The sequence below is a fragment of the Gopherus evgoodei genome, unplaced genomic scaffold (assembly GCF_007399415.2).
Source record: "Gopherus evgoodei ecotype Sinaloan lineage unplaced genomic scaffold, rGopEvg1_v1.p scaffold_34_arrow_ctg1, whole genome shotgun sequence".
Taxonomy (NCBI): Eukaryota; Metazoa; Chordata; order Testudines; family Testudinidae; genus Gopherus; species Gopherus evgoodei.
The window spans coordinates 1,166,931-1,301,888 of NW_022060016.1; the positions used below are offsets into that span (position 1 = coordinate 1,166,931).

The 134,958-nt window shown below is 56.8% G+C and overlaps 9 protein-coding genes across 14 annotated transcripts in view; 3 read left to right on the top strand and 6 right to left on the bottom strand.

Annotated features, from left to right (window-relative positions):
* Window positions 1-208: 208 nt before the first annotated feature.
* On the bottom strand, window positions 209-23,054 carry RINL (Ras and Rab interactor like). Of its 5 annotated transcripts, none has more exons than XM_030544404.1 (13): window positions 21,983-23,054; window positions 20,204-20,283; window positions 18,403-18,541; window positions 16,249-16,414; window positions 15,548-15,665; window positions 11,854-11,926; window positions 11,086-11,174; window positions 10,192-10,551; window positions 9,172-9,798; window positions 6,827-7,141; window positions 5,972-6,100; window positions 5,377-5,540; window positions 209-1,746 (listed from the first exon to the last, which is right to left on the bottom strand). In XM_030544404.1, the coding sequence occupies exons 3-13, from the start codon at window positions 18,447-18,449 to the stop codon at window positions 1,429-1,431; spliced, it is 2,406 nt and encodes an 801-aa protein (XP_030400264.1). In that variant the 5' UTR covers window positions 18,450-18,541; window positions 20,204-20,283; window positions 21,983-23,054; the 3' UTR covers window positions 209-1,428. The 5 variants fall into 5 exon arrangements, with proteins under 5 accessions (XP_030400264.1, XP_030400263.1, XP_030400265.1 ...); XM_030544403.1 differs by having other exon boundaries at window positions 20,204-20,335; XM_030544405.1 differs by lacking the exon at window positions 20,204-20,283.
* Window positions 23,055-23,142: 88 nt separating this feature from the next.
* On the bottom strand, window positions 23,143-36,067 carry SIRT2 (sirtuin 2). The gene is made up of 16 exons (XM_030544427.1): window positions 35,974-36,067; window positions 34,578-34,624; window positions 33,889-33,937; window positions 32,727-32,843; window positions 31,906-31,947; window positions 30,734-30,840; window positions 29,936-29,992; window positions 29,360-29,428; window positions 28,809-28,938; window positions 27,939-27,998; window positions 26,520-26,575; window positions 25,861-25,937; window positions 25,726-25,777; window positions 25,290-25,357; window positions 24,510-24,576; window positions 23,143-23,903 (listed from the first exon to the last, which is right to left on the bottom strand). The coding sequence occupies exons 1-16, from the start codon at window positions 35,987-35,989 to the stop codon at window positions 23,718-23,720; spliced, it is 1,200 nt and encodes a 399-aa protein (XP_030400287.1). The 5' UTR covers window positions 35,990-36,067; the 3' UTR covers window positions 23,143-23,717.
* A 763-nt stretch (window positions 36,068-36,830) lies between these two features.
* Window positions 36,831-45,282, top strand: NFKBIB (NFKB inhibitor beta). Its single transcript, XM_030544431.1, has 6 exons — window positions 36,831-37,303; window positions 38,048-38,153; window positions 39,053-39,281; window positions 39,922-40,010; window positions 40,129-40,362; window positions 42,125-45,282. Exons 1-6 carry the CDS (start codon window positions 36,891-36,893, stop codon window positions 42,170-42,172), a joined length of 1,119 nt encoding a protein of 372 aa, XP_030400291.1. The 5' UTR covers window positions 36,831-36,890; the 3' UTR covers window positions 42,173-45,282.
* Window positions 45,283-47,965: 2,683 nt separating this feature from the next.
* Window positions 47,966-54,611, bottom strand: LOC115641353 (proteasome subunit alpha type-6-like). The gene is made up of 7 exons (XM_030544437.1): window positions 54,474-54,611; window positions 53,208-53,302; window positions 51,853-51,934; window positions 49,985-50,140; window positions 49,406-49,581; window positions 48,896-48,990; window positions 47,966-48,811 (listed from the first exon to the last, which is right to left on the bottom strand). The coding sequence occupies exons 1-7, from the start codon at window positions 54,547-54,549 to the stop codon at window positions 48,754-48,756; spliced, it is 738 nt and encodes a 245-aa protein (XP_030400297.1). The 5' UTR covers window positions 54,550-54,611; the 3' UTR covers window positions 47,966-48,753.
* Window positions 54,612-57,341: 2,730 nt separating this feature from the next.
* On the top strand, window positions 57,342-72,189 carry LOC115641292 (inositol-tetrakisphosphate 1-kinase-like). The gene is made up of 10 exons (XM_030544339.1): window positions 57,342-57,436; window positions 62,385-62,409; window positions 65,036-65,158; window positions 65,948-66,059; window positions 67,873-67,971; window positions 68,784-68,824; window positions 69,989-70,154; window positions 70,697-70,764; window positions 71,250-71,412; window positions 71,915-72,189. Exons 1-10 carry the CDS (start codon window positions 57,342-57,344, stop codon window positions 72,187-72,189), a joined length of 1,167 nt encoding a protein of 388 aa, XP_030400199.1.
* Window positions 72,190-76,196: 4,007 nt separating this feature from the next.
* On the bottom strand, window positions 76,197-91,034 carry CCER2 (coiled-coil glutamate rich protein 2). The gene is made up of 6 exons (XM_030544430.1): window positions 90,729-91,034; window positions 84,953-84,999; window positions 81,308-81,401; window positions 80,470-80,538; window positions 79,120-79,952; window positions 76,197-78,220 (listed from the first exon to the last, which is right to left on the bottom strand). Exons 1-6 carry the CDS (start codon window positions 90,772-90,774, stop codon window positions 78,137-78,139), a joined length of 1,173 nt encoding a protein of 390 aa, XP_030400290.1. The 5' UTR covers window positions 90,775-91,034; the 3' UTR covers window positions 76,197-78,136.
* Window positions 91,035-95,653: 4,619 nt separating this feature from the next.
* Window positions 95,654-130,190, bottom strand: SARS2 (seryl-tRNA synthetase 2, mitochondrial). Its single transcript, XM_030544340.1, has 23 exons — window positions 129,817-130,190; window positions 128,962-129,073; window positions 127,203-127,298; window positions 126,475-126,613; window positions 124,081-124,213; window positions 121,392-121,571; window positions 118,379-118,705; window positions 116,684-116,961; window positions 115,476-115,571; window positions 113,123-113,152; window positions 111,544-111,684; window positions 109,521-109,575; window positions 108,523-108,586; window positions 104,258-104,363; window positions 103,457-103,504; window positions 102,646-102,754; window positions 100,833-100,878; window positions 100,132-100,219; window positions 99,377-99,489; window positions 99,069-99,162; window positions 98,496-98,588; window positions 97,801-97,866; window positions 95,654-96,764 (listed from the first exon to the last, which is right to left on the bottom strand). The coding sequence occupies exons 1-23, from the start codon at window positions 130,169-130,171 to the stop codon at window positions 96,648-96,650; spliced, it is 2,886 nt and encodes a 961-aa protein (XP_030400200.1). The 5' UTR covers window positions 130,172-130,190; the 3' UTR covers window positions 95,654-96,647.
* Window positions 118,109-121,796, bottom strand: MRPS12 (mitochondrial ribosomal protein S12). Of its 2 annotated transcripts, none has more exons than XM_030544440.1 (3): window positions 121,387-121,796; window positions 120,044-120,143; window positions 118,109-118,672 (listed from the first exon to the last, which is right to left on the bottom strand). In XM_030544440.1, exons 1-3 carry the CDS (start codon window positions 121,561-121,563, stop codon window positions 118,293-118,295), a joined length of 657 nt encoding a protein of 218 aa, XP_030400300.1. In that variant the 5' UTR covers window positions 121,564-121,796; the 3' UTR covers window positions 118,109-118,292. The 2 variants fall into 2 exon arrangements, with proteins under 2 accessions (XP_030400300.1, XP_030400299.1); XM_030544439.1 differs by having other exon boundaries at window positions 118,109-118,705; window positions 121,387-121,578.
* A 499-nt stretch (window positions 130,191-130,689) lies between the features above and the next one.
* Window positions 130,690-134,958, top strand: part of ACP7 (acid phosphatase 7, tartrate resistant (putative)) — a 12,517-nt gene continuing 8,248 nt past the window's right edge. The window contains exons 1-4 of the mRNA XM_030544425.1: window positions 130,690-130,820; window positions 132,839-133,104; window positions 133,735-133,935; window positions 134,701-134,883. Coding sequence (XP_030400285.1) covers window positions 132,993-133,104; window positions 133,735-133,935; window positions 134,701-134,883 — 496 coding nt within the window. The 5' untranslated portion in view covers window positions 130,690-130,820; window positions 132,839-132,992. The remainder of the gene's footprint in view (window positions 130,821-132,838; window positions 133,105-133,734; window positions 133,936-134,700; window positions 134,884-134,958) is intronic.

Below are 134,958 nucleotides of genomic sequence, written 5' to 3' on the forward strand. Positions count from 1 at the left end.
ACTGCATTGAGACCTCCTGATACGCCCCAGTGCAAAAACATATCCCTGACAGCTGACTGTGACCCCCTCTCAGCCAAGCTGCAGGCAACAGCCCGCTGCCATAAACCATTAGAGGGGGTGGTGTGAGCGCTGCACTCCGCCCCAGAGGCAGCTGCATTTCAGCCAGAGAAATTGAGGCAGGACACCTGGGTTCTATTCCTGGCTGGTCCCTCCCCCATTTTGTGCCTCAGTTCCCCCTCCCCTCCTTTGTCCATTTAGGCCCAGGGCCTCAAAAAGAACTTAGATGCTTAATTCGCATTGCCAGCGGCTGGGCCTAAGCCCTATCCCTCACCCTGCGTATGTACCGTAATACACTGAATAACAACCACAAACCCTCCCACCCACGCTCCGCCAGGCCTTGCGTTTTCAGAGGTTCTCTTTTTTTATTTAAAGAAAGAGTAACCAAGTGGGCCAAAGTCCTTTTTATAGCCCTCCCTTGATGGGGGGAAGGTCTTATAAATATATAGCCCCTGATGTAGGCAGAAGGTTCACAAGTTTAAGGTCACTTCCCCTTTAAGGAGGGATTCCCACGAGCTGGGTTCCTGGCCCTAGAGAGAAGTGGTAAAGCTCCCAGCATGGTATTGGAACAGCCTCAGATTGTGGGGGGAACTAAAGGGCTGGTTAGTTACATTCATCTGGATTTGGAGGTGTGAGGGGGTCTGGTGCAGCCCCTGGGATGGACGAAGATTCAAGGCAAGCTGCCTCTTTCCCCACCCCTATCCCCTACCATGCCCCTTGGGCGATGTTTGCCAGCCCTGCCCCGGAGAGGATATTAGATTTGTTTTTCCCTTGCCTCCTGGCTGAGTTTGCTCACAGAGGGGCAGCTCTTCTCACCCTTTCTCCCTGGGCTGTGGCCTCCCAAACCCATACGGTACATGCCCACCCCGCCGCCGCTCAGGCAGCCAGCTAGAGCCGAACAGTTCCTGCGCGCCGGACCGCAGCATCCTGAATCATCCCTGCCCCTGCCCTGGGCTGCAGCTGGGAGCCGACATGACCAACAGGGCCCCAAGGCTCGTAGAGTTCTGAGAGAAGGAAAGGCCATCCCAGCTCAGGACACTTACTCCCCCGAGCTGTGCCCTGCAAAGATGGGGGTGCCCCATCCGCTCTAGCCACGGTAGGATTGTCCCCTCCCCAGTCAGTTCCCCTGGTCTTCGGCCATTCCTAGTTATAAGTCAATGGGGCTTCCACGCTTCCGCTGGCCGTTCCAGCACCTGTTTGCTCCGATCCTTGGGAAGTTTGAGTTTGCTTTTAACCCAGGCGTCCCGACATATTAGGACCTGGGAGGCACTGGAAGAGTCCAGCCTCAGTCCCGAGGTCACTGGACTTTGGATGCACGGACTGGACGCTTCCATCCAGGCAGCCTCTGATTGCACCGTCTCTCCACCGGCCTTATATTGGTTCCTGAGCAGGACGCAGGCCATTGCCCTCTGATGGGGCTTCCGGGTCCTCTCCCTTCAGCTTGTAAACGAAGCAGCAAGAGGCGCTTTGGGATTTGAGGGACGCCGAGCGGATCTGCTGGGGGAGACTGTCCCCCGCCAGGAGCTGGGAGGTGCTATCCGTCACCAGGAAGAGACCATAGGCCTCTGGGTTGGAGACGCCATATTTCTTGCTGCATATCACACACAGTGAGGCTGCTGTCATGTGGGCAGGGACGGGGATGGCCTTCTGGTTCGTGAAGGGCTCTTGGAAGGAGACGTAGAGAATGTCCTAAGAGAAGGAGAGAGGGAAAAAGATAAATCAAGCAGACCAGAGGCTATGGTTATGGGCACCCTGTACATACGATAGATCAGATTACAGAGAGAGAGTGTGTAGGACACTAGACTGGGACTTGCAAGATCTGGGCTCTATTCCTGCTGAGTGATCTTGGACAAGTCCTGTCCCCGTTCCGTGCCTCAGTTTCCCCTCCCACTCTTTGTCTAGGTGGGAGGTGCTAAAGGAGCACTCAAGGACGATAAGGCCATTGCAGAGAAACTAAATGAATTTGTTGCATCAGTCTTCACGGATGAGGATGTGAGGGAGATTCCCAAACCTGAGATTCCCAAAACAGATCTGAGGAACTGTCCCAGACTGAGGGATCATTAGAGGAAGTTTTGGAACAAATTGATAAATTAAACAGCAATAAGTCACCAGGACCAGATGGTATCACCCAAGAGTTCTGAAGGAACTGCAATTTCACAGTTGAGAACTACTAACTGTAGTCTATAACCTCTCATTTTGATCAGCTTCTGTACCAGATGACTGGAGGACAGCTAATGTGACACCAATTTTTAAAAACAGCTCCAGAGGAGACCCCAGCAATTACAGGCCTGTAAGCCTGACTTCAGTACCGGGCAAACTGGTTGAAACTATAGTAAAGAACAAAATTGTCAGACACAGAGATGAAGATAATTTGTTGAGGAAGAGTCGACATGGTTTTAGTAAAGGGAAATCACGCCTCACCAATCTACTAGAATTCTTTGGGCGTCAACAAGCATGTGGACCAAGGGGATCCAGTGGATATAGTGTATTTAGATTTTCAGAAAGCCTTTGACAAGGTCCCTCACCAAAGGCTCTTATGCAAAGTAAGCTGCTACGAGGTAAGAGGGAAGGTTCTCTCCTGGATTGGTAACTGGTTAAAAGATAGGAAACAAAGGGTAGGAATAAATGGTCAGTTTTCCGAATGGAGAAAGGTAAATAGTGGTGTACCTCATGGGTCTCTTCTGGGCCCAGTTCTAGTCAACATATTCATAAATGATCTGGAAAAAGGGCTAAACAGTGAGATGGCAAAATTTGCAGACAATACAAAACTACCCAATAGTTAAATCCCAGACAGACTGCGAAGAGCTACAAAAGGATCTCTCAAAACTAGGTAACAAAATGGCAGATGAAATTTAATGTTGATAAATGCAAAGGAATGCACATTGGAAAACATATTCCGAACTATATATATAAAAAATGCTGGGGTCTAAAATTAGCTGTTACCGCGCAAGAGAGAGATCTTGGAATCACTGTGGATAGTTCCCTGAAAACATCCACACAGTGCGCAGCGGCAGTCAAAAAAGTGAACAGAATGCTGGGAGTAATCAAGAAAGGGATTGATAATAGGACAGAAAATATCATGTTGCCTCTATATAAATCCATGGCACGCCCACATGTGGAATACTGTGTGCAGATGTGGTTGCATCATCTCAGAAAAGATATATTGGAATTGGAAAAGGTTCAGAAAAGAACAACAAAAATGAGTAGGGATATGGAACGGCTTCTGTAGGAGGAGAGATTAAAAAGACTTGGACTTTTCAGCTTGGAAAAAGAGACAGCTAAGGGGGGATATGCTAGAAGTCTATAAAATCATGACTGGTGTGGAGAAAGTAGATAAGGAAGTGTGGTTTACTACTCATAACGCAACAACTAGGGGTCACCAAATGAAATTAATAGGCACCAGGCTTATAACAAATAAAAGGAAGTATTTCTTCACACAATGCACAGTCAGCCTGTGGAACTCCTTGGCCTTCACAACATCCTCTGGCAAGACCATAACAGGGTTCAAAAAAGACCTAGATAAATTCATGGAGATAGATCCATTAATGGCTATTAGCCAGGCTGGGCAGGGATGGTGTCCCTAGCCTCTGTTTGCCAGAAGCTGGGAATGGGCGACGGGATGGATCATTTGATGATTCTTTGCTCTGTTCGTTCCCTCTGGGGCACCTGGCATTGGCCACTGTCGGAAGACAGGATTCCGGGGTAGAAGGACCCTTGGTCTGACCCAGTAGGGCTGTTCTTATGTTCTTATGTCTATTTAGCATGTAAGCTCTTTGGAGCAGGAGCTGCCTCTGACTGTGCAGCGCCTGGCACAACAGGGGCCCTATCTCAACTGAGGCCTCTAGGTGCTACCGTAATACACCTAATAACCAACCACAGGTGGATCAAGAGAAAGAGTCAACCATTCGAGGCAGCTGTGACTAACTCATTAACATTTACAAACTTGATAGCTTTACATAGAGTGAAACTTTGTTACTCAGCCTTCCGTCTTCACCATTCTCTCTGTGAATAAGGGTGATGTGCCTTTAAGAAGGCGAGACTTTATGACCCTGACTTCTAGGAGGAGCCTAGGCCAGACACATGGCTGGTAGCCACAGGCCGCCTCTCGGTGGGCTGCTGCTAACAACAGGATGGCGGGCAAGACTAAAACTCAGACCCCGCTGTTCCCGAAGCACTGGAGATGAAGGAGAATCTCCCTTAGCTTTTCATGTTGGGTCTATGACACACGCACAGCTGAGCAATTCCATCTCCGTGCGGAGGGGGAAGAGGAATGGTGCACAGACATGCACGACAGCTCATTGTAACACCCAGAAGCCCATTAGTCCTTCCAGCCCCAGGGGCTTCCCCAAAATATGGGTCTGTAGAACGCTCAACTATGAACTTGTCACTCTGGTTTATGGGCAAGCAGCAGAACTATGCAGCGCTGATCAGCCCCAGAGGTAAGGGGCATCTGGAGTACAAAGTTATTATCTAGCTTATATACATGTTCTGAAACACACTGAGAACCCACTTCTCCATAGTATTAAGCACTCTGGGATTGGTTCATTGGAATCCCAGATTCCCAGTTCACGTACCTGCTGCACACGGCTCACTCTCCTGTCTTTTCTGCTTCTACACCTCTACCCCGATATAACGCGACCCGATATAACATGAATTCAGATATAACGCGGTAAAGCAGTGCTCCGGGGCGGGGGGGGGGGCTGCGCACTCCGGCAGATCAAAGCAAGTTTGATATAATGTGGTTTCACCTCTAATGTGGTAAGATTTTTTGGCTCCCGAGGACAGCGTTATATCGGGGTAGAGGTGTAGCGATGCATTTGACATGTTCCCAAGGCGACTGCGAATTCATGCTTTCGTTCACGGTTGCGTGTCCTTGCTCAGAATAAACCGATCATCCCATTTTTCACAGATGGGGAAACTGAGTCACAGAGAGGCGAAGGGACTGACCCCCAAGATTACCCAGCAAGTCAGGGCCAAAGAACCCAGGAACCCTGGCTCCCTGTACCCCCTGTTGTAACCAGTAGACCATGCTACCCTTCTAGACCCAGTGAAAGAACCCAGGAGTCCTGACTCCCAGCCTGCACTGCTGCTTTGATCCACTAGACCCCTCCCAAAGCTAGAAGTAACCCAGAGTCCTACTCCCATTCTTGTCCCTGCTATAACCACTAGACCCCACTCTCTTTGCAGAGTTGGGCATAGGACCCTGGAGTCCTGCCCCCCATTCCCTCCATTCTAACCACTAGCCACCCCCACCAGAGGCAGGTAGAGAACCCAGGAGCCCCCTTAGAGCGGCGACCTCCCTGAAGCAGCTGCCTCTACCTGGGAGCGGCGCCGGTTGTGTTGGTTGTGGTGGATGGTGCGCCGGCGCTGCCACCGGTGGATGGAGTCCTGCGCTTCAATGCTGATCTGCCGGGTTACCATGGCTGACTGGAAGTTGCTGATGTGGTAAAGAGCCCCGAACCAGGTGGTGAGGTAGTAGCCGCCTGCAAGGGGGGGCGGGGGGAGGAATGTAGGGCTCAGATGTCAGGGGCCCGTGGGCATGCCCGTCAGTGCTAGGGGCTCGCTCACAGAGAGGATAAAAGGCCTATTACTGCTGCCAGTGAAGGGAGACCCCTCCTACAGTCTCCATGGCCTGTTTGCTTCTCACTCACAATCCTGAGCTGCAAGGCAGTCGGGTAGCACCAGCTTCCCCCCAAGTCATGCGAGACCCCACAAACTCAGCTCAGCCAAGGAGCCATTGGGGGGTCCCCTGGGCACTGCTGACCAGGGCATGCTTCGACCTCAGCGGCCAGCTCCCAACCCTACAAGCCACCGGGTCAGCCAGCCCGGCTGCAGGTTCACCCCTAGCAGGGGTGTCCAGGAGCAGCCGCAGGTCCCCAGCCCAGCTGGGAAGGGATGGGGCAAGGGCTCTGACCTTCTCCCTGCAGCTGGCTGGGGTCCAGCAGCTCCATCATGTACTCCACGTCCAGCTGCACCGCGACGATGTCGCACTTCACCAGGACGTAGGTCAGCACAGGCAGGAAGTCGTCCGCCCCGTAGAGCTCTGAGCAGAGAGAGACATGCAGTGAGAATGCCCCCCGTGGCGCCAGTCCCAATACCCTGGGGGGCGGGGTCTCGACCCCACCCCCGCAGGGGCCAGTCCCAATACCCCAGGGCGACCAATCCCACCCTCGCAGGGACCAGCCAATACCGGGGGGAGGGGGTTGATCCCACCCCCCCACAGGGGCCAGTCCCAATACCCCAGAGGGACCGATCCCAACCCCGCAGGGACCAGCCAATACCGGGGGGAGGGGGTTGATCCCACCCCCCCACAGGGACCAGTCCCAATACCCCAGGGCGACCAATCCCACCCTCGCAGGGACCAGCCAATACCGGGGGGAGGGGGTTGATCCCACCCCCCACAGGGACCAGTCCCAATACCCCAGGGGGGCCGATCCCCTCCCCCCCGCACGGGCCAGTCCCAATTCCCTGGGGGGGGGACCAATTCCATCCCCCCTGCAGGGGCCAGTCCCAATACCCCAAGTTACAGGATGACCACGGTATCCCACACAATCCCCTCCCGCCCCCCCGCCTGAAACAGACCATCAAGGCTGGGGGCGGAGATGACAGCACAGACACAATTCGCAGGGACAGGGGCAGACAGGGCTGTCTCAGGGAGGGGGTACGACACTATCTTCGGGGGCTAGCGAAGTGGGTTCCCACGTGGTAGTGAGGATTCCCCCGGAGCGGGGGGCAGGTTTCCCTGGCAGCCCCGGGCAGCCTCCCCTACCCTTGCCGCCCGTGCCATGGTTCATGGCCTCGTAGATCAGCTTGCAGGCCTTGAGCAGCTGGGCCTCCTTCTTCTTGGGCGAGTAGGCCTGGTGCATCTGGAGCAGCTTGGCCTGGATGCGCTCGAGGGCTGGGGCGTCGGGGACGCTGGCCGTCACCCCCAGCTCCGCCAGGCTCTGGCGGCCCATGGTCAGCTGGTGATCGCGCAGCTTCTGCAGGCTCCCGTCCCGGCTGTGGAACTCCAGGAGCTGGCCGTAGATGCAGTCCCGCAGCGGCTTCAGGACACACTTGTACAGGGCTGCCTCCACCACAGAGCCTGGGGGGGGAGGTGTGTGGAGAGAGGGGAGGGGGGGGGGTCAGGCAGGGGGTGTGCAGCACAGGGCAAGAGTTTGGGGGCTCCGGATCAGGAACCTCGTCTCCATTGGGCCTGCTACATGGGGGCTGGGGCCCAGGAGGGCAGAGGCAGCTGCAAAAGTGACAAGAGGAGTGGTGTCTAGTGGTTAGAGCAGGGGGGCTGGGAACCAGGACTCTTGGTTTCTCTCCCCAGCTCTGGGAAGGGAGTGGGGGCTAGTGGTTAGAGCAGTGGTCGCCAACCTTTGTGTGACCATTAGCACATTCATGTTCGCAGAAAAGTGTGCCTGGTGCCAACAATTTGTCAAGGCTTATTTTGATTTGTACATTAAATAATACAAAGCCCCCCCCTTAATATTACATAATATGTGAATCCAGAGAGGAGAGAGAAGCCGGAGAAAAGCCACGAGGACAGAGAACACCGGTGCCCGCATCCCTGGAGCACTCTGTCCCCAGCAGGCGCGAGACCCCAGATTCTCTTCTCTGCTGGGCAGGTGGGCCCCGCACCTGCCTGCAGCCCCCGAGTTCTCTGTTCCCGGCAGGCGCAGGGCCGTGGCTTCTCCCCGGCTTAAGCCGCGGCCCCGCACCTGCCAGGGACCGAGGACACCGGAGCCTGCAGCCTGCAGCCCCCAAGTTCTCTGTCCCTGGCAGGCGTGGGGCTGCGGCTTCTCTCCCCTGCTGGGCACTAGGCGGGCCCTGCACCTGTTGGGAACAGAGAACATCGTGCCCGCAGCCTGAGTTCTCTGCCCCTGGCAGGTCCCCTGCTGGGCACTAGGCGGGGGCACATAAATGCCCCGCCCGCGGGCACCACGTTGGGGACCACTGGGTTAGAGCACAGGGGGCTGGGAGCCAGGATATCTCGGTTCTCTCCCCAGCTCTGGGAGGGGAATGGGGCTAATGGCTAGAGCAGAGGGGGCTGGGAGCCAGGACTCCTGGGTTCTCTCCCCAGCTCGGGGAGGGGGAGGGGAGTGCGGCACCGCACACACCAACCCCAAAGCACTTTGTTCTCTCCGTTAAAGCATCGCTAACACCGAACTCTGCACCATCGTGTGGAGCTGGGACCCATTTCCCGCTACCCTGCCCGAGCCACCTGGCTCCCCGGCCCTGGCACCAAGCTGTCCTCCCCTGGGAGCGGGGGGAGCCTCTGGGCCCCCCCCCCCCAGCACCAAGGGGCCAGGCTTGGTTCCCCTTTAAGAGTTCTCCTCCCTTCTGGCCCCCCTAATTCCCCCCAGCCCTCAGCTTCCTGCCCAAGCGAGTACTGACGCCCCGGAGCAGGAGCGGATGCTGCAGCGGGCTGGGGGTGATTTGACCACAGTGGCCTTTCTGGCTGCATTTATAGACAGCACTTCTCTTCCTGGAGGGACTATTTATAACCCCAGGGGGGTGGGGGTGCTTATAGCTTACCCGTGACAGGCTCCATCTTGGGGGGGGGATCTATTCAGGGGCCTTTCCCCCCACCAATTGCAGGAGCCAACCAAGATTGGGTGGAGTCTGGACAACCCCCCTCCCTAACGTGTCACACCCCCACCCCGGCAATGGGGGGAGTGGGAGGTAAAATCTGTCTGTGGCCTGTTCAGGCCTTGGGCACTCTGCTGAGAAATTGTGCAGCCAGGAAGCAGGCTGAGACCCAGCAATCTTCTTCAACGCAAGAGGCCTGGGGGAGGGGGGGAAATCATTGGAGGGGGGCTGCTGGCACAGGTTGGATCTAAAGCAGTGACCTCAAGGTGGGATCCTCCTGCCCCCCCCAGCTCCCAGCCAATTCCCATCCTCCCGCCCCCCCCATACCCAGCTCCCAGCCCCCCATCTTACTGACCCCACATACCCAGCCTCCAGCCACTGCCACTAAAACCCAGGTCCCAGATGCTTCCCCATCCCAGCTCACAGACACCCTACCCCCTTGAGCCACATGCCCAGTTCCCAGCTGATGCCCCCCACCCCTTTGACACCCCCCCATCCAGCAACTCCCATACCCAGCGGACCCCCCCCCCCCCGTACCCAGGTCCATCTCCTCGAGGTCCCCGTACTCCCAGGTGTCCTGCAGCTCCGAGCTCTCACACAGGTAGCCCTTGAGGCTGCTGATCATCTGGCGGATTTCCTGCAGCAGGTCGGTGCTGGTGGGGTGCCGGGCCGCCCCGCCCCGCAGCATGTGCCCCACGAAGTTCTGCACCAGGCCCCCAACATAGGAGGCCGGCTCCTGCGTCAACTCCTGGACCCGCTTGGCCAGCTGGCGCTCAGCCGAGAGGAAGCTGGTCAGGGCACTGCCCACGGCCGACAGCCGGTGCAGGACCCGTCCCGGCAGCGCCGCCGACTGGTGCTTCTTGCGGGGCGTGGCCGGGTGAGCATCAGCCTCCTCTTCCACGCTGCTGACCGACAGCGAGTCCAGCTCAGGGATGGGCGGCAGGAGCAGGCTGTCCCGGGGGCCCAGCAGTGATGACTCTGAGTAGGACTTCTTCAGCACCCAGGGCGCGTCTGAGGCCCCCTCGATCCAAGAGACCCGGTGCGGGGAAGCCGGGCCCTCCTGCCTCTCGGCTGGCGGTGGGGACGGCAAGTCCTCAGACATGTTCCAGGCCGGACGGCGCACCAGTAGCTTCCGTTTCACTGAGGCTGGTGGGGCATCATCACCTGTAGGGGAGAGCGGGGGCGCTGAGGGACTGGTCTCACTCCCTCAGTGGCAGCCCCCTGGAGTGCGGCTTGCACCCATTGCCCCGGCCAACGCCCCATAGAGGATGGGATTCCCAGGATAACAACCTACTACAAGGCTTGCCGCAAAAGGGAGCGACTCCTTCTAGTCTAGCTGGCCGCCTCCCTCCCTACCTCTGATCCTGAGTGCAGGGCAGTTCCACCCCCCAGGAGCCTGCAATATGCGGGGGAGCCCTGTGGGAGAGGGGAAAGGGAGCGGCCCAGGCACTAAGGGTCAGCCAGGGTAGGCGTTACCCAGATGCCACAACCCCGCTGTGTCCCACCACCCACCTGCCCTCCAAGCCCGATCCCAACAGCTCTGCCTCTGGCACTGACCTTTGCCCGGCTCCCCCTCTTTCCCGGGCTCTGGGGCTCCCAGCTGGTCTGTCTCAGTGCTGGCGGGTGCCAGCGGCTTGTCCAACAGGCCGGGCCCTTGCCCGTTCCTCAGCCGGATGGTGCCCCCTCTCTCAGGCAGGTGGAACGGGGGCGGTACCCCGGCAGGGAGCCAGCCCTCGCTGCTGTGCTCCGACAAGAAGAGCGGGTTGATGATGCAGAGCGCCCCGTCCTCCGACGTCACCCGGATGCAGCAGGCTGGGCCGCTACTCTCTGGGAGATTGGGGGGCTCGGGGCTGGACCCCATGTTCTCTCCCTCTTCCTCGCCTGTGGCCGATGGCTTAAAGGGAGGACTCCAGAACCCTGCCAGGGACACCGGGCAGCAGGAGACAGATGTGAGCCCATGGGCAGACGGAACCCGGCTGGTGGGGTCCGTGCTGTGTGCCCCACTCTCATGCTCTGCCCCACTCTCATGCTCTGGGGCTTATTAAAGTGGGGTGGGGTGGGGAGGAAGTCAGGACTCCCGGGTTCTATCCCAGATCTGGGAAGGGAGTGGTGTCTAGTGGTTAGAGCAGGGGGGCTGGGAGGCAGGATTCCTGGGTTCTGTTCCCAGCTCTGGTAGAGGAGTGGGGTCTAGTGGTTAGAGCAGGGGGGCTGGAAGCCAGGACTCCTGGGTTCTATTCCCAGCTCTGGTAGGGGAGTGGGGTCTAGTGGCTAGAGCAAGGGGGCTGGGAGGCAGGATTCCTGGGCTCTCTCTCACCCAGCTCCATACAGAGGTTGGACACTGACCCAACATGACCCCATTCCCGCAGCCCCTCCCCTCCCCCAAGTGAAGATGTCTGGCTTCCTCACAGAGGCCCTGGCTGGGGGTGAAATCGCCCTCGGGCGAGCACTCACTCATGCCCAGGGCTGCACAGGCGTCCAGCTCGGCCCTGCCGAGGCGTTGCAAGGTGGCCGGGAGCCGCAGCGGGAGGGGCAACACGTCCCTGCAAGCAAGAGAGACCAGGAGTCGGTTAGTGGAGGGCCGCAGGGAGAAGGGGGACCCCCCCCGACGCCCGCACCAGCCAGGGCCCTGCCCTCCTGGTGCCATCCAACCCCCCCGGACGCCCGCTCCGGCCAGGGACCTGCCCTCCTGGCACCATCCAATCCCCCCCCCGATGCCCAAACTGGCCAGGGCCCCCCCCAGACGCCTGGAATGGAAGAAGCAGGGGTACTGCAGAGGAGGGGCAAGCCCCACACTGGGCGGCTGCAGGAGGAAGTCACCGTGGCCACCCTGCCCCCACCCCCGCAGCTTCCTCAAACCCAGGCCAGCGCCCATGACTTCTCCTTCCCGGAGCACTGGGCTAGGGGTCCGCGATGCCCCCATCCCTGAAGGGCACACCTCCCCCATCACACATCCACATCCCCTCAGCTGAGTACTTTTCACCTGACTGGGGGTGGGGGCAGGTTACTGGGTCTTTAAGAGTTGAGTGGTGGAGGGTGTCAGGAGTCCTGTCTCTACCCACTAGACCCCACTCTCCTCCCAGAGCTGGAGAGAGAACCCAGGAGTCCTGGCTCCCAGCCCCTAACTGATAGAGGCAAAGGCCCAGCCCTGGGGACAGGAGAGCAGAGACTCAGGGGAAGTGTCACCTGTCCCCTCCCGTCCCGTTCCCCAGCCCCGCTCACCTGCTCACAGATAGGAAGGCGACCAGTTCCAGTAGACCCAGGAAGCGCAGTTGGGACCCTTCCAGGCAAACAGCTGGAAGAGAAAGATGGGATCTGAGACACAGAGCAGGACCCCAGTGCAGCCGAGAGGCTGGGGGGCAGGGGGGGATCCAGGAGGCTTGCCTGACAGCAGAAGCCAGCTGGAAGTTTTCCCCAGTCGGGAGAGTCTCTTGAGCTCTTAAGAAGCAGCTTGTTCTGGGGTGGGGCATGTCACAGCTCAGGCTGGTTCCAAAGGGTGAGTGGGGGGCGATTTGAGTGACGGGGCCTCCAGTACCTGACCTGCTCCCCATAGCACCAGACTGCCAGAAACCCTCCCTGATCCCAAGTGCCCAATGGTGAATCAGACGCACTAAGAAATGAAGAAACAAGATGACGCGGAGAGTCCATGGCAGAGCAGGAAAGGAACTCAGGAATCCTGGCTCCCAGTCCCAGCCCCGCTTTACCCACTAGACCCCACTCCCCTCCCAGAGCTGGAGAGAGAACTCTGGAGTCCTGACAACCAGCCCCCTCCCTGCTCTAACTCCTAGAACAGTGGTTCTCAAACTTCTCTTTCCCTGTGGACCACCTGAAAATTGCTCAGGGTCTCGGCGGACCATTTAATGATCTTTCCAAATGTCGTTTGTACCATTAGCTAACTATTGTAAAGCGCTTTGGATAAAAGCGCTATATTTAAAAACAACCTTAATAATCAACAACCTTTTTGTTCTACAAATAAAAACACAGCTCGTTTTCATATCAGTAGTTTTACCTTTCTAATGTGATGCAAGTGCCCTCTCTCCCCTGCCGCGGCAGCGCCCAGCTGGGGCTGGGAAGGAGGGGGGGTCTCTCCCGCTCTCCCCTGCCGCGGCAGCCCCCCAGCTGAGGCTAGGAAGGAGGGGGGGGTCTCTCCCGCTCTCCCCTGCCGCGGCAGCGCCCAGCTGGGGCTGGGAAGGAGGGGGGGTCTCTCCCGCTCTCCCCTGCCGCGGCAGCCCCCCAGCTGAGGCTGGGAAGGAGGGGGGGGTCTCTCCCCGGCAGCCACAGCCGCAGAGCTGGGGAAAGTCGCCTCTTTCTCTGCCCGCCACAGTCCTGTACGTCCCCAATTCCCCCCACCCCCTCTTCTCATCCCACCAACCCCTCCCACCGACCCCCTGTTCCCCCCAAGGCCACCACCTCACCTTACACGTGCGTCATTCTCTGGTGTGCAGCCTCCCAGGGAATAGGAGCCCAGTCCGGCCCTTAGAGGGAACTAGCCACGAACCACCTGAATGGAACTCACTGGCGGTCCCCGGACCACAGTTTGAGAACATCTGCACTAGACCCCAACTGCCCTCCCAGAGCTGGGGAGAGAACCCAGGAATCCTGACACCCACTCCCCCCACTCCTGCCCCAGCTCTAACCACTATCTGGCACTGTCCGGCACTCGTTTAAATCAGGTACAAGCCTGGGCTGTTTCCTGATGCTCCCAGCCGTGGTCCACATCGACCCCTCAGGGGCAAGACCGAGGCCCTGGCTAGCTCCAGCGTGGCAGTACCCCGGTCCGTTCCCTTCAGGACTGCCCCGAGTAACCCCCGCCCCGGGCACAGAGCAAGTCTGCAGAGATAAGCTGCCCCGACACTTCCCAGAAGCGAGGAGGAAGCTACGACAGGCTGCCCCGATGCCAGCACAGGGTGGGAGCGTGGGCCTGGCTGAGGTCTTCACATCACTAACCTTGGGGCTGATGGAGGTTCTGGCTGGGGATAGAACCCAGGAGTGAGGGTGGGGGAGATTTTTCTATCCACCTGCTTGACCTTGGGCCCAGACCTGCCATTGCTCTGTGTCTCAGTTTCCCCCCTCCAGCCAGCTCTGCACCAAGCCAAGCTCTCCACACTGTGTCTTCTTCACCTCCGGCGGCTGCCTCCTCTCCCCAGCAGGTTCACAGGTCCCCATACTTCCAAAACCCTCAGCTATGAGAGGTCCACAACCTGCAATCCCCCTGGGCTGCCAAGCCAGATGCACCTTTGAGAGAGGCCTGGCAGGAGCACCAGACAGGGAGCTCGGACACCTGGGTTCCATCCATCCATCCTCAGCTCCTTTACCACGAAGAAGGAAATGGGTTGATGGAGGCAAAGGCGCTGCTGGCTGGGAATGGGAACCCAGGAATCCTGGGTCCAATCCCCTTCCCTGCTCCCTCCCTCTGTACGATCTTGGGTCAAGAGCTGTCAACTTCCCATGCCTCATTTTACCCCATCTATCCTAAAAAGGGGGATGATTTAACCTCCCCACTAAGAAGCCGTAAATGGGGGGAAACTGAGGCACAGAGAGGTGAACAGAGTTTCTCACGGCTACACAGTGAATTAGGAGAAAAGAACCAGGAGGTTTGACTCCCAGCTCACCCCCCTGCTCTAACCACTAGACACCACTCCCCTCCCAGAGCCGGGGATAGAACCCAGGAGTCCTGGCTCCCAGCTCCCGGCTCTAACCACTAGACTGAACTCCTCCCTAGCTGGGTGCTGCCCTTTCCTGCCCCACATACAGGAGCGGCACCAGGGTTTCTGACGCCCTAGGCGGACGGCCATTTCGCCGCCCCCCCGCGGGTCCGGTGGACCTACCGCACTCATGCCAGCGGACAGTCCGCTGCTGGAAAGGCTCTGGTGGAGCTGTCGCAGGCATGACTGCGGTAGGTCCGCCGGAGCCTTTAGACCAGCACACTGTCCACTGAAATGACTGCGGTAGGTCCACCGGACCTGCGTGCCGCCCTCCCCAGCAAAATAGCGCCCCCCCCCCAAATTCTGGCACCCTAGGCCATTGCCTAGGTCGCCTAAATGGTAGCGCCGGCCCTGCCCACATACCTCACCAAGGAAACATGAGCTGGGCAGGGGTTGAGCTCAGAGGCTTGTGCTGAAACCCAGAGCAGCATTGCCTTTGGGAGCAGCCAGCTGCAGTCTGGGGGTTGGGTGGGTCTAGTCTGCAGCCTTTCCCCAGGGTCCCCAGCATGGCATCAGATCCTTCCCCCTTCGGGCTGTTGCTATAGGTGGGGCCCTTCCTTTTTCTTGTACAGCAGGAGGAAACGATGTCACAGACCTCAGGACTTTATGGGCGGGTTGTATTATCCAGCTGTTGTTGAGGCAGTAGGGACTAGTGGTTAGAGCAGGAAGAACTGATGTCTGGACTGCTGGGTTCTATGCCCAGCTCGGGGAGGGGAGCAGGGTCTAGTGGTCAGAGCAGGGGGACTAGGTGTCCGGACTCCTGGGTTCTATTCCCATCTCTGGGAGAGGAATGCGGTCTAGTGGTTAGAGCGGGGGCGGCTGGGAGCCAGGACTCCTGGGTTCTTTCCCCAGCTCTGAAAGGGGAGTGGTGTCTAGTGGTTAGAGCAGGAGGGGGTGGGGAGTCAGAGCTCCTGGGTTCTATCCCCCACTCGAGAAGTGGAGTGGTGTCTAGTGGTTAGAGTAGGGGGGATGGGAGCCAGGACTCCTGGGTTCTTTCCCCAGCTCAGAAAGGGGAGTGGTGTCTAGTGGTTAGTGCAGGGGGAGCTGGGAGTCAGGACTCTTGGGTTCTATCCCCAGCTTGGGGAGGGGAGTGGGGTCTAGTGGTTAGAGTAGTGGGGGCTGAGAGCCAGGACTCCTGGGTTCTATCCCTGGCTCTGCTGACGCACTGCATGAGCCCAGGCATGTGGCTCCCGAGGGCTGCCCTGACTTACCCGAGTCATCCTCCTTGATCTGGAAACGGCAGATGACTCCAGCTCCGTGCCCCTCTCCGCTGCTCTGCACCGACAGTGCCTTGAGCTCCCCACTCCCCGCGCCGGTCACTAGGAACGTCTGGGGACAGGAGAGAGTTTGGTGGGTTTGGAAGGGAACAGGCCGGAGGGTCTGGCTGGACACCAGGGCCTGGCTTTGGAGGCCAGTTTGTGGGGTCCCCAGCTGAGACGGGGGGCAGTTTGGCTCTCTCCACGCCCCACAGGGCTTGGTTTGTTCCCAAAGCGTGTAGTTCCCAGTCTGACCCCTGCCAGCCAGGAATGGTGCTAATGGCAGCCCCAGGGCATTAGCCACCCCAGTGCCAACCCTCCACATGGCAGGAGTGAGGACAAGATGAGGGTGTAGCCCCTAACCCCCAGTTACAGCCCCACTCAGCCACATGTTTACAGCCCCGCCCACCTGTTTACAGCCCCACCCAGCTGCCTCCTTAAAGCCCCGCCCACCTGCTTACAGCCCCACCCAGCTGCCTCCTTAAAGCCCCACCCACCTGCTTACAGCCCCACCCATCCACCTCCTTACAGCCCCACCCAGCCACCTCCTTACAGCCCCACCCACCTCACAGCTTAAAGTCCCACCCACCTTAGAGCTCCACCCAAGCACCACCTTATAGCCCTGCCTGGTCCCACACCCCTGGCCAGCCACTTACCCCAGGCGGCTGCATCCTCAGCAGCTCCGTGGCTTGCTCCGGGCCCAGGCTGAGCAGCTGCCAGAGCCCCCGGGTCAGCAGGAGCCTGTCCAGGAGTGTCAGGGGGGGCAGGGGCTGGCCTCCCGCTGGGGCCTGGCACTGGCCATTCTGCAGCAGACGCTGGGGGCTGTGCACAAACACACAAGAGGCATTGAGCTGGGGGTGGGCATCGGCCACCCCTTGGAGGGCCGTCCAGCCAATGAGAGGGTGTGGTGGTGCCTATGGCTAGCCTCCCACTGGCCGATGCAGCAGCGCTGTCCACGCTCCTGCTCGTGTAGTCGAATTTAGCGGGGCATGAAAAGCCGTAGTTGGGTGTCCTGGATGCCTGGGTTCTAGCTGGTCGCAGGAGATCCCAGCCCAGGCCCACAGCTCTTCAGAGCAGGAGGTGGGAGTGTTCTCTACCCCCCCTGCCCACAGCAAAGACCTCTCTGCACTGTATCAGTTCCTAAGGATCCGAGCAACCACTGGACCGTAGCTTGAAATACACATGCACACACGTGTCAAGCATTTAAGGCACTGGGTGGCACTCAGGGCATGTTGGGTCAATCCCCAGCTCCCTGGGTGAGTCACGGCATTCCGCTGTGCCTCAGTTTCCCCACTTGTAAACAGGCACCATGTCCCTTCTCCTTTGTCTAGTTAGATGGCAAACTCATTGGGGGCAGGGACTGTCTCTTATTATGTGTCCGTGCAGTGCCAGGCACAATGGGGACCCCTGATATCTGGCAGGGGGAAAGGAGGGGGTGCTGCTGCACCTGGCATGACAGGGGGACCCCGATCTTGCTTAGGGAGGGTCTGTGCGGTGCCCAGCATGATGGGGGCCCCAATCTTGGTCAGGGGGGTTAGTGCAGCTCCCAGGATAACAGGATTCCCCCAACCTAAGTGGTGGGGGGCTCAGGCCAGGCCCTGGCATGATGGGGGGGGCCAATCTTGGTTGGGGGGCTCTTTGCAGTGCCTGGCATTAGAGGTCCCCCAGGCTCAGTTGTGGTATCTAGGTGCTACTATAATATTTTATCTCACACCCCATCAGGACTGACGGGGGGGGACCCTAATATCAGCCCCCGCAAAATCCGTAACTGAGGTGAAACAGGGGGGTAGGGCCTCAGCATACCTAATGAATCAGAGGCACCAAATTTCTCTGCACCCCGTAACCGTAGTGTCGCCCCCTTTCCCAGGGCTGCTCTGGCCCCAACTTGGACCCTAAACGTTGCCAAACGGAGCCAGAAGCTACAGACAATTGCTTCTCCTGGCGCCGAGCTGCGCGTGGGATGGAGGGACACACGCGCAACTCCCCATCATCCTGCGAGGGACGCCTACCCAGCCCCACTGCGAAAGGAACACGGCTCCACCACGTGACGGCTACCTCCACCCACACACCCTTTGTAACGGCTGAAAAAGCCACCCAGCCATGCTCTCCTCCCCCCACCCCAACCATGGCGCATTTCCAGGCCTCTAGGGACTAGGGGGAGGTGAAGGCCCTGCCGTGTGGGGGCTCCCCAAAGCCAAGGGAGGGTAGAAAGTTGCAATGGTCTGAACATGCATTCAAAGGGCTCCCTGAAAAGTGTGTAAACCAGGAAAGGGGGGCATGCACACACCACCTCCTGCACCTCAGCCTACACCTCTCCCCCGTCCCAAACCTCGGGCTCTGCATATCCACACATCTTGAAATCCCATCAAACCCGCTCCCAGCTTGACCTGGGAAGCACCAACTTGTGCATGGGGGAAGAGCAGAACCAGGAAGGGAAGGTATCTGTGGAACTGCCTCAGTTTCCCCCATCCACCCCATCTGGCCCTGGCCTTACTGTCCCCATCCACCCCCTATCTTGGGCCCCTCAAAGGAAAAGTTTTGCTTCTGGATGTCCCAAACAGCAGAGCGAGGGCTGGGCCAAGCTGCAGAACTTAGCACAACCCCAGCCCTCCCACCAAGGGGGCTAGAACCCAGCTCCTCTTGCTCAGACCCTCGAGTTAAAGGGGAATCCCTATTGACTGGAACCAGGATAGGGCATATGACATGCAGCAGTGGCCCTGGTGCCATGCAGCAGAGGGCAGTGGTTGCATAGGTACTGTCCAAAGCTTGGCTGGATATACGGACTCACTCCTGTCTAGAGGTTTGCTTACCTGCTATCATTGTTCCCAGCCCCCGAAGGATCGACATCGTGAGGCATCCTTTATAGCCCAGCAGCTGTAACTAACCCATCAGCAGAGGCGGCTTGCTCGGAAACCTGCGTCCCAGGATGCATTTAGGAGCCAGATCCCTCTGCAAGTAGGAGACAACTTTGTAATGGGGGCAGAGGGGGCATGAAGGGCCATTGTGTGGAGGGGTGTTGCCCCCCTGCCTGCTGCAGTGTTACTCTGACTTGCATTACCCACTTCAGCCTCTAGGTGTCTCTCTGCACAGCACAGAGGTCCCAGCATGGGCCTGTCCCCTGGTCAACGAGACACACAGCTGGCGCACGAGTTGTGTTGGGGTATGTTGCTGGGGGCCAGTTCTCCTCATTGGACACCTCCTGTTTCCGGACAACCATGATTCCGCGTGGCGCTACCACTGCCCATGGGTGGGATAACAGCCTCATAGGATTGGACCCAGCCTGACACTTTCTGGTCCTAGGCATTGGCTATTCAGCCTGGGAGCGCCTCCTGGCAGGCCCAGCTCTTCCTGGGGTGCAATGGGGGCCCCCGCTTCCAGTGGGGGACTCTAAGTGCTACAGGCACATACAAATAGGGGCTGGGCGTTTCTGGGGACTGGAGTCCTTTGTTGGTCGCTGGAGCAGGAGCGCCTCCTGACACAGAGCCAACGCCCCTCAGCCTTACACCGGACAGGACACAACTGAGTCCTGACTCCATGGCCCCCATACTCCTGAGAGCCGCCCGCTCCCCTGAAACTCCCTGGAGTCCCCCTTGACACAGTCTCTAGAGTGTGCTTGTAAAGGGTTAACAGCCCCCTCCTGACCCCTCCGTGGGCCCAATTCTGGGGTGCTTGTTCTCCAGTCAAGCCCAAGGGAGCCTTCCCAATGAGTGCTTGGACCAGGGCCCAGGAGCCTCGCTGGGTTCAACCCCCCCAACCCCGTCCCTCCCACCTGCAAGCCCATATTTCCAAAGGGGGCCGCCAGGCTTCAAAACAAACCCAGCGCTGGTTTCAATCCGCCCAGCGTGTCATCGGGGGAGGCGGAATCATCCCCAAGCTTAGTCACTGGGTAATGGCAACCCCTATTTCAGTTCCTCTGCTCTCCCTAGCATCTGGGTGTGTTCCAGCATCGCCTCCCCGGTAAACGTGAGCCCAGGGAGACTCTGGGGGCTTAAGTGAGATCTGGCTCATAAATTGGTTTGGAATTGATGAGGTGTATTATGGTAGCACCAAAAGGCCTCTGACTGAGATTGGGGCCCCCGTCGCGCTGGGTGCTGCCCGGACCCCGACCGAGATCGGGGCCCCCATTGGGCAGGGTGCTGCACAGACATAGGGCAAGAGATAGCCCCTTGCCCCAAAGAGCTTCCACCCTCAATAGCCAAAGGGTGGGAGGGGAAACCGAGGCATGGAGCAATGACTGGCCAGAGGTCACGCAGCAGAGCCGAGGCCAGAACCCAGCTCTCCTGAATCCCAGCCCCCTGGGCCACTCTGCTTCTTAGCCTGAACTACAGGGAGGGAGCTGGCTGTGTGTTGTGGCGGCCAGCCGTCTGACAGATGAAGGGCCCTGCCGGCTGGTGGGCACCCGGCTGGAGATGCTTCGACTTCTGTCCGATGTGGAGCAACTGGGAGTCCAGTGGGCTGCGGATGAGGCCGTCTTTCCACTGGGGCCACGGGCCCCAGCCCGACCCACCTCCCTTCACCCAGATCTCCCGGGTACTCGGGCCCTTTGCTGACAGACACCGCCGGGAGAAACCCAGCGAAGGAAGAACTCAGCAAAGCCAAGGGGGCTCTTACCTGGGGCAGGGAGAAGCAGCAGCGGGGAGATCTCCGGCGAGGACGAGAGCTGGGGAGAGGTGATGACGAAGGAGCGAAGGCTGTGATGCCAGGGCTGTGGTTATTATACCTCCGGCAGCCTTCACGTGGTCTCTGGGCAGGGCCGGGCGGAGGGGAAAGGCCATGGGGCACGTGTGAAGGCGAGAGAGGAGGGGGAGGGACCGGCACGTTTGGGTGTCACACATCTGGCGCCTGCTGGGACCCGGGAGCGCCAGCGACATGGGCGGGGTGCCCTCAGGCGACTCCCCCCGGGACAGCGTGGACAAAAGGGCCAGGTTCTTCGGCATCCATAGCTCAGGATGGGCCCTGGGCTAGGCTAGCAGGGGGCTGTGGGTCGGGGGGTGAGGGGCACCGGCACAGCTGGTGCGGAGGGAGCCCAGCGCTGTCCCAACAGGTGCACAGCCCTGCAGGGATGCTGCAAAAAGGGACCCAGCCTGCGAGGCCCGTGAAGGGTTTCGCATTTCCTCCCGCGCCTCCTTTATCTGAGCTCACATCTACGCAGCAAAGCTCAGGTGGGGGCCAGCCCCGGGAGTGCTGGCTCTTGCACTCGGGTGCTGGGGCCTGTGTGGGACGGGGGACCGGGGGGAGGGAAAGGATCTACTGGAGCAATTCCCCCCCAGACCTTCCATTGCTCCCCTCCCCCCCCCATCAGAGCCATGGACCCATCTAGCCTGGTATCCCGGCTGGGTGCCCACACTGGGCTCTTGGGCCCATCTGATCCAAACCCTCCCCCCAGCCCCCAGTGCTCCTGCGCGTTCTCCCCTCGCTCAGCATCTCTGTAACTTTCTGTCTCCTCCCACCCTCAGCCTGCGACAGGAAAACACGTAGCCGCTTTCCCTCCCCGGCTAAAAACGCCACTGGCTGGGGCCGGCCTCCGGCCATGGGTTGGGCTGTGGGTGAAGAGCGGGAAACGCTCTACCTGCCCCCGCCAGGACTATCCCAGCGGGGGGGCGAGGGGAGTCCTTCCCCATCACCTCCACCAGGGGGAATCGCTCGGTTACCCAGGCAGGGGGCAAAGGGGGGCAATCTAGGGCCCAGCTCAGCTGCTCGCCCCACAGCCATCGGGCACAGCTGGGGAAAGGCAGAGCTGCAAATTACAGCTGCCCCGTGGCAGGGAACCCGGCCTGTCTTAGAGGCAGCCGTCCACAGGGTGAGATGGGCTGGCGGAGGGGGAGACTGAGGCAGTAAGTGGGGCTGGGGCAGTGTTGGGTTCTTTCTTCCAAGCAGCAGGAAAGGATGGATCAGAAGTGAAGCAGAGCTCCCCTGCCCGAGTCCGACCACAAAAGCCCGACTGCTAATACCACAGTCAGCTAGACTTGGGAGTGCCCCAGGCCTGCTCCAACCCATAGTGCCCTTGACCTCCCTGAGCTGGGGGCAGAACCCAGGAGTCCTGGCTCCCGGCCCGGTCCCTGCTCCAGCCCAGAGACCTCATCCCCGCTCCCAAAGCCAGGGGCAGAACCCAAGAGTCTTGGCTCCCAGCCCCGCCCCTGCTCCAACCCAGAGACCTCATCCCCGCTCCCAAAGCCAAGGGCAAAACCCAGCAGTCCTGACCCCCACCACCCTCCCCGAGCCAAGGGCAGAACCCAGGAGTCCTGGCTCCCAGCACCATGCACACACATACACACCCCCTAGGCCAGGGGCAGAACCCAGGAGTCCTGGCTCCCCCTCCTCCCCCGTTCTAACCACTAGCCCCTATCTGCCGACGACAGTTCTACTTCCCTTCTGCAGCTCAGTACATACCTGCTCCGTCCCTCCACAGCTCAGCCACAGTCACCAGAGCTGTTTCGACGCCCGCTCTGTCCCTGCACTGCTGGGAAGGGACGTGAGAGCCCCTGGCCCCTCCCTGCAGGCCAAACCAGGATGCTGTTTGGTTTGTGTCTGTTCCGGTCTTGCAGCCGAAGGGGTTTTGTAACCCTGCCGCTTGCCTGGACTTGCTGCCTCTGACAGGAGCTCGCCTGGCCTGCTCCAGCATTGGCACCCTAGGCGGAGGAGAGGCAGGGCGGCTGGTGCTTGCCCCAGCTCTGGGAGGAGAGTGGAGCCTAGCGGTTACAGCATGGGAGGGTGGGAGCTGGGACTTCTGGGTTCTCAATTTGGCCTGGGGCCCGTCACTCCTCCCACTCTGTGTGCCTCAATTTCCCCATCTGCAGAATGAGGATAGAAACGCAGAGTTGCCCTCCTGAAGTGACACACGCCAAGCGCAGAGGGCCATGGCCTCGCCTCCCGGCAAGAAACCTCTGACTCAGGGCCTAAGCCTGTCCGCACTGCAGCCAGCAGGACGAGTTCCACAAGGGGAAGGAAACTTGGGCTGGATTCTGATCTCAGCTAAATCCGCTCCTAGTCGCACCAGCGCGTCTATAAGTAACAGAAACTATGTCTGTTTCTTCTTTACCAGATCTCAACCCGCTTCACCCTCTTTAACAGATTTATCCTGCCTATGAGGCAGGGCAGCTTTACCACCCCCTTTACACAGATAGGGAAACTGAGGCACGGAGCAGCTAAGGGCCACTTCCTGTGGGCACGGTCACACAGGAAGTCCACAGCAGAGACAGGAATTGAACCTGGGTCTCAGTCATAAGCCACGGCCTAACACTGCCCCCCACGCCCTCATTCCCTCTAGGATGCAGAGATGACACCACCCCAGGGTAGGTCGTGGCAACTCTTTATACAAGGATCCTGGGATGGTGTCAGCATTGAAATGCAGCCACCTCTGGGGCAGGACAGTTGTTTATACACGGATTCTTTGAAGTTAAGCAAGTCACTCTGGATTTACACCAGACTGACAGAATATGGGCCAATACCTCCACGCACCAGGACCATCTACGACTCTGTACAAAATTCGATTTTCCTTTATACATTCATTTCAGAGGGAGAGAGACCCAAAAGCCAACGCAAGCCTTGCCTCCAAGATGCTAAAATTTAATAGTCAAGTGATACTTAATACATTGTAATAACTAATCCAAATTAAACACAGAATGGGGGAGCTGGGGATTGCATAATATGCTGGTATTCAATTTTCAGCCCAAATGCACTTAATAGCTTTGGTGACACTTGTCAGAAAGTCTGGGGCCTGACATATTAGCGAGCTGGGTCTCCGGGAAATGGAATCCCAGCTGGGGGAACGAATTAGAAAGGAAATGCATGTCTATCTTGCGGTGCTCTCCCTGAGCCCTGGATTTCAGTTATTCTAGCTTGGTGGGGAAATAACAAACCACGTGGTTAACGCAAAATGATTCAAAGCAGCCCCAGCTCACCCAGAATAGGCGATTCCAGAGTCAAACTCCCCTGAATCTCATCCCTTCCCCAGCCTCTCTGATCCAACCCCTCCCCCCCGAGCTGCAAACTTGGGGTGAGTCCAGCTCCCAGCCCTCTTTAGATCAGAGACGGCGCTCATCCCTCATAGGGGAAGACTGTCCAGGCAGTGGCGAGTTCTAATCCGCTTCAATTAACGGCCCTCACCAGCCACGGCCGGGCTCCATCATTCCACTTTGCTTCCAGCGTCGCTTTCCTTCTGGGTCGATGACCCCGGCTTCGCTGGGGGAGTGGAGAGGCTTGCTGTTGCCCCAGCCCGGGGAGGGGAAGGGCTTGCCCCAGCCTCACCTGCCTGCCCCGATTTGGCATCGATGGCAGAGTGCTCCTTCTTCACCAGCTCCTCCAGCTCGTTCTGCACAAAAACACAGGGCAGTGGGGCTGGCGAGCAAGGGGCAGAGCAGGGGAAGAAGCTGTCCGCCTTGGGAAGAGGGCTAAAGCAAAGATCTCTGGTGGCACTGTTTGTACCACCTTGTCCTTGAGAGAGGCGTTTTCCTCCTCCAGGATCTCAGCTCGCTCTGCCGTACTGTGTATACAGAGATCCCACACCTGGCACTGAGACGCAGCCACCTTTGTGGTGGGGCATGGCAGCTGTTTATATAGGGATCCCTCATCCAGCGCAGAGGTGGAGCCAACTCTGGAGCGGAGCATGGCAGCGGTTTATACAGGGATAGCATACTCACCCCTCAACACACACACTATGAAATGCAGCCACCTCTGGGGGAAGGGCAGGGCAACTACGTCTGTGAATCGCTTACCCAGAGCTGAAACACAGCATCTTCTGGGGCGCAACGCGGCAACTTTTTAAGCAGGCCTGGAGCAAAGGCAGCTCCAAGCGAATGGGGTCACTAGAGCTCGGATTCTGGCCAGGACACCTGGGCTCTTAAGAAGAGGTTGCACAGGACTCTGGGATGGTGCGTAGACACGAGGAGGCAGGAATACACAGGAAAGGAGCCCTTACCTTCCATCCCAGCAGATCGGCCAGTGCGGTGCAGCCTTCGTCACACTCCCCAAGCCATGCCACATCCCTGGGGTGGGGAGGGACAGCCCCATAGGGGAAGAAGCCAATAAGCGGGTGTTAATGAAATGGCTTTGTGATCGGGGAGAATCCCCCCACCCCAGGTCACCTGCCCAGGAGGCAGAAGAGCCCGCTGCCCGTCTCTAGTGCCTGTCAGCTAGGGATCTGAAAGGGCTCTCTCAGCATCAGTGGTCTCCCCGCTTGTGAAGGATCGCTGGCCCTGTTTTACAGAGGAGAAACTGAGGCACGTGGTGGTTCGGCGACTTGCTCAAGGTCTCAGCAACTCAGTGGCAAAGGCAGGGCAGGAAGCCAAGAGGTGTAGCTCTCACCATGCCTGGTTCTAAACACTAGACACCCCCCCCAACACACACCCTGAGCCAGGAACAGAATCTAGGAGCCCTGGCTTCCAGCCCTCCTGCTCTAACCAGTAGACCCCACTCCCCTCCCAGAGCTGGGGATAGAACCCAGGAGTCCTGGCTCCCGGCCCCCCAACTCTAACCCACTACACCCCTACTCTCTTCCCAGAGCTGGGCAGAAAACCCAGGCGTCCCGGCCCCCCCATCCCCTGCCCTAAACATTAGCCCGTTTCCTGTCCCTTGGACCCCAGGAGCCAGGTGGACCCAGCCTGCCCCCCAGCAATGAAACGGGCCATCCATGACCATCACCCCTCTCTCAGGGTGGGCTGTGCGACCTGCCCTGGCCCCTCGGCCCCAGGGAACTTGCCTGTAGGCCTTTTCCGAGTCGAAGTCCATGCCGGTGCTGAGGCCCATCAGGGACATGAAGGGATCGCTCTGCAGACAAGACAGACCACTGGTGAGGACAGACAGGCTCTCAGGAAGCTGTGGGGGAGAGGGGGCCTCCTGGGGCCCACCAGGAGACTATACGAGCCCCCTGGAGAAACCCTGACTCCTGCCCCCCCCCCCAACTCCTCTCCTAGGCTCGCTAGGTGGATGTCCAAGATTTTGGGGCGTGGGTTGGGAAAAAACTCGGGGGGGAGGGGAGGACATCACAACTGTCTCCCTCCCACCCCCAACAGTGCTAATTTCACCCCCTTCCCCTGGCAGGATGCAGCCAAACATGTCAGGCCAGCAGGGTGGTGTCATCCCACCCGCTCGAGCAGTCCATCCCCGCAGCTCCTGGGCACCGAGAAAGGCCTCACCTGCCCAGTCTTCTCCTTGTTAATCAGCAGCCTCGGAGTATTTGTGGGCACCCTGTGTCAGACAAGGAGAGGGGAGGTCAGGAGGGGGCAAGTCGCAGGAGGGGGCCTCGCAGGTGGCCCCGGAGCACCACCCACCTGCTGACGAGGGAGGCGAAGGGCTGCACCTGCAGCGACGTGCCCATGATGATGAGCAGATCCACCTTCTGGAAATCCTGCAGGGAGTACGGGCCAGAGGGTTAGCGCCGTGCTGCCAGCTGCCACCATGGGGTTGGTAATCCCCCCTACACATACACTACTGCCCTGACAACCAGCCCTATAGGCCCCTCCCGGCCTGTGTTCCCCCCTACGTCAGACCAACGGACCCCCCTCGGCCCTGTGTTCCCCCCTACAAGTCAGACCAACGGACCCCCTCGGCCCTGTGTTCCCCCCTACAAGTCAGACCACTGGGTCCATGCAGTCCCATATTCCTACCCAGCCCTGTATTCTCCTCCAGGTCAGACCAATGGGCCAACCCAGCCCTGTATATCCCCCCCGGTCCCCAATCAAACTGCCCCCTCCCACCCCCGAATTAGACCAGTGGGCCCATCCAGGCCCATATATCTGCCCCGCCCCCATCAGACCAACTGAGGATCCCTCCCTACACTCCCTGCTGCTGTCCCAGCTCAGAGAACTGGCTCATCTACCCCAGTATCCTGCCTGCATCAAAGATAGATACCCGCTGCTTCAGGACTTGGGGGTGGGCAGGTGTTTATTGGGGAGGCGACGCTGGGAGCACGTCTGGCTGAGGCACTTACTGACTGCATGAGTGTGAAGAAGCGGGGGGGCAGGCTCTCCCCAAAGAACACGATATCTAGGGAGAAGAGAAGCCGTCACACTCAATGCACAAGGGCCGAGGAGAAGCCACGGCAGATCGTCAGCCTCCCGGGGCCGGATCCTCAGCTAGGGTAAGTCAGCAATGCTCCAGTGAAGTCAGCGGTGCTTCGGCTGATCTACACCAGTCTCCCATGACTGACTCCCATGGAGTGACATCAACTCACACCAGCTGGGGATCTGGCCCCACAGACTTCAGACACCCCTCAGAAGCCCCCAGCTCCTGTCCGCTGCGAATATAGCTCTTGGGGGCAAGGACCATGTGTTTGCTCTGTGCCTGTACAGCCCCTGACACAATAGGGGCTTGGTCCCTGACGAGTCCACGGCCTAGGACCCCAAGGCGCTACCATAATACATCTAATAGCAACAAACATGTACAGCACCTAGCACAAAGGAGCCCCAGGCACGGACGAGGACCCCAGGTGCGACCCCATCACAAATAAATATACCGTCCGTGGGGAATTTATCCCAAGAGCACGTGATTGCTCTGGCGCCCTGAGCCAAAACTGGCTTTCCGGTCACCGTGCTGGGGGGACTTTTTTAATAGCTGCTGCTCTCCATTCCAGAGATGGCTGCATTTCAACCATGTTCTGTGCCTATGTTTGTAAATCACTTTTGGAACAAAAAGCCCTGGAAACGTACAAGTCTCAGGGGAATTTCATTCCACCTCCCTAGAAATCACCTTCCTCTTCCTCTCCCTGCCCTCCCACTTCCGCCATTTCAATTAGATACGGGATTCTTCACTTCCTGTCCTCAACCGTTGCTGCCCGCTGTTAAACCGTTGTTGTGCTCTGCGCTAGAGATGGCTGCATTTTCAGAGGTGGAGACAGAACTCTCCTCGCTGCTTTTCAGGGGAGCCGCAAATTCAGATTTGCTAAATCCTTCGAGCTCTCTGGAGCCGAAGGAAGATCAGAAGAGAAGAGCATTGTTACTACCGGTATCTGCTAAGCTGCTCTCCGAGACTACACTGCAGGAGCAGAGACATACACAGAGACAGACATGAAGAGAGATCCATGCTCCAATTCTTAGGGTACGTCTACACTCAAAGCGTTACAATGGTGCAGCGACACCATTTCAGTGTAGACACGACCTACGCCGATGGGAGGTTCTCCCATCGGCACAGGGAATCCACCTCCCTGAGAGGTGATGGCTAAATCGATGGAAGAATTCTTCTGTCATCCTAGCACTGTGGGTGGTTAGGTCGGGATAACTGTGTCCCTCGGGGGGGTGGATTTTTCGCGCCCCTGAGACACAAAGTGAGACCGATGTATGTTCCTAGCATAGACCAGGTTAGTTTCATCACCCCCAAACGAATCACCAGTGGGCGAGGACTAGACACTCACCTGGCTTCACCAGGCTCTGACATTTGTCGCACTTGGGGGTGACAGTCGAGAAAATCTTTTCTGAAAGAGGGAAAAGGAATGAAAGTCAGTGGCCGGATTCTCAACTCAGCTTTGGAGGAGGCGGGAACAGGAGGCTCTGATGGGAACCAATTGCAAGTTATGAACATTAGCGATTCTAACGGGTTTTGGAAGAGATCAAAAAGCTTCGAGCAGATTCCTAACACTCAAAAGATCAGGAAACTAGCAAACGTGACAGCAGATCACAACATATCCGGCACCTTCCTCTGCAGCTTCGGGCCACCGTCAGAGATGGGATACCAAGCTAGACAGGCATCTGGTCTGATCCAAGCAGGCAATTCCTGAGGTCCCAACGTTGTGTAGAGACCCAAGGGAATGTGAACGACAGCCTCGTCCTCTTGAGCGCTATGCAGACCTAGAGATCACTAACCTCAAATGCCCACGCTCCGCCTCGCCTTTGAGCATACAGGCGTCTGTCAGAGAGATCGGCTACCACCCTAGTGAGTCCCGCGGTTTTTGCTCCCCACCATTAACCAGAGCTCCGAGCTCAGGACAAGCCTGCGTATGACAGACTCTCCCCTAGCTTCTCACTCCCCCCCGGCAGGCTGTCCATTCGCTGGGGGAGAACCCGGCAGGAGTCTTTGCTTCACTCCTGTCATGTCCTCAGGCTGATTTGTCTCCCCATGCCCCTTCTCTTACTGGCGGGGTGGGAGCTCTTGGAACGGATGGGGAGTAACAGGGCCTTGTGGATTACGTACCCATCTCGACTGGCGATGGACTGGGGCACCACGGGGACTCTGAACGGTGTGGCCATTGATGGAGGCAGTTAAGGAGAGCCGGGGGCAGAGGTACCTTTCATCCAGTCCAGGGTGTACTGCTTCTTGCAGGAGGAGCCGAGACAGTGAGAGGTGAAGAAGGTGCCGTGGGCTTCCACCAGGTCTTCCTGGCCCAGTCCAGCCACCCGCTCCAATGTGTCAATATTCTGCAAGAGACAGACACACCCACCTGCCTCTTGTAACGCTGCGGGACCTAGGGAGTGAAACCGACCAGGCCTAGTTTTGGTGCTCCCAGGCTGAGCTGACGCCCCTGAATGCCCCACTTAGACCCCCCTCCGCCCCAAATCACAGTGTGGCTGGCCCTTTAAAGGGGGCGGGGCCTAACCCCACCTGGGACTGATCAGCTGGCGAGCAGGAAGTCAGCAAGTAGCTCAGCTGGGCTGGAGAGCAGCAGGAAGGCTCCTGGAGCATGGAGGGGGGTGTCCCTCAGTAGCCTGGGGGATGTTGCAGGAACAAAGAGGGGCGGTGCCCCCTCCCATGGGCTGGGAGTCCCAGCTTCTTAAGTGTATTAAGCCCATCCCCATGCCCTCCCCCCGCACCTCGCTGGGCCTTCCAGGGGTCACCCACCTGCGTGTAACAGCGCAGCAGCAAACCCTTCTCCTTCAGCAGCCGGATGAAGTAGTGGCACACGGTGGGCTGGAACGGAGCAGGGGGGACAGCGTTGAGGATTCCCTTGTAGGTCAGCAGCAGCTGTGCCTGCCTTTTATTTACACCAGCAGATTCCCAGCTCACGGGGGGAGGAGAGATTCTTGCCCCCTGGCTTAGGACTGCCCGGGAAGGTGCATCAAGGGGAGTTTTACACCTTACAGTGGGACAGTGGCTGGAGGCTGGATGGTGTGACCCAATGGGATCCATGGATCGGGCCCAACACAGCCCGGAGGGGACAGCGCTGTGATCTGGAGCGAGGGGCGTCTGGCTGGGTCTTTTCATCTGATCCACGATCTATTCCCAAATACCCTGCCATCCCATTGCCAGGATCAGAGAGCCCAGGAGTCCCGGCTCCCAGACCCCTTCCCTTCCCTGGAATAAGGAATGAACCCAGGAGCTCTGGCGCTCATTCTCCGGGTCACAGCGCTACACAATGCCTCTGTATTAAGATGGTAGAAAAAGAGAAGTGCGTCCGATAGCTCAGGCTGGATTTACCTTAAACTGTCCGGGATACAGCTCCCTGGCAAGGGCAAAGAATGGCTCCGGGTGTTGCTGTGCGGAGGGAAATAGACAGACGTTTTGGGGGGTCGGGTTGTTTGGTTTACAGGTTCCGAACAAATCCCGTGTGTCCCCCAACATGATTCCTCACTGAGCAATCCCCACAGTTCTTGGGTTTGGCGAACACTTCTCAGGATCAGGCCTTCAAGCAGAGGTGGGGGGAGTTCTTTGGCCACCCTCAATTCTCCCGGTGCCCCGGTATTTGAACTCCGCACCCACCTCTGTGCAAAACGAGCGCGGCTCCTGATCTCCGGCGCTACGGATTCCCCCATACCTGTGTTATGGCCCGGTGCTGAGCTCCCATCAGCTCTAGCGGGGTGCTACCGGGGCTCGGCCCTCCCTTGTGCCAGGCTGCCTGTGTCTTAGAGAGACAGGGATTTAGTTTGTCCGGTTGGCTCGAAAAGGGAGGCAGCGAGTGCCAGCGTCTATCCCCGAGATCTTCAGGAGATTAAACTGGGACAGTTTCCCCAATGAGACTAGAAACATGAGCAGTTTTGCGAGCCCCAGTCATGTTTTTAACCTCAATCCATCCTCGGTTGGGGATCAAACTCTGGCTGCCTCGGGCACCAGGGCTGGACAAGAATACAACCGGTCTGCAAGTGCGGACAACGGAGGGGAATTCTTTAGGACGTGGGAGGGTGAAACTGATCAAAGGGACCCTTTAGGTGGCCCACCGGGCAATGCTCGATCACTGTGGAAGGGGATCTCCGAGGCAGGAGGAACCCAGGGTGCTACCTTGAAGTAGTTGATTTCGAAGATGGCTTCAGGGTACGGCAGGTTGTAGCTCTGCAGATTGGCGTAGAGCCCCGTGCCGGGCGACCGGAAGTCGGGGATCCCCGCGGCTGAGGGACACAAGGGGGAGCCTCTTAGAAAACCCACCCAAACGCCAAGCGGCGTCGGTCAATGGTATGAGACGGAGAACAGATGCCTCAATTCCGGGGGAGCCCTCTAGCAAGGGGCTGGTCACCTCCCTGTCCCTCAGCCTAGCAGGGAAGCAGTTTTCTAGTAACGCTCATTTTCTGGGGTGCCACCAGCACATTTTAGATGAGCTGTGGGCAGAGATATCAGGTTCTAGGGATTCTGGATTCTTCACCAGGACTTGGGAACTGCCAAAGTCCCTCAAATCCCCACAGAATCCATCCCAGGATTTACAGGGAGCCCACTCTGGGTGCGGACAGGTCTTCTGTGAGTCTGACCAGTGCTGGGGCTTAGTGCCCTGGAGCCAGGTACTTTGGCTATGAAACTTGGCTAACGTGCAAGTCTGGACTCGCGATATAACCCCATTAACTGCTCAGCCACTGCCCAACAGGGGGCGCTGTGATGCCAGAGGTGCTGTCTTTCAAACAAGACAAAGTCCTGAATGTTCCTGGTCACTCAAGGTCCCATAGCACCTTCCCCTCCCTTCTGCCCAATAACACCCTGGCTTTAGAGACAGCGTTCTGGTCAAATTCCAGCCTGCGCCATTCCATCCTGCCTCCCTACCATCCTCCTGCAGTTTCCATCAGATCCAGGATTCATCGTCACTTCCTCTCGTGTCACGCTCCACACCAGAGGCAGAGGCACCTCGGTGCTAGATGCGTGATCCCTGCATAAACAGCTGCTGTGCCCCAACCCCAGAACTGGCTGTGTCTCGGCACTGGAAGAGGGACCAGTATAAACAGCTGCCACCCTCAAGAGTCGTCTGCATTTCCATGGAGGGGTGAGAGATCCCTGTACAAACAGCTGCCGCGTTCCACCCCAGAGGTGGCTGCATTTCAGCAGTGGCTCGTAGACAGCTTTAAGATGGAAAGTGCTATAGAAACACTACGGGGAAACTGAGCTGTATCAGAACCCCCTCGGTTTATTGCTACGCGCTGGTTTCTTTTCAACATGAATGATCTAACTGTTGCGCCCGCTGCTGTACTCACAGGTCGAGATCCCAGCGCCCACTATGCAGACGACGTTCCTGCCTGCAAAGTAACAGAGGGAGGCGTCAAACCTGACTCTGGAAAGCTACTTGGGAAACAGCCCCAAGCTCTCTGCGCTTCCGGGGGGGAGGCGGAAGGGGCTGCCTTGGTAGACTTCACGGCAGCCACGTGAGCCCCCCAATTTGCAAACCTCTAGACTGTCAGGTCTAACATCGAGACCAAACCAGGGAGCTCCCCGCACTCCTGACCTCTGCTGGACCAGGTCCTGATCTGCAGTTACACGCAGGCCCCTCTGTGCTGCTCCAAGGAGGAACAGCCCTCAGAGCATCCCTAGGGGCCTCCCCAGCTGGCATGGAGCTGGCACAGAGGCCCCCGCTCCCAGCATGGGGGACCAGACTGGCCAGAACACACAGGGGCCATGGGGAGCAGAGACTCAGCAGAGCAGCCCTGAGGCAGCTCTAAGTTATGCCAGGCCCAGAATACGAGCAGCACATGGGAGGTTTAAAGACACCTCCACCAGTCCCAAGTGCCAAGGAGGAGTAACTGTGACTCAGGCCCATGGAGGCTGATCTCTCCCAGGAGCACCGGAGCACCGAAGCACAGATGAATGTGTAAGTCAGACTTGTTCCTCGGCTTGTAAATTACACCAGCATGGAGTCCCTGCCACATCCATGGTCGGCTCTACACCTCCCTCTCGGCAGCCCCTATGGCCCGCGGTCTCTCCCAGGCACGGTTACCCCCAGCACCTTCCCCTTCCTGTTTGGGGGATTAGAACGAGGATTCACTCCCTGGCTTGGTCTCAGAAGGGAAAGTCAGCTTACACTTCTCGCTCTGCATGAAGCGGCTCACTCCGTCCAACGTCAGTTCATCCAGCACCTTCTCTGGCTTCTTGCGGCCCAGGCCCAGCGTCCGGGACAGAAGGTTTCGCAGGAAATCCACTGAAAGGGAGAGAACAAACAACATTAGCCGCTGTGGTCCCCTAGGAGCCAGGACTCCTGGGTTCTGATCCCAGCTCTGGAAAGGGAGTAGGGGGCTTGTGTTTACAGTAAGGGAGCCGGGGGCCAGGACTCCTGGGTTCTATCCCCAGCTGTGGGAAGGAAGTGAGGGTAGCAGTTAGTGCAGGAGGGGCTGGGAGCCAGGATACCTGGATTCTAATCCCAGCTCCTCCATGGATTTGCTGAGCAGCCTTGGGCAAGGCAGTGCCTCTCCCTATGCCTCAGTTTCCCCCTCAGGAACCCACTTCCCAGTTTCAAAGAGAGAGATGATTGTGAAGATCAGTTAATGTTTGGAAAGTGCCCTGAAGATGCTGCGGAAGAATGGAAGGAGGGCCCAGTAGTTAGGGTTCAAATCACAGCTCTGCAACTGACTCCTTGTGAGACGCTGGACAAGTCACTCAGGCCTGGCGTACGCTGCAAAGTTCTCCCCGGGCAGGTCTGTGGACTCGGAGTGTTCACGCCCACTAGGCGACACAGCTGTGCTAACAGAACCCCCAGTGCCGACGCAGCGAAGCCAGCAGAAGAGTGCGCCAGTCAGTTCAGTTAACGTCTTTTGTGGAGGTGGTGTCGCCGAACTGGCAGGCTCCATGCCTCGGTTTCCCCATCTGTACACTGGGGATAATGGTGCTGCCCTGCCTCCCAGGGCGTTATGAGGACAAATATGTTAGAAACCAAGAGGCGTTCAGGGGCCCGACAAGCACAATCAAGAAAGATTATTCAGTCTCGATTCCTGCCACAGACCAGTTTTTGCCTTGAAGCCTGGATGGAAGAGGCTGGTCTAACTGCAGATGCTACCGCTGTTCACCCGACGCATTAGAGCTTCCCGAGAGGAAGGAATAGCCATAAATTAACAGACCCAGCTGGCTCTCTCAGGCTCTCGCTAGCTGGCTACGCACAGTCCATCCCCTCTATATCACAAAGGAAGCCCATGCAGCTGGCCCTCCTCATGCTCCCCATTCCACCCTAAAATAAAGCACAAGCCACCTACTTTCAGACTCTCCAGAGGCACCACCGTTTTCGGAGTCAGAATCAGAGTCCTGAAGAACAAAATATAAAACCATCAGTGGGTGAAGTAAGACAACGTGAACACAGAACTGTCTTCTACCTTTACTGGCTGCTCTTAGAAGCATCTCAGTCTGGGGTAGAATCGGCTGGGGAATTGGAACCAAGGAGAGTTCTTGGAACCAAGGAGACTCCTGGGTTCTAGCCCCAGCTGCGGGAGGCAAGTGGGGTCTAAATGACTGGAGTAGAGGCTTGGGGGGGTCAGGACTCCTGGGTTCTATTCCCGGCTGCATGAGGGAGCGTGCTTTGGTGGTTTATCACCAGAAAAGGGTTTGAAGATCACGACCAAACAACGTCCCTCTAAGGATTTTCATGCCAGACACAGAAGGGACAATTTGCAGAACTGTTGGGTCAGACTTTCACCGCGGTCCAGTGTCATCACTGTGGGATTTGAAAGCCACACGGGGCTGAGCCCTGGGGATGGACTGTAGGGGACGAGGAGGGACAGGGTTAGCTAGGACCTGATGGGGTTTCCCCTTGACCCTTGGATGCAATGGGTTAGCTCAGACCAAGTATATGCACCCTCCTGGCAAGTTCACTGGGCCTCACCACAAAAGGGAACCCTGACTTCCTACCTAAAAGGGCTTCTACATCCCTTCCCTCCCCCATACTCACAGGCGAGTCCGAGCCCCTCTCTGCCTCAATTCCTCCGGCACCCGCTGCTGCAACACGGAAAGGAAAAAAAAATCAAAGTTACTATTAGAAAGGGCCTGGGTGGAAAGAGGACCCTGCTGGCTCAGGTGAAGCTGGGGGCGGGGGCAGGAGCCCCCCAGGAAAGGGAGGCTCCCAGTGATTCAGGATGCAAGGAAACAGGAGCCCACCAGGGAAAGGGGGGACCGTAGTGACTCAGGAGATAGGAAGGGAAGACGGGTGTCTGTGACCTGGAGGGAGCAGGAGGAAGGAGTACCCGGGAAGGGGGGGCAGTGGGATCGTGGGGACTTGGGGCACAAGGCGAGGAGCTCCAGGCAGAAGTGGGACCCCAGTGACTCGGGGGATAGGAGGGGAAGAGGGGTGTCTGTGACCCGGGGGGGTGGGAGGCAGGAGTGCCCGGGAAGGGGGGGCAGTGGACTGTGGGGACTCAGGGCACAAGGCGAGGAGCCCCAGGTGGAAGGGGACCCCAGTGACTCGGGGGATAGGAGGGGAAGAGGGGTGTCTGTGTCCTGGGAGGGAGGAAGGAGTCCCCGGGAAGGGGGGGCTGTGGGGGCTCGGAACACAAGAGGAGGAGCCCCAGGCGGAAGGGGAACCCAGTGACTCGGGGGATGGGAGGGGAAGAGGGGTGTCTGTGTCCCGGGGGGGAGGAAGGAGTCCCCGGGAAGGGGGGGCTGTGGGGGCTCAGGGCACAAGGGGAGGAGCCCCAGGCAGAAGGGGAACCCCAGTGACTCGGAGGATGGGAGGGGAAGAGGGGTGTCTGTGACCAGGGGGGGCAGGAGGAAGGAGTCCCCGGGAAGGGGGGGCCGTGGGGATCGGGGCACAAGGCGAGGAGCCCCAGGCGGAAGGGGAACCCCAGTGACTTGGGGGATGGGAGGGGAAGAGGGGTGTCTGTGACCCGGGGGGGAGGAAGGAGTCCCCGGGTAGGGGGGGCTGTGGGGACTTGGGGCACAAGAGGAGGAGCCCCAGGCGGAAGGGGGGACCCCAGTGACTCGGAAGATGGGAGGGGAAGAGCGGTGTCTGTGACCGGGGGGGGCAGGAGGAAGGAGTCCCCGGGAAGGGGGGGCTGTGGGGGCTCAGGGCACAAGGGGAGGAGCCCCAGGCGGAAAGGGACCCCAGTGACTCGGGGGATGGGAGGGGAAGAGGGGTGTCTGTGTCCCGGGGGGGAGGAAGGAGCCCCGGGAAGGGGGGGCCGTGGGGATCGGGGCACAAGGGGAGGAGCCCCAGGCGGAAGGGAACCCCGGCTGCGCAGGGGGGGGCCCGTGACTTGGGAGGGGCTCGGGGGCAGGAACCCCCTGGAAGGGGGGGACCCCAATGACGCGGGGGGCGGGGCGCCGTAGCTGGGGGTGTCCCTGCGATCTACCGTCCCGCTCGGCCATAGATCCCGGCGCGGGGCTGCCCCGGTGTCTGCCCCGCTCGGCTCCGCCAGGCCCGACTACGGCTCGGGAGCGGGTCCGCCCCCCACGGCAGGACTACAACTCCCAGCGCCCCGCGCGCCCCGCCCCTATTCCCAGCGCACCCCGCCCTCCAGCTCCCAGCATGCCCCGCGGCCAGGACTACAACTCCCAGCGTGCCCAGCGCTCCATCTCCCAGCATGCCCCGCGGCTGCAGCACAACTACCAGCGCCCCGCGCGCCCCGCCCCTGTTCCCAGTATGCCCCGCGCCCCGCGCTCAGCACCTCAACTCCAAGCGTGCCCCGCCCTCCATCTCCCAGCCTGCCCCGCGCCGGGACCTGACTGACAGTTCCCAGCGTGCCCCGCGCCGAGCACCACAATTCCCAGCCTGCCCCGCGCCCGGACCTGACTGACAGTTCCCAGCGTGCCCCGCGCCGAGCACCACAATTCCCAGCCTGCCCCGCGCCCGGACCTTTACTGACAGTTCCCAGCGTGCCCCGCGCCGAGCACCACAACTCCCAGCGTGCCCCGCGCCCGGACCTTTACTGACAGTTCCCAGCGCGCCCCGCGCCCAGCACTACAACTCCCAGCGTGCCCCGCGCCCGGACCTTTACTGACAGTTCCCAGCGCGCTCCGCGCCCAGCACTACAACTCCCAGCGTGCCCCGCGCCCGGACCTTTACTGACAGTTCCCAGCGCGCTCCGCGCCCAGCACTACAACTCCCAGCCTGCCCCGCGGCCCCAAGAAGCCCGGCGCGGATTGGCTGGGGCGCTGGGGAATTCCCCGCGCCCCGAAGTCCCCTCCATGGGCCCAGCCTGAGGCGGCGGCGCCGGCCCGGGCATGGCAGCGGCGCCCCGCGAGCCGCAGGGTTAGGGGGGTCCCAGCCATGGCGGAGCTGGGCGAGGCCAAGCGGCCGGAGGCGGGCGAGGACTGGTGCGACAGCGGCCTGGGCTCGCTGAGCGAGGGGCAGCTCAGCCAGATCCAGGATGGCCTGGGGGCCCCCCCGCACCCCCCCGTGACCTCTGACCCCGGCCCCGGGGGGCGCCCTCTGACCTCTGACCCCGGCGGCCCCAGGACCCCCGACTCCTGCGGGTCGGGCTGCGAGCGGCTGGACTCCGCCCTGGGCGAGGAGGAGGCCGGCTGGGGGGCGGCCGCGGGGCGGGCGGTGGGGGCGATCACCCGGGGCGTGGAGGCCGTGCGGCTCGGGGAGCCTGCGGCCCGGGCTGGCGAGACGCCGGCGGTGGCCCCCGAGGCCTGGCTGCACCACGTCCTGGGCTTCGTGACCGAGGACGGGGACACGTAAGTGTGCGGGCGCCTGCTGTGTTCAGCCCTGCCCCGGGGGTCATCCCCTCACCGCCAGCCCCCGCGGCGCAGGGACCCCGCGCGGGCACAGGTGTCGGCGTGGTAGCCGTGTTAGTCTGTATCACCAAAAACAGCCAGGAGAACCCCTCCTTTTTCTCTCGGTAATGTCCCGTGCCAGGGTCTCGTTGCCCCCCAGCCCTGCTGCCGGTCCCCGTCCTGGGACAGGGCACCGCTGCAACGCGCCTCCGAACGACTGGGATGCAGCCCTGCGCTTGGATCTTAACTAACGTTTTGTCCCAGAAAGTGCAGCATGGGGTGGGGGGTCTGAGGCATTGGCTTTCCCCGGGTGCTCCTCAGTCCTGACCCACAGCCACCCCCCTGCTCTAGTTTTGGAGTTCAGACACACAGCAGACAGACCGCCCCCTAAACTGCAGACCCCCCTACTGCTCTCTCCATTGACAGTGGCCGTCAATCGCTGGTCCCTTGGTCCTGGGATGCTTTAGGCAGCGTCTGCAAATCAGTCCCCATTGGGAGCTTTTTCCATTGCTCAAACACATACAAGATTTGCCCTATGGCCTCCCTGCTACCTCGTCAGCTGCTTGGTGCTTGCATGCTCTTTGCTCATTAGATCGATTCCTCTGCTTGCTAATCACTTCTCTTTCCGGGGTGGTATTTTCAGCCAGTTGGGTGGTACCGCTTTTTCATTTTGCGTAGAGTGGTTATCTGTTTCTCTCTCCCCAGAGCCCTCCACCTGGCTGTGATTCATGAGCATGAGGCCTTCCTGGATTCTATCCTGCAATACACGGCCGGGACGGAATACTTGGATCTGCAGAACGACCTGGGCCAGGTTGGGCCAAGACTGGAGCGTTTCCTGTCTGTATCATCCTCCATTTTACAGTGGGGAAACTGAGGCATGAGGGGGCAAATTGGCTTGCCTGAAGATTGCACAGCAAGCTGGGGGCCAGAACTCAGGAGTACTGACTCCCAGTCTGGTCCCTACATGATGCCACCTCTTTTATGGAATGCTTGGGGTGCTGGTTGGAAAATGAAACACAACCTCATGTTAAAACCCTTCAGCATCATAAATGACTTGTGGGAGGAGGGAAGAGTGTTACAGAGCCCAGCCATCTCTTTGGAACAGGGATTGTTGCTAGCTTTGTGTTTGTACCGCACCTGGCACGATGGAATCCCAACCTGATGGAGATGCTACTGCAAAATAAGTGTTCAAGAACCGGGGCTGGCATCAAAACACGTCCGCCCCTTTTGTGGCAGAGGGATGGGGAGCAAGCATGGGGGCTTGACAGCAGTGGACCAAAGCAGATACTGGGTCAGGGAAGGCTTCGTTTCAGGACATAAGCCGACCTTCACTCATCCTGAGGTTTTCGCTCATCCCGGGCAGATAAACTGACTTCCATGCAGCTCCTCGTGCACAGGGAGGATATGACCTTGTCCGCCCCACACCCGAGTATTACAGGCAGCTTTTGTGAGAATAGTGGATTTACCCTGGCATCCTTGGCTAAATTTCCTGACCCTCTTGTGCAATTGGCTGCTGCCCTCCTGCCTGGAGGTGGCTGCATTTCAGCACTGTTCCTGGGGTATAGGGTGCAAAGCTGTTTGGGAGAATTTGGGGTGAAACCCACTGAAAGAAGTGATCTCTAGTGCTATTGATGAGGATAGGCCAGGCCCCCTTTAGGGGAGACCTACCCTGAGCTTTCTCACCCCGTCTCTCTCGCTGTCCTTCTCCAGACGGCACTGCACATTGCAGTCATCCTTGGCGCCTCCAACTTTGTCCGCAAGCTGATGGCAGCCGGGGCGGGGCTCTGCATGCAGGAGAAAGCTGGCCACACAGCGCTGCACCTGGCATGCCGGGAGGGCTGGCGGGACTGTGCACAGTGGCTCCTGGCATCGCTGAGCGGGCACAGGGCTGGCGAGGGGAATGACGCCTGCGCTCAGTTGGACTGCACCAATTATGATGGTATGGAGCCCCTCATCATCCGCCTGGCAAATACACGGGGCCCGTTACACGTGGGACTTTTGTCCTGAGCATTCCCACCCTCCTTTCCTTCCCCTTCCATGACTAATAAGGAGCTTGCACTATAGCCTGGCACCAGCCCAGCTCCCAGAGCATGCAGCGCTCCAGCTATTTTCTGCTTCCCCCGAGCCTGTGGAGGGCCGATCATGAGTTAGAGAAGCCTTGGGGCTGCTCTAACATAGCCAAGGGCCAGAGAACAGCAGAATTTGGCTACCACTCAAGTCGCTTCAATGCTTGTTTGCCCTGAGTGCAGAAGTGGCTTAACAGTGAGTGAGGCCTGCCACTTTGGGGATGACAAAAACCAGAAGGCAGCATGCTGGATGGATACATAGTGTGCCGTATAGTCTAGTGTTAACCTGTGGAACTCCCTGCTGCAGGATATGACGAGCAAAGAAATCGATGAGGCAGCTCCATAAAAGATCCCTCTAGTCTTGTTGGTTTTTTTTTTCCCTCCTCAGTAGCAGGGCGAACAATCCTCTCGTGTTGCCGTGATAGCAGCCAGCTGGTCTACTGATAGGTTGCTAAGTGGCCCAAGAGAGACAGAAATCAACGTGATCAAAATTTCCATTCTTGGTTTCCACAGGTTACACGCCGCTGCATGTGGCTGTCCTGCGGAAGGACCTCGAAGTGATCAAGCTCCTTGTGGGTGCCGGAGCCGATCTCAACAAGGCGGTTAGTACTGGGGCTGGGGTGGATCATGTCCACGGGGGGTGCGAAGAGATCAGAAGGCATTTACCCTTCCCAGATACTCCATGGCAGCCTCGCTGACTTGTCTGTCCACCGCTGGCAGGAGCTGAGCTGTGGGCGGAGTCCCCTCCACTTGGCGGTGGAGTCGCAGAGCCCGGAAGTTGTGGAGTGCCTGCTGCGCGCTGGAGCAGACCCGCGGGCCCGGATGTACGTCGGTTACACCCCCATCTATAGCGCTGTGCACCGGCCCAACCAAAAGATCTTGCAACTGCTCCGGGAGTTCGGCTCGGAGGAGCCCGACTGGGATTCGGAGGAAAGCCTGGCTGACAGCAGCGACGTGAGTAGGGTGGGGGTACTGAATTAACGCCGCAGGAGGCTGGAGCGCCGCTGGCACCTGGGCAAAGCCAGGCCAAGTGTCACCCCTTGCGAGTGTGGCTCATCTCTGTCCTGGAGCAGCCCCTCCCCCTCTAGACAGCAGTGCTGGAAGGCCATTCCCGTCCTCCAGCTATGTAGCACCTCCCAGGTGGAATGAATTGGCGGGTCTCAGTCTGGTTCCTAGTCCACTCCTGGGTAAGCCTAGTGGATGCTGAAGATCAAACAGGACCCACAGAGATGGAACCCCCGCTTAGAGTGGGTCCTCTAAAACATGGTGGGGGGAGGAAAGCTGGCATTACGACTGGCAGCAGTGCGGACCAAAGGGATCTTTCACCAGCAAGGGATTCTCTTCTCAAAGGGATTGATTTCCTTGCGTCTCTGGTCTATTTGAATTAACACAGACCAGGTTAAGAGATGCTGGGATGGGTTTGTAAGTACCAGCCTCACCATGCTTAATTGGTAGTAAAAGAGGTGCCAGGGCGCAAAGAGTTTTTTTTAACATTCATGACTGACATGGCAAGCCCCAGGATGCCAGTGCTATGAATTGCCAAGCCTAAAGGTGCCTCACTCCATGGCACCAATCAAGCCTGCTACGTGGGTATGAGAAATTTGACAGTGGATGGCTCTTTCATCTCTTAGTAGTTGGAAATTGAAGCATTCAGACTTGTCTCGCTTCAGGAGATAAGGGCACATTTGTAAGAGTCCTTAATTTTCCTAGATCTGTGATGGATTCTCCATCACTGACAATGTTTAAATCAAGGTTTGTGAGTTCCCCCTCCCCCAAAATCTGCTGTAGTTCAAACAGCAATTAATTCAGGGCGGCTCTGGGGCCTGCGTTTTACAGGAAGTCAGACTTGATCACAGTCATACCTTCTGCCTTTAGGATCTATGAGCCCATGTAGATGTGCGGACTCACCCCTGCAGCGCCTCCTGCTGGTCTGTTCCAGGAATTAGCTCATTCCAGCTCCGGAGTGCCCTCTGCCGGCTGGTGATCTGCTGCCTCTTGGCCCCCGTGACCCTCCCAGGACCCAGTGTCCCTTTATCTGGGGTTCTGCCCCCTGGCCAAAACCCCTCAGTCTTAGGGTCTCCCCTACCCACTATCCCCACCTCTCCTCAGTTTAAGGCTACGGCCAGTCTTCGTCTAGCCCCACGTCCTGGGGCAGACTGCAGTATTAGCCTACTCATCACTGCCAAGGAGGGTTTGGACCTGCTGCCTTGGCCTACCCCTGGGCTGCCCTCTGCAACCCCCAGTACTTGTTAGCCCAATGCTAGACTGCAGCCTTTCCAGGCTGGAGCGCCCCTGCTCCTCTGCCTTTCCCCAGCTGTGCTCCACTCAGGTACCCTGTCTCTAGCTCCCTGCAGCCAGGCCCTTCTCCCTCTACAGCCAGAGAGAGACTGCGGAGCTCCTGACTCCCAGCCTCTCTGTATAAGCCAGCTGCGGCCACTTCCCCAATCAGCCCAGCTTAGCAGCTCCCAGCCACAACCTTCCCCCAGGGCTGCTTTAAGCCCTTCAGGGCAGGAGCAGGGTAACCACCCAGCTACAGCCTAATACAAGAAGGAAAGACACCTGAATGTGGGGCATTGGCAGCAACAGCAGATTTTGTGTGCGTAGTTGTTTTAATCTGCGCCTGCCCACCTGTTGTGTAACAATCTCTAAACACGCCCACGCCCCTTCGATCCTGCTGTACCGCTACGGTCATCAACGAAGCTCTCCCGTTTTTCAGGAGGAATATGATGACATCGTCATCAACAGTGGACACTATAAGAACTGACTGGGCCGGGCTGGCATCACCTGCAGCGTGAGCCGTTACCCATCTCCATAAAAGACTCGCGTCCTGCTCTGCTGCTGTGGGAATAAATTTGGCAATGGTTCAATCTCTCCGTTCCAGCTATTTATCCAAAAGCTGCAGTCTCTGACAAAGCTCAGTATAAAGCTCCTGCTACTTGGAACCGGCAGCCAACGTTCACCAGAGCTTTGATCTAATCTGTTTATTTTCCCTTCACTTGTTCGTTTTCTTCTGTGTTTTAGTTTAGTCAGTTTATATTGAATTATTTTGATTACATTAAAATAAAATGGTATTTCGGCACCTGCTGCTGATTGCAGTCGCAGCTGGGCTGGATCGTCAGCAGGATTTCTCTGCTTGCTGTATCCTTTGCCCTGTTGAGCCTCTGGCCGTTTGCTTTTGAAGCGGGAGCGTCATCCCTACCCGTGCAAGAGGTCTTGCTGGAGTCCACGGATGCTGGTCCCATAACCAAGCAATTCGGGTCAGTGGGGAGCTGCACAGAATGGAGTGCATTTCCAGCGGCTTTTAGCTGCCTTTGAAACCCCTTGGGCCTGTTTGCTTTTATCTTGAGAAGCAGTGAACCCCACCTTACTCCAGCTGGATTTAGTACTTGGTGCTGGATTCTTTTTAGCTGCTTCCATCTAAGCACCTAACTGAGGCGGATGGATTGAGCACTGGGCTCCTCCCCTGGCTGTAAGAACGAGGGTGAGTGAGTGCTCTTGAAAATCTGGGCCTCTGCTAGCATTTAGGATATGCAGGGCAATAGTTCTGACGCAGGGTAGGAGAATCGAAACAGGCAGAGTGGGGGAGAAGTTCACAGGGTGGGAGGAGCAGATGAGGCCAGTGGGAAGAATGGGTGGGGGGTCTGTTCTGAGCAGAGTGAGGAAGAGGAGGGAAGAGAGGGCAAAGAGTGAGACCTTTTAGATCTCAAAGGTGGGGGTGTGAGGTAAGAAAGAGTCAGGGTGTGTTTGGAGCTGTCTGATTTGGGTCAGACGTGGAGAAAGAGGGACTGCGTCTGTGCCGTCTGGTGTAGGAACAGGGCCTCTCTTGTCCCTGGCTAATCTTTGCTTCTTCTAAGCAGCTCTGCCAGTACTGCAAGGTGGGGCCATCTTCATTCCTTTCCCTGAGGAGTCGGTTTTCTTCCTCTGTGCCCGTCGACTGGCTGTAAAGCCTCGTTCGTGCTATACTTGGCTCAGGGTGTCAACAGGGTCTCTTCTGGAGCTGCGCGGGAAGTAGTTTTCCCATCTTCTTAACGTTTTTGGAGATCAAAACATTTGCCTGCCCCAAAATTGGGCTAAAAACTCCCATCTCCACCTTTTCTGAGCAGAAAGTAATTCCAGTTGAGGCATTAGATTTTGATCGTTTTGTAAGTCTGAATTCATTCATTTCAAAACCAGAAGTTGTTTTGACTCCAAAACTGGAACTTTCCGTGTTAAAACAGGACGTTTCACTGGTTTTAAACTCCCACTGCCCTCCCAGTGTTTTGAACTGAGCAAGTGCGCCAGTGAGGCCCTGGTCACAAGCAGGTTTGGCTTTGACAAATTGTTGTGGTGTTTTGCCCCCAGAGGTGGGAACGGTTTGTCAGATTCCCGACAAGCTCTGATCTTTGCATCCAATACCATGGACCCTCAATGGAGGCTGGACCACTAGGTGCTGCGCTGTCTGAAATTGCTTCTGTTTGCTGGGGGGGTAATTTTGGAAGAGCCGCCCTAAGCAGACCTGAGACTTGATTTAGAAAGTGGCTGCATTAGTTACAGATGGTTTTTCAGTAAGACCCACTTCCTTTCTCCCCTCTTTACCCCCCCCCCCCATTCCATTCGAGCTTTGGAAGGGTGCAGGGAGAAAAGATCTAATTCTAAACAAAATCCTCCTGGTTCGAGGAGGCTGCTCTTTCCTCCTTTACATTCTTCTGCTGCTTGTAAATGAAAACACAGGCCAAAATGCAAGGGAAGTTTGGGGCTCTCTGTTTTTTAGGGGGCAGGGATTAATCCTCAAGGGCTGAGCACCTTAGCTGACATCAGTGTGATCTCAGTACCAGGAGGTGGGTGTGGGCTCATGAGGTTCTGGATGTGTCAGGGGGAGCCTGGACTCAGTAGCCTTCCTGGGAAGTGGGGTTGGATTTTTAGTTCACTTGCCCCAGTGCGAAGGACTGAGGGACCTGACTCTGTTAGAGTCAATAATGCTTTTCAAGTGGAGCAGGATTGAGCCCTCTCGGCCTCCGTACTTATTTACGAAAGGGCTTGTCTAACACAAGTTGTAGCACTTCAACACCACCTGGCTGTGTGCAGCAGGAGATGACAATGGAGGTCAGGCTCATTGTCCCCATTTTACAGATGGGGAAATGGAGGCACAATGAGTTGCCCAAGATCACCCTGCAGGCCAGTGGCCAAAATGGGAGTCAAACCCAGGTTCAACAAGTCCCTGGTCCAGGGCTCTATTTGCTAGGCCACGCTGCCTTTGTGTGTCTGTCTAGTTAAAGTTGTATAGTCCCATCTGTGGGCAAACAGTTATACTGACACAAAGGTGCTTTATTTCCCCTTGGGAAGGGAAATGGGCTGTACCAATATAAGGCACCTCTAGACCAGTCTAACTGTCCACACTAGCGACTGTACTGTCTTGCTATCAGTAACCCCGCCCGCCCCCACCCAGTGACCTAATTCTACTGTTACAACATTGCTACATGGAGCAGGCCTCAGCCCTGGTGGTCTTGGAATGGACAGACTGACCCCCAGCCTCCTGAATAGGCTTTGATCCGTTGGATGAGGGACCCTTGTTCAGGAGGCTCCAGTTTAACTCCCAAAAGCAACCTGGTCCCTGGCTGAGTTCTCTAACACCGGGCTGAAAAAACGGCCACATTGTTCTCCCAGCAGAAGGGAAATGGCTTTTTCTATGTAAGCTGGGTCTGTGTCTAGAGACACAGATCCCACATAACTCACGTCCAGTGCGTGTGGGTTTTAAGCTATGTTGTGAGTTTTGTATGAGCTGTCGTCTAACTTTATACAGTTCTGTGTCTGTGTGTTTTTTCTCCCCACTCTCTGTATCGTGTGCGTTCTTGACCAGTGATGGGGGATGAGATTAAAGCTACTGCTTGACCTATACAGCATGTTTGGTGTTTGTGTGGAGGGCGTTTGGACAGAGGATTGGACTTGTTGCATCACAACGATAGTCCAGCTCTAATAATACCAGGTTCTTACATAGCGCTTCCCATCAAAGTGCCGTGCAAAGGAGGTAAGCAGCATTTTATCCCCATTTTACAGCCAGGAAAACTGAGGCACAGAAAGGGGAAGTGACTTGCCCAAGGTCATGCACCAGGCCAGTGACAGAGTTGGGCCTGGAACTCCTGACTCCTGAGATCCAGCCCAGTGCTCTACCCACTAGGAAATGCTGCCTCCCTGATCTAGGCCCCCCCCCCCGTGCATGCTTCCCTCTCTGGAGTTCTGAATTGGCTACATCTGATGAAGTGGGCTTTAGCCCACAAAAGCTTATGCTCAAATAAATGTGTTAGTGTCTAAGGTGCCACAAGTCCTCCTGTTCTTTATCCTGGAATAGACACACTTATTCCAGAGTAGAGTATCCACCGTGGGCTGTGCTACTGAGCTAGCTCCGCCAGCCAGTTTTTCCCTCCGAAGACATTCCAGGGGTTTTGAAGGAATCTGACATCTAGGCTTTATGTTGGCTCTGCCTAGGGTGACGGTTCTGACAGCGCTGCGTTTTCCAAGCACTCTGACTCAGATGTGTTGGGCTGGAAGGGACCTCAGGAGGTTGTCTAGGCCAGCCCCCTGCGCTCAGGCAGGACCAAGTCCAACCTGTCCTTAAAAACCTCCAGGGACGGGGACCCCACAACCTCCCTGGGACGCCTGGTCCGGAGCTTCACTCCCCTGAAAGTCAGAAAGTTTGTCCTAATATCTCACCTAAGTCTCTTTTGTTGCAGATGAAGCCCATTATGGCTTGTCCTCCCTCCAAGGAGAACAAGTGGGGTATGGCTCCCCCCTACCCCCCCAAAAAAGACAAAAATCTTTAAAAACTGCCCCCCTACTGCTAGGAGAGTTTGACCCTGAAAAGGGAAACATGTCAGAGCTTGTGTGCCTGATTTACAAGTGTGCACAGAAGGGCCTGGATGCTGCCCTACTGGGCGTCAGCACGAAATGACTAGATGGCCCATGTGCTGGAGATAGTTAGCAGGTTTGTAAAGGCCACTGAAATGAATGGGGAGCTAGTCACATGTCAGGGAGAGGCGTGCAACCTTTCTGCTGGCTCGTAGCGCATTGCAAAACAAGCCGGAAGCTGCATTGTCTCAAACTGCCCAGCTGCATGACGGTTGGGGGGGGGGCTAGTAGTCCAAAGCTGGGGTTGTTTCAGCTGTCCCCACGCCCTAGGACATCAGTAGTTTACAGTCCTTAGCTTTTTTTGCACACTCCAGAGGGTCAAACTATGGCCCAAATTGATCTCACCCTCCTGGAATTGATCTCAGCTAGTGTCTAACAGCCACTGCCCCTTTGGGGTAGCAATATTTAAAGTTATCCCCAGTAAAAGTTGGTTCTCCAGCATGGCTTGAATCAAGCTGACACACCTGAGAAAATCACTTGTGCATTTGCAGGGGTGTCATGTACCTTAATTCTCCCCTTCCTGGTTTTCGGCGGCACCACGGAGCAACTAACTGCATTCATGAAGCTATGGGGCAGTTAATACAACTCCACATTTAACAGTCAGATTCAAGTTCTCCCTTTGCTTATTAAAGCAGTCATCGAACAGGTGCTGGGAGTCCTCTCTCGCAACCCTCTGGAACTTTGCTGTCGGGAAAAAAAGTCAACAAGAGCCAGAGCTTTAGCTGAAAAAGAAAAAAAATCAGTCTCCCGTGGGCGGTGCAGACCTTCCAAAGGGACACAATCAACTTAAAACATAGTCACTTTCACAACCCCAGTTGCCAATCTAGTCCAGTGCAAGGTGCGCGTAACAGCATGTCTGGGTTCCACAGCTGCCCTGACTCGTCCCCTGCCGCTTGTGTGTGGTGTTCACAACCTCATACCCCTTTTCTTTAGAAACACACTCACGTCTTTCCCTATTGCCATCGCAAAGACCCACACCAAACCAGTCCAGCAGCCCACGCAGAGAGGAGGGAGTGGAAGTGAAAACCACAGGTAGTGCTGGCACGGCATTTTTTCCAGCAGAGGTGTGTGCTTTTTAACCAGTTAGGTGCCGAAACACCTTTGAGGGTCTGGGCCTTACAAACTAGTTAATGATCATCCACGTGCATGGCTCGGGGAGGAGAAGAGTTTGTCCTGGTATAAGTATTTTGTTTTGGGATGTGATTAAAAAAAAATCAATTTAGTTCTGCTATAGTGCTGTTATAACAGCACTGTAGTCTACTGGTAGAACCCCTGGTACGGATGGAATTACACCGCAATAAAGATATTCCCCTGTAGGGAGTGATGCTACACTGGTGATCAACTGCATGCGCTACCTAGCCCGGTGCAGTGTCTGGTGTCCAGACAAGGCCTTAGCCATTTCAGTGACTGATTCGACCTTACACTCCACTCCTACATAGCTTAATTTTCCCACCTTTACCAGTCCCCTAAAAACGGCTTCACAGGCTTGTCCACGCACACAGCTGTACTGGTTACATTTTGCCTCTGATTGGATGATGAAAAAGGCCCCGGCAGAGCATTTAGAGACCTGATCATGAGCATTAACTTTCAGAGGGCTGTTTCACTGCGGGGAAGGGGAGAGGAGATGGTGATCATTTAGTCTGACCTGCACAGGACACAGGCCAGAGAACTTCCCCCAAATAATTCCTAGAGCAGAGCTTTAAAAATAACAAACTCACCAGCCAATCTTGATTTAAAAATTGCCAGTGGTGGACAGCTCTTGGTAGATCGTTCCAATGGTTCGTTAGCCTCTCTGTGAAAAATTTACACCTAATTTCTAGCCTGAATTTGTCCAGCGTCAACTTCCAGCCATTGGATCATGTTAGACCTTTCTCTGCTAGATCAGAGAGCTCGTTATTCAATATTCGTTCCCCACGTCGGTACTGACAGCCTGGGATCCAGTTAGTCCCTCCACCATCCCTTTGTTAAGCTAAGTTGATCTGAGTCTGTCACTTCAAGGCAGATTGTCTAATCCTTTAATCATGTTTGTGGCTCTTCTCTGACCCCTCTCCAATTTGTCAACATCCTTTCTGAGCTGTGGGCACCAGAACTGGACACAGTAGCTGGTTTTACAGGGCTTGCTGCTGCCGCAAAGATTTATGCCCTGGCTTAAATTTTACACATATTCCATAAAGATTAAGCATGTGCCTGGTCTAAATGCACCTTTTCCCATAATGAAGACAAGGCCTGATAGAGAGATACACAGAGAAATCTCATGCTTCAGGCCACCAGCAGTCACAGGGGTCAGGAAGGAACTGGACTAGGAGGGTTCTTAAACTTTTTTAAAAGCACTGCAAGCTATCGTGATGTTAGTCCTGTTGTCAGTGGATTGCTCTTGGGGAATCCACATGTTAATATGATAACTAAGATCCAGGCTTTCGAGGAGTCCCTTTCTTGTCCTGAAGGACTCAGTGGTCATTGAGGTCAATCCCTTTCTGCGATGGCAACCAGGTGGTGCTCGATCTCATCCTCGCTCAGTTTCCTGCAAGCCACCAAGACAGGGTGCTGTTAATTTGTGACCATTCTGGAAATGGGCAGGAGGAACTTGCAGGCCAAGAGGTCTTACCAGAATCGGGGATGCTCCGATGTCACTATCCCCACTTCGATCTCACTGGCCTTGAAGTCTGTGGAGAGGACCGTCGATAAGCAAGTAATCGCCAGCTGTCAGCAGAGGAAGAAAAGGAAAAAGACTTTTTCTACTCTGCATGCGGTTAACCTGCGGAACTGCCCGCTCCAAGATATTACTGAGACAGATAACATAGGTCCTGATTCTTCTGCTCTACGACCTGTGCTAGTTTTTTAAATGAGACGTGTGACCTCTGGACAGCAGAATTCAAAACTTTCACCAGACAGGTCACTACTGAAGGGAGTGTTGCACTGTGGGATTGTTGGTGGAGGACTGCGTATACATGTGCATCCATTCTAGCACCAGGCTGATAGATCGATAGGGCTCATGTTGCTCCAGGAAGGGGATACGTTCACCCAGTCATGTCCAGTGATGCACAGTTGTGTGGTCACACACACACGTGCAGTGTTACGCACGGAGACACAGGGACACACGTGTACACACACTGACCTCTACAGGATCCACAGGCGAGCCCTGTTTCTTCTTCAGAGTCTTCTCCAGGAAGCTGTTAGCCTCGGTCTGCTTCACCCCAGCAGTGGTCACTTTGTAGCCGCAGTAGTAGCCCGCTGGGTCGCATTTGAACAGCTGGGGCCCCAGTTCCTGGTCGATCCCGCTCAGGATCATACCTGCCGACAGAACCGGGAAGGAGGGGGTCATGGGAAGGGGCAGGATTCTGTCTCTCTGAGGCCGAAGCGGAGCTGCAGGAGTTTGGAGCCAGAGTGTGAAGTGGCCATAAAGAAATCAATCTGGGGGGGGGGGTGGAGAGAGAGCTCATATGGGACCACCCGGGGGAGAGGGGCATTTGGAGAACGGGAAGAAGCTGGAGGATTTGCTAGGGCAGCTGTGCGGGGGTTAGTGATTAAGGGAGGGCTGAGTTAAGGGACGGTCAGGGGTTATGGGGCAGGCTGTGGGCGGGGTAGGGGATGGGGTGGTCATTGAGTGAGTGGGGCTAAGTGGGGGTAGACGGAGGTTGGGTAAAGGAGAGGGGTGACTCTGGGGGGTGGCTCTCCCCTGCCCGCCGTCACTCACAGCAGCCCAGGGGTCTCATCTCAGCGTTCTGCGTGTAGACCTGGGAGATGTCAGCCATGCGCCGGCACAGCGTCGCCACCAGGATCTCGTAGCCCTTCTTGTACTTCCATTTGGCTGCCTCGTGCCGGGCGCGCTGCACCTGGGACCGGCCGTCGGCTAGGCGGGGAAAGGAGCCCCCGTCAAACGAGGCACAAGCATCACACCATCTCTGTGTGTATGTGTTTGTGTGTCTCTCCCTACCACCCCCTGCTGGAGGGGCTGAGCCCTGGTGTATGTGTGTGTGCACGCGTGTGTGCGTGTGCCCCCCTGTTGCCCCCTCCTGGAGGGGCCGAATCCTAGTGTGTGTGTGTGTGTGTGTCCCTGCCGTCCCCTGCTGGAGGGGCTGAGCCCTGGTGTGTCTGTGTCTGTGTGTCCCTCCCTACCACCCCCTCCTGGAGGGGCTGAGCCCTGGTGTGTGTGTGTGTGTGTGTGTGTATGTATGTGTGTGTGTGCGTGCCCCTATCATTCCCTGCTGGAGGGGATGAACCCTGGTGTGTGTGCTTGTGTGTGTCCCTGCCATCCCCAGCTGGAGGGGCTGAGCCCTGGTGTGTGTGTGTATGCGTGCGCCCCCCTATCGTCCCCTGCTGGAGGGGCTGAACCCTGGTGTGTGTGCTTGTGTGTGTCCCTGCCATCCCCAGCTGGAGGGGCTGAGCCCTGGTGTGTGTGTGTATGCGTGCGCCCCCCTATCGTCCCCTGCTGGAGGGGCTGAACCCTGGTGTGTGTGTGTATGCATGCGCCCCCCTATCGTCCCCTGCTGGAGGGGCTGAACCCTGGTGTGTGTGCTTGTGTGTGTCCCTTTCCATCCCCAGCTGGAGGGGCTGAGCCCTGGTGTGTGTGTGTATGCGTGCGCCCCCCTATCGTCCCCTGCTGGAGGGACTGAACCCTGGTGTGTGTGTCCCTGCCACCCCCTGCTGAAGGGGCTGAATCCGTGTGTGTGTGTATATGTGTGTGAGAGAGAGAGAGAGAAACTGCCCCCTGCTGGAAGGGCTAAGCTGTGTGTGTGTGTGTGTGTGTGTGTGTGTGTGTCCGTCCGTCCCTGCTGGAGGGGCTGAGCCCTGCTCTGTGTGTGCGTGTCTATCCCCACCACTAGAGGGAATCAGAGCTGTATCATTCAATGACTCTGTTGCTCTCTACTGGCTGAATATCTCACAAACAGGATAAAAGCCCTAACACTGCTACACCCAAGAGTCATCCTCTTATAGCTCAGGGGCTGGAGCCTGGCTGCTACAGAGCTAGAGGACCAGGGTTCTGACCCCTTGCTGGCTGCCGCAGACACCTAGGATGAGTCACTCCCTCTCTCTAGGCCTCAGTTTTCCCATCTGTAAAATAGGGATAATCACCCGGCCTGTGTCTATTTAGAGAGTGAACTCTTTGGGGCAGGGACTATAACTTGCTCTTGGCTGGGCAGCACCCAGCAAATGGGGCCCCTGATCTCTGTTGTGGGGAGGGTCTGGCCTGTGCCCAGTGCTACAGGGGCATTTGAGATCTCAGTGCTCCCAGGCTAGGGTGTTTCTAGAGGAGAAAAACTTGCCAGGCCGCCTGACTAGATGACCCCCCGCACTTCGCACTCTAAATCAGGACTTTGGGGCAGCCAGTGTAAGCGTCTCAGGGTCAGATCTGGATCTGCTTTCAGGTCGCCACACGCGGGATGGGGGGGATTGAACCAGTGAACCCCAGAGCGAGACGGTGGAGGGGATAGGGCCCAGGCCCTGTTCCTGGAGCTGGCCCAGACTCGTACCCTGCATGGGCGGGCACAGAGCAGGAGTCACCAGGAATTGCTAACGGCGGGTCAGGATTCACCCCCTGGGAGGGAACCGGAGCCCGCTCACCGCTCATGCCGGTCATGGCGCAGCCGATGGTCTCCGTCACGCGACACAGGTTGGTGACGGTGCCGGGATCCAGGAGCTTATCCTAGGGGTGGGAGTGAAGACACCAAGGCCATGTGATTTCCCTTCGCTCGGCAGCGCAGGACGTCCGGCCTGTCACGGGCCGCCCCGATGGGTCCTTCTTTCGGGGGTCAGGCTGGAGGGGGGTTGCCACGGGGCCCAGGTGGAAATCGCCCCCGCACCTTACAGCTGGACCAGCTCATCCTGAGGTTTTATGCACGGAGCAGGGTGGGGAACCTCAGGCAGGGAGTGAGGGGGAGGGGCAGTCAGTGCTGGCCCCAATGCCCCAGTGTGGCACTAGGGGGCGCTGTGCTTCAGGGAGAAGGGCAGGAGGCTCAGCAGGGGGCGCTCTCCCCACACAGTCAGTGCTGACCCCACTGCAGTGCTAGGGGGCGCTGTGCTTCAGGGAGAAGGGCAGGAGGCTCAGCAGGGGGCGCTCTCCCCACACTGTCTGTGCTGACCCCAGTGTGGCGCTAGGGGGCGCTGTGCTTCAGGGAGCCAGGCAGGGGACTCAGTAGGGGGCGCTCTCCCCACACAGTCAGTGCTGACCCCACTGCAGTGCTAGGGGGCGCTGTGCCGCAGGGAGCAGGGCAGGAGGCTCAGTAGGGGGCGCTCTCCCCACACAGTCAGTGCTGACCCCAGTGTGGCACTAGGGGGCGCTGTGCTGCAGGAAGCCAGGCAGGGGGCTCAGCAGGGGGCGCTCTCCCCACAGTCAGTGCTGACCCCACTGCAGTGCTAGGGGGTGCTGTGCTTCAGGGAGCCAGGCAGGGGGCTCAGTAGGGGGCGCTATCCCCACACAGTCTGTGCTGACCTCAGTGTGGCACTAGGGGGCGCTGTGCCGCAGGGAGCAGGGCTGGAGGCTCAGTAGGGAGCGCTCTCCCCACACAGTCACCGCTGACCCCAGTGTGGCACTAGGGGGCGCTGTGCTGCAGGGAGCAGGGCAGGAGGCTCAGTAGGGGGCGCTCTCCCCACACAGTCACCGCTGACCCCAGTGTGGCGCTAGGGGGCGCTGTGCCGCAGGGAGCAGGGCAGAGGCTCAGTAGGGGGGTGCTCTCCCCACACTGTGCTCACAGCACCACACCAGCTGGTTGTGGCACATGATGCGTGAGAACCCAGGCATTAGCCTCGGGGTCCTGGCCCAGCTCCAGCTCCGGCGCCCCCTTTCTCTCCCAAGGTGCCCCATGCAGTGGGTTCAGCTGGTGCAAGGATCGGGGCCACGATCTATGCCAGCAAAGAGCCAAGGCAGCAGGGCCCCAGCCCCCAATCTCTGGCCTCTCCCCCACACGCTGGGCTCCTACCGGCACTTTCTTCTGGGTGACCACGGCCACAGAGTTCTCCCCCCTCACGGCCACGGTGATCAGCCCCCCCTGGCTGATGGCTTTGAAGGCGTATTCTGCAACCAGAGACAGCAATCGGTAAATGCAAGAAGAGAGAAGGAGGTGGGGTGGGGGATGGCACTTCTCGAGGGCTTTCCATCGGGGCTTCACAGACAAAAGCCTACATGCTGCTGCAGGGTGGCCGCCTCTTACGAATGGGGAAACTGAGGCACATGGCGGGGAGGAGGGAACTTGCCTGAGGTCATGCTGCAAATCAGTATGCTGTTGGGAACAGGGCCCAGGTGTCCTGATTTCCAGCCCCACCCCTGTCCTAACCCACTCTAGATCCACTCCTCACCCAGACCCAGGCATCGAACCCAGGAGTCCTGACTCCTAATTCCCCAGCTCTAACCACTAGGCCAGGGGTGGCAAATTTTTTAGCCTGAGGGCCACATCTTGGAATGGGAATTGCATAGCAAGCCATGAATGCTCACAGAATTGGGGTTGGGGTGCGGGAGGGGGCTCCAGGCTGAGGCAGGGGGGTGGATGAAGGCTCCGGCTGTGGGTGCAGGCTCTGGGGTGGGGCTGGGGATGAGGGGTGTAGGAGGGTGCTCTGGGATGGGACCAACGGGTTCGGCGGGCAGGAGGGAGATCAGGGCAGGGGCGTGGGGAGAGGCTCAGGGCTGCAGGCTCTGGGTGTCGCACTGCCCTGTCCACAGGCACCTCCCCCTCCCCGCAGTTCCCACTGGAGCTGGAGGGGGGCCCGTTCTGCTGCTTCCAGGAGCCACATGGAGCGGCCCCTGACCCTGCTCCCTGGCTGAAGCTCCAGAGCGGGGCAAGCCCCAGACCCCACTCCCAGCGGGAGCTCAAGGGCCATCTTAAAATGGCTGGCAGGCTGCAGTTAGCCCACTCCTGCACTAAACCCTGCTGCCTCTCAGAACCAGGACCGGAACCCAGGATTTCCAATACCAACCCTGTCCTCTAGCTGCTGGATTCCTTGGCCTCCCAGAGCAGGGGATAGAACCCAGGAGTCCTGGCTCCCAGCCCTCCCGCTCTAACCACTAGACCCCACTCCCCTCCCAGAGACAGAACCCAGGTGTCCTGATCACCAGCAGCAACCCCCCCGCCGATTGATTATTCCAGGCCCCAAGCTTGGGAGCAAGGGCACCAATCCCTGCTCTGGCCTCCGTCCCGAGGGATGAGAAATGTGCAACCCCTCTGCCTCCGGATGGCGCCCCCCAGACTGACCCACTTGGTAGAGACGCCCCTCGGGGGAGAAGATGGTGATGTGGCGATCGAATCCGGCACTGGACCCACGCGACATTTCGCCGTCCGTCCGGGGGCAGTGGGAGGGAGACAGGCAGACAGGCCCTCTACAGAGAGACAGCCACTCTCCTCTTTCCCTTTCCCTTTCAGTTCATCCCTGGAAAGTACCTGCCAGGAAAGGCTGCATTAATTGGGCAGATCTGGATCCTGCAGAGGGGGTGCTGGGAAAATGGGGGGGGTTGATCACTGGAGTTGGGGGGTGCAGGGCAGTCAGGAGGGGGTCAGGTTGGGGGTTCACTTGGTTGAAAGCATCCCAGTGGGTTCAGTTTGGGTGGCAGCGGGGCCGGGGGGGGAGTCACCTTCCTGCCCTGGCATCTGTCACATTTCTGGGCAAACTGCATCTGTATTTCCTGCTCCGGGGGCTCCTTGGCTGTCACCTCTCTTGGGCAGAACCCTGCAGCTCTCCTGGTCCTGACCGGGGTGTTCCCTGCACTGGCAATCCCCAGCGAGCCAGATGGCCTCAACGAGCCAGCGGCCACGTTTTGCTTCCTCCCCCGGGGCTATGAGCTGCAGAACGGCCCTGCGGTCACCCGCCAGCGCTTTCTAAGCAAGCACCTTTATTCCGCAGGTCACAGCGTGACGGAGAAACCAAGAAAACCTACACATGGGCTAAAAAGCTCCCCAGAGATCACCCCAGCTCCAGCCTTGGGCACATGTCTGTCCTTCCAACACTTCCCTACCGATCGGGGGTCCCCCTGCGACTCACGATCTGGTGCGTTGCAGGATCAGAAAGCAGGTCCTAGGCCAGTTTAAACCCAGGCAATTTAGCCAAGAATCCTTTCTTTCTTTGCTGCTATCTGGGGAACCCAGTTTGAATCAGTATATGCCAGCTTCCCCAGTGGGGAGTACCTCTCTGGAGTGAATCTGCCTGATTTCCCCCCCTCCTCATAGTCCTTAGCGGACTGTGGTCACCTTCCCCCTTGGCATTACCCACAATTCCCTGACCCCGCAACAATACAGAAACCTAAGACAGGGAGATCTCCCCGAAACAGTGCAGGGAATTGCCTAGGCTGCCACAGGCCCCCAAAACCTCAACTCAGCATTAGATCTGAGGCTGCGTGTCTGCATCTGGACCAGCCACACAGACTCAGGGAAATATTTGACTGGAGACATAACCAGAGGGGCAGCGAGATAAACTAGAGATACAGAAGGGGCCGGAGCTGTTCCGCATGGTGCAAAGGGAGCCCCTGGAAGCTTTAAAGACACAGCAGAGCATTAATAAAATGACCCCTGCCTGCAAAGAGCCAGGCAGGGCAATGGATGGGTGCATGCACCTCTGACCTCTGCTGGCTGAGCGCAGAACTGGACCTCCATGTGTCAGAGCCCCTTATGAGAGAGCTAATGGGGAGATCCGCCTTTCAGCCCAAGCAGCAGCTGCTTGGGGTCTCGGGGTGGGAGGATGAGTTCTAACCCTGTGCTGCTGGGAAAATCCAATGTTGTTATAATCGGGGTGAGGGGGAGATTTTACAAATTTCATAATGGCAAATCCAAGGCGAAGGCCTCTCTCCTTACAGAGGGACCCGTGACACTCAGCCAGACAACGATCAACGTTAGCCACGTACAACCACATCTTGAGCTTAGGGACAGGCCTGCGTATTTGCAGGCTGAGGGGGATCTCTACTGGGCAGCCAGCCCTGGCCAAAAGGAGAAGGCACTGCAGGTCATACCCCAACCCCACTGGGAAAGTGTGGGTAGAGCGTGGGAGGGCTCTTGTCAAATTCAGGCATCACAGAATGGGGAGGGGGGCGGACCTGGGAGGGTAGGGAAAGTAATGAGATTGATTATAATTGTTCAACCTCTGTTTCCATCAGTAGGTCCCAAAGCTCCTCCTGCTTTTAGAGGGGGAAACCGAGGCACAAAGCAAGAACATGCCTTGGCCAAGGTCACCCAACTAGCCACTAGCAGAACCAGGACTAGGACCCAGGTGTCCTGAACCTCAGGCAGGACCTTATCCCTCGAGACCCTGACAAGCCAGAGAACAGGGCTGTGAACCAGTCTGATTCTGACATGGAGCAGTGGACAGCCATGGGAGGGGAGAGATTTTCACACATTCAGCCCCTGGGGAGGTGAGCTGGGCTGGGAGATTTTCCCCTGCATCAATCTAAGCAGCCTTTGATCTTCCTGCATCTCAATGCAGAAGAGAATGGCGCTCCCACGCATATCCTTTTGCTCAAATTTCCACCTGTGTGTGGAGGGGACTCAATCGCCAGATTTCTTCCCGGGCTGCTGGTGCAATGTGATCTGAGCACCGGCTTGGGTGACGCACAGAAAGGGCGAGACCCCTATTTTCTGCACGTACCAGGGATCAGGTGTTTGATGGGCCAAGTCTGAGGGATGCTTTCTGGGAGAGGCTCAGCAGAAATCTCAGCTTCAGCATTTGCAAGGCACTAAATTGGACAGGGCGTAACCAACCCGATGGCATCACAGGCCAGAGGTCTGGCGCTAAGCGTGCATTTTGCGGCGTTTATCATGGCTGACAATCAGCCCCAGCCCAGGCTCAGGTAACAGGCTCCCGGCCGCGAGTTATTAAGCAACCCGGATCGATATTTACAGCACATCAGCTGATCGGAGGAAGATAGAATTTGCCACCTTGTGTGCACCCTGCCCAGTTCCTGCTTGCAAAGGACTTTGCCACTCGGGGAGGGGCCGGCACTTTCGGATCGAAGAGGGCAGAGGCCTGGAGTCAGAGTAGACAATATTTTCACATTTCACACAGAGGGAGATTTCCACACCAAGAGGCGTGGGGCTTGGTTTATTTATTTTTTCAATAAAGAGACGGATGCAAAAAAGATGCCAAGCTGGAGGAAAGGGAAACGCATCGGCTACTGCCTGAACGACAAGAAGAAAAAGAAACTGAATTTCCAGGGCTTTGAGGATCTCTGCAGGTAAGGGACAGAGTGTCTGGTGCTCGGCACCTCAGGAGATCCTTGGGAGCAGGGGGAAAAGAGGGGCGGGTAGCCTGGGACATGCACGAGGGACTGGTGGACTGGTGAAAACTGCTGCAGCAACTACCGGTCTGACTGGCTTTCTGCTTCTGAACCTCTTGCTCTGCATCTCAAGGTTTCCTCTAGCTGTGGGGTGAACTGACCCCCTCCCCCCATCGCTGCGGGGTCTGAGCGCCACACCCTCTTTCCAGTACTTATCCCTGGGAGGCAGGACTGGTATCCTCACTGTACCACTGGGGAAACTGAGGCATAGAACAGCTAAGGCCCAGATCCTCAAAGGTACTGAGACTCCTAACTTCCAGTCCTACCCACGCAGTCTCCATGCATTTGAGGATCTAGGCCGAGCAGGGGACTTGAAACCAAGTTTCTCACATCCGAGGTTAGTACCCCAGCCACTGCCTCCCCAAGCCATGCTAGTTACAGGGTCTGTACCTGCTCCATAGATTTTAGCCTCCCCCACAGCTGCATTTGTCCCAAATGAGCCCCCAAGCAGCATACGCATGGCATCACCAAAATGCAGCCACCTCTGAAGGGGAGCACTGCACATGGTTGAGTGTAACAATCCCTGGACCTTTATAGGGGGACTAGTGCCCACACCCTCCTGCTTCCATTGACCCCTAAGAACTAAGCATTAGTTACTATGTTAGCTGGGGGGAGAAGATGGGACATGTTGGCCGAGGGTAAATCTCTAGTCAGTAACTATGCCCCACAGGGATCTGTAATAGCGACACAGAGCAGACGGAAGCTCAGTTGCTAAGATCACATAAAATACTTGGTGCTTACATAGCACCCTTCATTCAAGGGTCTCTGAGCTGGGTCAGTATCGTTATCCCCATTTTACAGATAGGGAAACTGAGGCACGGAGCAGCAAGGGCCCCTTTGCCCCCCTAGGGGACACAGTGAGTCAGTAACAGAGCTGGGGATAAGACCTAGGAATCTTGATTCTAGCCACTAGACCGTAGTCCCCCTCCTAAACTGGAGAGAGAAACCAGGAATCCTGACTACTGGCCTCTCTCTGCTCTTACCACTAGACTCCCCTTCCCTCCCCTCCCCTCCCAGAGCTGGAAATAGAACCCAGGAGTCCTGACTGCCAGTTGCTCTGCTCTAACCCATAGATCACACTCCCTACTGGCAGCTGGGGAAAGAACCCAGGAGTCCTGGCCATTAGATAACACGCTCCTCATAAAACTGGACGATGCCTCTCAGCTCCCTGCTTTAATCCACCCCGCCTTACACAGATCTCACTTCCCACCCAGAGCTAGGGAAAGAACCCAGGAGTCCTGGGATGGATTTAAGGGGTACCACACAGGCTCCCAGCACAGAGGTGAATTTCACTCTGACTTTTCTTTGTGTTTTCCCTTCCTGCCCCCATTCCAGCTGCCAGAATTAAAATAGCCCCAGATCTGTTTTGCACAAGAGATGACGCGCCCCCTGGGCCCTGAGACTCTTACCTAACCTCTCAGCTGGGGCGACTTTCTCGCCTGGCTCCGCAGGGTTGAGCTGCTTCCTGTTGGTTCAGGCCAGCTCTGGGCATGTGTTTTTGCAACATCAGACGGTCCTTTGCCTCACTGAGGCAGAAATCTGGACCTGGCCAGCACACGCAGCTCTGATTCCAGCCACCCCGGCCATCTCAAGGAAGTTAATATCGTCATCCTCATTTTGCAGCTTGGGGAAACTAAGGCACAAGAAGGGAGAGAGGGGCAGGAAGTGACTTGCCCCCAGTCACAGAGCCAGGCATAGAACCCAGCACTCCTGCCGCCCAGTCTAGTACTCCGTCCACTAGGCCACGCTGCCTCTGGTAGCCTATATTCTAGGAAACAAAGGGACTTTCTGGCCAGTTGTGACAAATGCTTTGTGTATCTCTGGGGGCTCAAAGGGGCAGGCTGTGGTCTGGCCTCAAGCCCGCTATGGCCTCCATTACCCTTCCTTCCCTGGTTAATCAGACTCCTGGGGGCAGGGAGGGGCTGTTTTCCCAGCTACTGTGATGTATTAACAGACAGCTCAAAACAACACAACTCTGTCTGTCTGTCTGTCCATCCAACCCAGACCCAGACCCAGACCTCTGCCCCTGAGCCCTGAGAACCTCAACCCCCCTCCCCGAGGCTGCCCTTATATCCCCCCAGCAGGTCCCCTCCCACCTTATGCGATACCTCCCACCCCCCCACTCCTGGGCTCATTCCCTTCACCTGGGAGGCAGGCACCTGGAGCCATCACCCTTCCAGAACCGGCTCCCCCTGGGACAGCCTTGGTTAGGGGAAACGAGCTGCCCTCCACTGATGTCGGGGTGGGCAGGTGGGATTGGCCCTAGGGTCTGATCCAGAGCCGCTGGGATCCCTTTCCACTGACATCGGCTCAGGACCATGGTTTGTAAAGCACTTCAGGAGCCTTATTCATCTGTGACTTGCAGCAAAGTCTAGAGGCAACAAATGAGATTGTGCCGGGTGCTGCATAGACGCCAACCGAGATCAGAGCCCCGTTGGGCCTGGCGCTGCCCAGACCGCAACTGAGATCAGGGCCCCGTCGTGCCGGGCACTGCACAGATGCCAGCTGAGATGATCTGGGCCCCCGTGTGCCAGGTGCTGCACAGACCCCGACCGAGATCAGGGCCCCGTCGTGCCAGGCGCTGCCCAGACCCTGACCGAGATCAGGGCCCTATTGTGCTGGGCGCTGCCCAGACACCAAGTGAGACATAATCCCTGCCCCCAAAGCACTCGCTGTCTAAATAGGCAAAGGGAGGATTATCAACTCCGTTTTACAGATGGAGAAACGGAGGCATGGAGAGACGTGCGTGATCCCATGCCTGCAGCATGAATCACAGGATCATTCACCCTAAGGGGCACCCTCCTTGTGTGTATTAGTTAAAGCCTCTCAGGACTGGCATACTAAAGGCCCACATAATAGACCTGCTTTCTCCCTCCCTTGCTCCTTATCTTATCTCTTCACCTCCCTTATCTCTGGCTTTCCCTCCTCTCCTTTCTCTCTCCCTAGTTCTCCCCACTCTCTGGGTACATCTACACTACAGGATACATTCGAATTAGCTTAAACCGATTTTATAAAACAGATATTATAAAGTCGATTGTGCGCGTCCACACTAGGCACATTAATTCGGTGGTGTGCGTCCGTGGTCTGAGGCTAGCGTCGATTTCTGGAGTGGTGCACTGTGGGTAGCTACTGTAAAAGAATGAGTCCAATAATGTCGATTTGCGTCCACACTAACCCTAAATCGATATAGTAATATCGATTTTAGCGTTAGTGCTCTCGTTTTGTAGGAGTACAGAAATGGATTTAAAGAGGCCTTTAAATCGATATAAAGAGCAGTGTAGTGTGGACAGGTGCAGCGTTAAATCGATTTAACGCTGTTAAAATCGGTTTAACAGCGTAGTGTGGACCAGGCCTCTGTCTCAGCAGGTTCTCGGGCATCGACTTGTGACGTTCGCACAGAGAAGGAATTAAAGTCCCTCTTTGTTATGTGTAGCAAGACACTGCCTAGATGCCACAGAAGACATCAGGGCACTGCACAGACCCCATCCGAGATCAGGGCCCCCCGTGCTGGGAGCTGCCCAGTCCCCAACCAAGATCAGGGCCCCCCTGTGCCTGGCACTGCACAGACCCCGACCGAGATCAGGCCCCCTTGTGCTGGGCGCTGCCCAGACCCCGACCGAGATCAGGCCCCCCTGTGCCAGGTGCTGCCCAGAACAGACCCCGACCGAGATCAGGCCCCCTGTGCCAGGTGCTGCACAGACACATACTACATGCAAACTTGCACTGAAATAACAAAATCAGTTGTAACTCACACCTTTTGTCAATTGCATGCAAGTCTATATGGCCACTGAGGTCAGCATAAAAGTTTCCCAGTTTGATAGTGCAACCAACTCAAATGAGGACAGTTTTATTCCAAATTCCTTGCAGGCACTCACTGAAATCTTGCCCCAGAGCGTGTGGGCCTTGTCCTCATGGGAAAGGGTTACCTTAAATCAATTTTGAAGCTGCTCCAGGGAAAGCAGCCCGAACTCCAGTGCGAAAGCCCTGGTTTCTGTTAAAGAGCCGCATAGATTCGGTTTAGCTTGCACCTATTTCAATTTAAGCTGAAGTGAAAGAAGACGGGTTTAAACAAAAATACGTCTCAACACAGGAGTTCGCGCCAGTTTAAAGTTACGCAGTTTTGCCGCTGTTCCCGGCCTTTGCAAAGTAGCTTCTGTTAGGAGGAGAAATTGATGCTACAAAGCAGGTGTGTCCTTTGGTGGAGTCCTGTTTATTTACAAGAAACGTATGTGCAGTCCTGGTCTCTGAGCACGGTCAAAACAGCGGTAGGTAGCTTCCTTGCCCTGAAATTCCCAAGTCTGCCTCTCCAGGAGGTCCTGTGCACAAGAAGCAGCGTCCTACTGCGGCCTCCCAGTTATTTCTATTGGCAGATATTCCACAGCCTGCAGCCCAGGGAAAACACCACACTGGGTGTGACTTAGCTCTGACCCGTCATGCTTTGGGCGGTAAGCCCCCGGTGTCTGCAGCCTTCTTGAGCCCGAGAGAGGCTTCATTGCTCCTCCCATTGAGCCTGAAGCAAGGCCTGTGATTGGCGTTGGATCAAAGGCATTAGGACCTTTCAGTATGACACCCCTTGGTATAAAAGAGTGTCACATTCTCCTCTAGATCTAAGCAGGCAAGGACAGGATGATTATCCCCATTTCACAGGTGGGGAAACTGAGGCAGGGATCAATTAAAAGTGATTGGCTCACGTCTGCACAGGGAATCTGTGGCAAAGGGGAGGGTGTTGATCCCATGACCCCTAGACCTCAGTCCTGTAGGCTAACCACTGGGCTGCGTGGCATCTCTCAGCAGGATGCTCTGGTGCAAATCCCTGACTCAGTTTTTCTTTATTTTGTTTGCCCAGGAAACGAGGCTATGAGGTCACTGAGGTGAGTCCCAGCCGTGGGTTGCTTGGAGCCGAGGTGTGCATGGGATGGGGGGTAGGGGACAGGGGATGCTGGTGGAGCGGGTCTTATATGGGAACTTTTGGCCACGTGCCAGCAGCCTAAGCAGGGTCTGGCCTGGTTGACTGGGAGACCTTGGCACACCCTGATGTTATAGGGCGCGGCATGGGCGGTTCGCGGATGAGTCAATGCTCCCCAGTGCCGGGGAGAGGGTGGTGACACGGGGCACGATGGGGCTGACCCAGGAGGGTGCACCACCCAGCCCCTCCCTACCCCCAGCTCTGCTCTGGTCCTGCCCCCGGCCCTGGCTCCCAACCTCGGGCCTGGCCCCATCCCCAGCCTTGGCCCCCTTAATCCCTGTCCACATCCCCAAGCTGCGGCCCCGCTCTTGGTCCTGATTTGGGGGGCATAGACAGGGTAAGGGGGGCATGACCCTCAAAAGTCTGGGGTATGGATATCTACCCGGGAATTACTGGGGTCTTCATGCACCACGCTGGGGCGCTGGGACTCAGAGGGGAGAGCGCCCCCTACCGAGCTCTGCACCCTACAGCGCCCCCTAGCACCGCACTGGGGTCAGCACAGAGCTCCCCACCTTGGGTCTTCTTGGCCTTGCTCAAAGCAACGGGGAGCTGGCTGGAGGACAGGGGATAACAATCAAGCGCTGGCGGGAGCATAGGTCAATGATCCAGCCGCCTGGATACCAGGGTGATGGGCACCCAAGATGGCACGTGGCAGAACACATTGCCTCCCTCCTCGGAGGAGCTGTGGGTTTAAGGGCCTCTCGTTGTTTGCCTGTGCTGGGATCGGCCCTGTCTGTCAATAAGAACTGGTTTAAACTGACAGCGGCTGGCAAAGTCCACAGAGATAAAGCGAGAGCCGTTTCTGGGTGGCACTGAGTGAGGATGACCAATATGGCACGGGGCCAGTAAGGTGTTAACTCAGGTGGACGTGAAAAAGACTGGTCATTCCCCCCTCCCCCTCGGGTGATGAATCATCACAACTTTCAGATAGCATGAAGGAGCGGAACAATTTACAAACTTACACCCCTGCCCCGCCACTGGAAGGCATCCACCTCTGGGGTGGGGCAGGGCAGCTGATTATAAAGAGATCACTTCCCCCCCCCTAAAATGCATCCCCTTCTGGGGAGGGACGCACTGCTTGCTTTGCTCACTACGCTGTAGCTAAACAGCTACTGGAATGTCTGTGTTCACAGGCGACAACCGGGTTCCTAGCAGTGCTGTGGGTGATGAGACCAAAGGCATAAGGCACAGCAGGATGGAAAGTCAAAGGCTGCTGTCGGAAGAGCAGGGTGGGAAGTTTTCAGTGGCAGTTTTCTCGCCAGAAAATGCTGAGTTGTCCAAATCGAAACGTCTCCTGGGCAAGGGGACCTCAGGGCTGGAATTTCACTCAAAACAAGCGTCAGCAAGAATGTCATTAGCGTGGAAAATAACCCAGCAAATAGGGGCATGTACCTGGCATTCTTAGGCCTGAAGGCACCGCGGTCACTAGTCTGACCTGCATCACACATGCACTAATCCCTGTTTGAACTTCAGCAGAACTTTAAAAAAAAAAAGCCCATCCCAGCTTGATTTACAAATTGCCAGCGACGGAGAACCCACCAGGACGCCTGGCCAATCGTTCCAAAGGTTCACAACCCTCCTTGTTAAAAACACACGCTTTCAATTCCATCTGAATTCGCCTTCCAGCTGCCACGGGGGCTTCAATCCCCGCTCGGCCTGAGCTGGAGTCGGGGACAGGAAAGATTGAGAAATCCTCCCCCTCGAGAAGAGCTAATAGCCTCAAGATCAGAATCCTCTGCTAGGATGGGGAAGACCAAATTATGCACCTGTGAATTTGCCAGTGTGTCAGTTAGCTATTAAAGCTGAAATCTACCGAAGCAGGTTTGCTAATATATAATCGGATCCAACAGCTACCCCCTGGTTACTGAATCCAAGGAGTGTTAACTTACTTGTTTAACACTTTTCTTTTCAGATCAGCGTTTCTCAACAACAGCGTTTCTCAAATCAGGACACCTGCTTATTCGTAGCCAACCAACCATTTATTAACCCTTTAGTACCTAACACATCTGTCACCCTTCCAAGGGTGCACGTCGCGTGTCTTCCGGGGCTACTTCTCTTTGACTAGACTGGCCCACCAGGGACGAGGTTCGAATAGTAAAAGCAGAGGCTGAAAGCAATTCTTTTCGAGGTCTCTAAGACCACTTTGCTTGGCCTTTATAAAGGAGTTAAAATCTCAAATAAGGCCCCTCGGTGTCTCACTGGAGAAGGTGGGCTCAGCAAGCTAACCGACAGCTGGTTATAATGAAGGAACAGAAGGGGGAAATACAAACTTTGCAATGAAAACTCACCACTTCTTATCCCAAGGGTCTTTTCCAGAGCAGGGATGGACCCAGGTATGCGTGGTGACCGCCTGCTGCTCTCTTCCTCTGGGTTTTTTTTTCGGCCAAACATTTCCTAAGGCCTTGGATTCATTCTGATGAGGGTTGGGAAATGCTGGGAGATCTTGAATATTCTCATGGGACAGGTTCCCGGCCTGGCTCTGGCTCTCAGCAAAGAAGGGCTTTTAATCTCCGCTTCTCCTCCCGTCCCAGATTGACTTGGCCAAACCCCTCCGTGAGCAGGGCCCCTTTGACGTCATCATCCACAAACTCTCCGACCTGATTCTCGAGTCGGGCTACAACAGCCAATCTCACCAGCTCATCCGCGACTTCCAGGTAAGGACTGGGGGCAGGTTAGGAGATTCCACTAGGATCATCCATAACTCAGGCCAAGGCCATCCTCACCTTGCCTGCTATCATTCCTGCCTGAACGGAAGCAGATCTTTAAAGAAAAAAACCAAATCCCCTCTTGATTCAACAAATGGCCAGCCGGGGAGAATCCACCACAGCCACTGGTAAGTTGTTCCAATGGCTAATTACCCTGTTAAAAATGGATGGCTTATTTCCCGTTTGAATTTTTCCAGCTTGAATGTCCAGCCATTGGATTTTGTTAGATCTTCCTCTGCTAGAGCGAAAAGCCCACGATCAAATTTCTGTTCCCCACATAGGTCCTTATAGCCATCTCCTCTTTGCTAAGCGGAATAGCTGGAGCTCTTTGAGACTCTCCTCTATTCCCCTGGCTCTTCTCTGACCCTGCTCCAATTTATCAACAGCCTTTTTGAATTGTGGACACCGGAACTGGACACGGGATTCCAGCTGCGGTGCCAAATGTGGAGGGTAACTAACCTCCTGATGGATACTCGCGTGTTCCCTGCTTAGGCGCACGTGGGGTCGTTGTCTCCCACTCGTGGTAGCTCTGGTTACAGTGCTCCTTAGCACCGGAAGTGACTTTTGGATTCCACTGCCCAGAATGTGTAACGAAGCACTTGGATGCGTCTGAGTCTGGACAGCTTCTCAGGTGCATCGTTTGCAGCAAGGTGATCATCACAAACCCACTAATTGGCTTTGCAGCTTTAAACCTCCCCCGCCCCCAGGACTAATTATACATTCGCTTTGGTCCTTCAGACCTATGTGGAAACCTATTCCAGTATCATCCTTCTTGACCCATTTCCAGCTGTACGGCCGCTCCTGGACCGCTTCGAATCCTATCGCCTCCTCCAGGACCTTCAGGATCAAGGTGTGCGAGACTGGGGTCTCCTGGTAAAGCCCAGATGGCCAGTCTCCAGTTGCGCTCTTCCCCCAGAACTGACTGAAGCAGTCCCCTAACTTGAATCCCACACCAGAGGGGGGCACTGTCGGACCACAGAGGAAGCCCAGCCCGGTGATCAAAGCATTAGCTTAGGCCTTCGGAGTCCAGCAGTCTCTGCTCTGAACCATAGTCCCTGGAGGGCAAGTGTAACCCTTCTGCCCCTCTGAGTTGGCAGCAACAAGGGCCGGGTTCAGTATCCAGGGGTTCTGTTTCAATAACACAATGCCAAACCGGCTCGAGCCCCCACCCAGTGACCTGGCACAATTACATACCATACCCCCCTGGGCGCCTCTAGGAGGCAATACTTCCCCACTCGCAAGCACGGAGGGAAACAATGCGGCATCACGTTGGAGAAACACCACAAACACGATTATAACACAAACCATAAGCAAAAACCCACCTCCAAGTACGTTTGGCAATGTCCTTTCCCCCTTAGGGTCTTAAGTCCAATCTCCCCAAAGTCCAACAACCCGAAAGTCTCTGGTCAGTGCCACCTCAGAGTTCAAAAGTTTATCTGCAGAGTTTTACCCCACCAGCCTGGGTGGAAATAGGGGGCGGGCACACACAGGGTGTTAAGGGGCACCTTACGTGGGCCAGGGCCAACTGCTCTGCCTCTCCGTGGAGTTCTGCTGCAGCCTTCACCACGACCAGCTCCACTCCGCCAGCTGTGCCGCTCCTCCAGCTGACCCGTGAGCCACTCCAGCCGTCCCCGCAAACCGCTTCACTCCGCTCACTGTTCCATGGGCTGCTCCAACACACTGCAAACTGCTCCGCTCTGCCAGCCGCTTAGCGATAGATCTTCAGGCTCCCCCACTAGTTAACAAAGCCCTCAGTGATCTCAGCTCAGTAAGCTTAGCTCTTCTGGTGATTTCAGCTCTTAGTAGGGGAGCCCCAGTGCTGGTGCACCATTGGCCCAACGGGAATTCAGCTCAGCAGTCTCTAGATGGAATCAAAATTAGCTCTACTCTTCAAAAGTGGAGAGGAGGATGTGCAACTGGTGTTCCAGGCCCTCAAAGGGGGCCCATACCACCAGTCCCCAACCTCTCTCATTTCAATGGGTTTTGGCACCCATGTCCCTTGTCTAGCCAGTGCTACTTAATTGATATTGAGACATCTCTGCCATAAAGCAGTCTCCTAGTTCCGCAGTCACATAATCAGGGTGACAATACTTTATTCCTCCTGCCCCAATAACAAAGAAATTGGGGATCCCAGAGTTGTCAAAATAACCATCCCAGGCTGCCGTGGGCTATGCTAGGTGGGGTGGGTGTGCCAATGTAAATACCTAAAATTCCTTTCCACACTCCCCATAATTCACCACCAGATGTCAAGGTAGAGCTCATCCTGACTCTGCTTACACAAGGTTAGAGAGGAGGTGGTCAGCTGGGCCACATAGAGGGCTTGCTACAGGCGTGGCTAAGCAGAGCTTGGCTTTTGGCTAAGGCAGCAGCCATGTGTGGGAGCCAGGGGTCAGGGGTTCAATCCCAACGTGGTTGGGGAGAAAGCCCCAGTTCTGTGGAACAGCTAGGAAAGCAAGGAAGGCAGGAATGCAGGAGCTGAGTGGGGTGGGGTGTGCGTCTGGGTCTGTGTGTGTTGGAGGCTGGGCGTGGGGGGCGGAGGCAGCGCCATGCACACGGGCAAGGGATGGGTGGTGAAGCCTCACAGCGGGGTGGGGAGGGGGAACAGCTCACACCCATGCAAACCACCCACTCCCCCGCTTATTTCTGCCCACCCTGCTCTGCAGACAGCTGCATCTTCTTCCCGCCCTACGTGGAGCTGAACAGCGGGACCGAGCGGGAGGCGGCAGCATGGATCCGGGAGCAGGGCCTCACCTTCCCCTTAAGTGAGTGAGCCCAGTACCTCCTTAATCCGTGGGGCCTTTATACCTGGGAGGAGGAGAACCAGCCTCATGGCGATAGATGCTGCTGATGAACCAGAGCACCTGAAGCCAATCAAAATACCTCCCTTCCCCCCACCTGCCCTGACACCCAGGGAGTTGCTGTGCATCCCGCCATGCTGGTCTTGCAATCCCACCAGTGCAATGAATTTCCAGGCCTCGGTGCTCCCCAGCTCGCCCTGCAGTGCTGAGCCGTGGGCAAAGCATGGGCTGCAGGGTGGGTGGGGATAACAGCCTGCTGCTGCTGCTGGCTTGTGGAGCTGCTCCTTCGGCTCAAGTAGGAGTGGCTTGTGCTCGAGGGGGACCTCGGGTTCAAATCCTGCCGGGTGCCTGGGTGGGGCTGGTTCTTACATTCCCACCTAAGGGAACGCTGGCCAAATAAATTGCCGACTTAGGGCCTTATTGACTGCGGGGCAAAGGGGGCTACAGGGCAGGTGCACTAGCACAGCAGGCCTCTGAGCCACAGCGGAGATGGGGCAGGGCTGGAGGGGGCGTGGGCAGGGCAGACCTGTGCTTTGGCTATTCTGTGTCCATGCACAGCCCCCTGGGGAGGAGGTTACAGCTGCAGCCCGCTGACTGGGGGATGTGCTGGGGGGCTTGGCTTTGGTCACACCCCCAACAGCTCAGAGGGGAGGGATTTGGGGTAAAAAGTTCCAGGTTCCCATTGGCTCTTGTTGGAAGAGTCAGAGCCCAGAGTGGAATGAAGGGCAGGGCTAAGTCATCTCACTCTCCACTGACTCCTCCTCTTCCTCCTTCAGTTTGCAAAACCCGGGTGGCTCACGGACCCAGCTCCCACGAGGTCAGTAGCATCATGTCCCAGAACCTGCTCGTAAAGGGTCGGCCACAGCTCCGTCTCCGGCAGCTAGCCCATGTGGAGGATAACAACCTACTACTGTGGCTCGCTAACGGAATTATTCTTTTAGCTCAAGCCGCGTAGGCCTGGGGGCGCTGCGTGAGAGGTTGTGGGTTCAAATCCCTCTGCTGATCCGTTTTGGGGAGTGGTGTGTTATAAAAGCACTAGGAGACTTCGGGGTGGGTGGGTCAGAAAGGAGGGGCAAGTGCCCTCTCAGCACACCAAGAGGCAAACCCAGAGATCAGGGTGGGTCAGTAGTGGGGGCCGCTGGGAATTTTTTGCATTTAAATAGTTTTTGCTGGAAAATTCAGATTTTCGACTACACAGAAAGCGTCTGCTCCCACCAGCAAAATCTGACTTTTCCTCCGAAAAAACAGAACCCCCTCTCACCCGATTTGGCCAAACACCCAAAAAATTCTATTTGGAAATGTTGCTGGGGTACTTGGTGGGAGTTGTAGTCTGGGCCCTTCATTTCTTCATGCTCTAGGCACCGAATTAAATCTCCCATGATGCACCAAGGCAGTCTCCTTTTCCCCAGCCACCACAGTGCATCATGGGAGCTGTAGTTCAGCTGCTTTATGCCTCCTTTCTGTCCTACAGGCTAGCTGCCCAGGCAGACTGCATCTCCCATGATGCACCGCTGTGGCTCAGGCAGGGAAAGCTTGGTTCATCATGGGGGATGTAGTCCAGTTAGGAAGCCCCACCTACTGAGGCATGAGGCACCTGAACTACAATTCCCATGAGGCACCTGGATTGTATGGGTGTGTCTGGACGAGACCATGGCTCCCAGCATGCTGTAGGGCCGGGCAGCGGCTCAGTATAGGGCATTGCATGGAACTTCCCACATGCAACGAGTCGGCCCAACAGAGAACATTGCATGCTGGGAGCTGCGCCCCACTCACAGGCCACATCTCTGGCTCCAGCTGCAATTGGCTGCTGGCAAGTTGCCATGGCAACCAGGGCTAGCTGGATCCTAGCAGGGGGTGGGGCTAAGGAAGCCCCTCCCATTTCCCCATCCATCAAGAGAGGACCCCTATAGACCTGTCCCCGCCCTATGGAGGCCCCTCCGTCCATTACCCTGCTCTTCTCCGCTCTCCCCGCCCCCTATAGATGGCGCTGATCTTCAACGAGGAGGGGCTGGAGGAGGTGAGCGCCCCCTGCCTGCTACAGAGCTTCATCAACCACGACGCCGTCCTCTTCAAGGTCTTCGTGGTGGGCTCCTCCCACTTTGTGGTGCGCCGGCCGTCCCTGAAGAACTTCCCGCGAGGGGAATCAGGTGTGTGTGTGGACGGGGGAGAGGTGGCACCTGGGCCATCTCCTCCTGTGGGGGCTGGAAATGAGACTTTGTGGTCCCGCCAGCCCTCGGTCTCCCTGCTGAGGCTGCCCGGAGCGGGCAGGGGGAGCAGTTAGCGCCAGTCCTGGGGGGGCGGTTCGGTGCCACGGTCCCTGCCCTACTGGAGAAACGAGGCTGAGGCCCAGCGAGCTCATGGCACGGATGACCATCAGGTTTCCTCTGTACTGAGCTGGAGTCCAGCCGTGCAACCTGGTGTGAAAAAGCATTCACGTGCCCTCGCCCCTCAGAGTACAGGCCAGATCCGCAGCCGGGGTCAACTATCCGTTGCCCCACTGGGGTCAGTGGGGGCCAGATTCCCGCCGGGGGACAATGGCCATCGCCCTATTGAGGTCAGTTGCATCAGCGACAGGCTGCACGGCTCTGAGCTGGTGACCGCTGAGCCCAGAGTCTCTCTGGACCCCTGTGCCAGAGAATCTCCTGAGCCCAGGTGAGCCGGGCTCGCGACCTCCCTCTGTTCCTTACAGCCAGGAAAAGCATCTTCTTCAACAGCTGCAGCGTCTCCAAGCCAGAGTCCTGCTCCCGCCTGACCGAGGTGAGCACGGGCGCGGGGAGGCCGCGGGATGGGACCTGGTGCCGGAGGCAGAAGGGAAGAATAAGGGAGCGCCGCAGACAGAGGGAGGACGGGGAGGGCGGAGGGAGCGAATCCATCCCCAGGGGGGCTAGAGATGCAGAGGGAGAGGGCACTGGAGCGGCCCTGAGCTGAGGGGTTGGAACTGGCACTCGCCATTGCGATGTCTGGGCACCTCCCTCGATCTCCTGTTGAGTGGGGACACGCAGGGGCAGCCTCTGGGATCATGGGGAAGGGAGCCGGGAGCAGGGAGGCTCAGCCTCATGCCCCAGCGCGGCGCTAGGGGGTGCTATGCCTCAGGGACTGGGCTAAGGGGCTCAATAGGGGGCGCTGTGCCTCAGGGAGTGAGGTGAGGGGCTCACTAGGGGGCGCTGTCCCCGGTGCCCCAGTGTGGCATCCCTCCCAGCGACTCCCCCCAAGCCCGTGGTGCTCTCTGCCCCCTTTGCCAGCTGGATGAGGCTACGCTGGAGCCCACCCCGCCCTCCGACAACGTCGTCTGCCGAGCCGTGCGGGGCCTGCGCTCCGCCCTGGGGCTCTCTCTGTTTGGGCTGGATCTGATCGTGGAGAAGCAGACGGGGCGGTGTGCGGTCATAGACGTCAACGCCTTCCCAGGTGAGAGCCTGGAGGAGGAAGCGGGGCTCAGCAGGGGGCGCTTTCCCCTCACAGTCAGTGCTGGCCCCTATGCCCTGCTGTTGCACTAGGGGGCGCTGCGCTGCAGGGAGCAGATCTCTTACTCAGCACTGAGGTGCAGCCACCTCTGGGGTGGGGCGGGACAGCTGTTTATACAGGGATCTCTCACCCAGCATCAAGATGCAACCAACTCTAGGGTGGAGTAGGGCAGCTGTTTATACAAGTCTCCCTCGCCCAGCACCAAGATCCAGCCACCTCTGGGGTGGGGCGGGGCAGCTGTTTATACAGGGATCTCTCACCCAGCACCAAGATGCAACCAACTCTAGGGTGGAGTAGGGCAGCTGTTTATACAAGGATCCCTCGCCCAGCACCAAGATCCAGCCACCTCTGGGGTGGGGCGGGGCAGCTGTTTAACATGCAGTGTTTGTAAGGGGCTCTGGGATGCCCTGGTACAGCCCGGATGACTCTTTGGTGGCCTCTGCAGGTTACGAAGGTGTCCCGGAGTTCTTCTCAGCCCTCCTGAACCACATCGAGACGTTGTTGGAGAGCCACGAGCAGGCGGCCCGGGCCAGGGTGCTTATGGCTGAGTATTCCCTGCACCAGCGGGCGCCACACGTGGACACCACCCAGGAGAGCACCCACGATACTGACCCGAGAGCCCCTTGGCTGACCAATTCCCTCGAGACGCCCAAGTCAGCACCAGCTGAGAGCAGTTTCCTCACCTTCACTGTCCTGCCTGCCATGCTGTCCCGGCACTGACGGGGGTGCTGTGCTCGGCTGGCCTCTCCGAGGGAGCAGGGAAGCGCTGGGTGTCCAAAGAGAGCAGAAGCGACATTGAACCTATCCCAGTGAGGAGAATTCCCAAACAGCCAGCAATCTCCATGGCTCCTGTCACCTCCCCTGGCTCGCCCTGGGAGATCAGAGCACTGGGCCTTATACTGTGGCATCCTCATCTCTTGCAGTATGGACCAGCCCATCAGTCCATATAGTGCAGATCTGCACCTCCCTGCTTGGACCAGACCAGACCACTGGTCCATACAGTCCAGTATTGCACCTCCCTGCCTGTATGGACCAGCTCAGATCACCGGTCCCTATAAGTGCAGCACTGAACCTCCCTGGTTGGGCCAGATAAGATCACTGGTCCATATAGTCCAGTACTGCACCTCCCTTCCTGTATGGACCAGCTCAGATCACCGGTCCCTATAAGTGCAGCACTGAACCTCCCTGGTTGGGCCAGATAAGATCACTGGTCCATATAGTCCAGTACTGCACCTCCCTTCCTGTATGGACCAGCTCAGATCACCGGTCCCTATAAGCGCAGCACTGAACCTCCCTGGTTGGGCCAGATAAGATCAGCGGTCCATATAGTCCAGTACTGCACCTCCCTGCTTGGATCAGCCCAGTGTTCCATATAGTGCAGTCTCTTACCTCCCTGTCTGGATCAGACCAGAGCCCTAGGCCCAATCCAGCTCAGGTCACCTGTCCATATAGTGCAGTACTGCACCTCCCTGCTTGGACTCGACCAGACCAGACACTACTGGTCCGTATAGCCCAGGCTCTTCACCTCCAGCACTCAGTAAACCATACCCTCGTAATGACCTCCTCCTGGTCTGTTACAAATCCAGCAGCAAGGGGGCCGCATGTTCCAAAAACTCAAAGGGGTGGCCGAGCCACTCACGCCCCTGGGGGTGATGGCAGAATGCAGACAGCGTGGGAGCCGTGGAGAATAAATCGCACTCACTGGACTTGGGTGCTAGGTTGTGCTGCATGCTGGGGCCTCGGGGGCGGGGCAGGGAAGATAGAGTCCCTGCTTATTAGATTCTCCTTCCTTGAAAGGAATCTCAGCACTGAATTAAGGCAGGGGACTGGCTGCTCCTGTTTTCCAACCCCCTGTGGGTTTCCTGCCCCATCCCTTTGCCACGGGATGCTCTCAGCCTCCCGGAGGGGGCTCCGCACCCCGCAGAGCAGGCTCTGAAATGGCAAATGCTGCGTGTGGAAAGTTTCATCGCAGACTATGAAGGGGGAGGGGGACAGAGGGCAGGAGGAAGGCTGTCCAGTGAAGTAGCAAGACACAGAGCTTAAAAAAAAATACTAAAATGTATTTAAAAAACATAGAGCTTCCATCCCAGCCAGAGGTCCCTCCCAGACACCTTTCTTCCTGCAGCTCTGACTCCCAGCCAGAAGCCAGGGAGTTTTATAGAGGGATTCCCTACCCAGAATCCTTTGCAGGGAAGAAAGCCCCGCCTTAGTCTCCCTGGGTGATGGACAGCCCATCTGGCCACTCAACTCTCTTTTCCTCATTCCTGACTCTCCAGGTCTTTCCCTGCATCACAAAGTGTCTTGCTCCTAATTAGCTTGATTCACTTTGGAAGTGGATTAAACTAAACCAGCACAAGGTATTCTTACTCTGGAGGAAGAGTGTGGATGGAAATAATCGGGACCAGTCAATCCACTTTAAATTCATAGAATCATTAGGGTTGGAAGGGACCTCAGGAGATCAACTCGTCCAACCCCCTGCTCAAAGCAAGACCAATCCCCCAATGGCCCCCTCAAGGGCTGAACTCACAACCCTGAGTTTCGCCGGCCAATGCTCAAACCACTGAGCAATTCACACCATCTCTGCAGCTGGAATAACTTTCACATGTAGACCAGCAACCGAGTGCCACTGTCTCCGAGAAGATCAGTCGAGGTCTATCTGTTGTGTATCCAGCCAGGAGAGACATAACGCTCTCTGGGTGCGATTCCCAGGACACAGTAGTTCTGTGCCCAGCGGAGAACCTCGCCTTGTCTTGAAACTAGTGATGGGCAAAAAAATTTGAACCAAAAACGTATTTCCAGCCAAAAAATGCAGTGTCAGTAACCCCAAAATATTTCATGACTCTGTGTCAGTTCTGCCAAGCTGTTTTGGTTGGGGGAAAAAAAACCCTAACAAGAAATGTAAAAAAGCTGAAAAAAATTTGAAATGTGTCATTTTGACACAAAACCTCTCTGTTTTTCAGTCAGAATAATTTTTTTTCCTCTCAGCCTTGTTTTGAACATAAAAGGAAAGGAATCCAAAAGATTAAAAAAGGTTCCAAATTGTAATGTTTCCTTCAGCCCAAAATGACATTTTTTCAGCTTTTGAATTTACCCAGAGTTTAGAAAACAATGAGGTGGTTTTTAATTTTTACCCCAAATGATTTTTTTACCGTTGTTTTGGAATTGTTGGCAAATTGAAAAATCAGTTATTCACTGCGATCTCTTTGGGACAGGCTGCATCAGTGGGGGATGCCAGGTCCTCTTCGAAATTTGAAGCCCCTTGTCTCCACCCCACTGAAATATACATGTGCTTGTAAGTTTCCAGGCTCCTCCCTGCCCAGTAAATCTTGATGGCTACATTTTGATAGGATAACATATGGGAATAAAAGCAGAGGTTATTTTTGGGGGGTAGTAAATGTCTATCCTTATCTTGTGGGTCTCAGGAGTGGAAAAGCACAGCTATGAAAACAGCCAGGGTGGAGGAGTACGAAGGGGAGGGCCGTGCAGGTGAGGCGAATTCACGCAAATTCCATGCAAATTTCATCTCTAGTTTCTCTCATTTGTGTGCATAAATTATGTAAATTAGGGACCAATTTTTAGGCTCCACCTCCTTCCTGGTATGCTGTTGGTTACCTTGCCATGCCAGAGCCAGCTGGAGGAAGTGGTGAAGCCAGAGATCCCAGTGTACAGCGTGCATTAGCTCACTTGCTCAATCGGTGAATTAAGCAGCTCCATGGGGCTCTGATTTTCTTAATGTCCCCTTGGGTTACTTTTAATTATTTATTTATATCATGGTAATGTCTAGAGGTTCCAACCAAGATCAGGGCCCTACTGTGCCAGGCACTTCTCAGACCCCAGCCGAGATCAGGGCCCCGTCGTGCCGGGCGCTGCCCAGACCCCGGCCAAGATCAGGGCCCCGTCAGGCCGGGCACTGCCCAGACCCTGGCTGAGATCAGGGCCCCATCGCGCTGGGCGCTGCCCAGATCCCAGCCGAGATCAGGGCCCCGTCGTGCCGGGCGCTGCCAAGACCCCGACCGAGATCAGGGCCTCGTCGCGCCGGGCGCTGCTCAGACTCCAACCGAGATCAGGGCCCTGTCGGGCCGGGCGCTGCACAGAACACGACCGAGATCAGGGCCCCGTCGGGCCAGGTGCTGCTCAGAATGTAACCGAGATCAGGGCCCTGTCATGCCGGGTGCTGCTCAGACTCCGACCGAGATCAGGGCCCCTTTTGTGCTGGGCACTTCAGAGGCACAGTAAGAAACAAGCCCTTGTCCCAAAGAACTCACAATCCTTATAGACAAAGGGAGGATTATTATGCCCATTTTACAGATGCAGACACCAAATCCCCGCGAGCTGCCAGGACTTGTCCAAGGTCACAGAAGAAGCCCGTGGCCAAAGCAGAGCTTAGGTTTCCCAATCACCCAATATCTGCAAAACTCACCATCCTCAATGTACTTATCCTGCCAACTTCCTGCTGAGGTGGGGGAAGGTTTTCACCTCCACTGTACAGCTGGGGAACCCGAGGCACAGGGCAGCCTGGCATATGACCACACAGGGTGTCTGTGGGGAGAGCAGGGTCTTGAACCCACATCTCCAGCTACTGTTTTAACCCTCATTCTGCCACTGATACACCTTGAAACTCCCACTGCTCTGTGCCACTCCCTCCCATTTGCATGGTGGAAGCAGGTGCCTGTGAAAGCCCCAACGTCGAAATAGACACGACAGGAAGGAGGGCTGGCGGGTTGGAGTCTGGTTTTCACTGTGCTTTATTGTTCCACAGAGCTGGCTACACAAGGACAGGGATTTAAAAAAAAACCAAACAACCCCCCCCCAAACCCCAACACACGATAGACCAGGCCACCAAGCAGCTACACAGCAGCAGCACCTGCAAAAGACGCAGTCACAGACTATGGGGAGGGTGCCGGGGGGAGGGGAGGGAGTCCTACGGCTTGAAGGGGGGGAGAAATCAGCAAAAAAACCAAAGTGAAAAGCCCGAGAGACCAGGAGGGGGAGGATCGGGGCCACCGCAGGGGCCAGGTTTCAGGGATCTTGCTAGGGAATGTAACCACTGCTTTGTGTTACCCCTCTGTGTGTGTGTGTGTGTGCGTGTGTGACCGACCCCTGCAGCTAATACAATGGGCGTCTCTCTGCGTCCCGTGCCTAACATATGGGACGCATTCATGTTTTGTCGCCCTCCGGGGACGATTGGGGAGAATCAAGCTCCAGCAGCAAAGGCCTGTACTTCCAGGGCGACAGGAGGTGGGTTCCTGCCGCGTGGGCTCTATTCTGCGTGGGCGAGAACAGACCCTTACAGACCCTTCTGGGATCGAACCCATCCGGTCTCCTCTCTGACACCCCTAGAAGTCTCCAGGCTCTGAGGGCGGGACGGCTGGGGGCACGTTGGGGTCAGCCCAGCCCAGCCTTCTTGCATGCGAAGAGACCTCTCCGAATTACTTCGTCTTTCTGTGAGTAATGAGCTGTGTGTGCCAGTGACCTCTGGGGCTGCAGGCCTTCCCCTGGTCACACCCCGGGCCAGGAGAGGCTGGTTCCCGTCTATAGCCCAGCAGGGATCACACCTCGCTCCCTGGTCTGCAAGGGGAACTCAGCAGCTGGGGTGGGATCCACTGCCCGCACCTCCCCACTGGGCCAATGGGAGTGGGAAAGCCCACGTGGGACAGACGCACAGAGCCCGGGGCCTTGACCTCATCAGCCAGGCCAGCCGGGGAAAAGTCAGCTGTACCTTCTCCAGCTGATGGCCCCCCAGGACAGGCGCCCTGCCCCTCGGCTTTCCTGGTGCTCCTGCAGCTGCCTCCTACCATCTCCCCTCCACCTCCGAGCCTCCCGCCAGGCCCGATGGACTGAATGCGTCCGGCTGCTGGTGAAAATGACCCCTTGGGAGGCGGGCAGAGCTGACCCCTGAGCCCCAAGCAATGGGGGAAGGAGTCAGGGAAGTTGAGGTTTCGAGGACCACGTAGAGCCCCCGGGTCCCGCGAGGCTGAGTGTTAACAGTCAGTCCGGCTTGCCTAGCGGGTGGGGAGCCAGGCAGGTTCCCAGGTTCCTACCCTGGCACCGCAGGGTCTCCTCTTTCTATCCCTTCTTCGGTGCCGGGGTGGGGGTGGGGGGTGTCTGCTTTAAACAAGAGGCCACAAGCGAAATGAACTCCTCCCCCTTGGGCCCTGGGGGGCAGAGAATAGCCACAGCGCAGTGAGCCCTGGCCACGCCCCTGATCTGCCCCTGACGGGTCCTGGGGGGCAGAGAGCAGCCACCCTTATATCATACCAGCTGCGGGCAGTTCTCAGGTGGACATTCCCACCCACTTGATATCCCCAGAGCAGCACAGTTGCTGAGATCTAGGTTGTCCCCCCCTCATCTCTGGCCCTCCATTGCTCTGGAGGGAGGTTTCCTGCATGGAGTGGGTAGGAGGGTCGGTTGGCAGGTTGGTTATTTTCCTTGGCCTCAGGTCACGCTGGGTCCCTGACGGAGGGGGGTGGGAGCAGGTAGAAAAGCAGAAGCTCCGAGGCTTTGATAACAGTCCACAGCCGAGTGGGAGAGGAGAGGAGGGATATATACAAAGAAAGCACATGTGTGGGGATGCCTGGGTGGGGGGTGGAGGGGTGACTCTTAAAGGGGCGGCCGCCCCTTTGTCCCCCTCCCACAGCTCCCCGCTCCCCTAAGGGGGCTGGGGAGGTCACCCTATCCGCAGCTCCCGCAGCTTCTCCGCCACCTTCTTCAGCGCATGCTCGATCTCTTCTAGCCTCTCCAGCTCCCGTTCCTGGGTGGAGAGAAAGCACGACAGGCCGTGAGAATGGGGAGGCGGGGGGCCCAGGGCTCATCCCTACCCCCCCAGATCACTGCATCCAAGCTACCACCGGGCCTCTGTTTCATCCGCCTCCCCCCCCCCCCCACCGGGCTTTGCACCTCTGGTTGCCCAGGTGCATTCTGGGATCCCTGAGGCACCTACCCCGCAATGCCCGGCGTTGGGGGCATTTGGGCCAATCCTCCACACGGCCATGGGTGGGGGAGGACGGAGCGAAGAGGCCCAGCTGACCCCCATGCAGACGCAGTTGCAATGCCACAGGCTGCCCCGTCTCCTCTCCGCTCACCCGCCCCGCAAAGCTCTAGAGCTGGGTGGGAAACTTTACAGGGCTGGGCATGAGGAGGAAACGGAGACCTTGGGAGGCGCATAGCGAAAAACAGGAGAGCCCCACCGCAGAAGAGCCAATAGCCCCTGGTCAGAGCACTGAGCTGGGAACCCAGAGTCTGGCCCTTGCTCAACTTGATTCAGAGCAAGGACTTGAACCTGGATCTGTCCCACGCCAGCTGATGGCCTTAGCCGCCGGGCTACTGACGCTAGGGCAGGGCACCCCCTGGTTCTGACCACAAATTCCCTCCTGGGCCCCTGACAAAACTTGGGTGGCAACTGGGCTGTTCCAGTGAAAAATTCTCAGCCGGCTCCTTTCTGCCTACGGAGGGCCGGACCCCCAGGGCTTCCCAAAGCTCTGGGAGCTGGGGGTACGCAGGGGAGATTTTTTCTCCATGGGCACAAAGGCTGTTTAGCCACTCGCCTCCTGGCTTTCGGCTGCTCAGCCCTGAGAGCTGGCAGGCTCCCAGCTGGAGGCTACCCCCAGGATCACTACCCATGTAGCCCATGGAAAAGGACTAAGAGTTGACCTTGTCCTTCTTGGCCTCCTTCTCTTCTTCCTCCTCCTCCTCCTCCTCCTCTTCTTCCTCCTCCTCCTCCTCCTGGTGGCCATGGTGCTTGCCCTTCAGGTGCCCCGCCTCATCCTCATGGTGCCTCTTCTTCAGCGGGTGGCTGGGCGGCCTGTGGCGGTGGCTGTGCCGCTCCTCCCCGTCCTTCCACAGCCGCCCGTCCCCGCGGAGGTGGCTCTGCGAGTCGGAGATTTTCACACCCTTCTCCTCCGCCTCGAACTGGGCCGTCTCCTCGTCGCTGGCCTTCTCGGCCATCCGCTTGGCCGGGCCGCCCTTCCGCCAGGCCGGGCCCGATCGCTTTTCCTCTTCCTCCTCCTCCTCCTCTTCCTCCTGCTCCCAGTCCTCTAGCCCCCCATGGTGCCGGCCTCCATGGTGGTACGGCAGCTCCTCCTCCGAACTGTCCTCTTGGCTGAAGTGCCTCTTGGCTGGTGGCCCTGTTTTCTTGCTGGCCCCGGGGCCCTGGGTCTCCCTCAGCTTGGGCGATGCCCGCCTCGCATCCTCGTGCCTCCTCTTCCTCTCCTCCTCCTCTTCTTCGCCCTCCAGGATCTCCTTGGCCTCCTCCTCCACCTGGGTGCTGTCCTCCCCGTGCGAGACCTTTTCCTCTTTCACCTTCTCCTCGATCTTCTCCGTCTTCTCATACTCCTCCTTCCGGGCTTCACCCTCCTTCTCCTCCACCGTCTCGGAGGCGGCCGAGCTCTGCTGGAGGGGCTTGTCCCGCTTCTTCAGCTCATCTCCCTCAGGGCCCCCCTCCGTCTCCTGCCAGGCGCTGTGGCTTGGGTGGTGGTGGGCATTCTCTGGGGACAGGGAGGAGAACAGTGAGCTGTTCCTGCCCCGTGGCAGTCCCGACCCCGTTGGGGATGGGTGGACGCAGGCTAGGGGACTCTGTTGGCACGGCGAAGCCTGTATCCATAAACTGCCCGTGAATCCTGGTCCCCCATCATCCGGGTGCCCCAGCCCTGCCCCATTCTCCAGACCCCTCTCCCTTGGCTTCCCTGCTCCGAGTGTCAGCTTTGGTGGCATGTGGGATATTGCCCCAGGGCAGGGACTGGCTGGCTCGGGGGTGGGGGAGAATGAGACACGGGGTCTGTCCCCTCCAGGGGGCGCTGGCTCTGATCCGGACCTAGGGTGGGAGGCTGGCTGACTCAGAGGGGGCAGAGAATGGGATATGGGGCCTTTCCCCTCTAGGGACTGCCACCTACTTTCCAGACCCAGGTTGGCGGCAGAGCCAGGAATAGGACCCAGGCGTTCTGACTCCTAGCACGGTCTCTGTAATTTGTGCAGGGAGGGTGGGACGGGGGCCAAGGCAGGTACCTTCATGGACCAGCTCCTTTAGCTGCTTCAGCAGGTAGTGACGGTGCAACATGGCCAGGACCCGCTCGTCTGGAAGAGACAACAGGTGAACCCCACTCATGAGCTTGTGCTGAACTGGTGCCCACGTTCAACTCGTGCCCACTGGCAAACAACCCACCCAGGACGTGGGCTAGGGACAAGCAGCAGCCAAGTGGGCTGGTATCACTGAGCTGCCTTTCACCCGCAAGGTGCAGAGACAGGTGGGGAAAACGGTCCCAAGTGAAAGGAAATTCGGAGGGAGGAGGGGGGAGATTAACAAAGTGAATTAAGGTAGCACCCCGAGTTCTCTGAGCAGTGTTAGGTGCTGTACACACACATCATGAAAAGCTGGTCCCTGATTACTCAGATTCCCAGTGTTTCTGGTTGAAATGGGCGGAGGGGACTATAACCCCCTTTGCTCTCCCTATGTCCTGGCCATGCATGGTCCTCAGCATCAGAGCAGCCTTAGGGCTGCTCTAACTCATGCTCCACCATCTATGGGCCCTAGGGGGCAGAGAATAGCCACAGCGCAGTGCACTCTGGGCAAGCCCCCAATCCACCCCCTTACTCCAATTCCACATCACTTGCTTAGGGAAGAGTCTCAAGGGGCTTTTTCCCACCCACCCCCACCAAGGCCCCTGGATGCTCCCAGGGCAGACCCGAGGAATCGGAGAGCAATCAGGAGCTGCCTTCTAAGTTCATTCCATAACAGACAGGCCCGAGTCCTTGCTGAGCTGGTGTGTGTGTGTGTGTGGGGGGGGGGGGGGCAAGCCAGCTCCGCTTTCCCCAGGAGCCGATGGCCACATCCCCCAGTACTCACCTTCTTTCAGGATCTTCAGGCAGTTGTTGACGACTGGAACTGGGCTAGATTTGGACAGGGTGTCAGCCAGAACCTCTGTGATGCATTTGATGACCTGGCCAAGGGGGTGGTAAGCGTGAATTTGGGTTTACTGTGACAATACACCAAAGATCCGCGCCCCCGGTGTTTCACCACCACTCCCGTCTTCCGAGGCTGTCAGCTTCCAACCGTGCAGGGCTAGCACGACCAGAAAATGGGAGTGCCATTGCACAGCTGCGATGAACGGGGGTAATATTTTTACGAGCCACGGGTGTGCCCCAGTTTCCCTGTGGGGTTTGTACAGCTGCCCATTGAGCGCCGCTGGGAATGAGGGGCCGGCAGAACCGTCCCCTGCTTTGTCTGAGCTGGAATCAGACAGATAAACCAAAAACCGGCCTGAATCAGCACAGGTGAGCTGAGGAGCAGGAAGGTAGATCCAATGGCTGAGATTTTGACACAGCAATTTCCAGCACCGCTCTGCAGGGAAGCGGAGAATGGCAGCTGGAAAGAAAGGAAAGCCTAGACCTCAGGAATCCAGGACAGTGGGAAATGCTGATTTTTTTCCCCTCCTGACAAGGCCAAAACCCAAAACTTTTTTAGGACCTGACCATGGTGCATCATGGGAGATGTAGTCTGGTTCATGAGGAGAATGGGGTGTGGGAGGGGGATGAAAGCATACAACTCCCATGAGGCACCGCAGGGGCTTGGGTGGGTGTCAACTTGCAACGGTCCAATTTCCCAGCGGGAAGAATGCCGCCAAAATGGAGCGTTTCCCATGGAGAATTTCGCTTGAGAGGAAACCCCCTTTTCCCCCGGGGAACCGTTTCATTCCAAGTTTTCTCAGCAGCCCGAGTCCTTACAACGTGAGCGGGGGCTCTGCGGCGTCTTATGCTGCCTCGTGAACGGAGAGCCGATGTAATCAGCGTCATTAATGAATAATAATTCGCAGCGCAGGGGTTCTCAACTTGTTTCTTCCCGAGGCCCCCGCAACACACAATAAAAAATAAATAAATAAAAAAATTAAAAAAAAAAAGTTGAGAACCACTCCCCTAGAGCTTGTCATGGGCAGATTGCAAAGCCCTTTCCAAAGGAGGGCGGCATCATTACTGCTATTTTACCGCTGGGAAACTGAGGCATGCAGCTGGGCCATGACTTCCCCAGCAAGTTGAATCAGGAAGAGAATCTGAATCTGCCGAGTCCTGTTCCAATGTGCCACCCACTAGCTCACACTGCCTCCCACATGCTTATCGATGCCCACACACACCCGAGAACACTCAGAGGCACAAGGGAGAAGAAAGAGGAAGACGATGGGGGAGAATTGTTATTAATTATTTGTGTTAACGGAGCATCTGTGGACCCCAGCTAAAATCAGGTCCCCATTGCGCCAGGCGCTGCACAATCACCCGGGGGGAAAGAAAGCTTCTTCCCCTAACAGCGTCCGGGCACGTTGCCAACTCTCAAGAATTCAGTGGAACTCTTGAGATATTTGCTGATTTCGCATTAGCACCAGATCCTGGAATCACGTGAATTCCTCAGAATCTCATGGAGTCATAGAAACGTCGTGATAGAAGGGACTGTGAGAGGTCATTGCATCCAGCCCCCTGCACTGTGGCCGGACCAAGCAAACTTAGACCCAGAGGTGAAAGTAAAGTGGTACAGGCCGGTATGGAGGACCGGTAAGAAAAGGAGACTGCCTGAGGGAGGGAGAAGCCTGCCCCCTGCATAAGAATAGTTTAAATTCAGCTGTTCCCTGAGTGGTTCAGCCCTCGGGGTTAGGAGTGGTTTCTGGCATCCTTGTTAATTTCACTCACAGTAGCTGGGGGGAGGGAGTTGAGGGGAGGGTGTGTTTGACCATGGCAGGGGCAATCCTTGTCTGCCTCCGGGATGAGGGGATCTTGTCTCCAATACTAATATACACAACAAATACAAGCATTTGGCTGCACAGCTTAAATCCAGAGCTAATAAAAGCAGGTGGAAGGGGAAAACTCACTGTCACATTGGTTTCTCGTCTCCTCCCTCCCCCTCCTCCAGCCAGGCTGCGGACAAGGCTCTGCATTCCTCTCCCCTTCCCTCGCCTCCCCTCCTCCCCAGCAGAGGTTCTCCTCTAGGCTCTAGCATGCAGGGTTAGAAGCCTTTTCTGGCATCCTTGTTAATTTCACTCCCAATTATTGTTGAGGGTGGGAGGGTGTGTGTGACCATGGCAGGGGCAGTTCTTTTCTGCTCCCGGGATGAGGGGGATCTCCTATACACAAAAAACACAATCAAAATCAGGAACCATTTCCAAGTTCAAATCTATCCCATTCCCTCCCCAGCAGAGGATCATGGTTGTGATGTCCAAACTGCTCGCAGATCCTCTTTGAAATGTTACTGAACCGTGCAGGGAACAGCTGAGTTTAAACTGTTCTTATGGAGAAGCCTGCCTCCTGCCTCTCTCAGCCAGTCTCCCTGCTGAAGCTAGAGGATAGCCCCTGCAGCCACTAGAGAGAAAGCACGGAGCCTAGTGTCCGCAGCCTGGCTGGAGGAGGAGGGAAGACACGGAGAAAATGTGACTGTGAGTTTTCACTTTTTCAGGCTTATTCCAATAGCAAAGTTTTATTACAGACAGTCCTGGTAGTAGTAACAGTAGCTCTATTTTCTCTACGTCATTCAGTGGGAGGGATCCATGAACATAGGAGAGGTGGGTTGCTTGCGATTGGACCATATGGGTAAGAAATGTAAATTACTTTCACCCCTGCCCAAATCCCAGGGCTCCCAACCACTTCTGCAGCTGGCAGCTCCGGGGGTGATTTAAAGGGCCCAGCTCCTAGCTTCAGCTGAATCCCTGAGCCCTTTAAATCCTGATTTACAAGCCGGGGATTTAAAGGCTCCACCTCTTCTGATTGAGGCCCCTCCCCCTCCGCAGGACTCTGGAGTACCCACAAGTCCTTTAAGTTACTTTCACCCCTGCTTAGACCATCCCTGACCAGGGTTTGTCCAGCCTGTTCTCAAAAACCTCCAGTGACGGGGATTTCACATCTGCCCTTGGGAGCCTGTTCCAGAGCTTCACTCCCCTGAGAGTTAGGAAGTTTGTCCTGATCTCTCACCTCAATCTCCCTGCTGAAGATTACACGCATTGCATCTTGCCCTGCCTTTAGTGGACATGGAGAACAGCTGACCCCCGTCCTCTCTCTAACAGCCCTTAATGCATTGGATGGCTGTTCTCAGATCCCTGCTCAGTCTGCTTTGCTCCAGACTAAACAGGCCCAGGGTTTTTTTCCCTAGGCCAGTTTTCAGGAAATAAAACCCCACATGGTTGTAGGGAAAAGCCTTGAACATGTGAATCTTGCAGGGCTCAAACAGCAAAAGGTAAGTCAAAGGAGCTGAAAGTTTAGTTAATAAAAAAAATCTCATGAGTTTTGAATGTTTGAGGTTGGCAACACCATAAAGAGGCAAGGCAGACAAAGGCACAAAGAGAGAGGCCCCACAGCTCCGGGGCAGAGCTGGGGGAATAACCCAGGTGTCCTGAGTCCCAGCTCTCTCTACTGGACCGTTCCTGAAGCAGGGACCCCAATTTAACCCCATCAGGTGGCGCGTTCATTTCAGTGGAAATGTTTGGTTTGGTCTATTTTCTTTTTCTTTCTTTCTTACCTTTTCGTCTTCCTCTGAGAGCTGGGTGGACAATGGCAGCGAATTGGCTACAAAATAAAAGAGGAGGCAGGATATTATTCCATGCTTTCATTAGCCAGCAGTGCAATCGCTAGAACACAGGCTCTCTACCGCTTCTAGGGTGTTTTCATCATTAGGGATATTGCCATAACTCATTAGGGGCTCCAGTTGAAACTGGGGCTGCACTGTGAGAGGTGCTGCACAGATACATAGCAAGAGGCAGTCCCTGCCCCCAAAATCTTATGATCTAAATAGGCAACTCAAAGAAAAGGAAACTGAGGCACACTGATTTTTTTTTTTAAAATAATTTGTCCAAGATCAGACAGGCACTTTCTGAGGGAGGTAGAGTAGAGGGTGGAAAACTGGGAGTCAGGATTCCTGGGTTCTAATCCCAGCTCTGGGAGAGGGAGAGAGGTCTAGGGGTTAGAACCGTGGGGACAGGGGATCAGGACGCCTGAGTTCTATTTCCAGCTCTGCCACAGACTTGGCTGGGTGACCTTTGTGCTCCCTGTTCGGTGCCTCAGTTTCCCCACCTGTAAAAATTGGGATGCAAGTTCTAACCCACTGAAGCTTTGAGGTCTGTGCATGAAAAGTGCTGCATATAACTAAATCATATCACTTATTACAGGAACTAGGGTAGTGCCTAGAGGCCCTGACTGAGGCCAGGGCCCTGTTGTGCGAGGCACTGCGCAGACACAGAGAGTGAGAAGAACGAACTCACAGGCTATAACGACAACAAGCAGGAGGGGAAACTGAGGCACGGCTGCAGGTTTTAACTCTGAGCAAAGCCCATAGGGGTATCTGGGGTTGAACTCAAGTTGTTGCATCCTCACTGCTATTTTAACCCGAGTTAGTAACACATCTTTGGTTGCAGTGTGGACATACCCAGAGGAGGCCTCACCCCGAGGTCTCACACACTCCCACTAGCGCAGCCTCCCTCGCGGGGTCATTCGTTGCAGCCTCACAGCTGCAATGAATCCAGGAATCCAGGCTCAGACTAAGTCAACTGACAACAGAGGTGGAAAAAACCCCATTCCCTGACCCTCTACCTACCCCTCACTTCGCACATGTTGTTACGTACGCAGCGGATCTGCCTTCACGATGCTAACCGCCCTCCAGGCACCAATTATTTTCCCTTCCTGTTTTTTTTGGTTCCCTGAAACAGCTGTGCCTCATGCAGTTTTAATGTACCGAGCTCTGCTCCCGCAGTGGAGAGAAAAGCGTCTTTCTCTAGCTGCGTAATCGCTGCCAGCATTATAATGAGGTCCCTGCCGGGGCTGCTGGCAGAACAGCAGGGTCTCGGGCAAAATAAACGACTGAGCTTTTCTTTTTTAGCAAAGAGCAAAGCAATTGGAGTGATTGAAGGCTGGTGGGTTTGCAGGCAGACAGGTGTGATGCTTTTGGAACAATGAGGGGAAAATAGAGAGGTTGGGAGAAAGAAAAAGAAAAAAAGAAAACAGACCTTTCACTGATGGCACATCCATGGGACTCAAACCCTTTTCCTTGTTAAAAGCACAGGTCTCTATCGCTTGAGTGAAAGGATTAGCCCCATCCGCTGCTAGCAGTAGTAGGCTGTTATCCTCATATGTGAACCAGCCACTAGAGGGGGCTGCATAACACACAGGAGCGTCATTGTGGAGTCAGAGTTCTGGAATAGCGAAAGCGCCCCCTTGTGTCCAAAGGAGGCTAACACTGGTGGAGTCTCAAGGCCCCCGAGGAGGAGCAAGGGGAGATGAAGCTGCCTGGCTTAGCACAGGCCCCGGCGTGCCGGGCTAGCGGTGCGTCCTTCCTCAAACGCTCTGCAGCTGCCAACGCCCCAGAACTTGTGCTAGGCTGCTCACAAATCCGGGCACCTCAGGGCCTGATCCAAAACCCAGTGGAAAGATTCCCCCCATGGAGCCCCGGCGCTTGATGGCTCTGCAGAGTGGATCCAATGTGCCCTTCTCTGGCGGGGGCAGAGCAGGGGGTAAAGAGCTGGGGGGGCGGCTGCACGCCCCAGCAGCAGGTGCCCACCTATTCTTAGTTGCTCTTAGCACGGGGCATATCCATCAGCTGTTCCGAGGGGGCCGGCTGCCCTGGCAGATGGATGCTGACATCAGCAGGGACCAGCACCAGCAGGTGCAGGAAAGGGCCAAGCAAGGCTTGGGGGCTGACCCCGGCATGGAGGTTTCAGGGCAGCAGGTGGCTGCATTCCTGGGCACAGCAGGAGGGCAGAATCCTGGCGCCGATCGCAGTTACACTGGGGCAAATCATCTTGGAACCTGGCCCCCAGGCAGCACAGGATTCGAGCCCTGCTCTGGGAGGAGAGCAGGGTCTACTGGTTAGAGCTCAGGGGGGGCTGGGAGCCAGGACTCCTGGGTTCTATCCCTGGCTCTGGGGGAGGAGCAGGGTTTAGTGGTTAGAGCAGGGGGTCTGGGACCAGGCCTCCTGGGTTCTATCCCTAGCTCTGGGAGCAGGATCTAATGGTTTGAGCAGGGGGGGCTGGGAGCCAGGACTCCTGGGTTCTATCCCCAGCTCTGGGAGTGGGGTCTAGTGGTTAGAGCATGGGGGGCTGGCAGTCAAGACTCCTGGGTTCTATTTTCAGCTCTGTCATTGACTTGCAGTTTGACCTGGGCCAAGTCATTTCCCCTCCACGGGGGGGGAATGATACTGACCCCCTCCTCCCAGCTGGGGGAGCACGCTGGCAGAAAGGAGCTATTGAAATGCTGGGTGTCCTCCAGCCCCTGCTCTCCTACTCTAGCTGCCCCAGGCCCTCTGGCCCAGAACTTGGGGGGCCACCCCCCACCCTCTCCTCCTTATGTAGGCCCCCTGCAATAGCTGGGCCCCTCAGAACTCCCCGCCCCCCAGTGCTGACTGAGCTCACTCCTGAAGCGCTCCAACTCCTGTACCCAGCATCGTATCCGTTTACATGGAGCGACTAGTTAACCCCAGCCCTGAACTGGGCGTGGGGCGGCCCCTGTTCACACAGCGGCTGGGACAAAGTTTCTCCCTCATAGGCGTCCTCCCTAGCATCTGCTGCTCCTTGGACCCCAGGTGCGCACAGACTCTGGGGGAATCTTTGCTTTAGTATTAGGGGTATTGCTGCTGCAGCAGCTAGCGGCTCATACCAGGATCAGGCCCCCCCACAAGCCAGAGAGTGGGGCCTTCCTTGTGCTCAATGTAGCATGGATCTCGCCTGAGATCAGGGCCCCTCGTTGTGCCAGGCACTGCCCGGACCCTGACCAAGAGCAGAGGTCCCAGCCCTGCCTGGCCAGGCACAGACACGGAGCGAGAGACAGTCCCTGCCCTGAAGAGCTTGCAATCTAAATAGACACAAAAGGGGAAACTGAGGCACAGAGCAGGCAGGTGACTGGCTCAAGGTCCTAGAGCACACCCAGCCCAGAACCCCATTCTCCTGACTCACAAGCCAGTGCCCCAGCTGGCTTTGGCCCAGGCTCTGTTTTGATAACCAAATGCCAGCCGGGTAGTGCGTTCCTGCCGGTGGGCGGAGTGGTGTTTGGGATCTCCCTGCGACAACCAGACAAACGCAAAGGGTAGTTTGTTCCATCCCAGCCCCTCTGTCTATACCTGAGTCCAATTCCAGCCAGTGTTTGTATCTGAAACCCTTCTATGCGGATAATTTCACCCGTTACTATAATGCAGCCACCTCTGTGCTGGAGCACAGCAGCTGTTTCTACTGGGCTCCCTCACCCAGCACTGAGATGCAGCCATCTCTGGGCTGGAGCACAGCAGTTGTTTTTACAGGGATCCCTCACCCACTCCTGAAAAGAGCAAAGACTAATAATAATGCAAATAAGTGTGACCAGGCACCTCCTATCTAACAGGTTCTTTATGCAGAGGTCCCCCGGGCTCTGCCCCTTCCCCAGCAGTGCACTGACAATCCACTCCCCCCAGGGGGTGCGCTAGCTGCCCCCCTCCGGGGGTGTTCCCTCACACCACACACAGGCCAAGTGATGCCCTGCAGACGGGGAGCCGTTGCTCTGACACTTAGAGGCTGCAGCGAGGGACGTAATGATATTATGTAATGCCGGAGGAAGCACAACAGGCCGGAGAAAGCAAGCGCCTGGGATCCGGCGGGAGGAAGCCTTGGCCCACCTCACTCCGAAATCGGGCCTTTGCTCCTGAAAGCTTGGGCTGGATTCTGGGGTAAATCAGCAGCTGCCGGGGTGATGCCGGCAGGAGAACAGAATGAGGCCCCTTGGCTCCGCAATGCCCGTGACCTGCTCAGGGAAGGCTGGGAAAGCCGGAGGCGGGGGGTGCGAAGTGAAGTCTGCCCCGCAGAAATGGATGGGAACAGAGCACTGCTCCTTCCAATGCAACCGCGTGGGGAAGGTCCTTGGCCCTGCAGGCAGATCGCGTGGCACAGAGACACCTACCCGACTGCACGCACGTGTACGCATGCGTACACGTGTGTGCAGATTGCTCCCCAGACCTTCATGCATGCGGCCCCAGACACACAGAGCCGGGGGTGCGGGGACAGTGGGGTGCTGAGAGCTATTGAACCAAACTGTAAATCCGGCCCATGATGGAAACCACGTCAAACCAGGGGGAGCTGCCGTGCCCCCAGCACCCCCAGTTCCAGCCCCTATGTACAGATCTACAAAGCCAAGCATAGAGGCACCCGGATGCCCTCTATGCACACGCTTGTGTGTACACAGATCTGTGCGTGCACAGGGACACACAGATCTGCACACCCAATCCTCATCTCCCCCTGGTACACTCCCCTGACCAGACAGGGCTTCTGATTAATATCAGCATGTCTAGTTTGAAAGCAGCCCTTTCTCACCCTGATCCGGCCCCCCATCTGGATTTGCCTTGAAACCTTCAGACTAATTGCAGATTCTCCCCCCAGCAGGATCCGGGGAAGCCGTCCCCTTCAGAACACGGGAGCTGATTTCACAGTGCTGTCGCACAGCATTCTGTGCGCCGGGATATTTAAGATGCAGCTCAGATATTCCTCTGCCAGATGACAGGGTCGGGATGCTGTCTAGGGTGCTGAAATCCTTCCACCCACTCTGCACTCGGGGCCTGGCACACACTGGCAGCTGCCCAGATGCCCTTTCATTTGGTGCCATGCAGGGTAAAATAGGACTTTGTCCCACCTCAAGCCAAGCACCTGCTGCAGAATATCCCCAGCCAAAGAATAAAGCCAGGCTGCTGGTGAGTGCGCGTGTGTGTTTTTGTCAATGCAGTGTGTTCCCCAGATGGCATGGGAACATGGATTTTGGCAGATCTGCCCTGGGGGCTGTGTTTTCCCAGGGAGCAAACAATTGCCACCTTCCCACGCCAGCCCCGTTTTAAAGAGAAATTGGCCACCCGCTGGCTCAGCCCAGGCAGGATCTTCCCCAGAAGGCAGGAGAATGGGAAAGCAGGACTGACCCAGGGTTGTGAGTTCAATCCTTGAGGGGGCCATTTAGGGAACTGGGGTAAAAATCTGTCTGGGGATTGGTCCTGCTTTGAGCAAGGGGTTGGACTAGATACCTGCTGAGGCCCCTTCCAACCCTGATATTCTCTGATTCTATGATTCAAGCCAGAAAGCGCAGCGGAAACTGACAATGGTCAAAGACACCAGGGCATGGATGAGGCACTTGGGGGCAGATTTACAAAGGTATTGGTGCACCTAAGACACAAAGTTGGGCACCGAAGGGGATTTTCAAAAGCACCCAAGGAGACCAGGCGCCTAACTCACCTAGGCACTTCTGAAAACCTGCCTAGCTGTCTCTATCCCAGACTGGGCCTCGCTTTGCCCGGCTCTTACCGTGCCAGCAGGACAGGAGCAAGACGCAGAGGCCGATGGCCAGCATGGTGTGCCAGCGGCGAGTCCCACAGAGCTGCCCAAATTCTGCTGCCGATGACGGGCGTAAAACAAAGGCAGGTGGGCTGGGAGCTCACGGGTGGCAGTCGCGGAACGGCTGGTGAGCCAAGGCCAGCGAACGTGCCCAAATCCCCACAGGTGCAGCCTTTGCGTGTGTGTGAGCAGTGCTGCCTCTGCATCTGAGGACAGTCAGCGGGATTTTAAATAGGAGGCAGGCTGCAAAGGAAGTGATGTCAGCTCCGGGGGAGGGGGAACCCCCCTTCCCCAGATCTCCCCCTCCCTTCCCCTCTTCACACTGGATTTATTCCAAGCCACCCCAGTGCCTAGCTAGCCCTGGCCAGCAAACAATCTAGCTCCTCCTCCCTAGCACCAACCGGTCACTGGGCTTCAGGCCTGGGTTACCAAGGTAGCTAAAAGGCCTGGGCTCGCCAGATTCTGACCTGACACTGGTGTAAATCCAGAGTGACTTTGTGGATGGTAACAGAATTTACACCCATGCCTGTAAGATCAGAATCTATGTCCACCCCAGGGGCTCTCAACCTGTCCAGCCCCCTTTCAGGAGGCTGATTTGTCTTGCACTGAAAAACGACTTGTTTGCCAAATCAGACAGAAAAATACAAGTGTCCCAGCCGCTCTGTTACTGACAAAGGGCTTCCGGTCTCATTTTCACCAGCTCGTTCTAGACGAAATCAGCTGGAATATAAACCTTGCACTGACACTTTAGCGTCTCATACATAGAGCAGTATAAACAAGTCACCGGATGAAATCTTAGTTTGTACTGACTTTGCTAGCACGGTTTATGTAGCCTGGAGTAAAGCCAGGCAAATCGCTAGAGTTGATTTCCACTACGTGCATCTGAGGAAGTGGGTATTCACCCATGAAAGCTCGTGCTCCAATAGTCTATAAGGTGCCACAGGACTCTGTCGCTTTTTACAGATCCAGACTAACCTGGCTATCCCGCTGATAGAGGAGTTGATGTAACCCCTGGAAGACCTCTGCGCACCCCCAGGGGTAGGGGTGTTGGACCTGGTCTTGTGGACACTGTTTCCAAGCCAGCACTCGACCGTCCACCCTCCATTGTAAACCCGGCTTTACAATCGCTGGATCCGGGCCCACTCTGCGCCCCGCAGCCCTTCTGACCCGGGTCTGCGGCTTGAGCTGCCTCCAAGCTGCAAAATAACAGGGCCTGGACCTGCATCGCAACAGGGTCCCAGGAGCCGGGTCCTGAGTGCTTGCTCATTGGAGTCAGGCTGATTTGTGTGTGGACAGAACAGCGTGTGTGAGATTTCATTAACTAAGCAAAGTGCCTTGACAGTCACTCCAGTCAGAGTAGCCCCCGATTCCCCAGCAGCTCCGGGGGGAGGCGCGAGCCAGCTCGGGTGAAACTCACACCAGCGTAAGCGATGACAAATCTAAGACTCTTCCTCAAACAGCCAGCCCAGCCAAGGACACCTGGGGCTTGAAAAATGCATCGTTCACTTGAATGAACTTTCTGGTTTGGCTCGCGCTGCTGGCCCTTTTAAATCAACCCCCACTACCGCCGCGCTTCCTTTCGAAAACTTGACTCCAGCTCATCTTTTTTTAATGTCGTTCCTATAACAACCCTCCTATTTTTGATTCCAAAGCTGTGGCCAGACCCCCCCTCCCCCGGCGGGATCAGCGTCACTCCGTTGCAGCCAATGGGGCCAGAGCTGCAGCCGGTGTAAACTGGTGTCACTCCGTTGCCCTGATTCACAGCAGCTGATGCGCTGGCCTCATTGATTTAAGGTCAGTCAAGGATGATTCTCAGTTAGCTGCCTGCTCCCGGTGCTCTTCAGCACCCAGGGGTGGAATGGGGCCAGGACTTGGCTATGGCGAGCAAAGGAGTCAGGCGGTGCCAGGACGTGGGCCAGAACCATGCAACGGTCCTGGCCATTGCTCCAGAGTGACTCCGTAACAAAGTACATTACAATCAGCATCATAGGTTCTAAGGCTGCATGGATAAGGATCATTCCCCCAGCATTACAATGCAGCCACCTCTGGGTGGAAAGGGGGCAGCTGCTCCTATGGGGATTGTTCACCCAGGGGGCTGGCTCTGGGGGGCAGCTGCTGAACAACTCACAGCAAAGCAATGCAACTGCTTTCATCCAGGGCCTGACTAGCACTTCTAATTGAACTGGTGGGAGAAACGGGCCCGAGATGACGTCCACCACTTGTGGAAAGTGCTGCAGGAGATGCAGTAGGGGGAACCACAGGCAGTCACTGCTGACCCCAGTGGGGCACTAGGGGGTGCTCTCCCCTCGCAGTCACCGCTGACCCCAGTGGGGCGCTAGGGGGCGCTCTTCCCTCGCAGTCACCGCTGACCCCAGCGGGGCGCTAGGGGGCGCTCTCCCCTCGCAGTCACCGCTGACCCCAGTGGGGCGCTAGGGGGTGCTCTCCCCTCGCAGTCACCGCTGACCCCAGCGGGGCACATGGGGGCGCTCTCCCCTCGCTGTCACCGCTGACCCCAGCGGGGTGCTAGGGGGCACACTCCCCTCGCTGTCACCGCTGACCCCAGTGGGGCACTAGGGGGCGCTCTCCCCCTGCAGTCACCGCTGACCCCAGCGGGGCGCTAGGAGGCACTCTCCCCTCGCAGTCACCGCTGACCCCAGCGGGGCACTAAGGGGCGCTCTCCCCTCGCTGACACCGCTGACCCCAGTGGCAGGGTCGGCTCTAGCCATTTTGCTGCCCCAAGCACAGCGGCACACCGCAGGGGGCGCTCTGCCACTCGCCGGTCCCACGGCATCGGAGCCACGGGACCAGCGGACCCTCTGCAGGGACGCCTGCGGGAGGTCCACTGGAGCCTCCTGCCGCCCTCCCGGCAACCGGCAGAGCGCCCCCCGCGGCACGCCACGCCAATCACGCGCTTGGCGCGCTGGGGCCGGGAGCCGGCCCTGCCCCGTGGGGCACTCTCCCCTCGCAGTCAGTACTGGCCCCAGTGCAGTGGGAAGTTCAGTCGTGGGCGCTCTTCCCCTGCAATCAGTGCTGATTAGAGCTGAGCAAACGATTGATCGGTTTGGGGCCTGCCCCGCACCCAAAAAAAAAAAGAAAAAAAAAATCAGGAAAAAAAATCAGGTGGGTTCAAGCCAAAAAATGAATGTTTTTTGGTTTCTCACCAAAATGAAAAAGCTAAACTAAACATCACTGTTTGTACGTTGGATCCAACGCTGCGTTCAAACCAAAAAAACCCGATTTTTTTTACTTGTTTCGTTTAGAAATTTTGCTAATTAGATTTTTTTTAAAGTCCAGATTTTCAGCCAAAACGATTTGCCAAATTCAACCCAAATTTGCGAATCGTTTTGGTGACCTGAAAAATGCTCTTTTGGGGGGGGGGGGTAACGACTATTTGCAAAGGAAAAAAAAAAAGTCCTGGCGGTAGTGCTGACCTCAACACTAGGAGGCGCTGTGCTGTGGGGGCACAGTGGGGCCCTCTCCCCTTGCAGCCAGGGCTGGCCCTGCTGCTGTTCTGGGGGGCGCTCTCCCCTCAGACTCAGTGCTGAGCCGTGCAGGCAGGAGTCAGGGGATCGCGACCCATTTCCAGGCCTGGCTTTGGCCCCAGAGTTTGAAGAATTTGGCTTCCGGCATGAGCTCCTGGCGAGGGATCATAAATGTACACGGGGCCAGGGTCGTTCCCTCTCGCTATTGTTCAGTGCAGCCGGGAACTGGCAATTAGCAGCTGTTCTAGGCTCGCCTCCGGAGACACCGCTGGCCTCTCTGTGGCAGAGCCAGGCATAAAGGGTTGCAACCTGTTCCCTTCACAGCTGCTCCGGGGAGGCCACAGAAGGAATTGAATCAAACCGGGCAGCAGGGCAAATTTCTCAGCAGCTGTCAGGAGGTTTTCACATGCACCTGGACTACTCACCTCTCTCTGAAACTGGCCAGCAAGGGCAGAGGTGATGGACAAAACAGATTTGTCCTACCACGTCTCTGGGATCCCAGTGTGACTACCGCCAATCCAGTCGCACCGGGGTTTGTTGTTCTTCGAGCAGTCGGCACTGTTCAGCTGCTGCGCTCCACACCAGAAGCGGCTGCATTTCAGCCCAGGGGGAGCGATCCCTGTATAAACAGCGGCCATCTTTCCACCCCAGAGGTGGCAGCATTTCAGTGCTGGGGGAGGATCCCTGGATAAACAACTGTTGGCTGCCACCTTGGGGTTGGAAGGATTTCGTTGGTGGGGAGAGATCCTTGTATAAACAGCTGCCACCTTCAACCCCAGAGGAGGGAGCATCTCAGGGCTGGGTGAATTATTTGTCTATAAGCAGCTGTCACCCCAAACCCCACAGGTGGCTGCATCTCAGCACCAGGGGAGTGATCCCTGTATAAACAGCTGTCACCTTTCCACACCAGAGGTGGCTGCCTCTCAGTGCCGGACAGCAGTTCTGTACAATCACGAAGGGTCAGATCCTGCCCCGAAGGCAGGGAAACCACTGCCCAGGAGAGTTGTTCCAGTACCCCGCACCCCTCTAAGTGCCCTGTCCTTCAGGAGTCGCTCTCCACTGTGGAATAACGGCTGGAGTACAGAGGAGCAGGGGGTGCAGGAGCACTGGCAGGGCTGATCCAAAGCACACGGAGGTCAACGAAGATGCTGGGTCAGGTCCTTCCAGCCCAACTATCCTCCCCCTGCCTAGAGAAGCCTTGGCTGAGGATCCACAAAGCCAGGAGGGGAGGGGTCACTCCCGTTCCACACAGTGGGAAACAAAGTGATTTGTTCCAAGGTCATGAGTCAGTGGCGGAGCTGGGAGAGAACTCAGGAGTCCTGACTTCCAACCCCCTTGCTGTAACCCACTGGACTCCCCCGTCTCCTCCCCAACCAGTTTGTGTTGTAAGCAGTGACCCCTTGAGAATAGAAAAACCTTTTTCAATTGCAGATTTAATGGGTGGCACAATCTCATTGTCTTGATTGGCGGCTCTAGGCAGCCCATGCCCCACCTTGGCAGCCACCCCACTCAGGTATCTCTCTCCCCCTCTGACCCTCTTGGCTGGGATCCCGCCCCCCTGCAGTCAGTCCAGTGACCGATCAGGGAGCCTGGATCCCCCTCTCCTTCCCCATAGCACGGGCAGCTGCAAGGGCGAACACACTGTCCCCCTGCTTGGCTGCCACAGCCCCTGGGGGACCCTGGCTGCGGCCAAGGGGAGAGACCAGTCTCCATTGCCCGTTCTGCTGAGGCAGCCGGTAAGAATCGGTGCCGATCCTGCTGTGTGACACTGCTCCACCGGGGAACTGGGCTGAGACCCGGCAAACTCGTTTCACGTCAGGGTCTCCGAAGGGCTGGCCGATGGGAACATGCCGCAGCCAGTGCCGGCCTGAGTCGGATGAGAACCGGCGGCCCGCGGGGCAAAAAACTCTTGATCTCGTCAGCCACCAGCTCCATCGGCAGGGAGGTCACAGAGCAGGACACGGAGAGGGAATTGTTAAGGGGGGAATGAATCTAGCCAAGGCCCCAGCATGCCCCCCAAAGGCCTGTAAGCCAGATCTCTCCTCCCCCTCGCCAGGGGTTACTGATGGAAGAACCCAAGAGTCCTGGGGAGAAAACAGCTCCTTGCCTCTTGCCAGTGCTGGGGTCTGGCTCCAGGCAGCGCAATCCAGGGCCGGAAGGATCTTGGGGTTTCTGAAGCACCTCAGACCCCATCCACATCGGCCCCATCCAGGTGCCACAGACCAACTCGAGGGGGCAGAAGAAGGGACAGGTCACAAGCCACCAAGAATAACCTGGGTGCGGCTCAGAGCCAGAAAACAAGCCAGGAAAGGCCTCTCTGAACGCTGCCAGGGTGCGTGCGTCTCGTCTGCGTCTGGCTGGGATCCCCGATGGCTGGTCCCCGGTACAGCCGCTCCTGGTAGGCTGCTCAGCGGCGCTTGGGCTGGTTGGGCCCAATGTATTTCAAGGGGGCGTAGCTGGGTTTGACGATGGTTTCCACGCCCAGGAACGGCTGCAGGATCGCAGGGACTCGGACGCTGCCATCCTGGGGGAGGAGTGGGGCAGGAAGCAGTTAACACACACACACTAAACAACAGTGGTGACTGAAGATATTACCCGCCAGCTCCCATCTGGAGCCCACCCCACCACCCTGGCTCCGGGTCTCCGTCTGCCTGGGCAGAGGGATGCTCCCTGCCCCCGAAAAAAACTTGGATCTCAGGGTGGGTTGGGGGGAGGGAAATCTCCTCTGGAATGGGGCATGCACTGCTGGGCCACCCTGATTTTCTGCGTTGCTCTCCAGCTGACGGAGAGAAGCGGGGCAGGGAGGAATTTTCCCCTGGCTTAGCTGGGACATGGGGATTTCCCCCACACACCCCACTTTCCTCCATAGCGAGGGGCGCGGGATCATCTGGGGAGATCTCCCCTCCTCAACTCCCTGCACGTGCAGGGGCACTGGGGGCCCCTTGCTCTCGGGGACCAACACTCTGGCTTGCCCCACGCTGTGAGCGCAGGCCAGCGATCTCCGGGCGCTGCTTAACGGCCTGTGCCATGCAGGAGGTCGGCCCCGTCTCGCCTGAAACGGGAACCGGGAAAGTGCCTGCTACATTCAGCCCCTGCCTAGCTCCCTTTCAGTGAGGGAATCTCCCCACTTCTCTACTCCAGGCTGGGGCAGAGAAACCGAGGCTGCCACAATGCTGCCCTCTCTCCCTGGGCCGTGTGGCCAGCCCCCTCCGCCCTGCTGCTCGTCAGCGGGGACCAGAGGTGAGAGTAAGCCAGTACGGCACGGCATGGCACGGCGTACCGACAAGAGCCAGTACGCCGTGCCGGACTAGACTGGCTTCTGCAGCGGTGATTTAAAGGGCTCAGGACTCCAGCTGCTGTGGGGAGCCCTGGGCCCTTTAAGAAGCCGCTGGAGCTCCGGTAGCCGGGCTCGGGTGGGGATTTAAAGGGCCCAGAGCTCCGGCCACTACTTTCAGCCCCCGTGGGGACAGCTGCCCCCAGGGCCAGGAGGTGCCAAGCCCAGGAGCCGAACACAGGGCACATGGGGTACGGACGTCCCCCCTGGCAGGACGGGAGCGCACCTGGAGCTGGTTGGACTCCAGCAGAGCGATCAGCACCCGTGGGATGGCGCAGGCCGTGCCGTTGACCTGGGGAGAACAGAGTGAATGACGCGTGGGGTGGGGGTGGGGTGTTAGTCCCACCCTCCCCACAGCCGCTCACCAGCCAGTGACCTGCCTCTGCCGGCCTCCTGAGCAGCCCCGGGACCTGTAGCCATGAAAATCAACCCCATTTGCTCGCCCCCAAGGCAGGTGGATTAACTAACATGCAACTTTCCCCCTGCACAATCCAACCTGACAGACAAAGGGACCCCTCACCCGGTACTGAGATGCAGCCCCCTCTGGGCTGGGTGCTGTTTATACAAGGATCCACTGCCTGGCACTGAGATGCACATGCCCCTGGGGCGGGGCACAGGGGCCATTTATACAGGGACTCCTTGCCCGGCGCTGAGATGTAGCCACCTCTGGGGTGGGGCATGGGGGCTGTTTATACAAGGACCCCTTGCCTGGGGCTGAGATGCAGCCACTTCTGGGGTGGAGCGCGGGGGCCGTTTATACAGGGCTGAGGTGCAGCATCAGGCTCTGTTAGGTCTCCCACTGCTAGATCTGATGCTCCCGTGAAATCGCCTGAGAAATGCCCCTCACTCCTTCTCCCCTAGGGTTTTCCTTTGGGGTGTGCGTGCGTGTGTTCCCCATTTCCCTGCCACCCGGGTGCTCACCGTATGCGCGTAGCGGAGCTGCCCCGTCCGGTCGTAGTACATGATGTTAAGGCGCCGGCTCTGGTAGTCAGTGCAATTGGAGGTGCTGGAGATCTGGGGAAGCGAAGAGGGGCCATGTGGCGGGAAGTGGCTTGGGGGACAGCAGTCATGTGACACACAAAAGCAGTCACGTGACCCGCCAAAGGAGTTAGGGTGTCCCCACATCCAGACCAGTCTGCCCCACACCCCTGCCTTTTCCCTGCCTCCCCAGGACAGACCAGTGGGCCTGGTGCCTACACCCCACTCCCCCCAGTCATCACAAATGGACCCACCCTCCCAGTGCATTTGCATTAAGGGGGTAGGTGATTTGATATCTCCTTCCTGACCCCTCCCACGGCTATCCACTCTGCGCCCTGAAGCATGAGGGTGGACAGCCGCTGTGGTTGGGATTCTAACCTAAGGGAGCCAAGGCACATGGGGCAGCAGGAGACATCAGCCAGGGCTGCCACTTCACCCCAGATCCCCTGGAAAAGCTGCTCACTTGGTGCCTGGATTCCTCCCCACAGGCCCACCGCTCCAGCTGGCAGCTCTCACCTCACCATACTTGCCCCTGCCGGGCATCCAGGCTTCGATGTCGTATTTCCGGTAGGCAGGCAGCCCGAGCTCCTGGGTGGGCATATCCAGGACCCTGCCGCGGAGACACCAATCAGGCAGGTGGTGGCAGGAGGTACGGACCAATCCCAGCACTCGGGGCACCTAGCCTGGAGCAGGGCTGGGGCTGCTGGTGCCGATTTCCCCAGACAAGCAGGCATGGCGGCAGCGTAACCTTTGTGGGGGTGCCCCCCACCCCGCCCCTTCTGACAAGGGCCTGCAGAACTCCCAGCCTCCCTTCCCTCACTCACTTGTAGTGTAGGCCCAGCTCGGAGAAGATCTCCTTCTGCAGGGCGAGGAACTCCTCCAGCAGGGCGGTGCTCTCCTCCCCGCTCTCCGCCGCCGTCACCCCGAACATCTCCACCTGGGGGGGAGGAAACTGGCACGTCAGGCGGGAGGAGCCGCTTCCACCATGCCTGGTACCGGTGCCACTCCTCGCGCTGTCCCATGGGCCTTTTATTGGGGAGGGGTCCCAGGCTGCCCCCTCCTTGACCTGCATCAACCCTGTCCCTCGGGGATGGGATCTCAGACTGCCACCCTGCTGCAAATGCCCTGCCAGGCTGGTGGGGAGTGGGCAGCCCAGAGGGTGTCGGTTCAGCCCCGGGGAGGAGGCGCTGGTGGTCCGTTCCCCCATCGGGTCAGAGGCTAGGGCAGGACAGAGGGTCTCAGTCCAGGTCGCAGGTGCTGACACAGATAAGCCCCCTCGGCCAGTAGCTGGAGAAGCCCAGAGCAAGATCCAGCATGGAAACTAAGCACCTCTCTGCTCACCTTCTTCCCCTACACCAGCAAAGGGAAGGTGGCCGTGGTTCTTGGAGAGGGGTCTAGTGGTTAGAGCAGGTGGGGCTGGGCACCAGGACTCCTGAGTTCTATCTCCCGTTCTGGGAGGGGAGTGGGGTCCAGTGGTTAGAGTGGGGGGGCTGGGCACCAGGACTCTTGGGTTCTAATCTCCCACTCCCCCTGGCCCCCTAATTCCTGCTTTCCCTAAGGGAACGCACAGCACCCTTACCTTGGTGAACTGATGGACTCTGTACAACCCCCAGGGCTCCTTGCCGGTGTCTGTCTCGGTTCTGTAGCACGTGCTGGAACACACGGTTCTGGCAGAGGGAAAAGGGACAGGCCAGGCCATGAAATTAAACCCACTGCTCCAGCCCTCTCCAGGGGTGGGGGGGGGGAAAGAAACCCCACAGCTGCCATGGGGGTGAGCAGCATTAACCCCACTGGACAGAGTGGGGAAACTGAGGCAGCGAAGTTCAGACTTTGCCCTGTTCGACTCCGAGCCAGGAACAGAACCCCAGGACTCCGCGGGAGTGAGGTCTCGGAGCAGGCTGGGGAGTGAAGGAAGTTGTGAGTCTGGATTCCTGGATGCTATTTTGGGCTCTGCGATGGGAGTGGTGCCTAGTGGTTAGAGTGTGGTGGGGGGTGGGGGGGAGGTTCCTAGGTTCAGGATTCCTAGGTTCTATTCCCCCTAGCAAAATACACCAAGAATTTCCGGCTGAGCCAGGGAGCTTCCAGGGTGGGTGGAATACGGGGCGTGTGCCCGGGACGGTGAGTGCTGCGGGGGAGAAGGCTCTTGTGCGAGTGCGGTGGGATTGCACGGAGGGGCCAGGCAAAGGGCCGGGGCTGGGGCTGGGAGGGGAGCAGAGAGACAGATTAGGAAAGAAGAAGCCGATTCTGAAAAACAAAGTTGAGCAAGTGGAAGGTTATTACCTGACTGGCATGTCCTCCAGATTCACAGCATGATCCATGAAGTAGCCTGGAAAAGGGGGAGGGGGTTCAGTGAGGGGCACAGAAGAGGGCGATGGGGTGGCCCCCTCCTTGTGCTGGGCACGCTAAGCCCTTCTCCTGGATACAGCAGCAAGGAGACCTTGGCCCCTGCGCTGCTGGATGGCTGGAAAAAGCAGGGACTAGACAGAGCCCCCTGTAGCAACGTTAGAGATTTCTTGCTGGGCTGGCTAGCGACCATCCTGCTGGCTCAGCAGAGGAGAGAAACCACGTTCCCTGTAGGATCTAAAGCCACCAGGGGAGTATTAATGTAACCCCCCCAGTTGAAACAAGGAACTTCCCCCCCCTTCTCACCACCATGGGGACAGCACAGGCTGCTCACCCTGGCTCAAAGGTCCTGGTACACGATGCACTTGGAAGAGCACAAAGCGCCCACCCTGATCTAGGGCAGAGGGTCACTCATGCTCCAGCCCAGAGACAGGCCTGGCTGGGTGCCCGGAGGTCTTTGAGACCTGCCAGCTGGAAGACGGGGGAGCACTGGCAGTTCCTGGTTTGGGTTTTCTCCCCCGGGTGTTCTCCCTGGAGCGCTTTTGTTCTGAATAAACAGGCCGCAGCTAGCCACCGGGCCGAAGGAACAGAGGGGCGGGGGCTGAGCTGCAGGCGGATCCGTGGCAGCCGGTGGGTTAAGGCTACGCCGGAGCTTGGAGCAGAGGTACCCAACTCTCTAATACCCAGGCTGTTCATCAATATCTGGAGAAACCCCCCGGGACTGGCGGAAGACACAAGCCTATGGCACGCTGGAGGAACCAGGCACAGAAACGGGATGGCGTTTGTCCACTGGCCACTGCGTGACAGACCCAGCCTCAAAACGAACGAAGGCAGCATTGGGCAAACCTGGGCAGACTGGCAGCGCTCGGCCGCTATTCCCCCGGCTGCACCCAAGCGCTGAGGACCCGGCGGAGCTTGGAGACGCCTGGAAGGAAGCCACGCAGCGTGGGCACGGCCGCTGCGTCTGAGCGCTCTGCTGGGGACATACCTGCCCTCACTCCGGTCATGTGAGCGTGCGAAAAAGTGTGCCCGGAGCAGAGTCAGGGAAAGTCTGAGGACGTGCCTGGGGTCTCGGAGTGGAGGGGCCACACCGCTATTCTTAGCCTGCTAGCTCCGTCAGAGCTGGGAATGGCAGCTCTCAGCTCCAGGGCAGACAAACTCAAAGCCCCCTGCCGGGAGGAAGAGGACAGAGGGATCCTGCCCCGATGAAGGTGCCGGCTGGAGGGCTGAGATCTAAGCGGAGAGGCAGGTGCTGGTGGAGTTCCTAGCTCCCGGAGCATTCGAGGAGCTCGAGAAAAGCTGCTTAACCCAGTTTCTAAGGGCCTGGCCCCAGAGCCTCCAAACTTACAATCGAAAAACAGGTTTTCCCAGGTCTAGGTCTGGTCCCTTCTCTCTTTTGCTCAGCTTCCCTTTCCTGTTTACACACAGCCCCAGTCCGGAGCAGGGCACACCGTGATCGCACCCTGGCTGCCAGCTCCAGCTGGTCCCTTAAAGGGGTAATACGCCCCGCCACCAGTGTGGGGTCGGAGGTGCAGCGAATGCAGAACCCTAAACAATCAGACATCAGCCCAGGGGCCTGGCCCCCCCCCCGGGGCTCAGGGATAAGACCAACCTCATCTCACATTGACCTGGGCCCTTCCACTCCATCCCCACTAGCGCTGCTGAAATGCGACCACCTCTGGGGCACAGCGTCTTTCAGTGTTGCAGCTGGACGCGGAGGAAGGACACGGCCCACTGGTTCCTGCCTCACCTGCGATGCCGACCTCGGAGGTGCCAGCCAGGCACAGGTCCTCGAAGCGGGACGGGTCGATGTTGTACACCGGGGATGGGACGGCATTGGGCTGCATTCCACAGCCTTCCTGGTGGGCAGAGGTTGCAGAGCCCTGGTTATTTCCATGGTGTCCAGCTCTCCGGCAGAGCACCCCAGCCCTGCACCCCCAGTCCTGGGTGGCCACCCTGTTGGCTCATCCAGAATCACGCTGTCCTTCCTCCCTCCCTCCCGAATTCCAGGTTCCGAGAGGTGGCCGGACACTCTGCATGGCCGATAGACCCACAGCCCTGCTACGAGTGGGAGAAAGGGAGAGCAAGACCGCCAGGGCCTGGAGCAGGGTGGGCAGATCCCCGGGGAGCACCAGTAACACGAGGAGGAGCAATGTACGACCCTGGGAATACAGGGCTTGGGGGAAGTCGGACCAGCTGCCACTCTCAATGTAGGGCTGAGGGATGGGGTGGGTGCCTGGGAGCTGGGGGCAGAGAGGGACCTGGGAGCGGCATCACAGAGCGGGGGGCAGAACGGGCACCCGGGAATTGGCACTGCTGGGAATGCAGAGACAGGGGTCGGGAGCCAGCGGCACTGGGATCCCAGAGCTGGGGACAGACGGGATCAAGCTGTAATAGGAACACGGGGATAGAGGAGTCAGGGACCAGTGCTGGGAACACGGTGCCGAGCCAGCCAGCCTCTGGGAGACCCTACTGCCAAGGCCAGCAGAGAAAGGGGGGAATCAGGGACGTCCGCGTTCCTGGGAAGGGAGGGACTGGGGCTCCGTCCCCAGAGCACTTACGAACACGGCGCCTCGCAGCAGGTCGGGAACGGCCATGGGAATGAAGCCCTAGGCGGGGAGAGAGAAAGGAGAAGATACTACAGGCCAGCACTCAGCAGCGGACCCAGGGCGACTGCCTCTTCTCCCAGCATGCCCTACAGGGACCCCGGTGGGGGGGTTGGGCTCTAGGACCCCATTCAGCCTCTGTGGAGGCTGCCGACCAGGGGGTTGAATTCTGGGGGCGGTTTGGCGTTGCCGACGGCAGGAGCTGGCCTGAGACTGATGAAATGCTGGACACAGGGTCTATCCAAGGGGGGACAAGGAGCAGCAACTCAGAGGTGAAAGCCTCAAAATCCTATTAATGAACCGAATCCTTGACACCCCCTCAAACATGGGCTAGTCAGTGGCACACTCTGGAACAGAACCTAGCAGTCTGGATGACGACTCCTCCCCTATTTCCCCCCCTGCTGTAACCACTGGACTCCACTTCCCTCCCAATAGAACCCAGCAGTCTTGGCTCCTGACCACACCCTTCCCTTCCACAGCTGGGAGCAGAACCCAGGAGTCCTGACTCTCTGCTCTAACCACTAGATTCCACTCCTACCCTTCCCAAACCCAGAAATAGAGCCCAGGATCCCAACCTCCCTGGTCCCACCCTGCTCTCCCCACCCCCCTTCCAGAGCTGGGAACAGAACCCCGGAGTCCTGACTCCAGGCCACCAGACCCCACTCTGCTCCCAAAGCTGGGGAGAGAGCCCAGACGCCTCGCACCCTGCTCCAAACACTAGATCGTGCTGCCCCCACGCCGCACGGCTGGAAGTACCTGTTTCACCAACTTGCTGACAGTGAACTGGACGAGGGCGTGCTGGAGCATGGCTCCAGCCCCTCGGAGATAATAGGAGCGGTGGCCTGAGATGTGAGAGAGGCGCCTGTACAGGGAGAGACAGGAAGAGAGACCATTTCAAGCCACTTCCACTGGGCAACATGCTCCCGGAATCATGGCACAGCGGGCACAGCCCTAACCTGGAGCCCAGCTCTGCCGCTGACTCCCTGTGCGATCATGGCCAAGTCACTTAGTCTCTCCGGGCCTCAGTTTCCCCAGCTGTATAACAGCACTGCCCTACCTCACGGGGAAGGGTTGCAGGGAGCTTCAGACTGTCAGTCACCATTCCAGGACACTGAGCAATTGGAGAAGGCTCAGAGAACAATCAAAGGCTCGGAAAACCTGCCATATAACGAGACACTCAATCTACACAACTTAACAAAGAGACGTTTAAGGGGCAGCTTGGCCGCTGTCTATAAGTACCTCCGCGGGGAACAACTATTTAATAACAGGCTCTTCAGTCCAGCAGAGACAGGCCTAACGTGATGTCACCGCTGGAAGCTGGACAAATTCAGATAGGAATAAGGCATAAATTTTACAGGTGAGGGGAATTAGCCATTGGCGCAACTGACCCAGCGTCGTGGGGGATTCTCCATCACGGACAATGTTTAAATCAAGAATGGGTGTTATGCTAAAAGTTCTGCTTTGGGGCTGTTCTCTGGCCTGGGCTATACAGGGGTCAGCCCAGACGATCACCGTGGTCCCTTCAGGAGGGGAATCTGTGCCGATCCGAGGGTGATGGGCGAAGGAATGGAGAGCTGTTGTCCCGTTTAATAGACAAAGGGGCCAGATTCGCCTCTGGAGTAAAACCTTTCTGGAGCCAGGGGAGCATTTTGAAGAGGGAGAGAAATTGACCAAGGGTTTCAATCGACTCACGAAGCCAGGACACAGGTGCCAGCCGCGTGACGCCCGCGCGGACGCAGAGAGAGGAGCCTTTTTCCATGACGGGCCATCACCCCACCCGAGGGCAGTGGGGGAGTCGAGGGAGGCGCGCCTGATGTCGGAAAGTGCCTGAGGCCCACAGCCGAACAACAGGGAGGAGAAAGGGCAGCCCATACAACATTTATGGCCTCTCTATTCTGCAGGAGGCCGGGGCGTCAGCAATCAGCTAATGGGGACTGAGAGAGCGACAGCTGATCTGCCACTCATGGCCCCTGAGGCGTCCAGAAACAGCAGGTGGCTGAGCACTTTAGTGCCACCCAATGCCCCGGCTACAAGAACAACAGGCCTATTGGACGGTGCCCTGAGGACCAGGCAGGTCTCCTCTTTGATGTGGTTAGAGCAGGGGTGTGGGGGTGCATCAGGACTCCTGGGTTCTATCCTCAGTCCAACCTCTGAATCCCTCTGACAGCTAGTCAAGTCACTGCCTTACGCTGTGCCTCAGTTTCCCCCACTTAGGAAGTGGAGAGAATAGGACGTCCCAGCCTCTCCAGGGTGGGGTTTTTAGAAGGGCTGATTCAGGGTGGTGAAGCTTGAGATCTTTGCCATTGCACAGAAAGGAGGGAACTGGGAGAGAGAGAGAGGGGTGAAGGGACTTGCCACCAACTCACACAGCAAGGCAGTGTCAGAGCCAGAAACAGAACCTGGGAATCCTGACTCCCATTCCTGCCAACTCTAACCACTAGACCCCGCTCCCCTCCCAGAGCTGGGAACAGAACCCAGGAATCCTGACTCCATTCCCCTGGTTATAACCACTAGACCCCGCTCCCCTCCCAGAGCCAGGTACAGAACTCAGAGTCCTGACTCAGGCCCCCTTTGCTCTAATCACTAGACCCCACTTCCTCTTTGCATTTCAAACCTAGGATCTTCCGTGAACGTGTCCAATGGGACCCGTCTTCCCATGTCAGCTGGTAGCTGTGTGCTCCAGCTTAGCCAGGGCAGATCACACTGTTAACTACCAAAAAGGCCAGAGGTAGGTTCCCAAGAATCAGTGTCTGACAGCTGCCATTTTGGGACACATCCCGGGGGGGGACTGAACCAGGCACATGGAAAGCTGAAATCACAAGCTGCTACGAGGCAGGCCTCTCAATCTGGCTCTTAACAGACTTGCATCCCCTATGGACACGAGCCATGTAACACACATGGTCCAGCATGTGGCACTTGGGCATTAAAGAGCCAGATCCGCAGCTGGTTTAAGCTGCCAGAGCTCCACCGAACTCCGTGGTGATCCATCCCTTTGTAGCTGGCCGAGGACCTGGGTCGGTGACGATGGCTGTTTCTTTTTCTGCCTTCCCAGGTCTGCGGTGTTCTGCCTAGCCAGCAGGCAGTCACTCCCCCAGCAACCATCTGCTGTCCTGCCAGAGAAAGTTTACGGCTCTCCCCACACAGAGCGCAAAAGATGCAAGGCATATATGCCTGATGGCGGGCGGGCGACATTTACGAGTGATTGGTGGCTTCTTGGGCTACCTTATCTTGGCTGTTTTTAAAGAGACAAGCCCTTCGACTCAAACAAGCCCCAATCTGATATCCTGCCTGGACTAAGCTTCTGCTCTCTTCCCCCCCAGGATTGCCCAGGTAGACTGCATCCCCCCAGGGCCTGATTTTCACAGGTGCCTAGCACCCACAATGCTGAGATCATCCGCTCAGCTCCACTCAAAGGCAAGCCCCCGGCCAATCAATCCTCAGCTCCCTCTGATTAGATGTATTCTAGGAGCCCCACTGAAACCAGGGCCCTGCAGAGGCAGTCCCCACCCCAAGGAGCTCACAGGCTGAGGTTAGGGTTGGGAGGGGGAAACTGAGGCACAGAGTGAGCATGTGACTTGCCCAAGGTTACTCAGCATGTCAGTGGCAGAGACAGGAATGGAACGCAGGTGTCTGGATTCCTGTGCCTCGGTCCTTAGGCCGCAATGTCTTCCTTGTTACTTTACCCCGCAGGAGACCTGAGCGTGTTCCTTGCCCGAGCTATCCAGAGCCTCTGGCCTCCATCACCCGGGTTTCAAAAACCCCGAAGGACACACGACGTTTATGAACCAAGCAAGTTACAACCACGGCTGTGAAACTGATTTACTGGGCTGCTCGGGAACAGCTACCTCTCGCTCTCCCACCCCCTCATCTGGCCCCCTCCCTTCCAATCTGCTGCCTGCAACAGGCAGAAATTTTCAGCCTCACAACCATCTAGCCCAGCCACCGCTCAGGAGAGCAGACAGCTCCCTTCTCATCCCCTGGGGGTCCCCCGAGGGCAGGCGCAGCGGCCAGCTGCCTCGTCAATGTGGTAGCAAGACGCAGTCTCCCCAAACCTGACCCTCTGCCAGAGACAGGAGGGTACAAACGCTGGAGAGGGGCCTAGCAAGTCACGGCCCTTTAGGCGCCAAGGGTCTGACGCTCAGTTATATTTGGGACCCTCGGGCAGTGTAAGGGGAATCGCACCGTGTGTGGAGATGGCCCTGAGAATCCACCCTGTGCAGTGGGTGGGATGCAACTGGCACAGGGCCTGTCCCACAGCATGGGTGGAGCAGGGACGTGGCCGGAGCGCACTGTGCTGTGGTTATTCATTGCCACTGTGGCCCATGGCGGTGGAGAATGGGTTAGAGAGGCCCTGAAGCTTTGCACCTTATTTCAGTCTATTTGTCCAGCTTCAACTTCCAACCAACGGATCTTGTCAGGGCTTTGTCTGCAAGACCGCAGAGCCCTCGCTTGTCACGTTTCTGCTCTCCACGTACGCACTCAGAGCCTGTGATCAGGCTCTCCTTAACCTTCTCTTTGTTACGCTAAAACGCCGGCTGGGCTTTTTGAGTCTAAGGCAGGTTTTCTAACCCTTTCACCAGTCCCGTGGCTCCCCTCTGACCAACATCCCTCCTGAATTATGGACACGGGATTCCAGCCGCGGTCACACTACCCAATATAGTCATGATACTCAAGGCATGGAGTCCCCTTGCAGCCTTTCAGCACATGGGATCAGCAGTGACGGTGGCTTTTGGATGCGCACAGCAGGCTGAGAACCACAAACTGGGATTGCTTTGGGGGAGGGGTTTAATTTGTCTCCAAACATCCCTCATTTTGGGGAGCGGGACAGGGGGGAAGAGGGGAGATGCATCAAGATTACTTTTCTGGCTTTGCTCTCTGACGAATTTAAGGGAACTCCGTAGCTGGACGGCCTAAGCCTATGTATCAGGCAGGCCGTGGTCTCGGATTTCAACCCAAAGTTCAGTGTAATGTAGCCCTAACAACAAACCCTTCCCCCTGCCCCGCGCATCCCCCCATCTTACCTTTGTCTGACGATATCCAGGTCCTCCCCAATTTCCAGGTGCCCCTTCACTTTGAAATCAAAAGCTAAAATGAAGTGGAGGGGAAACAAAGGGTTAAAGTCACAACGGGGTCCCAGGAGACACATCACAGCTGTAGGGGACTCTTCCCCTCCCTGAACTCAACGGACACAGTATTCGCCAGGTGCATCTACTGCGCAGGATCCAGAGCGCAAAAAGTACTTTGCAGTCGGGCAAGCGTTGGCCCCTGTTACAGTGGGGGAAACTGAGGCATAGAGCAGGGACGTGACTTGCTCAAGGTCGCAAATGAAGCCAGTGACAGAGCTGGGAAGACATGGTCAAAATTGTTCTCTCTCTCAACTGCAGGACAGGACCCAGGAGTCCTGACACTCAATCACTCTCTGCTCTAACCCTTTAAATCCCACTCCCCTCCCACAGCTGGGGACAGAACCCAGGAGTCTGGTCTCTCAGCCCTCTTCTGCTCTAACCATTAGACCCCACTCTCCGCCCAGAGCCTGGGATGCAACCCAGGAGCCCCGACACCCAAACTGCTAATGCATGAGTGACCACGCACTCCCACTATCGGCATTCTCCCCTCACAAGGATGATGCATGATTGCTCCCATCCTACATCTTAATATTGGGTGTATCCCCCCGACCTCAAAACACACACACTGCTGCCAAAGACCAACAGAACTCCACTGAGCCAGCTACTAGAGCTCTGTTCCCAGGCTCTCTCTGCCTGTAAGCTGCTGCTCTCAGAGTTCCCTGGGGCTCAAGGGGCCAAAGGCAGTCTTTCCCTTTCTCCCCAGCAGATGTTCCCATCTCCAAGGCAGATTTGGAGAAGGCAGGTCACAACCAAGGCTAACCGGGGGCCAGATCTCCCCAGGTGGGGGAAGATAGGATCAGGAATGCCAGCTGTAGATGGGCTTTGCAGCCGGCCAGTGTGACCCTCCTCCAAACACAGGGTCCAAAACCCCACTCTGAGAATCTGCTTCCTACCTGGTTTCTCTCCCACAACCTCCACCACCCTCGCTTGGCTCTCATCTCCGACGGGCTGGAGGAGGAAAGGTCAAAAGTCACATGGGACCACCACAAAGGTTCAAGAGAGGCGTGGGGAACGCACTCTGAACTCAAAGCGGACGAGCCCCACAATTCCATGGATCTCTCTCTCTCTGACCACTGAGAGGCTAACTGAATTCCGGGGTACCGGAAAGGGAATTGTGGGAGTTTGGGTGTTCGACCCAAAGTCCCACAGTTCCAATGGCAGCATGAGAAAAATCCTGCAATGCAGACTGCGCAGCAGAGGAACACTGCATGCTGGGATGCTTACCCAGAATGCAGTGGGCCTATTTACGATCTGCAGGGGAAGTAGCTTTGGCCGGTTTAGCAAGGAAGTGTGGACACACTCCTTTGGGTCAGTTATACCTGTATTATCAGAGCCAAGACACCCTTTCCGCAATAGGCAAGCCCTAGGTATGACTGGCTAGGTTCTCTAAGACCATAAGAACAGCCATACTGTGTCAGACCGAGGGTCCATCTAGCCCAGTATCTTGTCTCTGACAGTGGCCAGTATCAGAGCTTCAGGGGAGCAGGGCAATTCTGGAGAGATCCACTCTTTCTTCCCCTCCCGGCCTCTGTCAGTAACCACACCCAGACTCCCTGAATCGCGGAGGAGAGGTCATTGGTTAAAGGTGGGGAGCTAGGCACAAATCAATGTAGCTAATGGGAGGGGAGCAGGGTCTAGCAGTTAGAGCTGCAGATGCTCCACACCTTTAGAAAAAAAGTCAGGCCATGATATTGTAAGAATGGCCGTGTGCTACGCAAGGTGCAACACTCCCCTTAGTGGGTGTATGTAGGATGGATGGATAGATAGAGAAGATTTTAAAGGCCAGGACAAGGGACCATTAGATCATCTAGTCCAGGGGTGGCCAATCTGAGCCTGAGAAGGAGCCAGAATTTACCAATGTACGTTGCCAAAGAGCCGCAGTAATACGTCAGCAGCCCCTCTTCACCCCCCAGCAGCTCCCCCTTCTCTCCGCCTCTCCCATCCACCGGCCACCCCGCCAATTACAGCCTCCCCCTCCTTCCCCGCATCTCCCAATCAGCAGTTTCGTGGCGTGCAGCAGGCTCTGGGGGTGAGGAGCGAAGGGGCAGCAGGCTCAGGGGAGGGGGCGGGAAGGGGTGGAGTGGGGGCAGGGCCTGTGGCAGAGCCAGGGGTTGAGCAGTGAGCACCCCTCGGCACACTGGAAAGTTGGCGCGTGTAGCTCCAGCCCCGGAGTCGGTGCCTGTACAAGGAGCCGCATATTAACCTCCGGAGCCCCAGGTTGGCCACCCCTGCACTAGTCTGACCTCCTGTAGAGCACAGGGTGGAGATTTTTACCCAGCCACCCCTGTACTGAGTCCAAGCACTTGTGGCTGGCTAACGCGTCTTCCTGAAAGGCATCCAGTCGGGATTTGAAGCCATCGAGAGCTGGAGAACTGGTACCAATGGTTAATCACCTGCACTGTTTACTGGTGCCTTCTTTCTAACTGGACATGGTCCGGCTTTAACATCCAGCCGTTGGTTCTAGTTCTGCCTTTCTCTGCTCAATTAAAGAATCTTCTCATACCTGGTCCTTTCTCCCCGGGAAGGTACTGTATTTCTACACAGTGATCAAGTCACCTCTCCAGCTTCTCTCTGGGACACTGACCAGATCGAGCTCCTTAAGTCTCTTCCTGTCAGGCATTTCTTCCAGCCCTTGGACCCCTTTCACGGCTCTTCTCTGCACCCTCCCTTGCACACAAGCAGCTGTTTAAATCCAAGTTCAGGGACAGACTTGACTGAAATAAGGTGAAAGGTCTATATAGACATCTAAGCCCGGGTGACTGAATCCACATCCATTACAGGCTCCCAGCTTTACCGAGATCTCTTCTGTACTCAGAGTTTCCTACCAACTATAATGTTAAGCCTCCCAGTGTCTTGAGTGACTATTGTGCACCCGTACAGCAACCCTCTGTCCCATGATCCAGCAGCCCCGCTTACCACATCAGGGTGGGTCCAGTTCGGCAGTTTCAGAGCCTTCAGATAGTACTTTTCATCCAGCTCCAGCTCCTTCTGGTACAGGGAATTCAGCTGGTGACGTATTTCCCGCCCTCGGTTCCGTAGCATCTGGTAATCGGGAAGCTGTTTGGGGGAGCAGATGAGCATATAGCGAGGAGGAATGAGTCTCAGACAGATCCAGGATTAAAAAGGAGCCTGTTATGTATCCAATGGCTGAGTTTTATCATGCTCTTTGTGGTTCATCGCCCATATGCCCTGAGTATCACAGGATCTTCCCAACAGCTTGCACTCGGCACTGTATTACAGCGTTCATTTCCGCTGCCTCTTTCAACCATGAACCTCAAAGCAGCATCAGCCTCCATTGCGGGGTGGCAGCATCAGCCCCCTTTGGAAATTTAGAAACTGAGCACAGAAAGGCGACCCGCCCAGCATCACACAGTGGCAGACCCGGGGCCAGAACTCGGACATCAGGCCAGCCAGTCCTGTGTTCCAACAACTAATCCATGTGTCCCCTCCCAGAGCTGGGAACAGAACCATTCCACGGGACACCCATCACACGCTCTAACTGTCGGATAACCCCTCTCTTCTTTAAAGCCCTGAACATCGGTGATTTGAACTGCAGTAATGCCTAGAGGTCACAATGAAGACCAGAGCCTCATTGCATTAGGACAGAAAAAAAGAGACAGTTCATGCACCAGAGGGCGTAAAATCTAAATATAAAAGATGTATTTTACAGCTGGAGAACTGAGGCTCAGTGTCATACAGGAAGTCCAGTGCCCTAACCCCCCCATCCTGCCTTCCTCTCAAAGCCACCTGGCCACACCTCATCCTGTTGCCCCAACCTCCATCCTTCCTAGTGAAGGAGGATTTCTAAGGAGCTCTCCATGTGCTCCTGCCAGGGCTTGTAAGGTACGAGGCCTTCTGCTAACAGCACATTCATGCTAAAAGCAGGGAGGGGCCAAAACCAGCGGCCACAGATCAAACAGGTCATGTGGAGTCCTAGAAATGAAGCCTTCTAACACCGCTGATCATCTGCAGTTTTCTGTCGCACAGCTCCACTAATACATATCGATTCAGGTAGCTAGCAAGAAATCCAATGCCCCGTGCATGCTTAATGTCAATAGTTTAAAAGCCCACGTCAGTTTCTGGACTATTAGGTGTGGCCTTTGGGCTTCTGAAGGGATTATCAAAGCAGATCTGGGTTGCTACAGTCTGATCAATTTCAGATTTTCAGGGAATATTTCAGGCATCAAGAGGTAAAGTCCAATTGATTTGGGGGAGAATCGGAAAACGGGATTTCAGCGCTCTAAGTGAGAGCAAAGTCAGAGATCCAGTGTGGCCGTTTGCTGCAGCAGGTGGTGGATATCTTTCTGGCGCCCCCTGCTGCTGCTTATGCATCACAGACAACAGCTTAATATTCTGCTCTCCTGGGGTTTACCTCTCAGTCTACTTAAGGAATGAAGTGTGTGACCCTCTAGCGCCCATCTGCAGAGGTCAAGCGTGCACTTAATGCTTCATTCCGCTTCCACAGATTGTTACATTAGCAAAATCTGGCTCTTACCGCCTGCAACGTGCTCTGGTCCTGGGTCTCCTGGGAGGGAAAAAAGAAAAACAGTAGGTAGTAAGAGTTATTTCCTTGCTGAACGGTGTCTGACCTAAACAAAACAAAACCAGGGGTGCCTGGATTGTATGAAAGTGAGCACAGCTCCCCGGCATCTGCTCTCTTAAGGTTATTGAACAGAGCATCTACAATGACGGAAAGTTACACCAGCTATTAGAAACCACAAGCAGTGGGGGTTTTAAACATGGAAATATTGTATTGCACACTGGAGCTGTTTGGAAACATAGGGGAGAAGGGGGCTACCTAGGTCCCAGCATAAAATCTTACCCCAGGGCCTGGGAGTAAAGCTACATACTATGCTTGCGATTCTCTGCTAACTTATCTCAATTTTACAGAAGTGTAACTCCATCCACTTCCCTGGGGTCACTCCAGTTTTGCACTAGCATGAGGGGAGAATCAAGCCCAAAGATAGACGGCTGCTGGATTTTTCAAAGACCCACAAGAGTGAAATGGATCTAAAAGCAGGACAAACCCCATGGGGTGGGGTTAGAGAGCAGCGGTGGGTGCGGGGCAGAGCAGGCCAGGGTTCGTCAGTCATGCTTGGTAGGCGGCGAGGTGGAAGGAAAAAAAACCCAGACAAAACATGCATAAACGGCCCATAGAGTTAAGAAGAGAAACTCACAAGCAGCAAGTGGATTAAAAAGACCACGCTTAAAAATCATCGAAATCCAAAGTCACATATTTTGAGCTACCATGACAACCCATGAGGTCATACAGCGATAGACTGAAAGATGCACCCACTGAAGTCAATGGGAGTTTTGCCAACAGGAGTTGAGCCCAATTACAGTCCTTTGCTTTCTGGTAAAAAGCACTTGACAGACTCTCTAATGGATACAGTTCATCCAGCACTAAAATCAAGTCGTCGTCTCTAGAGCGATCGGGAGCTAGGATTGGTGACGGGAAGGGGAAGAAAATCTGACCCCCTATGCTTAAGAAACATGCCACATGGGGGTTTTAGTGTTCAGTTTCTAATGTTCTGGTCTCATCTGAACAATCCACATAACACAAACTATGGAGAATTTGAATTAATGGGAAGGATAAAGGTTTGTATCAACTGCTGGATCCAGGCTCTAGCTCCAGAGAGTCCAGAGGTTTCAAACCTGATGTCTGGTTCACTGTGTCATCCCCTCTGGCTACAGTAGATGGGACTGGACTAAATGACCAGTTCCAGTTCTACATTTCTGTGATTCTATACACAGAGGCACCTTTTCAAAAGGGCCTGAAGTCATTCACGGCCGAGGAGATGGCAGCTGAGGCACATGAAGCCAGGACACAGTGAATAAGGTGTCTATGTAATTTCTAGGGATCTCAGATAGGTTCTGGACCATGACGTAGAAAGTACGCTTATTAAGTTTGCGGACGATACCAAACTGGGAGGGATTGCAACTGCTTTGGAGGACAGGGTCAAAATTTAAAATGATCTGGACAAATTGGAGAAATAGTCTGAGGTAAACAGGATGAAGTTCAATAAAGATAAATGCAAAGTGCTCCACTTAGGAAGGAACAATCAGTTTCACACATACAGAATGGGAAGAAACTGTCTAGGAAGGAGTATGGCAGAAAGAGATCTAGGGGTCATAGTGGACCTCAAGCTTAATATGAGTCAACAGTGTGATACTGTTGCAAAAAAAAGCAAACGTGATTCTGGGATGCATTAACAGGTGTGTTGTAAACAAGACACGAGAAGTCATTCTTCCGCTTTACGCTGCGCTGGTTAGGCCTCAACTGGAATATTGTGTCCAGTTCTGGGCACCGCATTTCAAGAAAGATGTGGAGAAATTGGAGAGGGTCCAGAGAAGAGCAACAAGAATGATTAAAGGTCTAGAGAACATGACCTATGAAGGAAGGCTGAAACAATTGGGTTTGTTTAGTTTGGAAAAGAGAAGACTGAGAGGGGACATGATAGCAGTTTTCAGGTATCTAAAAGGGTGTCATCAGGAGGAGGGAGAAAACTTGTTCACCTTAGCCTCCAATGATAGAACAAGAAGCAATGGGCTTAAACTGCAGCAAAGGAGATTTAGGTTGGACATTAGGAAAAAGTTCCTAACTGTCAGGGTAGTTAAACTCGGGAATAGATTGCCTAGGGAAGTTGTGGAATCTCCATCTCTGGAGATATTTAAGAGTAGGTTAGATAAATGTCTATTAAGGATGGTCTAGACAGTATTTAGTCCTGCCATGAGGGCAGGGGACTGGACTCGATGACCTCTCGAGGTCCCTTCTAGTCCTAGAGTCTATGTGATAGGGGGGTATTTTTATTTTGGGGAATAGGATGGATGCTGTTGTGGAGACTCACCACAAGATATTTCACTTGAATGGAGACTTCCTCTTTCTCAGTTTCAAGTTTTCCAATCTCTTCCTGCACATTCACCAGTCTCTTCCACGTGGAGAGCTGGTGAGGATGGAAAACAAGCAGCGTGAGTGCTCATAGCTGGGGTTTCTCTAACAGTCGCTCCCCCAAACACTATAAAGGGCAGACATTTTCCATTCTGCAGATGATTTTTCCGTCTTGCTCTCCCAAACCCTCTCTATCTTCCTTTCACATATTCAAAGAATCACTTTCCTCCTGAATCCTCTTTCAGCTTAGCCTCCTAACCTTACACCCTTCCCTCCCAAATCCACCTCCTTTTCCAGCTTCGTCATGCCCTGATCTGTCTCCTTCACCATACAGAGGCAGCTGCAGCATTGCAACTTCTGTTCAGAACTTTACCCAAGCAGCAGAAATAGCAACAGGGATATTTACAAGGCTCTAGTCAGTTTCAGGGCTGCTGTTCAGAGTCCTGTGAGCAGCAGAGACAGAGACCAGAATCAGGTCAGGATCACCCTGTTGCTTTTGCTTGGGGAAGCTGGATCCATCTTCTCCCTATTAGCTGGTGGCTGATCTGAAAGACGGAGCCATCACACCCAGCAGGGGCCAGGGACAACGGCAGCACACAGGAAGGAAAACCAGTACCCTCCACTTCAACAGCTGCACACTCCCCACTCTCTGTTACCCCTTCCCCAAAGGCCCCTCCCCAGTTCTTTAAGCCCCACTTCATCTCTCATAAGCCCATCCACTGCAGATTCCCCCATCCCAATAAACCCCTCCCAATAGGCCCCGCCCACTCCTCTAAAGCCCCCATATTTCCCTATAAGCCCCTCCCTTTCAGCCCATCCCATCCCCATAAACTTCCCACTCTATAGCCCCCATCCATCCACCCCCATAAGCCCCACCCCATTGTAGACCCTGCCCACTCTATAAACTCTTCTCATCAGCTCTATCCTATTCCCTCTCCACAAGACCCTCCTCCCTCTAACACCCTCCCCAATGACCCACATCCACTTGCCAAGGCATTAATTTTCCCGGCCCTAAGCCCCACAAATTTCCCTCTAGGTCCCACTCAGGTCCACAAGTCCCACCCATTTCTGCTGGGTGACTGCCCACAAGCCCCGCCCCTTATGGATAAGCCCCTCCCGTGCCCACAAGCCCCACCCCTTTCCAGCTAGGCCCCTCCCCTGACTCACGATCTCGCGCAGGTCCCGGGGCCCGAGCGGCCCCTTGCGGGTCTCCAGCTCCCGCTCCGCCTGCTCGGGCCGGGCGTTCAGCGCCGCCATGTCCAGGCGGGGCCGCGCGCTGTTCCCTTCCCGCACGTGCTCGTACAGCCGGCTCCGCCCCGCCGCCCCCTCGCTGCTCCGCCGCCTCCCCGCGCCGGGCAGCCCCAGCCCCGGCCCCGGCCCCGGCAGCGCCCGCCAGGCGCGGACCCGCCGCAGCGCCCGCCCCAGCGCCATGGGCGCCGCCATGTCTGCCGGTCATGTGACACGCCCGCCCCGCCCCGCCCCCTCCTGCCTTTCCCGCGCGAGCCGGCCAATCGCAGCGCGCCCCCAAGACGAGGCGGAAGGGCCAATCAGAACAAAGAATCTGCCCCTCGGCCGAGCGGGCCCCGCCCCGGAGACTGGTCGCTAAGGCGGGAGCCAGCTGGTTGCCATGGGGACGGGAGGGAGGGGCGGTAAAGGACCAGGAGCAGGAGCCATCCCTCCACCCCCAGAGAGAGACGCCCCCCCAGCAGCCCCACATCCCCACCCCCCTCCACCAAAGGACACTGCCACAGGGCAGGGGGAGACCCCCCCCCGAGTCCTCGTGTCCCCAGTCTGAGCAACACCCCCAGCCCCCCCAGGCAGGGACAGCTCCTCCAGGGAGACCCCCACACCCCTCTCCCAATCCATGACTCCCCCATGTGACCCATCCTCAGAGCCCTCCTGTGTCCCCAGTCTGAGCAACACCCCCCAGCCCTCCCCAGGCAGGGACAGCTCCTCCAGGGAGGCCCCCACACCGCTCTCCCAATCCATGACTGCCCCATGCGACCCATCCTCAGAGCCCTCCCGTGTCCCCAGTCTGAGCGACACCCCCCAGCCCTCCCCAGGCAGAGACAGCTCCTCCAGGGAGACCCCCACACCGCTCTCCCAATCCATGACTCCCCCATGTGACCCATCCTCAGAGCCCTCCTGTGTCCCCAGTCTGAGCAACACCCCCCCGCCCTCCCCAGGCAGGGACAGCTCCTCCAGGGAGACCCCCACACCGCTCTCCCAATCCATGACTCCCCCATGTGACCCATCCTCAGAGCCCTCCTGTGCCCCCAGTCTGAGCAACAGCCCAGAAACCCCCCTCCAGCCAAGGTACCTCCTTCAGAAAGACCATCCAGACTGAGTGACTCCCCAGTGCTCCAGGGGAGTCACTCTGGAGACCCCTGGTACCCTGCAGAGTCCCCCTCTGTACCACAGCCTGATCAACACTCCAGAGGCCCCTCTCCCAGGCACAGAGGAAGAGACACCCCCCACTCAAGTCTGAGTGACTCTTCCAAAGAGACCCCCATAGCCAGAGACACCCCCTCATATGTCCCAGGAACTGAGACTACAACTCAGCACCCTTGATTGGAACACAAATTCATCCTGTCTCTCAGAGACGAGTTAGAATTTAATGAGCATGGTCTGCATGTAAATACTTCACAACAGTACAGAGCAAGTAGTAAAGTCTCTGGAGGATATCTGCCACGATACAAATGCAGATGTGATTAAAACTCCTTTCCTACTAAGCTGGGAACTTTACAATCCCACGCCACCTCTCAGCGCGGAGTGCTTATGTCTTCTTCTGAACATGGGCGCAGTCATATTTCCCTCGCACTATTTTGAGCTTCACCCCCGGCAAGTCCTGTGTCCTTCCACCTTCCACCAGCACAATACTGTGCTCCTGCAAGTTGTGACCTTCTCCGGGAATGAAGCAGACCACCTCCTTGCCGTTGCTAAGCCGCACCCGGGCGCACTTTCTGTTGGCAGAGTTGGGCTTCTTGGGCTTGCGAATCATGGTCTTGAGGACCACTCCCTTGAGCTGGGGGTTGCCAAAAGTGGGGCCAAGTTTGGGTGGGGGAAACTTTGGCTTGCCCTTACGGTGCATCTGGTTGAGGGTGGCCATGGTGCGGGTTTCCAGCTGGCCCAGAGCTTGGGTTAAGGGCCATCTCCCTGGTACAAAGGCAAGAGGGAAAGGATTGATATCTATAAGGAAGAGAAGTTTCATTAATTACCACTTGGGAACAATCCAACTAGTCCAAGCTGGCATCCCTTTCTGTACTGATGGCCCAGCTATTGCTGTAGGAGACTAGAACAATGGTCCACCTGTAATAACGCCTAGCTCTTACCTAGCACTTTTCATCAATAAATCTCAAGACACTTTACAAAAGAGGTTATCATCAACATCATCCCCATTTTACAGATGGGAAAACTGAGGCACCTGGAGAGAATGTGACTTGCCCAAGATCACTCCGCAGGCTAGGAATAGAACCCGGGTCTCCCGAGTTCTGCTCTAGTGCTCTTTCCACTAGGTATTATGTCTTATGCTGTGCTGGGCCCAATTTGGTATAGCATCAGACATCTTTCTAATCCATTATCCCACCTCTTACCATGCTAGATAGGACCATGGTACCCTGCCTCCAATCTGTGCTTCAGAGAAAGGCATGGACCCCTGCCCAATTATTCAAATTATGCAACCCTGGGACTATTTCTTCCTGTCCCCCAGCTGGTTGTTCCTGGAGCAACAAAAACGGCAAGAGATTTAGAACAGAGTTTCTCAACGACCAATCCGTGGAGTGGCGCTGGTCCCTGAGATCTTGCTCTCACAGTTTAGGAGGCAGCAAGACCATTCCTGGTATCGAAAAGGTTGAGAAACACTGATTTAGAAGACCTATGGGGAAAGGCTGAAAGAACTGGGCAAGTTTAGCCTAGAGAAAAGGTGTGGGGGAGGGCCAGCTCAGTGGTTTGAGCAGTAGCCTGTTAAAACCAGGGTTGTGAGTTCAGCCGTTGAGGGGGCCACTTAGGACCAAGTACTGATTTTGCCCCAGATCCCTGCTAGTGAAGGCAGGGAGCAGATTCTCAATGACCTTTCAGGATCCCTTCCAGTTCTATGAGATAGGTATATCTCCATATATTCAAGACAACTAAGCAATTGTTCTCCATTTCCTCTGAGGGGAGGACACGAAGGAACCAGATTTGTTTCAAGGGAGATTTTGGTCGTATATTAAGAAACTTTCTAACTCCAAGCATGGTTAAGTTCTGGAACAGGTTACCAAGGGAGGTTGCGGAAGCCCCATCATTGTCTAACCTGTGCTTAAAAACCACCAAACACATGCCAGGGATGGTCCATTGATAGTTACACCTGCCAGCCTGCCTCAGCACAGGGGGAAAGGCTAGATGACTTCTCAAGCTCCCCTCCAGTCCCATATTTCTATGAAGACTGGGAGCCAGTATAGTTGCTAAATGCACTTTTTGCACAGCAAAGCAATACAGAGCAACACTCCAGAATCAGACTCAATGCAATGAATAGAAACAGATACGTACTACATCTCAAAGGTGATGCCAGCAACCTCAGGAAACCCCTGCATGCCATTCTCCACATTAAAAGCTCACTAAAGCCCCAGAGACCATGAATACAAGTCCCCTGGAAGAAAGGAAAACAGGAAGTTAATATTTCTGGAGGGCAGGAACTCCAGCTACCACATTGATAGGCAAGGTCTTAGTCAAGTGAGACAAGATGGTTTATGGGACTGGTAACTGATTACAGAGCTTATCACTTTAAAATCACTAGCCCAGAAGAAAAGCGGGTGAGAACTGTTACTATCTGACAGGGGTTTGTTGCTGTAGGCGTCATGAATCTGGCAAGTCTCTGCCCAGTTCCTAGGCAAAATGACACATCCAGGTTACAAAGCTCCTTTGCCAAACACTAAACCGTCACAGACCCACTTTCCCAGAGCAGATTCAGATTGAATGGTACAGGGGTGCATGTGCCTGGAAGGCTTAGCCTGTTTTCTACCTGTGTGGGGACACACCAGGCCTGAGAATCTAACAATGGTTTTGAAAAAGGGGGCACAGTAATGGGGGCAAGGAAGGGGTGTGTGCACGATTTTTCAGCAGGACAAATCAGCTGGTTTGGGGAGGGTACAAATCCCCTACAAGCCCAAAGAGGTTGGGAGAGGAAGGGCAGGGCAGGCACCAGACTGTGAAAAAGGCGGGGTCACCCACATCCCTGGAGAAGCGGCTAGAAGGGGAGCACAAATGGAGAGGAGAGGAAATGGGGTCCAGAGTAGCAGCTGGGGGAAGAGGGGTGGCCGAAAGGCAGGGCACTAAGTGGGGAGGGGGACCCCACTCCCAATCACAGGGAAGCAGCTGGGGGGGGGGAATAGGAAGGAACTAGGGACACCAGGTAAGGCGGATGGGAGCACACAGCAGCTGGGAGGAGACTAGAGAGCGGCCTGGGCACCGGGGGGGCAGGAGGAGTATCCCCCAACCCCAGGGGGGCGGGGGGAGTATCCCCCAATCCCGGGGGGGCAGGAGGAGTATCCCCCAACCCCGGGGGGCGGGGGAGCTGGCAGGAGAAGGGGAGGTGTCCCCCCCCGGCCCACGCCCCGGAGCAGCAGCTGGGGGAGGCGGGTCCCCCACACCCACAGACCAGCAGTTATTGGGTCACCAGGAAGACAAGGGGGGGTCCCCCGCCAGCCCGAGGAGCAGCTGGGGAGATGGAGGGGGCTGGGCACCAGGCGGCGCTGGAATGTTTGCCGCCCCCCCGGGAACAAGTAGGGGGAGGGGCCGGGACCTAGATAGGGGGGAGGGGCTGTGTCCCCCCCGCACTTGTGGGGGGGGGCGGCGCAGCCCCTCGCTCTCCTCCCCTTCCCCCACACACTGACCTCACTCCGCAGCCGCCATCTTGCCACCTCCCACTCTCTGATTGGTTCCGACCGCGCCGCCTCTGGGTTGGTCGCACGGGAGCCCCGCCCCCTAAGCGCGCCGCCACCGTTCTTGATTGGTCCCGGCTGGGCTCGCTCGGGCGGGTAGGCCGGGCGCAGCTGTCGCTCAGGGAGCATTGCTCTTCCTGATTGGCAGGAGGCGGGATCATGGTGCGGTCCTACGGGAGGCCGCTAGGGTCATTCCGCGCACCAGTCACAGGCCTGACCGCAGGGCAGCCTGGTGGTCGTGGTGTCTAATGGTTAGAGCAGGGGCTGGGAGCCAGGACTCTTGGGTTCTCTTCCCAGCTCTGCTGCTGAGCCCTTGTGTGAGCTTCAGGCCACATCCTCTTCCCCTCTCCTGGCCAGAGCTTGTCCCACTGCAGAGCAGGAGGGAGGGGAAAGGCCAGCGGGGCTGGGTCGCTCACTGCTGGGGAAGGCTTTGGGAGCCTAGGGGCACCAGCCACACCCAGCGCACACACCCCATTACTGGCTGTCAGGGGCACCATTACCCCAGTGGGCGACACCGAGGCAGCCGCCACTCACCCAGCCGCCCCCCAGCGATGGTTCAGACTATTGTTGCCCCAGCCAGCTTCCCTGGGAGCAGCGTGTCCCTGCAGAGCTGCCTCAGGCTTCACACACTGTCTCACGCACCCGTCAGACCTGCACAATCCTGAGCTTTGCCCCCCTACTCTGAGCATGCCGGGCAGCAGCTGGACCTCACTGCCTTGAGCAGCAGCATCTCCTCGGATGGTTTCTCGGCAGCTTGCAACCTGCTGCTCAGGGAACTCAGGCACGGTGCCTGCCCCTCCTGGGCCAGGCCGCCCAGTACAAACTCGGGGAGAAGGGAAAGGGGGAAGAGCTCTTCCCCTACAGCCCCCACATGCACCCTTTAATTACCACCACACCCCACTGCAAACTCCTGTCTGCTGCTTCCTGCTCCCTCTCAGCTGTGACTGGTCCCCAAGTTTCTTCCTCTCATTGACAGGAGAAGATCTGGGCCATTCAGCTTGGGCCTGTCTCACCTTCAAGCCAGCTGAGCTGTGAAAGCACCCACACCACACGCTGTTCAGAAAAGCACTTTAATCTTCAGTAAAAATGCAGAACAGCTGGTTGTATCATCTTCAGGGACTCCATTTCAGGACAGAGCCCTGTGAAACTGATGAGCTAATACATTTCCTGGCCCCTCTTTTCCAGTGAAGGACCAGCTCAAACCTTCCATGCCCTTTTATTAATAAAAACAATTCAGGCCAACAGGAAACCTGTTAGCTCTCTCAGTAACTGACCTACTGGGATTTCAGCCCAGGCCCGTGGGATCATTTTAAACGATAACAGCCTGGCCCAAAGGGCCACCATCCATCTTGGCTCTCTGCGCACCAAAGGAATGGGTTGGGAGGTTGCTCAGCGCTAGGACTGAATAGCTACCTTAGTTCCCTTCTTGTTCTCTCTGGTATAAATCAGGCCAAAGTCCATTGGAGTCAGCAGGCCTCATTCCTAACTCAATCAGTTCTGGCCTGTTTTTACTAGCAGGGCTAAGACCCATTCTGATGACTGCATGCAGGACCAGCTGAGACACTGAAGGCCGTCGCTGGGCCACGTGGCAGAAATTACACCCCAGTCCCCTAGAAAGGTCTTGCCCATCAACCTCCCCATCAACCCCTGCTGGGAGTGGGCTCTGCAGCTCCGCCTATAACACGCTGCCCATGCCCCGTGATCATGCGTTAGTACAAGAGTGGACTTTGCCTTATGCCCACATCGCCCCCCAAAATGGGGAGGGAACTGCACCAAAGCACTGCTAGGCCCCGGTTCTGGTCTCACGTAGACCTGGATGAACCTGGAGTCACTCCACTGGAGTCTTTCCAGATTTACACACCAGTCAGTTACTTCAGAAGCTGACCCTTGGTTTATGTCAGCAAAAGGCCTGAGTCTCTACCAGGCCCGGCTTTGCTGCGATCCGAGTGCAGTGAGAACAGACCTGAATGTTACATTCCTCATAAACTCCTGGACAATCAACAAGCAGCTATTTACGTTTGTCTAAGGGCTGCCTTGTATGGTATTCTTGTGAGCACTGCCCTACCCGAACCGTGCAGGAGCTGGGTTCTAACCCCTTTCCCCAGAACCATGCAAACTAATTAGCATGGGGGGGGGGGCAGGAGGGTATATTTTGCTCACCTGTGAATCTGGATACACATCAGACAGGCTGGCATCAGCTGGCAGAACACTCTTCCATTAACAGAACACACAGCGAGCTCTCAACCCACCTCTCTGCAGCTTCCTAACAGAAACGTGGTCGCGGTGGTTAAAAAACCGCACCTTAAACAACTATTTTTTTAACCCCTTCATGCTCTGATGACACAATCCCAAAGCCTTCCAAATAGAGGCACCAGCCCAATTGTTTCCATCTTTAAAGTCTTGTTGCTTCTGCTATCCAGGGGCAGGTTCATACTGACCGAAGTCAGGCACTTTTGTCCTGTGTGGGATGAGGCTGGCTAGAAAGAATGGACCGAAGAAGCTCCTCAGGCAAAGGGGCGTATTAATTTCAAGGAGACACATCCCCCTGATTTGTTCTAGGATGGGAGAGGAGCTCGCAGAGGCAAATGGAGATCATCATTCTGGCTCACGTGAGACATTTGTGGAGACCCGCTCCCGGCTTTCAGCTGAGCTTCACCATGACTGTGGAGTTGGTGATCCGTGCGCCGTAGTGTCCTGCCCAGAAATGAGTGTCCTTCCCTTTGTGGAGGAAATGCACGTACCGCACTCCACGGCCGTACTGCCTGAACCGGTAGGACACCTGGGAGGGAAGGAAAAGGAACCCAAATTGATCTCTGGACCCTGTCACAAATCCATGTGCTCCAGAGAGAGGAAGTAGGGACTACACAGACTGGTGAAGATATTCTTGCAGGGCAGGGGCTGGGCAAAATGGAATAGCTGCTGTGCAGCGAAAGGGGGGTTGGAGAGCAGGTCTGCCCCACATTCCCCCCAAGTGGTGGCCTAGGTTTCCTCTAAGGTGCCCGGCTGCGCCGCAGTCTATTCAGCACTGTGCAGGGGCTCAGGGAACCCACCTGGCTGGGACCTGTCTCAGCCAGCGAGAGATGTGCCCCAGCCCCAGCCTGGGACTCCCGTGGCCGGGGGATGGGCGTCTAGCCTGCGGCCCCAGTGCCAGAGCTGCGGGGGGCCCCTCTCTCCCTGCCATAGGCCCAGAGCACCCTCCTGCACCCCAAGCCCCTCATCCCCAGCCCCACCCCAGAGTTCAAATCCTCAGCCAAAGCCCTCATACCCCTGCAACCCAACCCTCTGCCTCTGCCCCAGCCCTGAGCCCCCTCCCACACATCACCTCCACAGGGGTGCACATAACCAGGGTGGATAAAAATCCATTATTTAAAAAAAATAATTAAAAATCAGTTTTTTTGATAAAATGCTTTTTGAGGGGAAAAAACATATCTAAAGATCATTTTAATTAAGACATTACAGCTCAAAGCTCTCTCATCATGGAACAGGGATTATAAATTCAAATTCTATCGGATGAGATGATATATTCACGTAATGTTGAAGAAAAGTTTTGTAAATAAGTTCCAATAGTTCATGGATTAGGGACCCAGTTTTCTGGGGTTCCAGGAGCTTCTGTACAGATTATTTAGATTCATCTTTCTATCTACCCAATGGGACTCAGAGCTCAGTCTAGAAGATACCCTCAGAGATGCTCAAGTTTTGCAGTTCTCAAACTGTGGATTTGTGTCTCCAGCAATAACATGCTTGTTAACAGCAAAACTGTTTTAAAATAAATAAATAAATAAATACATAAATAAATGTATAGAGGTGAGAAATAACAAACCTCAACCCTATTGTCCCTCTGCACAATGGTGTACACATAGTCAGTCCCTTAACTCTCTCTAAAAGTGCAAAGTTTCAAAAAGTTCAGTGAACAGAAGATTGTTGGGGATGGAACAGATCTGGACAAGGAGAAGTCTGGAGAGAAATGTGAGAAGGGAGGGACAGGCAGTAGAAACAAAAGCGAAACTGTCTGAGCAGCATATTCCAGAAGTCGTGAGGTCTTTCTGAGTGTAGCCTTCATTGATTTGAGATCTACTATACCATTCTCTCGCTAGAAGGGAAAACTTATAATGGCAGCAGGCCGTACGAGAGACCCAGTCTGGGTCCCATCTATCTCTGAGTTGTGAGAAATATGTATTAAGGTTATAACTACCAACAAGAATGCACTTTTATGTAGAAAACCATGATTAAATCGAGTCTTCCTGACTAGTGATTTACATAACAACACAATTCACATAATAAAATTCATTCCGCACATGGGTGGGGAAAAATTAGAGGGAGCACTGGTGGTGACTCCCATCCCAGAGGTCTGGGCCCGGCTCCAACCGCTTGCAGAATTCGGAGGAGCTCTCTAGAGCGTCATGTCACACGAGTGTCCGTGCACAGGTGGGGCCATTCCTGCCTCCTTCCTGGCCCTGGTGCAGCTGGATGCAGAGCTTTGCCTGCCGAGTGGGGCAGGCAGGAATAGTTTTTTATTTGGGGGTGGAGGGTGTGGCTAAGCACTCACTAGCCCTAGCCATCTGCTGCCTGTGGTGGGCTAGTGGATAGAGGACTGGATGTCAGGAGACCCATGTTCTATTCCTTTCTCTGCCAGAGCCACTCGCGCCTCCACTCCTCCGTGTTAAAACACACATAATTTTACAAATTACGCCCACTTCATCCCTACTGCTTTTCAACGGTAGTTCTCCAAGTGCTTTACAGTAGAGCTTGGTATCAGGGTGACCAGACAGCGAGTATGAAAAACTGGGACGGGGGTGGAGGTTAATAGGCACCTATATTAGACAAAGCCCTAAATATCGGGACTGTCCCTATAAAATCGGGACATCTGGTCACTCTACTTGGTCTCGTTATCCCCAGGGATAACCTCAGGGAAACTGAGGCACAGGGAGGGGAAGTGACTTGCCCAAAGTCAACCCAGTGTCTGAGACGGTTCTAGAACACAGAGGTCCTGACTCCCAGTCCCTTAATGTGCCCAGAGAGTTGGCAACAGAGCCGGCTCACCTGGTGATACTGCTGGTCATTCCACTGTTGTATGGGATCGGGGTTGGCCTGGAATTCAGCGATTACAGTACTTCTGTTAGCAGCCAGGAGCTTTACGCAGATGGAGTATTCACAGCCACAGTCTTGCCGGGCGCCCCACCTGCGGGACGGCAACAGATGTTGGGGAACAAGGAACCTCTGGGGGCAGCAAGAGGGAGACAGGACACAGTCCCCCGAATGTAGAATGTAACAGAAATCTTGGGAACACACACAGCCGAATCCAACTCATGCAGCACCACCGGCTTTTTGGTCCCCATCAATCAGGGGATGGCACCAGCATCTTAGCTCCAAGCACTGTAACATCCTCACCCGCTGGCCTTGTCTAGCCCAGAAACTTCAGGGAAGCCTGTCTACAATCCTAGGCAGCAAATCCAAGAACAGACATCACCTGTGACATGCATTTGACGCAAGCCACTGACCAACAGTTGGGCGGGAGAAACTCACTATTAAAAATCCAACCATTGTCACTGCTTTAATTAAGGGCTAAGAGGGCTCCCAACTCACATCTCTGGGTCCTCCAGGTTCAACAAGCTTGATATTTTTAAGGCTTAAAAAAACAACCACCCCTAAACAACCCCAAACCCGCAGAGGTCTTATTTTAGTCATCAGAAATCAGCAGCAAAGAGACAAATCCATTTCTTTCAGCAGGTCACAATTCAGGCCTCTAGGGAGAAGACGGTGAAACTTACCAATCGGAGATGTAGATTTCCGGTTGGTAGGTATCCAGTAGTTCTTCCCACAACCCCTCCTTTAGAAGATCTACGAGCTGCGATTTGGCGCACCAGCTACACAGGGGAAAAGGAAACCCTAATGAGATATTGCAATAGCACCTGAGATCAGGGCCACTTTTATCCTCAGCACAACCGAGGCATGGACAGAGAAAGTAGTTTTTCCTCAAGGTCACACAGCAAAGCCAGGAACAGAGCTCAGCTTTTCAAGCCTCTGGACACTCCCGCAGTACAGCTCCCTGTGTAGACAGGCAAAGCTGCCATAAGCCATGTACTCATGGGGTCAGCTCCCCCAGTGCAAATAACGTCTGATATCGGAGTTTCCTGGGGCAGCTATGCCCGGGGCTGGAATCAGGGCAAATCAGAGGTGCAGAGAAGTCCTCATAAACCTGGAGCGACACCGTTCCCCGTTCTTACCTGCCAGACACCTTGGGTTGATACCGACAGCTGGGTAGAGTGGGTGTGTTTGTGTGTGTCACAATGACACAAGGGCAGCACAGAGTCAGGGCCTGCATCTGATCTTGGTTATACCGCAGCAAATCGGGAGCGACTCCACAGAAGTGACTCCAGATTTACTTAGGGCTTGTCTACACTGTCAAGTTTCTGCGCAGTGAAGCAGCTTTCCGCACTCAAAACTGCAGATGTGTACACACTGCCAAGCCACTTTGTGCGCAGAAACTCCGCAGTTGCAGTGCTGCAAAAACCCCACCTCGAGGAGAGTCGTAAAGCTGTTTGCGCACAGGCTCCAGCGCTCTATTGCCAGTGTACACACTTGACTGCTATTGCGCTGTAATTGGCTTCTAGAGCTGTCCCATAATCCCTCAAGTGACATCCCAGGGTTTCCTCCTTCCCCTGCCTCAGGACTGGTCGATTCCTGCCACTGTTTGACCTTAGAAGACAGCATGCTGGCACCCTCTCTGTCCCCCAAACCAAACTGCCTCTCTCCCCCTCCATACACACCCACCAGCCCACGTCAGTTGAAAAGCAGCTGGCAATGTAGTAGGATGCCCATGGAACAATGGGATTGGGAAACCTGCATCATGCAACATTGTGCCTGCCTATGAGGCATTGCAAACCCTTCCCAAAGCGCCCTGCGGCCAGTTGCACAGTGGGATAGCTACCACAATGCACTGCTGTCTTTGCCCTTGCAAGACCTGCTAATGCGGATGCGCTCCAGTGTCATAAGGAGCACAGTGTGGACACCCCACAGCAGTTTAATTCCAGCGCTTTAATAACCGTGGAATAACTTGTGGCGCAGAAACTTGCCAGTGTAGACACACCCTTAGACCATGTCTGCAGTAGGAGCCCTTTGCCGATATAAGAATCCCAGGATACCCTGTTGGCAGATTAAACCACCCTCTCCGAGTAACAATGCGCCGTACTGTATAACTGAATTCACACTGGCTAGCACAGCTCTCCTCCCAACGCCTGACCGACAAATCTGCGCTGGCAGAAATATGTAGTGTATCCCTGGCCTAAATCCAGAGCCACTCCGGATTTACTGGTGTTTACATATATTTAGTATAATACGGTACAAGGTGCAGGGCAGACTCAGGCCTGGCACCTCTGGGTCTCATTTATGCTGGGTCGATCCAGAGTGACTCTGGATTCATCTGGGCACATGCCAGATCAGGACCGGTCTGGCTTTTGGAGGACGGGTAGCTTTCTGCCGCACGAGGAAGGTGGTGGGCAAACGGGAAGGCCATGGGGACCGACTCACTCAAAGGATGAGACGAAGCAGGTCTGGGCCGGGGCGCCCTCGACTGGGCAGCGGTTCTCTTCCACCTGCCAGCCATGGCCCCCATACTGCACCAGCCAGTGACAGAACTGATCTGCGGGAAGAGGATGCATCAAGAAGGGGGATGAGGTGTGGTGGGAGCTGGTTTATGGGGTGCGGGATGCTGCCTGGGTGAGCACCCATTCCCAGGGGAGGGGGAGGAGGGGGTTAATAATAATAATAATTGGAGATATACTAATCTCCTAGAACTGGAAGGGACCTTGAAAGGTCATTGAGTCCAGCCCCCTGCCTTCACTAGATTTTGCAGGGATTTCTTATATAGGCTTCACAAGATTTTACCCCAGGTCTGTAAGTGGCCCCCTCAAGAATTGAACTCACAAACCTGGGTTTAGCAGGCCAATGCTCAAACCACTGAGCTATCCCGCTCTCTCTTGAGGGAGGTTGCTGGGGAGTAGGGAGACTCCCCCCCCCCTTTCCTGACACCCCTGCCAGACCTCCTTTTGCCCCAGTGCCCTCTCATCACCCCTTCCCCCACTCTGGTGTTCCCTCTCCCTTGGCCCCCCCTCAACCCACACTCTCCCTGGTGCCCCTCCCCACACACACACTCCTCGGGGCTCCCCATTCACCTCCCGCTCTCCCACCTGGTCGCCCCCCTCCAATGCTCTCACCCCCCAGCCCCTGCCACTAGCCGCTGTGGGAAGACAGGACACTGGCAGAGACGGACCATGGGTCTGACCCACTGTGGCCGATCTTATGGTGACCCCCCTCCGGCCCTGGATTCCCACCGCCCCCCCTAATCCCCCCATCCCTCTCCGACGCCCCGCGGCCGGCCCCCACCCTGCCCGCAGGGGTTCCGCAGCAGGTTGCGCCCGAAGGGCTCCAGGAGGCAGATCCGGCTCCACCGCGGCGGGGGGCAGAGGCGGGCGGCCGCCAGGGTGGCCCCCAAGCCCGGCCGCCTCTCGCCCTGCAGCCGCCAGACCGTGGGCCCGTCGATGAGGTCCCGCCAGCGGCGACACACCAGCCGGCAGCGGGTCACCAGGGCGCGGCCCGGGACCCAGCTCAGGATCAGCGTCAGCAGCTCGTCCGGGAGCGGGTTCAGGTCCAGCGGGGCCGGGGGGGCCCGGCTCTCCCCCTGCCCCATGGCCGCAGGGCGGGTGGCTCGCTCAGGCCCAGTGACCGCTCCTCGCCGCATCCACTCATGTGATCCCGGCTCCGCCTTGGAGCCGCCCCGGCCTCGTTTACACGGCTGCAGAGCGAGCACCGCATCCCCGCCCTTGCAAGCCAGGGGGCGCTGGAAACAGGCTGCGGGAAACGCCCCCAGCTCCGGGTTCCCCGCTCGGCCCCGCTGCAGGGTCTGACACCGGTTCTGGTCGCCAGCTGGTGTAAATCGGCGTCGCCCCCCGTACACACACCTCAGTGCCCCTCCTGCCCCGCACGCTGTTCTTCCACCTGGTCTCTCCCTACCCCCCCCCCGGCATTGGCCTCTGTGGGAACCCCCCCGCTCTAACCTCTAGACCCCCCTGCTCTCCTGGAGCTGGGGAGAGAACCCAGGAGTCCTGAGGTTCCCCCCCCTTGTTTTTCACCCCCTTCCCTATCCCAGCTTCTTTTCCGGTGTGGGGGCTTTGCCAGCTGGCAGCCTTGGCCCCCACCCCAGCCCCGGGCCGGACTGGCCGGCTGCCACCCGCTCGGTGCTTCCTGCGACCTGACGTCCTTCCGCCTCTGTCCCGCAGCACCGGCTGGTTGGGCTGCGGAGGGAGCCCGGTGCGTGTATCGAGCTGGCCGGGCTCAGCTCTTGGAGGGCAGCGGGGGAGCCTTGGCCGCGCGGGGGGCTGCGGAGCGAGGTAAATGCGAGTGCGGGGCTAGGGAGACCCCTGGCCGGGCAGGGGTGTGTGAGCGAGTGGTTAGAGCGCGGGGGGGGCGGGGGTGAGAACCAGGACTCCTGGGTTCTTTCCCCAGCTCTGGGAAGAGAGTGGGATCTAGTGGTTAGAGCAGGGGGGGCTGGGAGCCAGGGCTCCTGAGTTCTTTCCCCAGCTCTGGGAGGGGAGTGGGTCTAGTGGTTAGAGCAGGGGGCGCTGGGAGCCAGCACTCCTGGGTTCTTTCCCCAGCTCTGAGAGGGGAGTGGGGTCTAGTGGTTAGAGCAGGGGGACTGGGAGCCAGCACTCCTGGGTTCTTTCCCCAGCTCTGAGAGGGGAGTGGGGTCTAGTGTGTTTAGAGCAGGGAGGGACGGGAGCCAGGACTCCTGGGTTCTATTCCAGCTCTGGGAGGGGAGTGGGGTCTAGTGGTTAGAGCAGGGGGCTGGGAACCAGGACTCCTGAGTCCTTTCCCTAACTCTGGGAGGGGAGTGGGGTCTAGTGATTAGAGCAGGGAGGCATGGGAGCCAGGACTCCTGGGTTCTCTCCCCAACTCGGGAAAGGGAGGGGAGTGGGGTTCTAGTGATGAAAGTAGGTCAATGTTATTGATCTCTGAGGGCTGGGTTCTATTTCCTGGTGTCTCACAGACTCCCCACGTGACTTGGGGCAAGTCCCTTCCTACGTGCTGTGCCTCAGTTTCCCCACCTGCACAAACAGGGTCAATGACACTGAACCACCTCCCTCGGGGTGGGGTGGGTGGCTCATAGCAGCCAGGGAAGAACTGACCATGTCAGCACCGAAACTGGTGCCCAGCAAATTGCAGAGCACAGGCCTGGAGCTGGGCCCTGCCCCGAGGTGTCTGCGGTCCAGCTGCTGCCCTGCATGGGAATGCCACAGTGGGGTAGAAAGCTCCCAAAGCTAAAGATGGAACCCGGGAGTCCTGATTCCCAGCCCACTCCTCCCACTCTAACCACTAGATCCCACTCCCCTTCCAGAGCTGGGGAGAGAACCCAGGAGTCCTGTCTCATTTTCCCCCACACTCTAACACAGCGCCCTGACCTAAGAAGCACTAGATCTTCCTTCCCCATTTTCCCCCCCATCTCATGACCTGTTGTAATGTTGCAACACCGGCCTCTGGCTGACCCAGCTGGTCAGGTCAAGCTTACATCTCTGTCTGACTGCGCCCATCCCCTCCTGTGTGGAATCCTTGAGGTGGATCCATCCCTCAGTGCTTCTCCAATGACTGATTTCTTGGGCCTCACTAGATTCTCCCATCACTCCATGGCTAAGGGAGCTGGGGCTTTAATGCCAGGGCAAGTGGGCAGTACGGGTGGTATCTCCCCGGCACGACTCTCTCTGTGGTTGCACACGTCGTCCGTTTGCAAGGTTGTCCATCTGGCACCGCCCGAGCCCCTAACTAATTGGGGTTCTGGGTAGAGTTGGGGGGCGGGACGGCTGGCGTGAGTGGCAGCTTGGGCAACAGGGTGTGCCTGTTTTTCTGCCTCTGCTCTCGGGTTCACCCAGGAGCAGGACTCTGGGCTGCCCGTCTTGGTAGGTTAGCGTGCTGTGGAGGGGCACAGCTAGGAGCAACTGGCAGAGGAGGGGCAGCCGGTGTTGGCCTGGGGCTTGAGGTGGGAGGTGGAATTTTGGTTGCTGTCCCATGGTCCTGGGCACAGGGACCCCCATCCCCTCTCCAAGAGACTGTATCCCATCAGCCCCCCTTTGTGAGGGCGCGGGGGCTGTTTTTCCAGGCATCCCTCGCCTGGTGCTGAGATGCAGCTGCCTCTGGGGTGGGGTGTGTTGGCTGTCTCTACAGGGATCCACCATAAGGGACGTGTTTGTTCCTCCTATACCCCATCAGGGAGCCCCAGAGCTGGCTCCCCCGGGACCTCCTCTTAGCCTCCCCACTAGGAGACCCCCAGACCCAGCTCCCCCTTACCCCTGTTCCTAGCCCTCCAGCCGGGCCCCCAAGATCCAGCCCTCCATAACTCTGGGAATTTGCCCCCCAGGAGCTGCCTGGCCTCACCGCTCACGTATCAGGCTGTGGAAATCAGAGCCGCTTGGCGCTGACTCAGGACAACGGGAGGATCTGACCCGCTCACAGGCCAGCGCCCCACAGCTTTCGTTTCCCCGTCCCTCTCCCACACAGCCAGGAAGAGCAGGATGAGGATGGAGCCGCACGGCTGGCTCTGCCTGCTCTGCCTGGTGCTCCCCTGGCTGCAGTGCCAGGGCACGAAACGCACCCAACCCGAGCAAGTGCATCTCTCCTACCCCGGTGAGTCTGTCGGAGCCCCATCTCCTGGCTGGGGGACCTCGGGGTGGGGAGAGGCTGAGAGCCCAGCTCCACGGGGTTATTAATGTTTATATCATTGGGCCTGGGGTTCCTAGCTTTGGGAGGGGAGTGGGGTCTAGTGGTTAGAGCAGGGGGGCTGGGAGCCGGGATTCCTGGATTCTAAACCAGTTCTGGGAAGGGAGTGGTGTTGAGTGGTTAGAGCAGGGGAGGGCTGGGAACCAGGACTCCTGGGGTCTTTCCCAACTCAGGGAATGACCCTTTTGTCTGGCTTCAAGTGAGTCCCTACCCCTCTCTGTGCCTCAGTTTCCCAGCCCCCTGAAAACACTTCCCTGCCTCAGTTCCAGGGTGTTGGTGAGATGGGGGAAGGTTGAATCAGTTTCCCGGGCAGATCCAGCTCCTTGGAAACCGAGGGCTGGTTCCAGGCCTGGCCATAGGCCCATCCGGCGGGTCAGAGGCAGAGGGTGGTGCTGGGGCGGGGTAGGAGTGGATGGGACCAGCTCTGTGTGGAATTGGCCCTCGTAGCACCTAGACAGAACTGGTGGGGGGAGCGGGCCGCTGTCCCAGGGAGGACTCGGGCTCTGAGCGCTCACCGGGCTGTTTTAATCCTGGCAGGCGACCCCACCGCCATGACCGTCACCTGGACGACCTTCGATCCAGCCGGCTCCATCGTGGAGTTCGGCCCCGAGCCGAGCAGGGCCTTCACCTCCTCCGCCAAGGGCCACGCCAGCCGGTTTGTGGATGGCGGGTGGTTGCGCCGCAGCATGTTCATCCACCGGGTCACCCTGCAGGGCCTGGCCCCTGGGCAGCGCTACGGTGAGCGGGGGGCCTGGCGCACTGCAGACTTTGTCCGCACCGAGCCACCAAACTGAGGGACAGAGACAGGGGGCAGGGCTAGCGAACGGGCAGCACATGGGAAGGGGAGACCTGGGGACATGCACTGATGGTGGAGGAGCACCCAGACACCCTGTCACGCTCCCTGACGCCTTGTCACACTCACATGTGCCCTGACACATGGACATGCCCAGCCACGTGCACACACACTGAGAGGTGGGGCACACACACAAGCCCAGTGTCACCAGCAATATCCACTATCACCAGGTCCAAATCTGCGTTGGGCCCAAATACACCCCCACCCCGAGCACCCAGCCATGTACACTTCCCAATCTCTCTGTCTCACACACCCCCACACACGCCCCTTCCAGCCTCCAGCCAGTCAGATCCACGTGCACACAGCCCCTGGCCGTGCAAACTCAGCTCTCTGTGCAATCACGTGTGAACACACACAGAGCAGGGCTCATCTCCTGCAGCAGGGGCGCGCGCACACACACACACACACATCCAGCAGGGGGCGCGCGCGCGCATACACACACACACACACACACACACACACACACACACACACACACGGCAGGTGTCTACAGTGACTCGATGTCCTGATTTTATAGGGACAGTCTCGATTTTTGGGTCTTTTTCTTATATAGGCTCCTATTACTCCCCCCCAGCCCCGTCGTGATTTTTCACACTTGCTGTCTGCTCACCCTACAGGCGTCTGAGTCTCTCCCTGCTTTTCCCCTGTAGCTTATCGCTGTGGGAGCCCGCTGGGCTGGAGCCGGCCCTACAGCTTCCGGGCTCTGCAGAATGGCACCGACTGGAGTCCGCGCCTCGCTGTCTTCGGCGACATGGGGAACATCAACCCCCAGTCCCTGCCCAGGCTCCGGCACGACACGCAGCAGCGCATGTACGACGTGATCCTGCACGTAGGTCGGTGTCACGCCACGCAACCCCCAGGTCCTGGGATCGGGGCTGGAGAAGGGACGGGCTCGGGGTGGGGAATGG

Excerpts from the sequence above, each read along its gene's own strand:
- CCER2 (XM_030544430.1), bottom strand. The coding sequence starts at position 90,774 with ATGCTGGCCATCGGCCTCTGCGTCTTGCTCCTGTCCTGCTGGCACG. Across the intron at positions 85,000-90,728 it reads GCTCCTGTCCTGCTGGCACG|CCAATTCGCTGCCATTGTCC; the intron begins GTAAGAGCCGGG and ends TTTATTTTGTAG. Across the intron at positions 81,402-84,952 it reads TCTCAGAGGAAGACGAAAAG|GTCATCAAATGCATCACAGA; the intron begins GTAAGAAAGAAA and ends CCCCTTGGCCAG.
- LOC115641353 (XM_030544437.1), bottom strand. The coding sequence starts at position 54,549 with ATGTCGCGTGGGTCCAGTGCCGGATTCGATCGCCACATCACCATCTTC. Across the intron at positions 50,141-51,852 it reads CGCCATGACCGGCATGAGCG|CCGACGGCCGGTCCCAGGTG; the intron begins GTGAGCGGGCTC and ends TTCCCCGCCTAG. Across the intron at positions 48,991-49,405 it reads CGCCTGTGGATCCTGTAGAG|CTGGCGATTACTTGCTTATC; the intron begins GTCAGTGTGTGT and ends CTCTGCTGACAG.
- LOC115641292 (XM_030544339.1), top strand. The coding sequence starts at position 57,342 with ATGCCAAGCTGGAGGAAAGGGAAACGCATCGGCTACTGCCTGAACGAC. Across the intron at positions 57,437-62,384 it reads GGCTTTGAGGATCTCTGCAG|GAAACGAGGCTATGAGGTCA; the intron begins GTAAGGGACAGA and ends TTGTTTGCCCAG. Across the intron at positions 65,159-65,947 it reads AGCTCATCCGCGACTTCCAG|ACCTATGTGGAAACCTATTC; the intron begins GTAAGGACTGGG and ends TTGGTCCTTCAG.
- RINL (XM_030544405.1), bottom strand. The coding sequence starts at position 18,449 with ATGCCTCACGATGTCGATCCTTCGGGGGCTGGGAACAATGATAGCAG. Across the intron at positions 16,415-18,402 it reads GCTGGGAACAATGATAGCAG|CCCCCAGCGTCTGCTGCAGA; the intron begins GTAAGCAAACCT and ends GTTTGTGCACAG. Across the intron at positions 5,541-5,971 it reads CAGCCAGCTGCAGGGAGAAG|GCGGCTACTACCTCACCACC; the intron begins GTCAGAGCCCTT and ends CCCCCCTTGCAG.
- MRPS12 (XM_030544439.1), bottom strand. The coding sequence starts at position 121,563 with ATGCTCCCTGAGCGACAGCTGCGCCCGGCCTACCCGCCCGAGCGAGCC. Across the intron at positions 120,144-121,386 it reads GATGGCGGCTGCGGAGTGAG|GGGACTTGTATTCATGGTCT; the intron begins GTCAGTGTGTGG and ends CCTTTCTTCCAG. Across the intron at positions 118,706-120,043 it reads GGCATCACCTTTGAGATGTA|ATATCAATCCTTTCCCTCTT; the intron begins GTACGTATCTGT and ends TCTTCCTTATAG.
- NFKBIB (XM_030544431.1), top strand. The coding sequence starts at position 36,891 with ATGGCGGAGCTGGGCGAGGCCAAGCGGCCGGAGGCGGGCGAGGACTGG. Across the intron at positions 39,282-39,921 it reads GGACTGCACCAATTATGATG|GTTACACGCCGCTGCATGTG; the intron begins GTATGGAGCCCC and ends TGGTTTCCACAG. Across the intron at positions 40,011-40,128 it reads GAGCCGATCTCAACAAGGCG|GAGCTGAGCTGTGGGCGGAG; the intron begins GTTAGTACTGGG and ends CACCGCTGGCAG.
- SARS2 (XM_030544340.1), bottom strand. The coding sequence starts at position 130,171 with ATGCGGCGAGGAGCGGTCACTGGGCCTGAGCGAGCCACCCGCCCTGCG. Across the intron at positions 118,706-121,391 it reads GGCAAGATGGCGGCTGCGGA|ATATCAATCCTTTCCCTCTT; the intron begins GTGAGGTCAGTG and ends TCTTCCTTATAG. Across the intron at positions 98,589-99,068 it reads GCAGGGGCAAGTATGGTGAG|ATCTCCAGCACCTCCAATTG; the intron begins GTGAGAGCTGCC and ends TCGCTTCCCCAG.
- SIRT2 (XM_030544427.1), bottom strand. Across the intron at positions 30,841-31,905 it reads GGGCGCTGGGATCTCGACCT|CCGCGGGGATCCCCGACTTC; the intron begins GTGAGTACAGCA and ends TGTGTCCCTCAG. Across the intron at positions 24,577-25,289 it reads GACTCGGAAAAGGCCTACAG|GGATGTGGCATGGCTTGGGG; the intron begins GCAAGTTCCCTG and ends TCCCCACCCCAG.